The sequence below is a fragment of the Pseudonaja textilis genome, chromosome Z, assembly GCF_049901715.1.
Source record: "Pseudonaja textilis isolate UNSWEBS1 chromosome Z, rPseTex1.2, whole genome shotgun sequence".
NCBI classification, from domain to species: domain Eukaryota; kingdom Metazoa; phylum Chordata; class Lepidosauria; order Squamata; family Elapidae; genus Pseudonaja; species Pseudonaja textilis.
In genome coordinates, this window is record NC_142008.1 from 14993985 (window position 1) to 15124602 (window position 130618).

A 130618-nucleotide genomic window follows, 5' to 3' on the forward strand; every position below is an offset into this window, starting at 1 on the left:
TGCATATTTCTAGCCTCTGAAGAGTTCCACTAATCTTTCTGAGATATTTTGACATTTTTCCAGAGGCCTCTCTGGAAGATAAGACATCCTTTCCTTAACCACAAGGTCAAAGTCAGCCATGAATTTATTACTTAGATTCTGAAATAGAGGTGGCCTCGTAGAACAGTAGTAGCAATCTCAAGAGCCTTTCTATTAAATGTACTAAAATGTATCCAAAGTCTCCCAGTTTGTTATACACCAAACTTTTATCAGTGATTCTGAGCAAAAAAAAAATGTCAGAGAAATGGAAACCCTGGTTTGTTTTTTTTCCTTAGAGATCTGCTTGAGACAGCATGGAGAAAATGACAGGAGTCACGACAATCAAACACAAGACCTTCCAATGTGCAACACACAATCCAAAATGTATCTGGCAATAAATCCTTCACTGCATTGTCCAAATCCAACATTGCTATTATAATCCAGCATAGGATGAACATCTAGGTAACTAATTCAATTAATTCAATATAATATTATATTACAATTCAAATAATGATGGAGTTTATGTGTGTAATGTGTATAGAGCCAGTGGATTTTATGTTCCTTGAATCACAAACACATTTGTATGGATTTAAAAAATTTTTCCCACTTGTGACTCCTAAAAACATTTTATGAACAAATCAATTTGCATTTGATTAGGAGAAATAGAAACCTCTACCTTGAGAATGCAGGCAACATTGGGAATCTCTATTTTCTTTTGTTCTCAGTGTATGTCTCTTTCTTAAAATATTTTTCCTTACTAACTGAAGAAAACTTCCCATTTCCCCCTCCACTTTTCTGATTATTTATACAAGAAGCTTTTGATTTCTAATGTGTGACAGGTTGGAATGAAACTGGTGGCTGAATTAATTAAAAACAAAGATGAGAGCTCATCCTTCTCTTCCATTACTCCACCCCTACAATTATAACCCCAACAAACGCTGGCAGGCAATGTTCCACTTTAAACTATCAACTTGTTTTAAAGGTTTTTATCACTCCAGCAGCAGCTCCTGGCTAAAATCTAGAGTTGAAAGAGAGATTGGTGGAAAAGAATCAGCAGCCTTAGACAATAGAGAGAAGGGGAGAGGTTGGAGACAAGTCCCAAATACAGTTTCATAAAGTCCTCGATGAAAAAAAAGCTAATTTTTGTCTTCAGTTGGGAGAAACAGGACAGGGAAAAATCATATAAGTAAAAAATGGATGTCTTCTTATTTCAGTTCCTTATTGGGGTGGGGGAGCTTAATTTTCTGCAAAAAAAATTATGCATGTCAGGTGAGATGAAAGAACTACACAGGGATGATTTGGAGTGGGAAGAATCAGGTTTAAATCCATATATTACCCTGGAGTTTATTTGGTTAATCTTGGATCAGTTTTTCTCTGTGTTTCTCTCTCAGATCAATCACTGAGTTGTTACGTCTTGTATGATGCCTTGAATGTCCTTTGAAAGACTGGGAAGGAAGAAGGGAGACTGGGAAGGAGGGAGGGAAGGAAGGAAAGGAAGGGAGGAAGGGAGGGAGGGAGGGAGGAGATAAATAGTATAGGAGATGAATTGGTACATTCTTCTAGGGTAAAGTCAAGCTTTATCTTGGTAGTTGTTTTCATGCTTTGGGAAGGTGACAGCCTCAGTGAGCAAGAGATTATAAAACTCTATCAGGCCTTTATCAAAGGATTAGGTATTCATTTTTTAAAAAGAAGCTACATTAAAATTTAGGTTTCTGGCATGAACCTTGTCAGTTTCCCATATCAACATGGAAAGAAAGTATAATTGGCAATAAAAGAAAGCCTTGAGCAGTAGCTCAATCATGTTCTAAGACAATGAAAAGGCCACTAGTTTTTGGTATTTTGATGTCTATAGGAGGAATGGGGAGATAAGTAATGTGTAGCAACATAAAACTGCTTCATTCGCAGAATGTTACTATGACATGGGATCCCTGGGAAAATATTGTATTCCTAGGTCTCTTATTTTGACACCATGCAATATTGCCACCAAGTCAGGCCACTGTTGAACTTTTCTTCCTGCATTGCACTTTCTTTGTTCCCCATCAAATGGATTACGTGGCAACATCTAGGAAATTATCTACTATATTGGGTTTCCTATGGCCTCCTAACATATTACAGGAATCTTAAAATGGCAAATAATTGTCCAAATGGGACTGATGGTGCAATGGCTAAGTCATTCATCAATGCTAACAAAGATTTGTTCGCATGGGTGGCCACCAACTAGTAGCCTGCCAAGGAATGGAAGAAAGATGACCAATTCAGACAAAGAGTAAACAACAATCTAATCAGGAAACTATCAAGAGAAAACAACAGTCCCACAAACAGTAAAAGAGCAAGTTACCATTTATAAAAAGAAAAAAACAACAACTCCTTTCTAACACTGAAGGTGTTACCTAGTTGGGTAATAAAATGTCTGCAAGAAAATAACCAAGCACAAAGAACATCAAGGACCACGAAGACCAAGAAATGCTCAGACACTAGTGCCAGTCATGTAAGCAATTCCTTCTAGCAAATATCCATAAAATCAGATAGTGTTTTCTTAAAGTGTTGTCCTTAAATTTTTCCTGAATTTTTTGTTATACTACTTATTGTCTGTGGAGATTTTCAGTCATCCAGGTCATAGTTGTCCCAAAGATGCTTTTTTCAAGTGGCAACTGGACTTTCTGGGGGTTTTTTTTGTTTGTTTGTTTTTGAAGACATTTCACTTCTCATCCAAGAAGCTTTTTCAACTTTAGAGCTGAAAGAAAAACCAGAAAGTCATATAATACTTGTTGTTTCAGGAAAGGTGATTCTTCTTATTGTCAAATAAATTATGGTTTATTTTTAGCTACTTTCATGGGAAGTTGAGTTGAGTTAAATTCTCTTGTTCAACATGGCCAAAGAGCACATCTCTTTTTTTAATAATACATTAATGTGTCCATCTTCTTGACTTCAGACTGTTTCAGTTAAATCACAAAGAATGTGATCCAGTAGGTTTTTCAGCTTGCAAAGGTGGACAGTCAGAGTTGGATTAATAAAAAGGATGTGCACCAGGAGATGACACTGACAGCCATATCATCATCCACTTGTAACAATAAAGTAAGTTCAGGCTTACCACCCAGAGAAATTGAAAGGGTCCCAAGAGTAAGGTGGAAAAACAGAAGCCTCTTTCACAAAGGGAGAAAACATTTGAAAAAGCGCCAGGCTGATTTTGGCACAGCATTAGTTCTTTCTTTGTTCAAGCCCTTCCAGCAAGAGTTACTTATTTTCAGATCTCTCAGACTTAGAACCCTTTTCCCATTACAAGACACATCCCTGCATGCCCCTGTGATGGAGATTAGCAGCAAGAAGCCTGCTGCAACACGTTGCAGTTGCCTGCTTTCCTCTGCAGTATATTCCATAGTATTATTTATGGGCAGAGTTCCTGTCAGCTAAGGCGGGTGTGTGAGAGGAGTCACAGTAGTGTAAATATTTATCTTGCCATTCCCCGCCTGGTCACTGGCTCCCTCCAGAGATAGTTAATGATCTCCTGACCTTTGAGAATGAAGGCCAATGTCTATATATCTCTTTCTACTCGCTTCTCCGCAGGAAGCCTTCTCTTCCCAACGTGTGTGTGTGTGTGTGTGTGTGTGTGTGTGTGTGTGTGTGTGTGTGTACACACACAGACTTAGTTAGTTATGCTCACCAACATTTCATAGAGGAAAGTGATGCTCTTGTCACCTTCATCTCCACATAGCAAATGGATGCTCTTCATCTGTCACTGGAAACCTATGTCTCAATCTTTCCATATCAAGGATTCATTGTGAGTTTCAATCCTCACTGTTCTGATAGAGCATCTTGAAGGAAAGTGGTTGGCCTCATTTGATAGTTTAAGTGTGATTTTCCCCTTTTAGAAGGACACGGTGGCTCAGTGAATAAGATGCTGAGCTTGTTGATCAGAAAGGTCGGCAGGTTGGCAGTTCGAATCCCTAGCACTGCCTAATGGAGTGAGCTCCAGTTACTTGTCCCAACTTCTGCCAACCCAGCAGAAACTGGGACAAGCATGTAAAAATGCAAATAGAAAAATAGGGACCATTTTGGTGGGAAGGTAACAGCATTCCATGTGCCAACTGGACACATTTAGTCATGCTGGCCACATGACCATGGAGATGGCTCTTCGGCTTTGCAATGGAGATGAGCACCACCCCTTACACCTGGAAATGACTAGTATGTATATGTGAGGAGAACTTCAGTGCTTTGTAACTGTGAACAGACACTAAATGAGTGGTCGTAAGTCAAGGACTATCAGTAATCAGTCAGGAATGGGATCTCACTTGAGCACATATTTTGAAAAGGAAGAGGATAGTGCAATACAGGTGAGCAAGGGGGAACAATGGGGGTTATCAGAATAGTCTCCTCCTCCTCCTCCTCCTCCTCCTCCTCCTCCTCCTCCTCCTCCTCCTCCTCCTCCTCCTCCTCCTCCTCCTCCTCTTCTTCTTCTTCTTCTTCTTCTTCTTCTTCTTCTTCTTCTTCTTCTTCTTCTTCTTCTTCTTCTTCTTCTTCTTCTTCTTCTTCTTCTTCTTCCTAACATACTCCTGCAAGTGCAGGATCCACTTTTGGGATCATTGAATGCCACTTTGCATGGTCAGTGGGGTCTCCAGGGTGCAGCTGGAGCTTGCATATATTTATTTGTTGATGGTGTTTTGCTACCTCTGTTTTGGATGCCCATGAAGTTGCCAACCAATGATTTCTAGTTGGTAAGCAGTCTGGCCATGGTGGAAGGTGCTGCTCTCAGGATATATCATACCAGCAGAACTCATTTTCTCTATAATTGGTGCCACAACAAAATGTTGTCGAACGGTGTCATTTGTGATGTGGTCAAGAGGTGAGATGCCCCAACAGTCTATGGATGAGAATTGTAAGTCAAATAAAGGAAATGAATCTCTTCTTCTCTGATCTTTATTACTGTTGGAAGAAATGTCCACGTGTTCAATTCCAAGTGGGAAAAAGACACTGGAAACATGGAGGTTGCTTGGAAAGATGGTTTAATGGTGGACAGGAACATATGCCTTGGAGCTTCTTGGGCAAAGAAAAGGGAAGGGATGCTGAGAGTCACTGGGATTTAAATTTGAGCTTGTATTTTGATTGGTTGTCAGACTCGCATGGGGCCATGCAGGGGCACCTAGGCTTGGTTGAGCCTTGCTGGATGATGATATAATGAAAGGGCTTTGGTATTCATATTATGGGTCTGCCTGAAGAAGATAGATCTTTGTAAAGTAAAATAGATTGGCCCAGGCCTTAATGGCTCATTAGCAAAGGAAGGGGGCTGGGTTTCTGCCTCTCTGAGTTTCTACTTCTCTTTTAGGGGAAATATCTGCCTTTTTAGTATATCCTAAAATATTTCATTTTCCTTGGAGAGGGGTGGGTTTTAACTTCCAACATTACAAAGCATATGTATTCTGGCATTCAGAAATGAAGTTGATCCTTCTTCTTTAATAGAGATTTGGGTGAATTTTTGAATGAATTTTATCGTGTGGCATAATTCCTGAAAAGAAAACAGGAATATTTCCCTCAAAATATATCTTTAATATTGGAGAGCAGTCTTAGACTTTCTGAATTTAGTAACAAGTATTTTTCTATCTAATCTTCCTTTTGAATGAGGGGGAGTCTTAAATTCAGTTATCTTCCTTTCAGGTAAATATAGCTGGTGCAATTCAAACATATAACTTGTAATATCTAATTTTTAATGCTAGCCCTGAGCTAATGATTCTTCTAAAGAAACTTTTCACTTCAAAGTGGATAGGAAAAGATGCAAAAACTATTCATTCTTTTCCTTTCTTGAAAAGATATTCTTTTTTCCCATTTTCTTGATTGTCCTTGGAATGGTGCTAAATCAAATTATATCTTAATTCCTGGAATACTTTAGACACCTTAGATTGGAGTATTTATTTAAAAAATTGTTCATAAACAAATATATTTTAGAGAAGAAAAAGTCCCACAGAAGTATCCAGTATTCTCTAGCCATGAATAAGAAAGATAAAATTGTTAAACATGACTTTCTATCTATGTTTTCAATCTGTTATCTAACAAATAATTGTAGCTCCAAATCCCAATTACTCAATTATCTTGTGATTTTACTGCCAAATAACTAACAAGTCCTTCAAATCAAGGTGCCTTCATATAAATGATTGTCTCCTGAGCAACAGATAAAGATGGAGTAATTATAATTGGAGCTTCGTGCCCAATAGGACTATGACACTAGAGGTGCTTGATGGACCAATAAGATAACCTACTCCTCCCCTACACATCTTGCTCCCTCATCTCCAATTTTTTAATTGTAAGTTTTCTATTTTTATTGCTACTACATAGTTTTTATGGTTTTACTACTTTTAATGTTGTAAGATGGTTGTAAGTTAATGGTTAATGTTGTACATTAAAACCCACCCCACTCCTATGAAAATGAAATATTTTAGGATATACTAAAAAGACAGAATATTTCCCCTAAAAAGAAAAGTAGAAACTCAGAGGCAGAAACTCACCCCCCCCCGCAACCTTTGCTATTACTCTGGCCTGGACCAGTCTATTTACATAACAAAGATCTACTCTAGGTAGAGCTATAATAGGAATTGCCCAAAGTCCTTTCATTACATCATCATCCAGCAAGGCTCAACCAAGCCTCAGGACAGCCTATAATGTTGCCCCTGCATGGCTCCATGGCAGTCTGACAACCAATCAGAATACAAGCTCAAATTCAAATCCCAACAGAGGGCATAAAACCAAGGGTCTCCCAGGATCTTGCCCCTTTTCTTTTCCTTCACCCAACATCTTGAAGTATGTGATCATCCTTTTCACTTTGGAGCTCCAAGTCATGTGGTCCTGTCCACCATTAAACCATCTTTCCAAGCAGTCACCATTCCAGTGTCTTTCTTCCCCACATGGAACTGAACCCAGAAGGATATTTCTTCCAACACTGGCTACAGTCACCTCACAGTGAGATAGGCGGTTTATTCACTTTAGTTATTTTCACAATTAATATTTCCTCCATTCACACCTCACAAGTGTCAAATGTATTAATAGGAACTTCATAATATCCTTTACAGTGGTGGGATTAAAAATTTTTTAATTTTTTTTAATTTTTTTTTACCGGTTCTGTGAGCATGTCTTGGTGGGTATGGTGTGGCTTGGTGGGTGTGGCTTGGTGGGCGTGACAAGGGAAGGTTACTGCCAAATCCCATTCCCTCCCACTCCCACTAACCTGCTTTCCAGCTCCATTCTTCTGTGTAGGGCAACAAAAGAAGACCCAGCTGATCATCTGGGACTCAGAAGAGAATAAATGGAGGAAAATAAATGGGGGTGGAGCCAGTCATATGTGATATTTGCCGATTCTCCAAACTACTCAAAATTTCTGCTACCAGTTCTCCCGAACTGGTCAGAACCTGCTGAATACCACCTCTGATCCTTTAACCAGAGTTTCTTTTAACTGGAGTTTCTTTAACCAGAGTTGAATTTAACTAAATTAACTCTTCTCTGATTCATTGTTGATTTCTCAGATCAAGTTGATATCCCACACTATCCAGAACTCAAGCATACACAATAATCTATTTTTCAATTCTTTCTCATAAAAAAACAACAGCCATGTCAAATAGAATTAACTGTCTCAGAGGGAACTAATCAACTTTCATGGCTGAGAATGCACTTAAACCAAGACTCCATTCTTTGAGCTCAATATCTAAAGCACCGTATCACACTTTAGTGGAACCCAACGCTTCCTCAGAGTAGGCAATTTAATGAGGATCCACTCTAACCTCTTCTTTTTCTCCCTCTCCCTCCTTCTCTCTCTCTTTCTCTTTCTCTCTCCCTCTCCCTCCCCCCCGCCTCTGTGTGAGAGAGACTGGTGGATATTTTGCAATGAAGAAGACAATATGAGAATCTAGTGGCCTGGTAGTAAGATATGGCTGAGGTAATGCAAATAGTGGATAAAACTGAGATTTCCAGGCTTTTGTGATTACACAGCAACCAGATAATAACAATCTCTATTCTACACTTCCCTAGTAAAATATCTGGTTGGCTTTGTGTTAGTCACAGAAGGATGAATAAAAAATGTAATACAAAAATATAAAATTTGTATTAATCTTATTCTTTTAAATAGTTCTGTAATAAAAATGTAATATTTATTTTATAAATTTAATGTAATTGAGATATAAGAGAGAGAAATGAGAGAGAGAAACAGATAGTGATAATGATGAATGATAAGAAAAAATATAGCAGGGAATGTTTTTATACATTGTTTTGAGCTCTTGAAGAAAGGACATAATATTCCTCTTTTCTAATTAATAAAGTGTGTGTTTATTGTCCGGACTAAATCAAAGCAAGTCATTCTATGGTGTGTTTAACAATCTTATGAGATTTTTGTCAATTTAGAGAGGAAGCTGCATTGGTCATCTCGTGACATTGTATAATGGCAGGTGGGTCCTGAAATGTCTGCCAAATTCTGCTTTAATCCAACACAGTTTTACCCTCAGAATCATTTAACCTAATTAGTTGATGAGTTTCGTGGTTGCAGTTGGGATCTTTAGCTGTAGCTGGTCAGATTAAAAAAACTTTGTTATATTGACCAGTGTGTTTGAATCTCACTCATGTCTCTTCCAAATTCATTATCCTAGAAAGTACCAACAGCCACTGCAACTTTCTTTAACATTGAGCCAAATAACATTGATTGAGTCATTTTTAAGAAGTGGAATATATTTCCTTTCAAACCAAAAAAGGAAAAGAAATAGCTGGACAGTGAATATCTGATAATAAGATGTTGCAAAATACAGTCTGAGTAAAAAAACAAAAAACAAATTTCACAGTGATTGAAATAGTCTTAGTGCAACATCTTAGTTCAGAAAATTTAGTTTCTTTGTCTTGCAGCATTAGTAAAACATATCTTCTTGATCTTCAAATTCCTAGTATAAGCAACATGTCTAGCTGTTTAATTTGTATTTACTTCCATTCTGGAATCAATTCCATGTGACCACCAGCACTCCTAAAGAGGGAAATTAATTGCAACAAATCATCCCTAGATGAGCCTAACTGATTAGGAAGCTGGGGTGCTGTACAAGGAAAACACAGCCAATTTAATGACATTCAAAGGAATGGATGTTTATTTATGGATTTATAGTATCTGAAATGATTGGCTGCTCACAAAATCCCGACAGAAAGTTTGTTTTGCTTTTTTAGATGTTTCACTTCTCAGAAAGAAAAAGGAGGTTGAAGACATCACTTTGTAAGTTGAAAGTAGGACGGGGGGATCTTCTTTCCACAAAAAGACAGCTGGAATGCTTTGGAGTCTTCCAATTCTGAATGGGTACATACAATCTAGTAACAAAGTCTGAAGTCATTCAAATGTTGCTTCTGGTGAAGAAAATATAGTCTTGGAACTTTACAACTGGCCTTAAATGCAAGCTACTCAATGCAAGAAGCCTTGTGAATAAAATATCTGAATTTCTCCTTTTACTAAATACAGCTAAATTCAACATCATATTTCTCTGTGAAACATGGCTCAACGCATCTCTCCCTGACTCCATTACCACAGTAAGAGACTATCATGTTTACCAATCAGATCGTGAAATCTGTAGAGGAGGTGGTGTTGCTGTCTTCTAAAAAAAGTCCTTACATCTAAAAAACATCTAAGGAGTTTTTCAGGAGCTCAGGAGCTTGCTCTTCCTGAGACCATCGTCTGTGAACTGTCCTTAAATATCACATTTTGATTCTTACTATGTTACAGAGCCCGATTATGACATTGAATATGTATACAAGCTAAATTCACTACTAACATGGGCAGCATCCTGCACACACGCTTTTATCTTTCTTGGTGACTTCAATCTACCTCATATTAACTGGACCCTAAAGAATGTAAAACTGAACCCATACATGCAACCTTCTACAATGCAGTAACAAATCTGGGACTGGAACAACTAGTAACCAACAATACTAGATTTAACAACTGCTTTGATCTCATCTTCTGCAATAGTTTGAATTCAATTTACAGAATACAAATTAAAGAACCCTTTTCCAACAGTGACCACAATATGATTGACTTTTGTCTCAACATACATCCACCCAAAAATCATCATAACGACGGAATCCCCAATGATAATTTCAAAAAAGGCAACTATGATTTTATAGACAACGATCTCTCATCCCTTGATTGGCAATCTCTATTCACTGGAAGGAATACTGTTGAAGACCATTACAACATATTTTTACTTGAAGTCAAAAGAGTCATCAAACCATATGTACCAATAACAACTACCAAAACCAGAAAAAGCAAATTACCCATAACAATAAGGAAGCTTCAATCCAAAAAGAAATCACTTTGGCAGAAAAACAAATCTGGTCACATTGCCAACTTCAAAAGCCGATACAAAAATTTATGCCACCAGATAAAGACTGAATGCACCAATTATCACATTAAACAAGAGGAAAACCTTGTAGGCACCAATTCCACCCGCACTTTCTACAATTTTGTAAACAACAAACTAAAAGACTCAAGGTCCATCCCACCCCTGAAATGACCTAATGGTAAAGACTGCAATGATGACACCATTAAAGCCAACTTATTTAACACATTCTTTGGCTCAGTATTTGTAAACAGCAATGGATCATGCCCAGTATTTCCTAGTCGAACCACAGACAACTACAATGATCTAATACATATCAATTTTACAGAAGACAATTTTGAAAAAGCACTATGCAATCTAAAACAATCTCTATCTATTGGACTGGACGGAATATGTGCCTACTTCTTAAAAAAGCTATCCACTGCCATAGCCGAACCTCTAGAGCATAATCTTTGAAAAATCCTTCAGGACCAGCTCCTTGCCAAACCTATGGTCACTAGCCATGGTCATCCCCATCTTCAAAAGGGGAGACTCCAGCCTAGTTGAAAATTACAGACCAATCTCTTTATGCTGCATCACTTGTAAAGTCATGGAATCAATTATTTACCAATCCATTATCCTCCACTTAGAGACAAACAACCTACTCTCTAATAAACAATTTGGTTTCAGAAAAAAACTATCATGTAATCTGCAATTCTTACACTGCAAAAACATATGGACTACACAATTCGATCAGGGCAAAGCAATAGACGCAATTTACACAGACTTCTGTGAAACCTTTGATTCAGTGGTACACAACAAACTACTCCTAAAACTAAAATCTTATGGTATCTCTGGACACCTGCATAACTGGACAGAAGCATTCCTGTCAAACAGACAATAAATGGTCAAAACTGGGAGCATCCTATCAAATTCTGTACCTGTCAACAGTGGTGTCCCCCAAGGCAGTGTTCTAGGACCAAATCTCTTCATACTCTACATAAATGACCTCTGTGATCATATACTGCTTTTAATACTGCTATCCTTTAAAAAGACCTCAACTATGTATCAGAATGGTCAAACATATGGCAACTTCAAATCTCAACAAACAAATGCTCTTTCTTACATTATGGTCCCACAAATGGTCTAAATCCAACCCCTTTTCAATTCCTTGAGTAATATCTAGTGCCAATTTAGCACTGAATGTTAGTTGAATAGAGCTAGTGTATATGCTTGAACAATAAATCTTAACTGCGATTTAATGTATGGTCCTGATTCTTTGTTCCTGAAAATTGTCACCATCCATGGGCAAAATTGATTCTGAACATTCTTGGGTTTAGATATTTCCTCAGCCAGTGTATGCACACAGGGATAATAGGGTTTGCCTTGTCTGGAAATTGAAAACTCCATTGTTGGTCATTGCTGCTAGATTCTAGAATTGCTTGTAAAAGAAAATCCCACTTTTGTCATGCCAGCAACCACATATGAAAAGTGTGTGGCTGGATATTAAGAAAAACATCTGTACAAAAATAGTGAGCAAAATTTTCTAAAGTAGAAAAATGTATGATTTAGGAATTTTAGAATATAGAAGAGTCTGTAAAGACACACACACATACACAAACACACACATGTCTCATCTTCTCATCTGATGAAGGCAGATGAGATTCTGCCGAAACGTTGCTACAACTTTAAAAGCGCAACTATAATGACATGGGAAAATACTCAAACAAAGCTGAATACCATACATATAAATATCAGCAAAACTTAATACACACACACACACATATGTGTGGGTGTGTGGGTGTGTGTATGGTAAGTACCCATGAAAACTTAAGAAAACACATGCACACATTATATATATATATATATATATATATATTTGTTTTCTGAGGTTCTCATGGTATTTATATGTGGATCTTTGGTTGTTCGGGTTTTCTCCGCAGTAAGATTCGAGTATCTAGGCAACGTTTCGATGAAGTCTCATTCATCAGAAGCCTGAAGCCAGAAGACAGAAGCCTGAAGATGATGAATGAGACTTCATCGAAACGTTGCCTAGATACTTGAATCTTACGCGGAGAAAACCCGAACAACCAAAGATCCATATATATATATATATATATATATATATATATATATATATACACACACACACACACACACACACACACACATATATATATATATATGAATAATGAACCATACAAACCATACTAACCTTACATTTTAGTTGTGGCTTAGAAGTTAAGTAGAGTTCAGTCTGGTCGGTCCGAGGATGGAGGAACAGCTTGCAAATTCCAGGACAGTTACCTGGACTGAGGAATCAAATAATACTCCAGAAAAAGAAAATAGCTAATGACTTCCATTGTGCTGCCAAGAATTTATGCCATGTATAGGATCACCAGGAGTTGAGTACACTCTTTAATTTTTAATCTGTACAGGAGGTGATTCTTTAATTTTTTAACTGCACTGAGAAATCAGTTGACTAAAAATTGGGATATAAATTTAAAGACATATATGCACATAAGAAAAATACAAGTTCTGAAAATGCTTAGCAGATTGTCTCATGCCACATTGGACTATTATTAGATCTAATTCTGTGTCTGATGTTCATAATATCATTCTCAATGGGTGCACATAATATACTGACACAACATAGTCAGTGATATGCTCACATATACATATCTTGGCCCACTACATGCTTCATCTTACCTAAATTTTCATGTCTAGAAAACAGTTTTTATCTTTAAAAAAATTAATGGCAAACTGGCTTGGATCTCAATGCAAAGTATGAAGTCCCAGTTTCATTTTGACAATATTTGGCAACATTTTAACTAAAGAACTTGCCCAGTTTTCTCTCAAAATATTACAGATGAAATCACAACTATATCTGCATTCTCAACCTTTGAACCATGAGTCTGAGTACATATTCACATGGGCATGAGAAATTGTATGGGTATGAGAAATTGCAAGGCAATGTAAATTTTAAATATTTGCACACATAATGCCCTACAACTGTTCCTGATCATCTCAAGGTAAGAAGTTTAAGCAAACTCCAGAGAGATTTAAGCATACTCCAGAGAGGTACACTATAATGTGAAATTATGTGAAAAATAGAATTGGAACAGAAGTTACTTGAAAAATATGATTTAGCATGAGTTAATCCATAAGTACTTTTTTTGCATATCTTGCTTAAGAATATTTATCTGATTTCATAATATGTTTGGCCACAGACCAACCAAGAAGATTGATTTGAGAACCCAAGCAGAGAATGTGGACAACGGCCTCTGATCATATTTTTTATTTTTGCTTGCATCTGCTAGACAGTTTCCTTTGATATCTTGTGACATAATTCCATCAGTGGCTTTGGCTTTAGAGAGAAATCAGATATGTAATCAGATGTGGGATCTTTAATTCCCAAACATTGTAAAATGAGGTAAGTTCAAAATAACAAGTGGAGAACAGGAGAGCATCACAAAGTTCAGAAAAAGATGTAATTTTGTCAATGGTAGGTAACAACAGTGATTAAAGCAGAATCTGTTTCATAACTGTTTGTGGCATGCAGTTATATCTCTCCTTCGCTTGCCAGCAGGATCTGGAATTATCTTTTTTTCCTTAGTCACACAAAAGTACAAAAGTAGAAGTTACCTTCTCCTGCCAATTTTATCACAGAAGCTTAAGGACAAGAAACACCTGGTAAGTGAATTGATTCAGTAACAATGCAAGCTTTGAAAAAGAAAAACAGGCTGAAATTTTATTCTATGCTCAGAGTGACTCATACTTTTAGTTGGTAGAATAAAGCATTAGTGCATGAATGTTCCCAGGAATTAATATTCTCTATGTTCATTATTCATGTACAAACATAATTGATCTTCTCTCAAACACATGGATGTGAGTAGAAATGTCACTCTAACCAACACAATTATGTCCAAGATATTCCCACAATATTTCTTTTGCGTTGGTTTTCCACCTTTGTCTTATATGCAGCAGTAATCCAGCACACTGTCGAATTTTTTTGAGCTGTTTCTGAGATCTGGGTCTGCTGCATTTTTTTTTACTCTAAAATAAATCTACTATTGTATTGAGTTTACAATGTTTGAATACTGCTTTTATATGAATGCTCAATAGTTTACTAGAGTAGTCAAGAATCAGTAACTATTAAAATTAAAGCATAGTGTCTACTTAAATGATTGTCTTCCAGTAAAATCCTGAATAAGATCCATAACATTTTTAATTAAAAAAAAAACTTTGTGTAAGAGCTCTAATTTAACTGCCTCATTAAACATCACCAGGTTTTGATAAGGCAATCTTAAGTGCCACCATCTGTATCTCTGATATTATGAAGTTCCACAGGGATGGAATATATACTAGGGAACACTGTGTCTTTGCTCCCTTTCTCCTAAACCCAACACTGAGGGAGGAATAGCGTGTCACCTCTTAAGATTGTGGGACCACAAACAAAGCACATACTATCCACCAGCTTTGTAAACCAGATTCATTGTGGTCAGTTATGAACTACTAATTTGGACTCAATGGTTCAGGGCAGATGTCAGACTTAGCTCTGAAATTAACACAATTGTTACGTTGGTTGCTCAATCAGTCTCAGCCATAGAGTTGAGCTCTCCTATCTTTTAAGTACAGCTCAAATGGTCACAATTAAGCTGTTCCAAATTATTGGAAAGAGTCTAGGGAAAGACAGTGCAGATGGAAGGGGAAGAAATTCCTTCCGTGGGACAATCAGTTCAAGAGGCTCAGTTCACACAAGCAGTACACCCATGGAGAGTTTTGCTTTCTCGTGGAGCAAGTTCAAGGGTTGCTCCTAGCTCTTTCAAAGGAAGCAAATTCTCCCTCATGTGCATATTTGTTTAAACACTCAGTCAGTTTAACTGAATGCATTTAATAAGGAAGACACAATTCATCTCAATCAAAAGCATGTTGTTCAGCAGCTATTTGTGCCATTCAGAAAATGGTTTGGATCACAGAAGCCTACAGAAAAGGCACTGAGCCCAGGTTCGCTACTCCAAAACAGCATACCAGTTCCTCACCCCCAAGATTAATCTACATAATCCAGAACACACCCCTGGAGGTTATATGAACAGAGTATTATTAATAATGCACATAATCATGTCTTTTGCCCTACAGTTATTACTAGGTCTGGATTTTTTTAATGGGTTTGTAAGGACATAGAAGTGTTTAAACCGCAGATTTTGTTTGGCCAGCACAACTGGGAGAACTTCAGAGTCAAGAAAGCTTTCATCTTCAGAAGTAAATCAGGAATCATGGGTTGTCTCCTGTCCAAACCACAGTCATTCATAAATAGAAAGTTTATTAACTAATGTGACCTGATTCATTCCATAAAGCAAAGATTTCAACACAGTCTGAAGATCTAACAAGGACCATTATGATCTCATCATCCCAATTATAGGCTAAGATGAAGAAGCAAAAGCAAAGCAATAGAATATTTTAAAAATGTAAAATCATTTGTTTTCAAAAGATTTTCCATAGCTATATAATTAAGAATTCATTATAAACTAAATGTTATAGGCACCTAAATATTCTTTGGATGCCCCTTTAGAAATCCATAAATTCAGTTCTATGATCAATGTTTCTTGAAAAAGTTTTTCAAAATTAAATAGGTGACATTTGGAAACTAGTATAATGGTGTCAAATCATCTTCCTTTATTTGAGATGATGGCAGTAAGCATTCCAATAAGTTGCATGAAATAAAGTAATTTTCTAAGAGAGCAGCTCAATCCATCTTCTTCACCCGAAGAGTTTCCATTCCAATTCCATTTAGTCATGCAAGTGAAACTAAGAAATTATAAGATTTTTTAAGTTCCTGATTTTTTTCACTTTTTTTCTTATTTCTTTTGTTTTATATTTTCTGTCTGTTGAACTTTAAATGAATAAATAAAAGTAATCTTTAGATCTTTAAGACAAACAATTCCAAGACAGCATAACATGGAACTAAAAAGTAGTCACATTAGTGGTTTGAAATTGCTTTGTGCATATGAAGCTTTTTTTTTTATAATATCTCACTAATAATACTACATATTTAGAAATAAAACTAAATATAAGCAATAGGATATTTTTGAATTTAATGCCATGGGAAAGAAAAACAATGCCTTCTCTTACTGGTCCTAAATTCTGTACTCAGATTAAGAGGTTAATTGTGAGAAGTGTCTGCAAAAGAGTCACATTTATATATGAGTCATTTTATAATGAATGTCATTGCTTCATTGTTCCATTCCAAGGAAACAGCGATTAGTGGTTTTGTAAGTGTTTTGTTTGGGATTAAGGGTTTCTCACCAAAGAATAATTTCTTGTATTTACACATAGTCAGCTCCTTTCAGGTGGAAAGGATAGCGATTGCTTAAGCATACCAAGGCTAGGTAAAAAGTCATAAACAAGTTTAAAATGTTGGTACCAATTTATAAAGATTTGGAAACGAAGTTCACCAAAACTGAATCCCAAGACTGAAAAAACAGCAATTGCAATTTAGAACTGGTACCAGAGGCTAGTCACAAAATCTTAAGTCCAAGCAACATGACAAATAATGTATTCATCTGATAACCTATCTCTGCAGTTAGGTACAGATTTACTTTGGTTTTTTTGAGGCGGGGCGGACATAAGGCTCTTATAAAAGATTCTAATCATTCTTATCAAGTACTTTACTCTCAGATTTTTTTTCCACTGTTAAAGTATCACTTATTGAATCAAACAAAGCACCTATCTATTCCACCATTGGAATGATTAATCAGAGGGCAATCATTAGTCATACACATGGACAAGATGATAGTCTTCTTCCATTGCTAGTCTTCTGCACCTGATAATCTAATGTCAAGTGCCCATAAAATGCCATATAGACATCAACATCAGTAATCAGTGATAACCGTAATTGTCCATGAATATGTCAAGAAGTTTTATTTTTAATCATTTAGGCTCGTTGGTGTTCACAACTGATCACAGCAAGTTTCATTAAACTGTCTGGAGCAAAGATCAAATTAAAAGATCTTTAAATATAAAAATTATGATTTAGAGAATCTAGAAAGAGTATAGAGAAGAGCAACAAAGATGATAAAGAGACTGAAGGCTAAACTGTACATTTAATGATTAAGGGAATTAGATACATCTAGCATATCAAAGAGAAGAGCTGGGGGTGAGATAATAGCTTACTGCTCCAGTACTTGAAGGCTTATCATGGAGGAGAAAGAAACGATCTATTCTCCAAAGCACCTGAAGGCTGGACAAAGGAGCTCTTCTTCAATTGATAGAAGATTACTAAAAAGAGAGACAATCTAGAACTAAAGAGAAAATTCCTGACAGTGAGAACAATTAATCGGTGTAGCAGTTTACCTCTGGACATTGTAGGTGCTCCATCACTAGAGGTTTTCAAGAAGACACTGGACAACCATTGGTCCAGAGTAAGATTTCCTGCTTGAACAGGTGGTTAGATTAGAAGACCTCCAGGGTCCCTTCCAATCCTATTATTCCATGTTCTATATTCTAAAGGCACATCTTGTATAATGACGAAGACTTTCCACAAATCCATTGAGAGAGGAAGAAAAACTCCTTTATATTTTCATTTTCTATAGTGTATTTGATCTTATATACCCTGTGTTTCTCAACCTCAGCAACTTTCAGAGGGATGGACTTCAACTCCCAGAATTCTCCAGTTAGCATGTTCACCCATATTAAATTTCCAAAGGTTGAGAATCCACTTTTAAAGGCCACCCTTCTTAAAAGTTGCCAAAGAAATACTTTCTGCTAAGTTAGAGATGCTGAAATGCTGTAACCCTCTATCACCTGGAACTTTTTAAGCTGTTTAATCATTTTGTTGCTACCATCTTTATTATTCATTTTAGCTCAGAAGCTGCTTGTAAGAGGTAGGAAGGATTATAGATAAAGCAAAAAAATAGTGCTTCATCCTTGTAAAGGAAATAGATTCACTTGCTAAGAAGGTGGTTTTAAGTTATTTTCAGTATCCCAATCAGTACAAGAAATCCTTTACCCCAGAAGAACCTGACTGGTTCCAAATATTCCCATTCATGGCTATATATTACTCCTGTTACATACTTCCTTATCAATTCTAGTTTATGTTTTAAGCAAAAGAGAATGTATCATAGTGTGGAAAGTGATAAATTAGGAGTAAACGGATCAGATTCAAGTTCCATCCTGTCCATGGAATTCACTAGGTGAATTCTGGCCAATAGCTCTCAATCTTCTAAAGTTATTTCCTTAGTGATGGAATGAAAGGAAGCCTTCACATATAATATGTGGAGTTCCCTGAGCAAACTTTATACTATTTTATATTTTATTACTTTTATCATTATAGTAAATATTATTATTGTTATACAGGGTTTATTTGAATCTCTTTTCATGTAGATCTACACTATTGTACGCATATGCACCTTTTGAGTTAAACAATGAAATGTTATGGAAAAATGTGTGTGTGTGTATTTGTATACATATATTTTTCAGCTCTTTCTCAAGGAATTCATCATAGGGTATTTCTGCTTTCTAATCAAACCAATAATTTTGTTATTATGGTACCACTGTGGTTATTATTAGACTAAAAAATAGTAAACCACCTCTGAAATAAAATTAAAATCCTTGGAAAGACTATCAATAAAAGTGTCCCAGCTTATTAAAAAAATGCTTATTTGTAAAAATAAAAAGCATGCCATTAATTATGGGCATACAAATATTTAGCTTTCTGATTTACAAATAGATTGTAACTATCTGATAACTCATTTGTTCATCATCCAATATATTAGCCAACACAAATTTAACAAGGGGAGATTATTATTCATTTAAACTATCCATCAGAACTGAAGACCACACTTGATTGAAAACAGGCTGCCTAGACTAAATGCAGAACAAATAAATAAACATTCCCCCAATGGAGCTAAAAAGAATTGCACAACTTATCTATGCTTGATGTGAAAATTCATGTAATGAAAAGTAAGAGTAACCTTTAAGAATACAAGGAAAAGCTGAAACCAAAATCAGAAATAAGAATTTGGAGCCTGGGACAGAAACATAATTTGAGGAAGCATGCATCATGAAAGCCAATCTGATCAAGTGAGTAAGGAGCTGGACTATGAGCAGAGAAATCTGAATTGAGGTTCATCTTGAAACCAGAAGCCAACTGGATGGCTTTGGGCAGTCATTCTCTCTCATCCCTAGGAAGGATGTTTTTTCCTGGTAATATCACACTACTAACTAGATCATACAAAACATTTGCTAGACCAATACTCGAATACAGCTCATCAGTCTGGAACCTACATTACGTATCTGATATTAGCACAGTTGAGAAAGTCCAGAAATATTTCACAAGAAGAGTCCTCCACTCCTCTTCTCATTGTAGAATACCTTATTCCACCAGACTTGTAATTCTAGACCTAGAAAACCTTGAATTACGCTGTCTTCAGTCTGATCTAAGTATGGTATATAAAATTATGCATTGCAACGACTAACCTGTCAATGAATACTTCAGCTTCAACCATAACAACACAAAAGTACACAATAGATACAAACTCAAGGTTAATCGCACCAAACTTGATTGCAGGAAATGCAACTTCAGCAACAGAGTGGTCAATGTCTGGAATACTCTACCTGACTCTGTTGTTTCTTCCCCAAACTCCAAAAACTTTAACCTTAGACTGTCTACTATTGACCTCACCCCTTTCCTAAGAGATCTGTAGGTGGCGTGCATAAGTGCACCAACGTGCCTACCGTCCCTGTCCTATTGTTTCTTTTATTTTTCTTATATGTACCCATTTCATGTATTCATAACTATGTATATACTTATACCTATTATCTTGTAAGCGATTGACAAATCAAATAAATAAAATAAATAAAAGGAGATAGTGACAAACAATTTCCAAAAATCTTGCACAGAATACTTAAAATCTGCATGGATGTAGCCAAGACTAGCTCAAAAGAACATATACAATACAGTATAACTGCAGGGACTTGTTTAGGCAGTCACCAGGACTCAAACGTGTGTGCGCATACACACACAAACACACACAGAAAGAGGAATATTGGAAGGGGGATGATGACTTCAAATAGTTGTATTTTCTTGAAATAAAAAGTTTTTACTATTGACCAACCAATGACTAGGAATCTCAACAAATATTTGTATATTTATTTTGATGAATCACATTGATTCAGCAAATAATTGTTTTATGCTTTATTGGACACCTGGCTCATAGTGATTCTGGAAATGAAATCATAGTGATGTCTATGATCGACAATAGACATGTAAAAATATCTAGGGGACATTCATGTATATCTTCTTTTTTATTTTAATGTTCATTAGTAGGGTTTTAAAAAGGGCCATATGAAAGTTCTGAATGTGATTTTGATGCAGTGCACCCAAAGCAATTACTCTTAAATGATTTTTTTTTAAAGGTACAACCCTGATTTTATGATATATGTTCACTTTCTGATTATGGATCTGTTCTTTACTGATATTATGAAAGGACTGAACCCTATTAGTCAGTGTGATCATAGTTGAATGTTCCATTTAAAATCTGGCTTGGATTTTATTTGAATGTATAGTGCTCCTTTTTCTCTTTCTTCCCTTTTATAACTTTGTTTTTCTTTTCCATTTTTTTATGACTGGGTGACTTTGGGCTAGTCATATTTCAACCATAACCATAAAGGTCAAAAAATATCTATATAGAAAATTGACTGAATTCCATAACTTTCCATGAAAAAGCCTTCCTTTGAGCAGATGATAATAAGAAAATTATTGTTTTATCAATCCACCCAAACATACAGTGTTGCTTTCACCTTTGGTGTCAAATTTGATACATAAACTTTTCCAAATCATTTTTCCTTAAGCCTCAGACTGTACACTTAGATGGACTGGAAAGCCAAGCTTTATTGAATTCCCAGACAGCTGTCTTGCATACTGTTTCAGAAAATCCAATCCAAATTAAGAGTGCAATGCATCCCAAGTTCAGAATTCTTGGACAAGGGCTAGCCAAAATACGTTTTTCAACAATAAAAATATAAAAGAAGCTGTTTCCACTCAGTATGAACCCATTTTTTTCTGTCCATCAGCTGATTTATTACTCTTCCATAGTTTAAGGTCCCCCAGAGATTATATGCACAATCCCTCAAATATGTTTAATTATTTTTCAAGTCTCTACATTAACCTTTGGGATAAAAACAGAAACTATTATCCATCTTCCTTTCCCTCACCCCTCACGTCCATCACTCTTATTGTTTGCAAGACCAAAGTTTTATTTCCATCTCCTTATTTTTATCTGTCCTTCTGTTCATCTGTCTCATATATATCACCACTGCTGGCCCTGAAATGACAACAGTATAAGAAATATTAGCAGTGAGATATTTACAAAAGAATTGTGAAAGAAGTTTGGCTTTTCCATGACATCTTCTGATGGAAAATTAAGTGGAAATGCTTCTTTCTTAACTCCAAGGCTACCTCAAAATTTTCATTCTCAGCAGTTTCTATGTTTTTAACCTAAAAACAAAAGCACAGAGTGAAAAATAGCTGTTTTCCGTGAAATTTGAATAGTGCCAAACAAAACTAATATTGATTTTGGAGGTATTGAGAAGAGTAGGTGAAGGAAGAAGGAGAAAAAGAGATGGAATCTTCTCCTCCACCCGCCACCTTCCCCAAAAATATATCTGTCACTCATTTAGGCAAACTATTGTTCCAATTAGCAAACAGCTAGGACATTGCTTATATGGAAGCAAAATGAAGGATGTGTCAAGAAAGTGTGGTTTCATTCTCAGTTGTATGGTAAAGATGTTCAGATTGCAATATTCTGCACCAATATCAAATAAGTCACAGAATGCAGAATAGCAGAGTTAGAAGGGACCCTGGAGTTCTTTTAGTCCAATCCTCTGCTCAATCAGGACACTCTATACCAAGGGTCTTCAAACTTGGCAAGATTAAGACTTGTGAACTTCAACTCCCAAAACTCCTGAGCTAACATGACTGGAGGAGGAATTCTGGAAGTTGATGTCCACAAGCCTTAAAGCTGTCAAGTTTAAAGACCCCTGCTCTATACCATTCCAGAAAGTGGCTGTCTGCTCTCTTCTTAAAAGCCTCCAGTGGTGGGGCATCCACAACTTCTGAAGGCAAGTCTTTCCTCTGGTTAATTGTTCTCACTATTGGAAAAATTCTTCTTAGATCTAGGTTGCTTCTCTCCTTGATTAGTTACCATCCATTGTTTCTTGTCTTGCCTTCTGGGTGCTTTGGAAAATGCATTTGGGCTTAGTGGGTTTTGCAGGAACCCCACCATTAAGGCTATCTAAACAGTGTTTATGGCTTAGCATGTTTTGTGAAGCCACCTAATGGCAGTTTATTTCATAAACAATATTAAGCAAATATTAAGCTTTAAAATGTACAAAGTTGCTATTTGACACTGAAGAGGAGGAAAAAAGGACAAAAGAGGTGGCCAGTTTGCATTAGATATATACAGGCTAATTTCTATATATCTATCAAGGTTGGAGAGCCTATAGACCCACTTTATGATCCTGGCAACTTACTGTATAACTGAAATTGTAAGCTTACAGTCATAGATCAAGTGGGAAATGTAAACTTCTTTCTTGTTTAATATGATGTCCAGGCACTCATTTAATGTTAGGCTTCTGCTTATTGTTCCTTTGTTGTTTGTTTAAAGATCCAGTTTAGACTGATCTTGAAAAAAAATGCATTTTCTCCATTTCTCCATCCATAGACAAAGTGCTGCTTAACCCATGAATTTAAAAATAAAATCAGCATTGTAATCCCTTTGTAATGATGTCGTGTGATCAGAAATTGCCCTTCGTTTGGAAGATCTCCAGTGATCCATAACCACTTCCAGCATAGAATTTGAGATTCCATCTCTAATAGTAAGTGATGTCTCTTTTGAAAACCAACCTGATAGAAATTCTTGTTGGAGAAACTAATATACTTTGCCACTCCTTGCTTTATCCTGTTGCTTTTCTGCTTCCTTTTCTGCTTCCTTATACACAATGCTAAAACTTTTGATGGAGGAAGCAAGAAGGCAGTTAGTCTTGTCTCAGTAATTTTAATATAAAATGTTCCAAATGTGTTTTTTAAAAGGCAACTGGACTTTCTTGGGAGTTTTTTCTTTGAAAACATTTTACTTGTCATCCATGAAGTTTATTTAGTTCTGACTGAATGGTGGAGAATGGAAGGATTCTCATTATAAAAAAAATGAGGTTAATAAAATAACTGTAAAATTTATCTGGCAAGGGAAAAAACCTAGAATAAATTTAAAGGGAATGCAGGATATGAAGAGCAGGGGAGGGCTGGCACTTCCAAATTGGGAGTTGTATTATAGTGCAGCCTCTTTAGTATGGTTGAAGGAATGGGTGAATTTAACCGATAACAGAATATTATTCTTAGAAGGCCATGACTTGCAAAGGGGGTGGCATGCTTTTTTATAGGATGTAGGGAAAACTAGCTGGAAATATTTTCACAGACACCTAATCAAAGACTCATTATTAACTAATTGGAAGAAAATATGGAAAAAACACTATTTAAAAATACCAATTTGGATTTCAACAATGGAGGCGATGATTCACCCAAATAATCTGGATATCACTAAAATGATTAAATATAAGGATCTATTGGATACACAAGGAACTTTGAAATCATGGCAAGAACTTCAAGAGCGGGGACTAAAAATTGAGCAGTGGGCATATCTTCAAATTCAAAGTAGATATAAACAAGACAAGAAAGAATTTGGAATCAACAATAAACTCCAGCAATTAGATAAAATTTTATTAGGATCAAGCAAAAAAAAATAACAAAATTTTATAATTATTTATTAGAAGTAGAATTAGAAGAAGAAATTGTAAAAGGGAACATGATAGCCTGGAGTAGGAATATAGGACATAGCATCACCATAACAGAATGGGGAAAAGTCTGGGGTAGAAATAATAAAATTACAAAATCGGTAGCATACAAAAAAAATGCCTATAAAATATTTTATAGATGGCACCTTCCTCCTTCGAGATTAGCAAAGATGCAGCCCAATATGAGTCCAAATTGCTGGAAATGCAAAAAAAAAAGAGGGAACTTTTTTCCATATGTGGTGGTCCTGTACAGAAGCTCAAAAATATTGGCAGAAAATTAGAAATTGGCTGGAAGAAATGACAAGAGAACAGATCAAATTCAAACCAGAGTCCTTTCAGTTAGAGATCTTTGATAAATAAATATCAAAAAAAGTGAAATATATAATAATACACATTTTCCACAGTGGCCAGATTGGCTTTTGCACGATGTTGGAAGCAGCCTCATGTTCCATCAGAGGAGATGATCATTCAAAAAATTTCAAGTTGTGCAGAAATGGACAAATTAACTTTGGCATTAAAAAATAAAGACACTTCAATATACTACAACAGCTGGAACTTCTGGTACAAATGAATAAACCAAAGATAGACTTCACACTAAAAGACAAAAGAAGATAGGATAAATCCATAGTAGTGATACATAGATATATGTAAGGATTAGGTTTGTGTATAGCATAAAATAAGGATAAAAAAGAGGTCTTACAACTGTTGAAGATGAAAATGTTTTTAATTTTCTATTTTTTTCTTTCTATGTTCTTCTCCCTTTCTTCTTTTTCTCTCCTTCATTTATGTATGTGTTGTTGGTTTGTTTTAATTGAAAAATCAATAAAATTTATTTTTTTTAAAAAAAAATGAGGTTAAATCTCTGAGAATCATTGAGGCCATTTGTGGGTTTATCTTACTCTCAGGTTCATCTGAATCAGAGTGCAAATGAGTGTGGAATCTTCTTGAAAAGCCTTTTGAAAAGGACCTTCGTGATCTTTGTTGATTGAGAATCTCCATAGGTATTTTTATAAAATGCCATATTTTCTTCAAGTTAGATTTTGAGTGGTGTCCATGCTCCAATGCTTGGAAATTCTAATGCTAAAAAAAAAACCAGTTAAGAAAGAACTGATTGCATCACATCCCTTTGTTAAACTATTTTAGCAATTAAATTGAGATAAGATTATTTATGTAGTTTAGTTGGTTAAATACAATGAAGAAAGGTTAAAGAGCTGGGTAAGTTTATCCTAAAAAGAGACGGCTAAGGGAAGACATGATAAAAGTCTTCAAATGTTTAAGAGGTCATTAAAGAGAAGAGATCTCAGATTTATCCCTTTGTTGGTTCCTAAGAATAAAATAAAAGCCAATAGATAGAAGCTTTACAAAGGGAGATACAAATAAGAAGAATTTCCTGACCAAGAGAATTGTTAAAGAATGGAACAGGCTTTTCTCTGAAGTAATGGATGTTCCTTAATTGTTTAGTAAAGTTTAGACATCTTTTATGAGAGCCAGTCTGATGCAGTGGTTAAGGCATCAGGCCAGAAACTGGGATAGGTGTTCTATTCCCACCTTCATTGCAAAGCCAGCTGTGATATTGAGCCAGTTACTTTTTCTTAGACCTAGGAAGACAACAGCAAAACACTCCTGAGGGGAAAATTGCCAAGAAACCTACAGGAACTTGTCCACCTATCCTCCAAGAAATGGACACAAAGGAGCAAAAGAAAGGAAAAATGTTAGTTAATGGTCTGGAATGTTGTGAGAATTCCTGCCCTGAACTGGGGGTTGGATTAGAAGACCTTTCCTATTATTCTTTGAAAGTTCCTTCTATTACTTTCAAATAAATTAATTGGGAAGCAAATTTGGGGTGGATTCTGGAATTATATGCTGCCTGGTGTCCTATTGCCCTCAAATATTCAGAACCAATGGACTGGGGAGAGAAACACATATGGCAAATGAAATTGACTTTCACAAGCCAAGAGTATATGGTGCTCAGGAAAAAAAATAATCTGAGCATTGCAAAGAAAAAGGGCAACCTTGTATAGATGATATCTTCTTAAAAATCTCCAAAACCATTTGTCTGAAATGATATAGGATTTCCTGCTTGAGCAGGAGGTTGGATTAGAAGACCCCCAACATCCTTTCCAACTTTGTTATTCTGTTAGATGTATGTATAAATTGGCTAAGCATCTGAAAACTATCAAGAATTGATAGACTCACTTCCGGCATCCTCTGCCAATTACTGGAATGAATGTCTGGATTATCTAATTTCACTCCTGAGAACATGGAGATAGAGAAGTCCTTTCCTGAACTGAATGTTTGCCACAGTCTACTCTAACAGAAAGGCTGTTTGCAGGTTCATGTAGAGTCTGCCTTGTGCAGAATCCTTGGCGAATAGAACCAGCCTCTTCTCATTAGGCCGAAGACAGGAATATTTATTGATGAGTGATTTGGAAGTAAATGTCATAGTTTACTACTTTAAGGAGAATGGACTGATTTTGTTATCAATGGGAAATCTACCAACTTGGTCAGTGTATTCCAGATACCAAGGTTTCAAGTTTCTAAAAATTTTCTGGGCAAATATGAGGTAAGGGAGACATTTTGTTTTTCCCTCTCTCCACAGCAATTCTGTCATTTATTTGTTTTTCTTTCCACTGAAATGTAATGCATTGGATCACTTCTGGATTCATTGCCAGCTTGAGGAAGAAAACTGGAAGAGGTTGAAAGACTCTGGACACACTGGAGCCTTTCCAGGCACACAGGTCCATCAGTGAACCATCACTTTTGATCCTTTGCAATGTCATCTTGCTCATTTATCAGAAAAAAATACAGAATGTTGATAATGAAATAGGGTTTCCAGTGTTGGGCAGCCTGCTCTGAAATCTGATGAATTCTAACGATTTATGAATCTACAAATCTATGACAGCTTTTGGGGTTGAAGGGGGGAGCTCTCTGGGAGGATGCCATCTACAAGGACCTCATCTTTTTCAGGATGACTCCCTTCTGTTGGACAGTTTACTTTCTGATTTGAGCTATGCACACAAAGACACTCTCTTCCAAGTACTGTAATATGCAGTAGAAGCCATAAGTGGAGCAAAACATTTTAGGGAAGCTAAACACACAAAATCAACAACCTCAGAAGGGTTTCCAGGAAATCTTTTGGACCATGTAGTATTTCCATATCTATTTCAGGGAAGGATTGGGAAAATCTGGAGGGAGAGTTAAAAGAGAGATCAGCCTACAATCCCTATATAGCCACAAGCAAATTAAGTTCAATCTCCCTTGAATTCCTTTGATCATTATCTAATTCCAAGCAGCTGCTAACCATTAGTTGAGAATACTAAAGTCAGGTCTAACATAAATGTTCAAATAAATTGTTTTATTGCTATTCATGCTAATGCACAGGAATATTCTTAACTAATGGTTAACAGATTCTGTCAGTCCTTCCACAATTATCTCTTCCACCTACCCATGGCAAAGTTCTCAGGAGAACCTGTTAGAAATTCCACAGTTTGTGATATGGACAAAGTCCTCTATAAAAGTCAAGTAGCCTCGACCTTATTAGATGATAGGACACGATTAAAAACAGATCTATTCAGATGAGTTTTTGATGCCCAAACATGAACATCTTGTTACTTATTTGTTATCATTTTATTGGTTCTTGTTAGAACTTATACTTTGGGTGTAAGATTGAGACATTTTAATCTTTGGCTGTTTACTTTGATTTATTGCACCATGGATATTTAAGTGAAAATTATTTATTGCAATCCACTGAGAATTGATAGAAATTGAAATAAATTGAAGAAATCAAACCACCCAATCCCCCGAGATAATCAAAACATTTTGGGACCTACCATGCATAGTCCAGCAAAATAGAATTGTTAATCATCCAGAGAAGAAATTAGCAAGCAGCCCACATCTATTCTTTAATAAGGCCTGGAAATAAATCTTGCAGGATAAAGAAGCTAAATATCACAGCTATTAGTTTTGAAAGATTAAACTATGATTGCTGGCCTAATAAAATAAGTAAATCCTAGACATTCAGGACTTCTAATGGCCAATCTTTGGTTATATTGCAAATAAAATATTAGAGGCAATGGTTCAGGGTTTTTTTCCTATCATTGATTATTTCTAGCTAGAGTTGATACCTAATGTCCAAAACTACATTGTCCCAGTTTGAGAAAACCAACCACCTGTTTTTATCCCCTGCCAAATGAAGCAACATTTTAAAAGTATCTCATCCCTACAGACCAAATATTATATTGTGTTTTTCTATCACACCATTGACAGCAGACCTTCTTTTGCTGTTGCTTAGCAGCTGTAAAACATAACAGGGCTAGAAATGGATGATACTGTGGCCAGAAAATCTGTCATGTTAATTACAGGAATAAAATCAGGTTGAAGTTTTCAGAGTCCCTGGTCTACAATGTGTTGCCTCTAGAGATATTCTCTCTGTGAATGATTGAACTGTGAATTCCTTGGCTTGCTTGGGATGAACAAGAAGCTTTCATATATAAAAAAAAGAGGGGTGTGTGAATGCAGTGATTATAAAAAGCTGTATCTCTAATTGACTGAATGTAAGAGCCTAAAAAGAATAGTAGACTTAGAAGAGAGGAAACTATTTAAAAGTATGGGGAACATAGGTTATCACCTTTGCCACAGACTATTCGTGATATTTTAAAAGACCGTCTCATCTTTTATTATAAGACCAAGTTTTCTCTTCTTTAGACTTTGAATGGTAAGCAGTGGAATGTAAAAAAGAATGAAATTTTCCATGTTGGTGTAAAAATTACCATAGGGAAAGTAAATTTCAAGGTAGAGGTGTTGTTTCAAATAACAGTTCTTTGCACATTCGCCTCCCTTGCTTTTTTTCAACATAGAATACTACCCTGTCCTTGAATGCCTGGGTAGACTGGACATTATCTTTGAACTACTATAAATCCATGTATTTGCCACACGCTAAATACATAAATAAATGTAATAGTTTGATGCTTCTTTGATGGGAATTATTTTTTTATTTTAACTCGTAAGCTTTATAAAATAATCTATCTAAGATGGGCAAATAAATGAATAAACTAAATCAAACAAATCACAAAGAGGCTTTTGTTCATGGGAAATACATTTTTTGTTAGCAGTCAATGAGAGCAAAGTTGAATGATACTAAGATTTCATTCTGTTTCCATCAGAGTTTTTCTACCAAGCATTGTCCATTGTGGTGATGTCTTACCAGGCAGACTTCCTGCTGAATAAAACTTATTATTTAACTAGATCACCTTCCCCCGGTCCCTCATTAGCTTTATTTTTTCTTCCCTTTTGGCAGCAAACATCCACAATTCTAAGTGATGTTTCTTTCTTTCTTTCCTACAATTAATTCCTTCTGAACACTTTGGGAAATTAGCCCCTGGAAGTACCCTGAGAAAACAGGGGATCTCCTGAAAGGATTTAGAAGACAAAAGCACCTTAGATTATTTTTCTCTTTCAGACAATCCCAGTTTTTATTTTAGTTCTGTCTTGTCCATGGTTCAGGAAACAGGTTTGATTTTTTTTTTTAATTCCTACCTGCTTGGAGCTTGTAATAAGCTCAAGAGAAAATTAAAGTAAACAGGAGGTTGTTTCATTTTGTTTTGTTTTTTTAGGATGAGAAAATTGTGTTCCAGAATTAATCATTAAAAAAAATACCTTACAAAATCACAGGCACCCCAAATTAGCAACCAGTTACTGAACTGAGACCTGTAGCAGAGTTAACTTATTACAGCACAGATCAGTTACTAAGTCCACAAATCCAACATACTTTGTAGAGCATGACTATGTTTAGAGCCAACTAAAATAGCCCAAGAGTGTGCAAGCACTTGAATTCTTCAGACTCTTTATCCAGAAAAATATTATAAAAGACAGAAGAAAGATTAAGAGGCAAGGAAATCCAAAATGTTGGTTATGGTAAAACAGAAACAGGTGTCAGTAGATGGCAGTACCTGGCTAATTTTGTTTGTTTGGGTTTTGGGAGATGAGCGGGGTTAAACTTGGTTAGAAATTGGATGGGAGACTACAACGTAACAATAAAGCTGTAGGATAGACAGGGAAATCCAAAGAACACTCCAGAAAAAAGAAGTTGCAGAGCCCTTCCAAACTGTCACCCAGAAAAATACGTGGACATATCCATGAAATCAGTAGGAGTCAATCAGAACCTGAAGGAGACTTTCTACAGAAAACAGGAGAGCAGGGGGATGAAATGTGAGGCAAACTGAATCCACATCAATATTATGTGGATGTCATGTAAGTAATGAATAAATAAAATATGAATTTCACCCATTAAATATGAAGGGTGGCAGCACTTATGATTTCATGATACATTCTCAGCTTCTGCTTTTAGGGAAACATTGTTCCAGGGTCCATTACTCTGTCTCATCCCTAGGAAGAGGGCAAATGACAAACCACCTTTTAAAAAATTTGGCAAGAAAACTGCAGGGATTATTCCAAGTAGTTGCCAGGAGTCAACAATGAGTCAAAGGAACCAAAAAAACTAAGTTATTTTAAGTAAGTAAACCATCAATCTTTAGGGAATGATTTTTTTTTTCCCTTTTGCAGCTACTGGTTTCAAATCTTAATTATGCACATATAAAATCATTTTTTTTCTCCCAGCAAGAATGCTGGCTAATGAGCTGAGTCCTGACGCAGTAATAATAGCACTACCTTTCCAGATACTTGTTTATGAAACCAGGACACCCAAACAGGAAGGTTCACAATAACAGTTTTCAAGTATAAACTTTTCTCCTTTCCTCTACTTTTCTTCCTGTCCTGGTTAACAATTACTGTATTTACTAGCAAAGCTGCCCTGAAGCAGAACAAGCATGAAACAAGCAATGAAGACACATAGCTTTCCAGTTAATAATTAAGTTGTAGCAAGTTTTCATGCTCTTTTATAGGCATACTTTGCCTTTCCACCAAGAATATAGATAAATAGGTGGCTAAGTAGGGAGACTGCCAAGCAGACAGACTGGGAGATCTTCAGGAACTTACAGAGCAGGAAGGATTGAGTTTTCTTCAAGCAACTTAACATTACAGAAATCCACTATATATTTTACTAGCTCTATACCCATGCTTTGCTACAAAATTATGTGATCAGGCTTAGTTTGGGGGGAGGAAAATACAGGAAAAATTCTGCCCGCCAGCATCCAACAGTATTCATCTGGCTAGAGTCTTGTCAGTGTTTGGGAGAGTTGAGTGCTGTTTGGCAACTTAAACATGGAAACTAAAACAGTATTTGCTGTGTGAGCAAGAAGGAGACATCAAGGAGCCTGGGTGTGGCTTAGCTCAACTGTTCTGTACTAAAGCTGCTTCGTGCTGTGAAACTAAAACTGAAACTCCTCTCCTCTGCTTGTGTTTTGCATTTGGAACAGATTTATTTTCAGGTTGGGAGGGGGAGTAGAACTCCTTGGCATCAGAATGTGATAATAATAATATACAAAATACTAATGCTCTGGTGGTCATTTCAAAAAATCCTTCCTTATTGAGCACCTAGAAGCTAAAAGGAACATAGTGCCAAATTTCAAGTTTTATGGTCCTGGAGATTTTGTGATGAAACGTTGCTACAACTTTAAAAGCACAACTATAATCACGTGGGAAAATACCCGAACAAAGCTGAATACCATACATACATACATACATACATACATACACGCACACGCACACATACATACATACACGCACACGCACACGCTCACACACACACATATGTGTGTGTATGTGTGTGTGTTCTTAAGTTTTCGAGGGTACTTACATGTATGGTATTCACACAATACAGAAGCCTGATGATGGCAGATGAGATTCTGCTGAAACATTGCTACAACTTTAAAAGCACAACCACAATGACATGGGAAAATACCCGAACAAAGCTGAATACCATACATATAAGTACCCGCGAAAACTTAAGAATGAATATATATATGTATGTATGTATGTATGTATGTATGTATGTATGTATATGTATATGTATATATATATGTTTTCTTATATATATATGGTATTCAGCTTTTTTCGGGTATTTTCCCATGTCATTATAGATGGAATCATCTCTTCTATTCATGCTTTCCAGACTGAACCAGACTGTCAATTATTTGGAAGCCTGCACTCACAAACAAAAAAAGTTCCACACCACTTGCCAGGCAAACACCTGGGCACAAACAGATACCCCCTGATACCTCCAGCTCAAACACCCCGCAACCAGGCACCCAGATGAAACCTAGCTTCCTAACAAATGATAGCCGTCCATTTACTCGGAGCCAAGCTGCACTAAAAGCCTCCAATACAGGAACACAATGTTTCCAGCCAATCAAGACACACAAAAAAGCCAAGACTCCCAACCAATCAGGATGAAGAAAAAACCATTCTGGCACAGCAGTAGGCTAGCCCCAAATTTAAAACTGAAACAACTGTAAAAGTCTGACTCACAGACGAACACGGTACAGAAGCCTGATGATGGCAGATGAGATTCTGCCGAAACATTGCTACAACTTTAAAAGCACAACTATAATGACATGGGAAAATACCTGAACAAAGCTGAATGACATACATGTAAGTACCTGCGAAAACTTTGGATTGGCCTACAATTTCTGCAAAACTTTGCTTCATTATTGTAAAAATATAAGAACAGCTAAGCCGGTTCCTATAAAAAGTCCATCTAGATCATCCACCTTTTTCTTGCAACAACCAATAAAATGTTCCCAGGACACTCACAACTAAAAGAGAAAAAGTAATAGCTTCTTCTGCTTGTATCTTCCTGATATCTTACTATTACCCTTCCTACTATTAAGTAATATGCCATCTGTGGTCATAGATATTATAGCCTTCCATTGATGTAGATTGTATTTTTCCCCATCCTGGTGCATTCCATGCCATTAGAGATTATAACTCCATTGCAGACTGAGGACATATCTCAAAAGCACCAGGTTTAAAAGAGAAGATATATCACTTATATACCTGAAACAACATGAGTGGTTGGAGCTAAGGGTTACCTTGGCCATTGGACCAATAAGCTGAGGACTATACAGGCAATCCTCAATTTATGATTACAATTGAGCCCAAAATTTATATTGTTAAGTGAAACATTTGTTAAGTGAGTTTTGCTCCATTTTACAACCTTTCTTGCCACAGTTGTTATGTGATTGTTAAGTGAATGTGGCTTCCCCATTGACTTTGCTTGGCAGAAGGTTGCAAAAGGGGTTCACATGACTGCAATCATCATAAATCTGAGTCAGTTGCCAAGTGTCTGAATTTTGATCACATGACCATGGGGATGCTGCAATGTTCATAAGCATGAAAGTCACTTTTTTCAGTGCCATTATGACTTTGAATGGTCACTAACCGAATTGTTCTAAGTTGAGGACTAACTGTACTGCAGAACATGGATAGGGGCATATATTTGGATTGGATTGGATTTTACCTCAACTGAATTGAAAGCAGTGGTGGGGTTTACAACTGGTTCTGTGGGCGTGGCTTAGTGGGCACGGTGTGGCTTGGTGGCATGGCAGGGGAAGGATACTGTAAAATCTCTATTCCCACTCCAGGGGAAGGATACTGTAAAATCTCCATTCCCTCCCCAATCCTGGGGGAAGGCTACTGCGAAATCCCATTCCCTCCCCACCCCACTAACCTGCTTTCCAGCTCCATTCTCCTGTGCAGGGCAACAAAAGAAGACCCAGCCGATCAGCAGGGACCCGAGAGGCAGAGAATAGATGGGGGCAGGGCCAGTCAGAGGTGGTATTTGCCTGTTCTCCAAACTACTCAAAATTTCCACTTCTGGTCCTCCAGAACTGGTCAGAACCTGATGAATACCACCTCTGATTGAAAGTCAGTTCAGCCTAGTTCATATGAATGGTTGGCATGATATATTGAATTGTTGTTGCTTTCTGTTACTTTAGAAATTACCATCGGAATTTTTGAAGAGGAAGGGAATGTCCCCAAAGCATATGGGCCAGGAATTTGAGGATACACATTTTTGACAGAGTCCAATGTTTATAAGCTCCTTCTAAAGTTCTAAATCACAAAAACCACTTGTATAATGGATATATTGGTTTATTACCTATTTTCTTATTAAAAATTGAAGAAGCCATTTTTGAGAAAATTACCATAGGGGCATTAAGGAAACAACTTTTTTCTAAATCTCTCTATGCATAACTTGCAAAAAAAAAAAATTCCAACTCTATATTGCAGGATTTCTCTAAGTTCACCTTTTAAATTATTTTAAATAACTTAAAAACTGCTTAACATTTTGATAAGCTTTTTTTAATTGTGTCCTTTTGTTAGAGTTGGTAGAATTTTGCAAAAAAAAAAATCAAGAACAATAAAAACATTCATTACAATTCTGCTGCAACTTTTATCAACAGAAAATATGATGTTCATCTAAACTGTCTTAACACACGTGTTTACATTATCAAGAAACATAGCCTTCCATCAACCAAATTACAGAGCATGGGAGAGGACACTGGGCCAAGGCCAATTTTGGGAGCATTGAGTGGAAACCTGAACCATCAATTATAAAAAGTGAGAGTAGAACATCTTCACAAGAACTCCTAATTCATCCTTGTATTTGCACTGGGAGTAGGACCAGACCTGAAACAGAAATCAATCTAGATCCCAAATTGAAGGATGGACATTTCAACCCAGTTTTCCCACTGGTTTGTGGCAATTGGAAGGGATTATAGAATCTAAGTCCATCAAGCATAAGGTGCAGATGAGGACAATCTACCAGATTCTTTGTGGCTCTTGTTGTTTATCATTGTTCCTCTTCCTAGAGCTTAGATCTGATGTTGGGAGCTCCTGTTGCCTGAGATGGTTAATTGCAATACATAGACCTCACCATTTTGAAGAGGTTTCTATATAATTGCCAGCATCATTACTTCCCATTTTTTGTCAATTAAATATGTTAAACTTCAGTATCCAGGATGGTGAGAATGGAAATTCAACACACCTGCGGAGCACAAGGTTGTTGTGCTGTTCTACAAATTTCATAGTGTTTCTTAAGCTGTATTCTGCAGAATAATAAGCCATTGTTTCTATATTGTCATTGCATTAATGGAACTCATGAATAAGATAAAAGAGTGAAGACAAAAACTGAAACACAAAGATATCACTTTTTCTCAATTTCAAAAGGTAGCTGCTAATGGCTTGAAGAGGCTGTTAATACAATTGAAAGAGAATTTTGTTTCAAATCAAGACCCAAAGGACATTTTGTCGTGCATTTTGAATACATGGTATTTCACTGGCCACACGAAATAGATTATCCATGAAGTAATTAGTCTGATAGAACTTTGATCAGACATCTCAGGAAAAATTATTAGAACATTTTGAGATGAAAGTTCAGAGACAACACAAGCTTTTTAAGTGAAAAGATGTTTTCAGCACTCACTTTAATCAAGAACAACTACAGGTGATCTTCAACTTACAACCACAATTAAGCCCAAAATTTCTGTTGCTAAACAAGACAATGGTTAATTGAGTTTTGCTCCCATTTTATGTCCTTTCTCACTACATTTGTTTAATCAGTAACATGTTTGTTAAGTGAATCTGGCTTCCCTATTGACTTTGCTTTGCAAAAGGTGATCCTGGGAGTGTCCCAATTTTTATCATGTGACCATGGGGATGCAGCAATGGTCATAAAGTATGAAAAAACAGTCACAAGTCACTTTTTTCAGGGCCACTGTAACTTCAAATGGTCATTAATCAATTGGTTGTAAGTCAAGGATTACCTGTATGAAAGTTTCCCAACTCTTAGAATTTTTTTGTTAAAAAAAAAGTCTCTCATATATCATGTTAAGATTTATAAATACAGTGCTAAATGTAAGAGAAAATAACATAAAAGTTTCCTTCAGGGTTTCTTTGTTCCTTCAGTTTTTTAACTTTTGTTATCCTCTTTTTTAAAAAGGATATCTCATGGTAAGCTTGAGAAGCTTAACATACACTCTAGCAGAGCAGATCCAAATCAAAACTGATAAGGCTTCTAGTTAAAATTGCAAAATTCATCAGTCACAAGAATCATAAAACTTCATGTCGTGCTTGGGAAATTTGCAGTTATGGTTAGGTTAGAACAATGTTTCGCAACCTGGCAACCTGCAGATGCGTGGATTTCAACTACCAAAATCTTCATGTTGTCTGGGCAATTACTGGGACCACTGAAGTCCCCACATCTTCAAGCTACCAAGGTTGAAAAATCCTGGGATAGTTGAACAAAGAATCAAACTAATTTGTTCCTACTCTATGTTTCTATACATTGGTGACCCTTTCTTTTTGCTTATGCTACAAGCAAAGTGTAGTGTATCAGACTTTCTAAACACAGTTGCTTCTTTTCCCCAGATTATGACCTTCTCTATCCATAACTTGCAAATAAAAAAGGCAAGCTTATTTACTTGCCTTGACCTAAAATCTTGAAAAGTTTCTGCAGAGACCACAGCACTAAACTCTCCTTTCTCCTATATATACAGAATGTGTATAGAAAGGTCACATCAACTATTTCAGTTTTCAGGAATTCAAGTAAAATTGTGAAATGTGCATATACATAAATATTTCATACAAAGTGAAAACAGCAACTGAGTGTTCAAGGTGGACCATTCAAGAAATATCAGAAGATATCTTAAAATATAAACTAAGATAGAATTATTTGCTTAGTTGATCACTTCAGCAGATGGCTGTTGGAAAGTCATTTAACGATATACAAGCAGCTGTTGTGGAAGAAAAGGAAGGATAAGGGAGTAGTGATATGAATTTTCTGTTCCTTAGCCAAGTAAACTGATGTAAATATTCACAAGTTCGCCTTTTTAAGGAAATATTTATGTTGTCTGATAGGACATTCCTAACTTCTCATTGTATAGGAGGGAAAAATAGTTCAGCAGTTCTGTCTTTTCTCAAGTGTGATATATAACTAGGATGACCTTGTTCCTGTCTAGAAAATAATTAGATGCTCAACATATTTAAAAATATTTACCTTTTTAAAAGCTCAGACTGCATTTTCTCACCCTTTGAAAATGTTTTGAAACTAAAGAATGGCTGAAATTTGTTCCTTTTTAAAAAAAAGAAAAAATACAAATTGCATAAGTGTGAATCTATCAGCCAATTTATAGAGGTTCTGGAGGAGGTGAAATGTTACTTTATCATATTATAATACACACAAAAAATTACACTATATTCCTTTTTTTCTGAAAAAAAAAGAAAGCTTTATTTCGTATTGCTTTCTCAGTAAACTGACTATAACAAATGACACTTTAAATTTCTGTAACAAGAGGTTTGCTTTCAATGACAAACATCTTTCCAGATCATTTCTATATCTTTTTCCTTAGATTTATAACCCAACTTTCATTCAAGGCGGCCTCTATGGTGTTCTCTTCAGCCATGTTTCCTCACAGGTTTGACTGTAGCTGAGAAATTAATCAGCGTAATGATGTTGTATCATTAGCCTCTGAATGAATTCCACAATTAATAGGAAACACTGTAGGGTTTGAAAAAAACATCTAAAAAAGAACATCATATCAAATTTACAATTTGATTAGCCAAAGAGTAAAGCTATCAATCAAACAGCATAATTATCCAAGACTTTGATCAGTCAGCAGACTTTTATTTAAGTGGCATAGTTTTCATCATACACATACACATATCAGTATTTGTAAGATTAATGTGATTTTTCTAAGACAGACAGAGGAGAGAGAGAATGTATATATGGTAGAAGAGCAAAAATATTACTAACCAGTCTTAGATGTTCTATTTTTGTCTTATTTTGATTCTTACAATGGCACTTTGGTCACGAAAACTTATTAAGAAAAATAATTATTAGGAAACATTTAAATTACTGCATTTTCAAGAATTTTGAAATTTGAGAGATATGCAAACTTTATCTCAAAGTTATATAACAAGTTTACCTAATTGGATATTCCATATACAGGATAACTTTATGTCCTAGAATATATAACCAACCTAGAATGGAAATCTAATGCAGGCCAACAGTCATGCAGATATACCAGTACCATCTCCTAGTCAAAATAAAATGGGCAGAGAGTAAACATGATATATGGAATGTTTGGATGAAATATAAGAGATTTGTTCCCATCACTTGGCCTCACATTTTCATGTGTAAAATAGAAAGTGACAACATATCAATAAGATGAACACCAATATGCCAATTATATGTATTTAGCACATGATGAGAAAAGGACAAAGAGAAATAAACATATACACACAATCCATGCCCATGGAAAAGTCTAACAATGTTAATAAAAATGTTAACTAATCTTGCAAGGTCCACCAAAGGAAACTCTTGTTAAGCTGTTTCAAAGATGCCAGTGATATAATAAATAAAATAGAAGAATTTACAGCAAATTTGTTGGAGATCATTGGCTCATTTCAATATTGTGTTTGGCATTTGCTGCCCATGGAAGATTACAACACATGGTGTAAATTTCAGATCTATATCTAGCTCACTATTTTTGAAGTAAGGGTTATTGAACAGAGAGCAAGGTTTTTGTAACAGAACACTTAGTGCTTCCAGTAGCAACAGCAGTAATAGCTCAGAGGAAGTGTTGTAATTAAAATATGTAGAAACCACCTTATCCCATTGTATGCTTGGCGAGAAATAGCACCTTCACCCCATAATCTTGCTGTGCCTCTGTCTAAAACAAATTTGTAGAAGGAACATGAATTGAGTAAAAAAAGATGGACTGAACCTAACAATCCCCATAGTCCCAAAATGAAGGAAATACATTTTATAAAGGAAAGCATGAAGTGGGTGGAGAAGAAAATCCTACATTTTGTAGTAGTAGAAATATAGTAGTAAATTCAAATTGTGTGATAAAAGTACAACAGTCATTAGAAAAGGCAGATTATTAAATAATTATTATTTAAACTATTTGTTTCCTGTTTTTTTTCTTTTGCCTTCCTTTGTCTTTCTTCTGAAAAAAATATTAGCGATTGGACCTTCTTCTTCTGCAGATCCCCCAGCAGAACCAACTTGACCTTGAAGTTCTGTAGCTCCAGTAAAAGAAAATATTTGATGATGTGAAGTCTGGTAAGATAAATATTAAAATAGTAGAATCACACTTTCCTTTTATCATATCTTTAAGAATTAGGGGAGCGAATCAATTAGACTCCTAAGGAAGAAAAGTAGAAATTATATTGAAATACCTTCTCACATTTACCCAATCTCTGTTCTGTTCTAATGTCAGATACTATATAGATTTCAGTTTCCATACCACCTGCAAAACAGCTCACAGGAGCCATTGCCTACATTTTTATGCAGAAAAATATGGCATATGGATGCTTATTCTCATTTGTGACTTAAAGAGAAATGGAGGCCAAGGACATGAGCACCTCCAGAGGGGCAAATATTGTCAAGAAGCAATAGAATACATCTTTGTTTTTTACATGTCTTTTGCAATGCACATAAAAATGGGGAGAGATTAGATTAATCAGTCATCGTTATCATATTTTGACTTCTCTTACCTTACAGATGACCGGGGGTTAGAAGATGCTATTTCTCAGCTGCTGCTGTTCTTCTGCATCCAGTTTTGGTTACCACATTACAAAAAAGAAGTTGAGACTCTAGAAAAAGTACAGAGAAGAGTAACCAGGATGATTAGGGGACTGGAGACTAAAACATATGAAGAACGGTTACAGGAATTGCGCATGGCTAGTCTAGTGAACAGAAGGACCACGAGAGACATGATAGCACTCTTCCAATATTTGAGGGGCTGCCAGAGAGAGGAAGAGGTCAAGCTATTTTCCAAAGCACACGAAGGCCAGGCAAGGAATAATAGATGGAAACTGAACAAGGAGAGATTTAACCTGGAAATAAGGAGAAACTTTCTGACAGTGTGAACAATGGAACAACTTGCCCTCAGAAGTTGTGGAAGATTCATCATTTGAGACTTTCAAGAAGAGATTGGACTCCCATTTGTCAGAAATGGTGTAGGGCATCCTGCTTGGGTGGGGGGTTGGACTAGATGATCTACAAGGCGCCTCCAACTCTGATTATCTGTATTCTATTGTGGAACACCCTGCCCTGGAATTATTACTTGTTTTATCTCCTCTAAGATAAAATTATTTGGAGGACCATTTTACTGATGAATCTGTTCTGTCTTTCATTGATTGTATAATGTCAAGTTGATATTATTTTCATCTGGTTTTGTTATGATTTATTTTATTCATTTTTTATCATTACCACTACAACATTAGGATGGTGCAATGGCTCAGAACATCATGGCTTCAAAATCTAAGGGACTGGTTTGGACAAAACTCAATAGCACTTTTTTGTGCTGCTATTGATAAAAATAGGATCGCCAACATGATTGCCAACATCCAATGATGGATATGGCACAAGAAGAAGAAGAAGAATGGCTCAATGCTTAAGATGCTGGGCTTGTTGGGTGGACAAGACCAAAGTGCCACATAATGTGTTGAGCTCCTGTCCTTGCACCAGTTCCTGCCAACCTAGCAGTTCAAAAGCATGCAAATGCAAATAGATAAATAGGTACCACTTTGGTGGGAAGGTAACAGCACTCAGTGACATCATGCTGGCCATATGACCATGGAAATGTCTTCAATAACATGGGCTCAATAGTCTTAAAATGGAGATTAGCACCACCCACTATAGTCAGCAAAAACTAGCAAAGTAAAATCCACAGGGATTCCTTTATCTTTTACCAGTACAAGATATTATATCCTTGTTTGTAAATTTTGTTTAATTATTTGTTTTTTTAATTTAGTTACATTTGCTATAGATATTTTCATCAATTACCTATGTTTTTTCTGATTATTTTATAAAATATAGTAAATTGATAACAATAATTAATGTGTCTACTAAATTAGAATCATGTTAATGTGGTGATTTTGCTTTTGCATCCTAACGTAGCTATTTAGAATACCGTATTCTAGTGAGTGTTAAGCCAAAATAAATGATCAATTATCTATTTTGCTTACTCTTTGGTTTACTGAGTCTTTTTTTTACTTAGGTGTTAATAAGCATTACATTGAAAATAACATCCTGAAGTGTTATAATGGAATCAGCATGTGCTATAAACCAGTCATACTTCAAAAGTGGATGAAAAATAAATAAATAAATAAATGCATGTACACAAAAAGAGATAGAGCTTCACTTACACAATTGCAGCCACTGTCTTGATTATTTTTATATCCCCGAAGAAAGGGTGGTGGAACATAATTGGCTAATATCTCAATCTTGCATGTATGCCATTATTAAACTAAATAAATGAATTGCAAGGAGAGGCAATATCATTACATCAGAAAGTCTGTAAAATCTATATTCTTCCAAATGTTGCTGAACTCAACATCTAGCAATACCAACAAACATATGCAATGCAGAGAAATGCCAAGAGTCAGGAGAACCCCAGGTTTCCAGCTCTACTTGAAATGGTCACTCAAGTACATTCCTTTATAGCACCATAATTAAATCATTCCTAATTCCTTCCCATGATGAATATCTTGTTCCTTCTCTAATCATAAACATAAATTGCACATAAGCATTCTAAGTCATCTAACAAGTTTATTTTCCCAAGGCTAAGAAGGTATGTTTTTTTCTTGAATGAATATCACTGCATCTTCCTATAAGAGAATGGTACATTATAGCTTATGTCTTTTGAACACTGTAACTCAAGGGTCTTCAAACTTGGCAAGTTTAAGACTTGTGGACTTCAACTCCCAGAATTCCTGAGATAACATAACTGGAGGAGGAATTCTGGGAGTTAAAGCTGTCAAGTTTGAAGACCCCTGCTGTAACTGAAGGACAGTTTTACAGATTGTTTTTAAATGTTGCCAGTTTTCTAGTGTATCATCAACAATCTTACTGGTCTTAATCCATACCTTGGCCACTCTCTAACTGCAATATTATTTCTCTTCAACTGATCACTTCCAGTATCTTGGACTACACTAAGCACTTCTGCAGTCCCAGCCTGCAGCTATTTTTAGTTTAGTTAATTATACCAGAGCAATATTTTAATCATCAGGGTGGCCTGGAAATTCCAATTTTTTCCCAACCATTTGAAAAGTTCAGTTTTGCTTATCATTGAAAAATATCCCTACATTGTGCTGACATGCTTAGGAAAAAAGAGAAGCCACACATAATATTGGCTATTCAACAACCCATTAGTGCCTTCAAATATTCCTTTGCCAGGGACAATACTGCAGCTAACACATCAGTAAAGTACATAGATAAGCAATGAGAAAATATTAGAAGAATAGAATAGAATAGAATAGAATAGAATAGAATAGAATAGAATAGAATAGAATAGAACAGCACAGTTGGAAGGGACCTTGGAGGTCTTCTAGTCCAACCCCCTGCTTAGGCAACAAACCCTATACGATTTCAGACAAATGATTATCCAATCTCTTTTTTAAAACATCCAGTGTTGGAGCATTTACAACATCTGGAGGCAAGTTGTTCCACTGATTAATTGTTGTGTTAGGAAATTTCTCCTTAGTTCTAGGTTGCTTCTGTCCTTGATTAGTTTTTACCCTTTGCTTCTTGAAATGTTATATTGCTTCCTTCTTTAGTTATCTTGGTTAACTTTATTGTTAATATTTAACTGTAAATATTTCAATGGTTTACATTGTATTTAAATTTATATTAGAATCATTGAAGGAGAGATGGATGGCATATATATTTTATATATAATTTTATGATGTTCTAGCAGACTAAAAAGCTGGTAACCATGAGTTCAAGTCCTACCCTAGCTAGGTGTCTTTGGGCAGTCACTCTACCTCAGTCCAACTCACCTCCCAGGATTCTTGTTATGAGGAAAATAGGAGGAATGTATGTTGCATATGTTTCTTCAAAATACTTCCAGACATTGAAATTGTACCCCATTTCTCTTCAGAGGAGTTTCTGTACAGAGTAGTAAAACCTTCTGGGTATTTGCAGCTCATGCACATGTTTTGCCGTTCTCATGGTGGTGTGATATGTCTTCAAAAGCCAAAGGACTCACATTAGGTGAATTACTGTATCTACCATCCATGTATAATCTTTTCAATATCTAGTGGGCTGCTTTTCATTGGAAAGGCCCTTGATACTTATGCAACTGTGGCATGAAGCATAGAAATTGAGTAAGTGATATGTTTGCTAATAGGAAGAAACAAAGCCAACTCTACTATGTGGATATGTGCAGTCTGATGCAACTGCTCAGCCTCCCCACCCCAGTTCCCATTGGTCATGTCCATCAATTTCCTAAAGCCTGAATGGATTCTTCCTAAAACACCCATTATAGATATATATGTCTTGTCTTGTCTTGAATATCTCGTCTTGAATATTTGGGGTTGCAAAATACCTCTTGGCAGTGTGTTCTATTGCTTAATTCTTCCAAGAATTTTTTTTCTCAAAACAGAAACCTGATAAGTCCACCACCCTCCATCCAGCCATTTTTTTTTATTTAAAATCAGTATTTGAGGACATAATCTCAAATGGAAAGTCTCCAATTAGCTTAAATTTGAGAATTTTGTTTTTCCTTTCTGTAAGACTGTCTGGCTGAAAATACAAACACAGATACAAGAGATACTTGCAACAAAATATTACACTATGAACAGATCCCTTTTTTCCGTGTTTCTCCCATAAGCCTTCTAACATTCAGAGTTGCCCTTATAATTTCTTGAGCTTTTATAAAAGTTGTATCTTTTTTCTCATGCTCAAAAGGTTATCCAACATCTTTTTAAAAAGCTCCAACACTGGAAGTTTTTAAAAGATGTTGGATAACCATTTGTCTGAATTGGTGTAGGGTTTCCGGTCTAGACAGAGGGTTGGACTTGAAGACCTCCAAGGTCCCTTCCAACTCTGTTATTTTAGTCTATTCTATTTTTCTGCATTTTTTCCTTTGGGCATGATGACCATGTCCCCACAAGTTAATAAACCCTAAATCTGCATCCTTATCTAGCATGTTAACATACCATATCCAACTGTGTTCTATTTTATCTTATGTGTTATCTAAGTTTTGTCTATTCTTCCCTTTCTCCAATTTCAAAGTCTTTTTTTAGGTTTTATTTGATATGCTCACTTTGCCATATTTAGCCAATACTTCTGAAGGAGGTTTTTTTTTTCCTAATTTTTCTCTTTACAGGCTGCAATGAAATAAATTTGGATTTGGATTTGATTGTTATTACTGTGCCTTTATACAATGATTAAGATGACGCTGTAGACCTCATGGCTACTAAAATAGCAGCTGTAGGGTCCTAGGGCAATTGCTCCAAGCTCTATGCTTGGATAATAAACAGGTTCTCACAACCAACTCCAGACCCCCAATGGTCTTCTGCATTTTTTGTGCAGAATGGTGAAGCCTTGGCATCAAAAGCAATCACAGTCATAGCTGGAACATAGGAGACCTGGTGGGGCAGTGGTTAGAATGCAATATTGCAGACGAACTCTTCCTGTTCTGTCCTCATTACATGTTAGTCTATGTGTAACTCGACATGCAGATAAACCCACCTCTCCTCCAATAAAACAGACTGTGTGTGTGGATCTGAATGCTTTATTGAAAGAATAGGATATGTGGTGAAACTGGAGAAAATAGGGAAACATATAATGAGAAACAAATACAAGATAGACAGTATTAAGTTATTGCTGAATATAACAATTAATAAATACAAGTAATTTAAATCTCACCAGCAATTCTCTTATGGGATGTGGGTTTGTCCTTGGATGACCTGCCTTCTACAAATGGCTTCCCAGCATGCACTTGGTTTGAGAGTACGGGCTGATGGGTAAAATGGATTGGGTCAGCTTCAAAACAATATACTTGGGGCATATTTGTCTCTCCGGCAACTAGATGGGGCAAGAGGGCAACAATAGTATATAAAGTTATGTAGTATGGCATGATACTTCCCACAGTCTGAAGTTCAATCCTAACAAGGCACATTAGAAATAGCGCACATAAGGAGGAATGCAACTTGGCTTCAATGGAAGGAGATGATTAGAGTTCTCCATGATAGACCTATAGCAATTCACTTAAAATCTGTGTCAAATGATGGTCAGCTCAGTAGCAGAGTACTAGCCAGCCACCAAAAGTGCTGATCAGCCTTCATATGCCATGGAGATGCACATGCTCCATTGGTCATAAGGCACCTTCCTTCTTCACCACATCAGCAATGATACAATCTGGCAGCAGATAGGAATTACACCAGTAATAGAGAAAATAAAGGAAAAAATGCCTACAATGGTTGGGCCACATCCTACCAGTAGAACCACACATTATTGCCTGCACCACCTACTATTTTAACTCTGATTGTAAGTGAGGGGTCCTCTGAGCTTGGTTGTTTTCTTGCAGATACTTCATTATTCAGCCCAGGTAACTTCATCAGTGCTACCTGAAAGCAAGAAAGCTCAGAGAGCATCAAGGACCTATCATTTCAACCCTTAGCTACAAATGCTTTATTGGTACTGATGGCAAATGCAGGGAAGTTCCAAAACAAGGGTGGAAATACACAATTAATCATGAACATGAAAATTATCCAGTTGGACTCAGTTTCTGCATCTGATTGTACAAAACGGGATTCATTGATCTGGAAAGCAGACCTTGTATTTGTGAGAAAATGCTAGGATGATTTTTTCAACTTTTGAACAACTAAAGGCAGAATATTAAAGGCAATATTTCCTATTTCCTTCTCTTTTTTTCACAGTAGCAACCCTGTGAAGTTAAACTGTAGAGATCGTTTGCATTTTCTTAAAAACCTGCATTTTCTCTTCCAGGTCTGCAGTTACATATTCACCTACTCTACTGCTGAAAAATATGGAATAATCTCTTAAGGGTTCATGTAACTAACATGGAAGTTAGATATTTTCCCCCCAATCAATGTGACCGTTTCTACATACAAATGAGAATGGAAAGGTCATCCTATGAGACAAGTTCATCTGTCTTACAGATAAACAAACTAATGATAGTGATTTAAACTGCTTCACAAAAGTAAAGCCACTGTTGATATATCCTCTTCACTGGCTAGTGGTTTCTCTGTTATTGATCTTCTATTACAAGTGTCCGTTATTGATCTTCTATCAGAAGTCACTCTCCCGCTGCAGTCCTGTCTCTTTGTGCATACAGGAAGAAAGGGAGGGAAGGAAGGAGGGAAGGAAGGAAGGAAGAAAAAGAAAGAAAGAAAGAAAGAAAGAAAGAAAGAAAGAAAGAAAGAAAGAAAGAAAGAAAGAAAGAAAGAAAGAAAGAGTCGCGACCACGCAACACGAGGGTCCAATGGAACTCCAGTGATGGCTTGATTGAGTATACTTAGATGACATCCTGATTTACACTAAAACAATGGAAAAACATGTAGCATTGGTGCGAACTGTTCTGAAAAAATTACTTGAGGTTAAGTTGTATGTGAAACTTTAAAGTGCGAGTTTCATTGCACATCATTAGATTATTTGGGGTATAAAATATCAAATAAAGGATTACAGATGGATCTCAATAAAGCAAAAGCAGTAGTCAAGTGGAAAGCATGTCACTGTACAACTTAAATTACCACCAGAGTTACAATGAATACATCCTGTGTTTCATGCTAGTTTATTGAGGCCTATAGAACATAATAATATACCTAGGACTGAGGAACCTATTATATCTAGGGATTCTACCCCTGCTGAAATTGATAAAATTCTAGATTCTCGTATATGCAGAAAAGTATTGCAATATCTGGTGAGATGGAAGGGATATCCTGAAGCAGAGGCAACATGTGTAAAAGCATCAGACGTGTGTGCATACACTTCTAAGGCAGTTTCATGCCATCTATCCAGATAAGCCTGGACTGCAATAGTGAACTAAGTGTTAATATACTGTATATTGTTTTATAGACTAGATCCTGGTAGAGGGGGCCACCTGTTGCGACCACACAACACAAAGGTGCAACAGAACTCCAGTGATGGCTTGATTGAGAAGAATGGCAATTCAAATTCACCAGCAACGATCCTGAATAATAAACACGGAGGGTGTATTGAGAGAGCCTTTTTGTTACGACAATGTTAATATGGCTAAAGGTGGGGTAATTAGGCTATAGGAATTAACTATGATGAATGTGATTAGATAATAAGGGGGGATAATGGTGAGTAATAAGGGGGAAATTACTATAAATACAGGGTTCTGTTGAACTCAGTTTAGAGCTGACTTTAATTTTATTTGCTTGACTGTTTTCATGGTATCCTTGCAGATGAAGGAATTAAAACTTTTTATCAAAACAATGATGATTTTGTATTTTCTTTGATCTACGCATTTGACCTACAGAGCGGTTAAGAGAAAGAAAGAAAGAAAGAAAGAAAGAAAGAAAGAAAGAAAGAAAGAAAGAAAGAAAGAAAGAAAGAAAGAAAGAAAGAAAGAAAGAAAGATACTTATGATGCATCCCGAAAGCTCCAGCCATTCCAGCAATTCCATATCACATCTTTGCAATCTGGAATCTGCATACTTATTACAATTGCTGTGTCCTACAGTTACATATCCACCATTTTCCTTGCTGGCTTCTTATAAGCAAAGTCAATGGAAAAGCCAATAGGGAAGCCACAAGTCACTCCAATTAATTGTTTGCCTCCTCTCCTCTTAGAGTAGCATTCACCTTGTGGACCATTTGCACACACCCTTCTCTATCCAGCAGCAACCAATTTCTTCCAGTCTCCTTGTGAGCCATCTGTTTTGCTTAATGACCATAACAGGGAGTGTAGGAATTGCCATAACTAAATGTGGTCATGTCCTGTTGTGCTGGTTAGCAACAGAAATTCCAATCCCAATTACTGTTATTTAACAAGGACTATCTATAGTGTCAGAACTCAGCCTCTCAGTACATGTGGATATCAAATTCTACTCTAGGTCTCAGGCAAGACAGCATTTCAGGTAAAATAGTCATCTCCAGAACTTCTCATTTCAGAATTCTTTGTTGAACAAGGTACGAAGAAGAGTAAATTGATTGCAAGAAGATCCCCCTTGTGATATAGTTGCCAACTCATCCTCTCTTGGTCTGGTTTTCCTTCTCAGCATAAAGATGTCTCTGGAGTGCAAAAAACTGCATCTGAATCAGTTTCTCTATCCATCTTAGAAATCATAGAAGACTCTCTGTAGTGCAGACTTGGCTGTGGACAGAGCATCGGTCATCAGTTAAAGAACAAGCATGTACCGTTCACTATCTTGATCTTGTCCAAAACCCTAGAGATGAGGGATCCAGTTGAGGAGAGATACAGCTGACTTTGGACTAGCCCAAAGAAATGTCTAATTTCAGCATCATCTTCTTTCCCATCCTTTAGCTAAGATACCTATCCAACAATTCTCTTTTTGGGAGCATTATCTTCCTAGTAACTTTTAGGTTCACTCCCTGCACCAACTGCTTTGTTGTTATTTCCAAAAGCACAGATAAAAAATTGTATGGGAGGGAAGTTTTACAGATTACCATCACCCCTGGGTTGCAGAGACTCAAGGACATTTTAGTTTTAGAAAGTATCCCACTAACATAACAAAATTACTCCATTTTTTTAACCTAATAAAGCACAAGCCTCATTTTCCCTTGATGGCTGGAAATTGTCAATCAGTGTAAGAAAGATCTATTATCCAGGCTCACACAGCTGGCTCTAGCTGGTTTATTTTCTTACACTATTGGAGTACTAAAAAGGCTCTGATAATCTCAGACTATTTCTAAATGAGACCTATAGAGTGAGAGAGCAGATTAATGTTTTAGACTGTTCTATTGGCAAGTATCAGCCAACATACTTAACAAGGAACAAGGGATTTCAGTTGCAAATAACTTTGTCTGTTGCTACAGACTAATGGTGATGACTCTATGTGGGCAGAGTAAAGCAAAATGATACAAGTTACAAAGTCTGGTACTTTTGCTTTTCTCGTTCTTAGTGACTATTCAGAAACCCTTTCATTCTTTCTTTAAAAAATCTGATTAATTCTACCGATATATCATTCTATCCAATTCGCCAGTCATGAGGCCAGCGCAAGGGAGCACATTCAATTGATATGGACCATGGAATGTTCCTCTTGTGTGATGGCCAAGTAACACAATTCAAATTAGTATGTGTTCAAAATGGGAGCTGGAATAAATCCATTTAAGTGAAGTTCATACTGTTGGGTTCATTTGTTATGTGGTTTGTTTGGTTTTGGTTTAGCATGATAAATGTTTCAAGCAATTATGGTTGTAAGTCATGGTTCATGGCTGTGCTATATAAACTAACACACTAACAGAGAAAGAGAGGAGGAGGAGGAGGAGGAGGAGGAGGAGGAGGAGGAGGAGGAGGAGGAGAGTTTTTCTACATTCTTCTCTTAATGGATTATCTTCTGTAGTTACCTCAGGAACAAATTTTCTAAGTCACAGTTTTTCAGTTCCACTGTTTTTGAACAGCATTTTCCTCAGGATTAAGTTAGCTCCCTCCTGGTTAACTTTCTGAGAAGCCGTTTAAAAACTGGTTATTTCAGAAGGCCTTAGATACGGAATCATGAATGGAAATTCCACCGACAATAGCACGGGTTTCCTTAGGCATAACATTTATTGCAAATGTCCTTCTTCATTTGTTATAAATACATTGTTTTTAAACCCTCTTACTGTAGAGAGCCTTTCACGATAGGAAGAGATAAACCAGTCCTGTATGTAAGATATGTAAGTTAGTAAATAAAATAGTGTTTCAGCCAATAGGATCCAGTTCAGACATTGTGATGAACTCCAATTTAGACTGTTGCATGGAAAACAATATGTAGTCCCCTGAGCATGAAAATGCCAAGGGCTATACCCAATGGTGGAAGAAACTCTTACTTACTGCCTGCATTTGTAAGTTTTCCAAATGCCCACAGCTGGCTACATGGGTTTTGGGCATGATCCAGCAGTTATCACTTTATGTTCTTACATTTGTATGATACTTATCACTGCATGCCAAAAACCAATCCAACGTGTTTAGCAGCATCTCAGACCATGACTGTATGACTGCAGGCTAAGGTTGATTGAAAAATGCAGCTAAAAAGAAAATGGTGTATATCAAGGAAGAGGTCCCTAGTTGGAAGTGGAGAAATATTGCTATCAGCCAAAAAAAAAAATCTGAAAACAATTCCACTTAATGAGTCATCTCCCCTCCCAATAAAATCAGATGCCTAAATATGCAACTCAAATCACAGTTTCCTTATTCCAATAAATCAAGATCAAAGTTAAGCCAGGAAATCAATTAGTATTTCCAGCTGTATGCTTTCTCTGCAATGTATGTTTGGCTTTATTGTGGTTATTTTTTATCTGGTTTAAAAGCTTAACTAAGAAGATTGTCTGTTTAAAAGCAATGTTAATATTTAATGGCAAGTGGTAGTCTAAAGAAATCAATTCAAGTTAATGGACTCTGTGGACCTCTATAGAAGAAACTTCTAGCAATGGATTTTTTTAAATAAAAGCTTCCAGGATCCGTCTTACAGTATTTAATCTGCATATTAACATGGAGGTTTTAACCTGGTTTACTTGGTTGAATGATAATATTGACCCTAATAGATGACCATACATGAAGCGAAGCTTGCAAGTAATGGTTATTCTTGTACAACTTAATCATGTAAATTACAATTTTCCATTTATTCACTTCTCAAACATCATGGAATCAAGCTTTACTGCTGTATCACATAATGTTTGTTTTACAAATATATTCCATTTTATGCATCCTAGTTGTGCATATCAAGCCTTGGTACATAGATCACCGAAATTCTTAAGAATCTCCATTCTCCATTTTCCACTTTCACATCAACATAAAGTCTTCAAGTTAAGTTCTATACTGGGGACTTCATGGATCAAAAGAGCCATCATTCCACTCTACTGAATATTGAATTCTGAGTAATGCAGCTTAGGAAGGACATTGACAGACTACAATGTCCACCTGTATTATTAAAACCCTTGAAGATAAAACAGTTGGAGGCACTGAGTATCTTTAGCCAGAAAACAGAATATCTTAGGGAAGACATGATAGTTGTCTTTAAGTAACTGAAAAACTATGTGATAAAAATAAGAGGTAGAATTGTTCCGAGCTATTGAAAAGACAGGATAAGAAACAGAGCATTTAAATTACAAGAAATGAGACTTTATTTGGACATCAGCTTACAAATTCCTAGCAGCAAAAAATGTTCAAAAACTGAACAGGTTGCTTCAAGAGATACTGGAGTTTCTTTTGCTGAAGGTGTTTAAAGGCTGGATGGCCACCAGTGAAAAGCACAAACATTCATGCATACTGTGGAAGAAATATCCATCTGGCTCAGTTCCAAGAGTTCCAGGAGAAGGACACTGGAAACATGGAGGCTGATTGGAAAGATGGTTTAATGATGAAGCAAAACCACCAAGCACGTGGTTCTGGTGCAGTTGACCACATGGAGTTGAGAATGGAGGGTATTTATACCTTCTCTTGGGCTTTGCACTTGAGCTTCCTGCTCCTGTGCAAAAGCATTTATTCTATTGGCTGTTGTCAGATTCCCATTGGGGCATGTGCAAATCCTAGGAGTTTATCTGAGCTAAGATTGGTTGATGTTTCAGAGGGTGATGCAATGAAGGGGCATTGGGCAATTTCTACTGTCGCTGAGACTAATCCTACCTTTGTTGGATCTTGGGGAGGGAATTAGCTTATGAATAGAGCTATCTATCTCTTTATCTCTTAATTGCTGACAACTTCTGAGAGCTATTAAGAAATGTGGAGGCTGCTTTCCAAGAGTATGTTTCTCCATGTCTCATCCAGGGAAATATTCTGCCTTTTTAATATTTCTCAAAAGGTTTCATTCTTCTAGGAGAGGAATGAGTGCATGTATATTACTCCAATATACATGCATACAAACATATGTTTATTCAAATTTAAATTCATGGCCTCTACTATTCAAGCCCATTGGAAGTTGTCATTTTCTGATACATGAAGGGCAACTTGTTCCACTTCCTTGGCTCTGCCATGATTTCTAAACCCTTTAAAAGTGTTCCAAAAATTTATGAGTTTGTCTTGATTTTTTTTAATAATACCAGCATCCTAAAGTAGTCTGAATTAGAGTGGATTGATTCTTTTTACTTTATACTTTTTATATTGATTTTGCTTACACATCCCTTGTTAATGTTTTATAATGTTTTAATGTTTTATATTTTATTCATGCTGTTAGGGTTTTTTTTTTTAAAGAATTGGATCAAAAAGGTTAGCTTTTTTAAAAAAATCAATGCAATTTTGCTCAATTCTTTGGTTAAATTCAACATTACTTTGTTTAGCACTATAAATGCTTAAATGGAATTTCAACACACACATCTCTAGAAGCAAATGGATCTGGTAAAAGTTCTTTGCGTAGAAAGCTGTAATCTTTAGAACAAACAAACTGGAACATTGTCAAACAAGACAAATGCCTAGGTTAGTTCAACAATTCATTGTGTGTTTGCAGTGTACCACCCAATCTATTTGTTACTACCAAAGTGCTAATTACTCCTGCTAATTACATGCAAAACATTCATTATCACCTATCTGTGGAAGAGGACCCCTCAGATTCCGGTGACAAATTAATTACTGTGTTTGCCTTCAGAACATTACTTTTAGACCATCCCAGCTATTATCAGAAATAAATTGGCTTAGCAGGAAGTTTTGTCTCTCAAAGCACTTTTTTCTTTTTCTTTTTGCAAACAGAAAAGCAGGTTTACAAATGCTCATATTAAGTTTTCCTCTCTCTGGCATTCCCAGGCAAGTATTTCCTGAAGTTCTCAGGAGTTGCAACAAGACTAATTTTACAAGCTTTTAATCCTCATAAAAAAGCCCATGCACTGCTATTTTTCATATGTAGCTTCCGTAATCAAAGCTCTCAAGATGAATAGTACCTTTGCAAAGGATTAATATTAATATATGGAACAATACAGTCAGCTGGGAATCGGCCACTCAATAGAAGCCACAGAAATACATCTGTATAGCCCTCATAGTTTTACTATATAACACTCATAGTTTTACTGTATAAAGCTTGCCTTAACTCCAAAGCTCACATATATATACATCAATCTGATACAAACTGGCCTTGAGTGACAAAGAAAGAGTTCTTGAAATCAGGTAGATTGCTCTTGAACAATTTTTCAGTAATTAATGGCCACCAAATCTACTACTAAAACTAACATCTTATGGTATATCTGGACACCTACATAACTGGACAGAAGCATTCCTATCAAACAGACAAAAAATGGTCAAAAATTGGGAGCGTCCTATCAAATTCTGTACTTGTCAACAGTACTGTCCCCCAAGGCAGTGTTCTAGGCCCAACTCTCTTCATACTCTACATAAATGACCTCTGCGATCATATGAAGAGCAACTGTGTTCTCTTCACTGATGATGGAGCTATTCAACACCACAGACAATACTACTACCCGCCCCAAAGACCTTGACTATGTATCAGAACGGTCAATCAAATGGCAACTTCAAATGGCAACAAATAAATGCTCTGTCTTACATATTGGCAAAAATATCAGACAATAAAATACAAGCTGAATAGTCAAGACCTTGTTGAGGATCCAAATTCTGTCAAGGACCTTGGAGTACTCATCTCTAATGATCTAAGTGCTAAAGCCCACTGTAACTACATAGCCAAAAAGGCATTAAGAGTTGTTAATCTAATCCTATGTAGCTTCTTCTCTGGTAATATCACACTACTAACTAGAGGATAAAAAACATTTGCTAGATCTATACTTGAATACATCAGTCTGGAACCCATATCATGTATCTGATATTAATACAGTTTAGAAAGTCCAGAAATATTTCACAAGAAGAGTTCTCCACTCCTCTACTAATTGCAAAATACCTTATGCCACCAGACTTGAAACTTTAGACCTAGAAAACCTAGAACTACGCCACCTTCGGTCCGATCTAAATATAGTATGTAAAATCATACATTGCAATGTCCTACCTGCAAATGAATACTTCAGCTTCAATCTTAACAATACAAGAGCACACAATAGATACAAACTCAACGTTAACCGCACCAAACTTGATTGCAGAAAATACGACTTCAGCAACAGAGTGGTCAATGTTTGGAATACTCTACCTGATTCTGATTCCTTCCCCAAACCCCTAAAACTTTAACCTTAGACTGTCTACTATTGACCTCACCCCTTTCCTAAGAGGCCTGTAGGGGGCGTGCATAAGCGCACCAATTGTGCCTACTGTCCCTGTCCTATTGTTTCTTTTTATTTTTCTTATAAGTATCCATCTCATGTATTCAAAGCTATGCTTATTCTTATACCTGTATCTTGTAAGCGATTGACAAATCAAATAAATAAATAAAGTAATAGATTTAATATAAAACTGTTCTTATACAAATCTAGTGTGGACTGTTATTGTTCAGTCACTAAATCAAGTCTTATTTTTGGTGACCCTGTAGACCAGGCTTGTCCAACCTGTGGCCCACGGGCCGCATGCGGCCCAGGTCGCCTCGTAATGCGGCCCAATGCCCACCCCAACCATCGTGCCATAGCCAGCGAGAAGGAGGAGGAGAGGCAGGCACGAGGCAGGGCAAGGCGAGCGCCAGGCCAAACAGCAAGAGAAAAGGCGGGCGCCGTCAGAGCGCCACCTCCTGCTGTTGCCGCCGCCGCTTCTGCCCCCGCTGCCGCCGTCACCCCCACCGCTTCTGCCCCGCCGCCACCCCCGCCGCTTCTGCCCTGCCACTGCTGCTGCTTCTGCCCCCACCGCTGCTGCTGCCCCCGCCGCCACCGCTTCTTCTCCCGCCACCACCCCCGCCACTTCTGCCCCGCTGCCACCGCTTCTTCTCCGCCACCGCTGCTGCTTCTGCCCCACCCCCCCGCAAAATTTGGCCGGAAAATAAACTGTGATAAAAAAACTGTGATAAAAAATAAATAATTTTAAATAAATAATTAATAATAAATAATAAAAACATCTCAGTAACTTTATTTCCAAATAAATTTAATGTGTTAACTATGTTTTCTATGGTTTTTTGGGATGATCGGGTATCGTTACTGTTATTTTATTTTATGTGCGGCCCAAACCAAATTTTCATCTTCTAATGTGGCCCAGGGAAGGTGAAAGGTTGGACACCCCTGCTGTAGACCATAGCAACCCAGATTCTCCTGTCCTCCTGCTGTTTTGCCCAAATCCATGTTCATTGCATTGATGACCCTATGTAACCATCTCATCTTCTGCCATCCCCTTCTCATTTTGCTTTCAAATCAGGATCTTTTTCAATGAGTTCTTTCTTCTCATTAAGTGGCCAAAGTATTTGAGTTTCAGCATGGTGAACTGTTTAGTTCACTGCACCTCAACAGAGATATTGGAACAGTGGAGAGACAAGAAGCGGGGGACAATCAAAATCATTAGGATGTAGAACACCTCCCCTAAAAACAAAAATAATCTAGTTTAGCACTTTTTAGTTAGAAAGTGAATGAGAAAGGCATGCAATTATGATTGGCATAGAAAAAAAAGAAAGTGAGAGAGAATCCAATAGTTCAGATGACCAGCCACCACATCTTCCTATTTCTTTGATGGCCTTCTTTGTCTTCAAACCTTCTCTGCCTTTTCCACCATGTATTATAAAATCTAATCTTCTTCCCTTCTGCAAGGGGCTTCATTAGTTCCCATATTGCTTCACAGAATCAGGATCATAGGGTTGGAAAAGACCTTGGAGCCTTCAACACCAGCCTCTAGCTCTGGATGAGAATCCTCATATGATTTGAGAGAAAGCCCTGTCTAATTTTCTTCTTGAAAATGTCCAGTGATTGAGCACCCACAATAAACAAAATAGTCTTAATAGCTCTCTGCTTATTAGCTGTTTAATAGTTCTCACTGCCTTTAATAGCTCTCACAGACAGGAATTTCCTCTTTCTTTCAAGTCTGGATCTTTCTCTGGAAATCTTCCACTTGTTGGTTCTTGTCTCACCTTCAAGTGCTCTGGAAGACAATCCATACCCTCTGTGTTTGTCATTCTCTTCTGCATTCCTGCCAGGTCCACAGTGTCCATTTGTATAGTGGCAATAGAACCAGACACAATATTCCAGATGTGGTTTGAAGTACAGCATTGAATGGTACTATTATTTCCTATAATCTTGACACTCTGTTTGATCCAAACTCAAACTGCATTGCTTCTTTGGACAGCTGCCACATACTGTTGTCTCATGCTTAATTTATGATCTACCAGGATCTCCAGATTCTTATTGCAGCTACTACTTCTATGCCAACTTCCACCTGTCTTCTACCTGTGCATCTGGTTTTTCCTGCCTAAGTACAGAACCTTTCATTTCTCACCACTGAACAACATTTTGTTGAATAGAACCAAATGTTCAAACCTATCCAGATCACTTTGATACTTGAACTTTTTTTTTCTAGGGTGTTAGCGATCACCACAGTTGCCAGTTGTGTGAGCAACTTATCTGTTTGTTCATCCAAATCATTTATGAAGATGAAGATATATGAAGAACAGTACTAGACCAAGGACAAAACTCTTTGGGATCCATTATTTTCCTCCTCCATATGAACATTAAAGACCATGCATTAGCTACAATTGGCTATACTTCAGCCAATTGTGAATCCATTTGATAATTAAATGTTCCATCCCTATATTGTTCCAGCATACTAAAAAAAATGATACTTTTTTTGTCAAATCCCTTATAGAAATATAAATACATACATGCCCATATTGTCAAATAAAACAAAAAAAAAAAGGCTGAGATGAATTAATTTTGACAATCCATAGATGGATAGGATGGGATGGGATGAGGTGGGATGGGACAGAACAGAACAGAACAGAACAGAATAGAATATCTGTAGTTTGGGTTTATACTGTGGGAGTTCATAATGTTTTCTGAGTTCAACTGTTGGCTTACAGATGTTTCATTACCCAGTTAGATAACATCCATAACTCAGCCAGGAGTTTCCAACTGTGAAGCTTCTGAGACTTGACTTTTTCTAGATCGCTAGATGACACCTCCCCTCTTCCTCGGTCAAACTAAATGGGGCGATTGAATTAGGACTGAAAGGAATGCCTATATTATGATAGCAAGCATATATTTGTTTGTGTATCAGTAATTTAATGAAAGCACTGAAATTCTCATTCTTGTTTAAGCCAAGAGATACATCCCTACTATCAAATCTTAGATAAAGAGTATCTGGATGTGACATAAAACTATTCTGCTAACAGACAGAAGTTCCATCATATCTAGCTCGTTCTTTGTCTGCTCTTCAAAGGTTTTGCCAATGTAGAAATCCTGCCAATAGTATATTTTATAGTTGGTAGAAGCCTAAGTAGGTTGTTTTCTGATTATACTAGTTCGGTTATTTGAATCATTGTATATTCCTTTATTGTCAACTTTGCAGAAGACACAAATATCAGGAAGATAATAACACTTCAGATGATAATATAATGCAGGAGGAACTTGCCACATTGAGACAATGCACAGAAACCAAGATGAATCTCAAAAGGAGCAAATGCAATATTCTTGGGTAGCAATAGCACTTAGACTTATATAGCACTTCACAGTGCTTTACAACCCTCCCTAAGTGGTTTACAGTGTCAGCATATTTCCCCCAACAATCTGGGTTCTTATTTTACCAACTTCAATAGCATGGAAGTTACAACCTCAATAGCATAGAAGGCTGAGTCAACTTGAGCTGGTGGAACTCAAACTGCCAAATTTCTGGCAGCCAGCAGTTGCAGAAGTAGCCTGCAATACTGCATTCTAACCACTGTGCCACGACGGCTCATGGCACTACAGAGTAGAAACAATTAAAGGCATGAGAACAGGTTGAGGAAACTATACCATGCAACAGATCATCCTAAATGGATTTGAATACAGGTAATCCTTGGCTGTAGTAGAACAGTCCTTTTAGTGACTGTTCAAAGCTACAACGGCACTGAAAAAAGTGACTTACGACTATTTTTATGACCATTGTAGCATCCTCACGGTCACATGGTCAAAGTTCAGGTGCTTGGCAACTGACTCATATTTATGACAGTGACAGTGTCCCGGGGTCACATGAAACCCTTTTGTGACCTTCTGACAAGCAAAGTTGTGGGAAGCCAGATTCACTTAACAATCCTGTTGCTAACTTTACAACTTCAGTATTGCACCTAACAACTGTAGCAAAAAAGCTCGTAACATGGAGTAAAATTCACTTTACCAATGTCTCACTAACCAACAGAAAGTTTGGGCTCAATTATGGTCATAGGTTGAGAACCACCTGTATCTAGAACACAAGGGAACAGTATGTTGCAACTGCAAAAGAATAATCACAAGCTAGAATGTGAACCAACTGTGTGATGCAACTGTAAAACAAGAAAATATAACTCCAGGCTGCAGCAACAGGAGATAAATGCAATCTGGATACTCTCTATTCTGCAATGATAGACTGCACCTGGATTGTGACATTCAGGTTTGAGTACTTCATTTTAGGATAGACAATGACAAACTGGAGCATATCCAGAGAACAGCGACCAAGATGATAATAACCCTGAAAGGAACACTTATGAATTTAGAGATATGTTTAGAAAGCGTATGTTTAGCTTGGACAAAAGACTGTCAGGAAGTTGTTTTCAGTTATCTAAAGAACTGAAATGTAATGTACAAAACAGAATTGTTCAGAGTTGTTCCAGAAAGCCAATAGTAAAAAAAAAAAAAAAAGTTCAACAATACAACAGTCTTTCTCAAGAGGTGGGAGTCTCTCCTTTGTCTGATATATTACTGTCTGAATGGCCATCTATCAGAAATATTGTAACTGTTGCACTAGGAGAAAGTGACCTAGAGCAGTGTTTTTCAAACTTGACTTCTTTAAGATCTGTAGACTTCTATTCCCAGAACTCCCCAGACTGCATGCTGATTAGGGGATTCTAAGAGTTGAAGCCTACACATCTTAAAATGGACAAGTATGAAAAACAATGACGCAGAGCAGAGTTCCTCAATTTTGGCAACTTTTAAGATATGTAGTCTATAATTCCCAGAATTTTGCAGCCAGCTATGTGTAACTATGATGTATAGCTATGCCGGCTGAGAAATTCTAGATGTGTTTTAAAGTTGTCAAAGTTGAGAAACTGGCCTTAAGAGTATTTCCAAAGTGTCTCCAAATACATGCACCTATGTTTCAATCTCTCAATATATTCATAGAAGGGCTCCTGAACTCCATTAGCCTGGAGCTGGCTATATGATTTTACTTCATATTCTTATCAATGGGAATTAATTTAAAAAAAAAAGATAGAGTGGAGAAAAAGAAGTCTCCTACCTCATTTTTTGGTCAGATTATTAAGTCTTCTGCTACAACAAAATACATTGTCCCTTAAGTTTGGATAGTCAATTACTCTCTAAAGACCTCTCAATAACTCAGATCACGTTGCTATAATGAAACAATGAAGATAAGCAGTGATATATTGAGTTATATATTTATGCAAAATAAAACAATAATGAATCCTTAGTGTTTATCTCCCCCAAGCATTTCTAAGGGGTGAAAATACAGAATGTTACTAACTCCCTAACAGTTCTGAATAATAAATCTTATCAGAGATGTTTTCACAGTGAAAGATGGGACTGTCCAAGCTTAATATCCAGGATTGGCATTGTTCTTTTTTTTTTTATTCCAAAAGTGACATTTCAATCTGCTGTAGGATTAACAAGTTTTAAAGGGATTCAACAAAATAAACACATTTAATTAAACAAAATTGGTCTACTTAATTTTGTTTAGAAAAAGCATTAAGTGGCTTCTAGTTCTTTTCAAAATTTTGACATTTAGTTAATGTCACCTCACCCAATTTAAGGAAAAATGCACAATCTATTTCCTCTTGACAACAGGAACAAAATTAACTTCTGTTTTGTAAAATGTTGTTTTATTCTGTTGCTGTTTTTGTTCTGGATTGCTATTTTGTTTTTTCAGTCCATACCTATTTAGTAAAACAGGGATTTACTATCCACAAAACATACAAAACATACAGGAGGAAAGGGCATCATACAATTTGTTTTTGTTTTCAAAACATTTTTAATAGAGAAACTGATAAACAAGGAGTCAAAATATAGCATTAGATATTTACATAATTTTAGCACTAATAAATCAGCATTGGTGAGCCTTGTTCATTTTCAGCTTTATGTGGAGCTACTAAATCTTGAAACCCAGTAACCCCACATAATATGGGTGACTACCAAAAGTATATTTCTGGAATCTAGTCATCATTTGATTTTGCTAGATCAGATATGGTATATTAGATGAAGAGTTTGGAGTGACATATGGGTTTAAATCCCAAAGATGTAATAGCATTGTTGTTTTTTTAAGTTCTCCAAATTTCTTTCCAATAGATGGACTCATCTCTGCCCTTGTCATTGGGCAAACTGAAGTAGGAGGTTCTTCAACCAACGGCACTATAGAATGAGATTCTGTAGCACTTATACAATGAGGAGAGGAGAGGAGATGAATGAGGAAGGGAGGGGAGGGGAGAGAGGAGGAGAGGAGAGGGGGGAGGGGAGAGGAGAGGACGAGGGGAGGGGATTTAATCCAGGGAATATTGCATCGTGCTCTTGCTGAAGCAAAACAGACTTGGGTCTTCTCCCTTTTAATTTGAATCTTTTGTTTAAAATATTTCTAACCTATTTTCTTATCAAAAGCCATCAAAATCATCAGAGATTAACTGCACCAAACTCCTAAGACCTAGACAAGAGCAGTTGAAGATTGGCAGAATGAATGAATACATGAGCCTAATTCAGATATTTCTTTGAAGGCAATGAGCAGTCCTGCTGTGGCACAATTCCTCCAAAACTGACTTTTCTATGTTCACTGAGAACTCAACTCAATATGGTTTCCAAGCCACACTTAATAAAGTTCCTTTACTGGAATCCCAACAGCATAATGGTCTCTAATCTCCAGCCTTCTGTTGAGGACAATCTATGTGTGCATTTCACTAAACACAGAGTGTCAAGAGTTGCGGGTAAAGGGATCACAATCTAAAAGCCTGAAAAAGTGATGTTTTCACTCTAATAATTTTACAAATACTAATAATAATTTCATATCAATTCTGGTATTATGTTACCACCAGCTGGAATAAATTCAGATATTTTTCTTTCTTCAATCCTTACGACATGTCTAAAAAAAATTTGTAAAAGCTCTTTTACATCCAGAAAACTCCCTGAAGTCTGGAGTCCTTTTGGATAAAATAAGCAGATGACTCAAATGAACACCTACTGTCATGGAAATAGAAGGGATTGAGAAATATCTTAGTTAATTTTTTCCACACTGTTAACAGTGCAACTTTCAGACTGCACTTAAAATGGAGGAAGGTGAATTGGAAAAAAAACTGATTGTGATTTCATTGGTTTTCCCACAGCTCTGGGAATCCCTTTTCTCAAAATCTTCAGGATTTATCAAAAATGCAAACCAGATATCAACATGAAAACTTGAATGTGGCCAAATCCAAATCCTACACATGTAACAAGCAGATGACATCAGTTGGCAGGCAGCCAGGGCTTAAAAAGAATTTTCCCAGTCCTGCTTTAACAGTAGTTCCTTGTAAAGTGAGTTAGTGCAGAGTTCAAGCATCCTCAAATTTGTGTTCTTCAACTCTCAAATTGTCAGCAAGAACAGTGCTGGCTAGAGAATATCAGAGTTGGTCCACATATTTGAAGGCTGCCCAGAAGGATCCATCTGCTTTAAAAGAAGAACTTACCCAGGAAATATTTGAAGGTTTCTGCTATTTAATGAATGACAAGCTGTTTTAGATATTGATTTATTTTGTTAAGCAATTATAAGACAACAGGTATAAGTATAAATAATAGTTATGAATACATGAAATGGATACATATAAGAAAAAAAAAACAATAGGACAGGGATGGTAAGCACGTTGCTGCCTTATGCACGCCCCCTACAGACCTCCTAGGAAAGGGGTGAGGTCAATAGTAGACAGTCTAAGGTTAAAGTTTTTGGGGTTTGGGAAAGAAACCACAGAGTCAGGTAGAGTATTCCAGACATTGACCACTCTATTGCTGAAGTTGTATTTCCTGCAATCAAGTTTGGTGCAGTTTACCTTGAGTTTGTATCTTTGTGTGCTCTTGTGTTGTTATGGTTGAAGCTGAAATATTCATTTGCAGGTAGAACATTGCAACGTATGATTTTATATACTATATTTAGATCGGACCGAAGGCGGCGTAGATCTAGGTTTTCTAGATCTAGAGTTTCAAATCTGGTGGCATAAGGTATTCTGCAATGAGTAGAGGAGTGGAGAACTCTTCTTGTGAAATATTTCTGGACTTTCTAAACTGTATTAATATCAGATACATAATATGGGTCCAGACTGATGTATTCAAGTATAGGTCTAGCAAATGTTTTGTATGCTCTAGGTAGTAGTGTGATATTACCAGAGAATAAGCTACGTAGGATTAGATTAACAACTCTTAATGCCTTTTTGTCTATGTAGTTACAGTGGGCTCTAGCACTTAGATCATTAGAGATGAGTACTCCAAGGTCCTTGACAGAGTTTGGATCATCAACAAGGTCTTGACTATTCAGCTGTATTTCTGATATTTTTGCCAATATGTAAGACAGAGCATTTATTTGTTGAGATTTGAAGTTGCCATTTGTTTGACCATTCTGATACATAGTCGAGGTCTTTTTGAAGGGTAGCAGTATTGTCTGTGGTGTTGAATAGCTTTACATCATCAGCAAAAAGAATGCAGTTGCTGTTAATATGATCACAGAGGTCATTTATGTAGAGTATGAAGAGAGTTGGTCCTAGAACACTGCCTTGGGGGACACCACTGTTGACACGTACAGAATTTGATAGGACGCTCCCAATTTTGACCATTTGTTGTCTTTTTGACAGGAATGCTTCTATCCAGTTATGCAGGTGTCCAGAGATACCATAAGATTTTAGTTTGTCATGTACCACTGAATCAAAGGCTTTACAGAAGTCTATGTAAATTGCGTCTATTGCTTTGCCTGATCGAGTTGTGTAGTCCATATGTTTTTGCAGTGTAAGAGTTGCAGATTACAGGATAGTTTTTTTCTGAAACCAAATTGTTTATTAGAGAGTAGGTTGTTTGTCTCTAAGTGGAGGATAATGGATTGGTAAATAATTGATTCCATGACTTTACAGGTGATGCAGCATAAAGACATACGTCTGTAATTTTCAACTAGGCTGGAGTCTCCCTTTTCGAAGATGGGGATGACCATGGCTAGTGACCATACGTTTGGCAAGGAGCTGGTCTTGAAGGATTTTTTAAAGATTATGCTTAGAGTTAGTTTTATAGAACTAACTGGAGGCCTGGAGTAGGGAATGACCAAATCCACTAAGATGGTAGGCACAGGGTTACAATTGCAACCTCTAACCCTGTGATGGTGAAGCTATGGCATGAATGCCAGAGGTGGCATGCAGAGCCCTCACTTTGGGCATGTGAGCCAGTGCCTCAACTCAGCTGCATGTGTGCACATATCTCCCAGTAACCCCATGCATGTGTGAGGGTGAGGTCCATATGTGGGGGTCATATGTGCATGCATGGGCTATGACACATGCGCAAGGGGCATGTGTGAATGCATGGGGATGCAGGGGGTATGCACATACATGAGGTCTTGTGCACATGCACGGAGGCATGGAAATGCACACACGCATGCACACTTTGGGCACTTGGTGCCAAAAAGGTTAGCCATCACTGTCCTATCCCTTTTACATATGCAGAACCTTCGGTCACAATTCTGCATGTGCCACCCTATAGATTTTCATACACAAGCCATAGATACCTGTGAACCAGTACGTAACTACATGGGAAGTTATCCCTACAGTTGGTGGTATATCACATTCCAACAAAGGGAAGGTATGAACCATTCCAGCCCAATTGCCTTTGGGAGTGCTCGTCAAAAAGAGGTCTCAGGCAGCCCCTCCTTTTTTAAAATGGTCTCCATTGCTAAACAAAAAAACAAAAAACCCACAATAACAATGGCAATTAGACTTATATACCACTTCACAGTGCTTTACAGCCCTAAGTAGTTTACAGAGTCAGCATCTTGCCCCTAATACTGACCTCAGAAGGGTGGAAGGCTGAGTCAAGTATGAAACAAAACTCGAATATAAAAGCAAAAAAAAAAAAAAAACCCACACAAAATTGGAGGAGGAAATCACTAAGCAACCAAAAAAAAAAAAAAATCAACTCCTCACCCTCTAGCATAGAGTTATATAAATATTATAGCTCAATTTTTAAACTATAAATTAAACCTCGATCGCGCAGCATCAAGTTGTCCAGCTCTTTCCATTATATTGACCAAGAGCCAGTTCAAAAGTTGAGAATGATACATTGCTTTAAACCAGCCTTTGGCATCTGTGTTCTAGAACCCTTCCAAGAACATATAATCTGTTTTACAACAGTCCAGGCACAACAGATCAAAAGTTTTTCAAAAATAGATACATTCCAAATATTAGGAATATAATTCAACCACAGGCAACCTCCCCCACTCATTCCAAGAATTGAGTAAAATTATTCTTCTTCTATTTCCACAGGTCATTTTTCATTTCTTTCTCTCAATATTGTCTATTATAGATGTTGCTATGGAGTTTTCCACTAGGGAAGGTACAATAACTGGATAATAATACCACTTCTTATAGTTTGTTGTAACAACACAATCAAAGTCCTGTCCCTTTTTTTTTTTTTTTTGCATGTGTCATGATTTATGTTAAATAAAAGTGGGGCTTTTGATTGCAAAGTCCCAGCAGACATCTTGACTTTTTTGACGTAGTCACTCGTACTCCTATGATATAAGTGTTGTTTCTCCCAAGCAGAACACTCTTGCAATTGGAAGTAATTAAATAAGAAAATATATTGATATAGATGGTCCAGTAGGTTTCTAGAATTATATTTTATATAATTGACAAAGATGGAGATTTTTGACATTACTGAGAACATTATATTTGAAGAATATAAGCACTGCATTTTTTTAAAAAAAAAAGTTTATCCGAACTATGACTGTGGCATTATCATGACTCATTACTTTGTTAACAATTGATAGAACAATGCATATTTTACTGTACCAGAAACTTCTAAGAAAGATATCAGACTATCCAATTATAATTGCAACTTAAACCAATATGGATCAGGAAGCACAATATTACTAAACATGCAGAAACTGTACCACAGTAAGGCTGAAGCGAATTTTGGAATGACCAAATCAGAATTTTGACTGTAGCCCAGTTAAATTTCATGGTGTGATCTCAAGCATCAGTCCATATAGGATATATATAAAAGTATAAATGAACAGAAGCAGTTCTGTAAAGACATAAGACAAAATACCTCAAAATCAAGAAATATTTGGTTAAAGTCACTTCTGCTAATGGTGAAGCCAACAGATTTAGATTTGCTAAATCTAAAGCTTCACATATTTTTTTCCAGCAAAAAGCTTCAATGTTGGCTTAGCCAATAAAACATGACACTGGACATTGTTTTCTTCATTCATGGGTTAGATTTATAATCTTGCCTTTCCTTAAGAAGCTTAAAGTAGTGTACACAACACTTCTTTTTCCCATTTTCCCCACAACCATGTTAAGTAAAGTTGCACTAAGTCTGTCTTACGTGTTGTTTGTTTAACTAGAATCTCTTTAGCTATAATAGGATTTCGAAGAAGCTCAGATCCTGTTGTAAGTCACAGTACTGTAGAATTGCAAATACTTTTAGTGGAATCACAAGTTTTTATCAGCACTGTAATTATTGACCCCCAGATACTGAAGTGACTGAAAGGACCACTACATTCCAAATTTCTCCAACATTATTTGTAAAAGAAAAAACATTTCATAAAGAAACAAATCATATTTTATCAAACTGAGTGCAAACTGGTAGGAAATAAGATCAGAAAAGTTGAGAATTTCATGATCATTTGGTTCATCTCTCACTTTGCTTCATACATTTCTCAGAGAATGAATGGAAATTTCACCCATTGAAAGCAACCTATAGTGATGTGGTAACACCTTGCCTTTTAAATGCAAGATCACTTCATAAAGCTGGGCATAGCTTACAAAAATGCACATAAGAGCTACTGGTTGCCATGAGAGCTGCTCTTTTTTAAGAAAAAAGAGGGAGGAAACCCTTATGATTATTTGCATACATTTACATATGTTAAAAAAGCACAGCCATTCAAAAGAAACAAGACTGCATTTTCCAAGGCAAACTCCCAGCCTATGATTGAGTGACAACTGAACACAAAAGCCAATAGAAAAACTATATCGGTTCTCTTCCATTCATTTTCCACTTTCCCAATGACAGCAAGGTCAGCCAACAGGGATGTGCTGGGTCATCCATTTTGCCAAGTTTATTTCACTGTGGTTTTTATTTGAGTATTTCAGAGCAACTATTTCAAGAGAGGCATAGAATAAATTTTGTTTTTGTTTTTGTTTTTAAAAAAATAGGAATCATGGTTTAGTTGAACCCAAAAAATGAACCTAAAACATAATGCTTAGATTTGGGAAGCTCCAACTCTCCCTTGTTCCGAATAGGAGAGACAACCAGGGCCTCTTTGCAAGAGATGTACATACTTCTCCTCAACAATCTCGTAAGAAACCATATCAGCAGGGTATTTCTTGCAGCAATTACAATAGTAACCGTTCCTTTCAGTCTAACAGGTCCTAAGCTTTCTCCTTTGTCTGCTGATTGTCTGCTGATTAACTGCTCTATTCAAAAAAGGGGCTACTAATTGCATGCTCTTTAGCTGTTCCCTACATTACGCCAAGTAGGAGACACAATTACAGGACTCTGAAGTCCTAGACTTGGCTAAAAGCAAAGACTTCAAAAAAGAAAGAAGGCAGGAAAGAAAGAAAGAAAAAGAAAGGAAGGAAGGAAGGAAGGAAGGAAGGAAGGAAGGAAGGAAGGAAGAAAGAAAGAAAGAAAGAAAGAAAGAAAGAAAGAAAGAAAGAAAGAAAGAAAGAAAGAAAGAAAGAAAGAAAGAAAGAAAGAGGGGGAATCCAGTCTACTGTTCACAGGATGCGGGGTTGAGGGGAGAGACTGGGAGGCTGCTTCATCATTAGGCCTTAGAAAATTGTGAGGAAGGTGGGAAAGGAAAAAAGAGGGAACAATGGGACAGAATGCCTGAGAATTGGCATTCACGAACAAAAATCAAAGTAACAAAATGTTCCAGTAGCAAAAGAAGAGGTGAAGAGCAACAGACCAATCCAGAGTCAAAAGCAGATGAAATCAGAAGGAAGGGCAGGTCCTAAAGAGTTCCTTCTAATGTGTACACAAAACTTTTAGTTTTAAAGTTATAGCTGTTCTCTGTAATAACAAGGTACAAATCACACACTGGGGCCATCCTGAGATTTTTCTCATTCCCATTTGCCTTTTCCTTCTATCCACATCTGCATTAGTATAAATGAATGAATGAATGAATGAATGAATGAATGAATGAATGAATTTGTGTGTTTGTTTTGTTTGTTTGCTGGATGGCTGGATGGCCTATGTGGTCTATTAGACTTTTTTATCCCACATTTATTATGAGCTTGCAATGGTTAGAATGCAGTGCTGCAGGCTCCCAGCAGTTCAATTCTGAGTGGCTCAAGGTTGATTCAGCCTTTTATCTTTCCAGGGTCGATAAAATGAGGACCCACATTGTTGGGGCAATATGTGGACTTTGTAAACTGCTTAGAGAGGTCAAGCTAATTGAAGCGGTATACAAGTATAAATGCTATTGCTATTATTATTATTATTATTCCTTTATAAGTAACTGATACAAATATATCTAATATTCCTTCTTCTTCCTCCTATTTTCCTCACAACAATAAGTCTGGGAGGCTGAGTTGGGGTCAGAGAAAAGGACAGTTGACATAAGTAAAACCCCAAAGGTAAAATCCAAATAACCATCACCTCCAGGTTTTAGCATGTTGAAATTAACAAGGAAAAGTTTGCAGTTTACAGTTGTCCTAACTATGGGTTCCTTCGTTGTTTTAAATTACAGGATTGTGCTCTTGCATTGTCACTCCAGCATTAAAAAAACCTAGCATGCCATATTTGGCTTATCTATATACTTCTGGGAGAGATGTCAACATGTCTATCAAGTAGCACTATCTCACACCTATTTATGTTTAGGTGTAATATGAACTTTTGTGCCATTACAAGAATGTGTTAGTTCTTCACTGCTTAACAGAATCGACAACAGAAAAATATATTTCCTAAGTCAAAGTGCTAGTATCCTAATAATTATACAAGCCATTTTTAAAAAAATTGGTAGAAGAGGGGCGAAAGTAACAATGAGCTCTATATCCTTGTCCATAATTTGGAATATACTCATCCACTATATGGTGGATGTTAAGATTGAAATCAAACTGAACCAAAAACATACTTTACCTGCTTAAATTCTGCACACTCTTGCTCTTAAGTTTTTTTTTTCTCCCATTCATGTTTACTTGACCGAAATGCAAAAATATATGAGAACTAATACAAAAGGCAAAGTTGATCATTGCATACAAATTCTGTCCAGAGTTTAAGAAACCAGCAGTAATCTTATAAAAAGGTGGACAGCTCTGCCAGTCTTGGCTCAGATTCATGGAAAATTGATATTCTCTTCTGATGCTGTTACTCACAGTGTCCCCTGCTGATCATCACACATCCTTCCCTGCTGAGCATAAATGCTTTTAGAATGTATCACTCTTGGCAGCACGAGACAAAATGAGTTCCCTGCAGAAGAGGATTGTGCTTTACTCATCATGCACTCCACTTTGTCAATTGATGGCTGCAGGGAAACCCACCAAGGAGGTCCCGAACACGTTGTGTTAACTTTGCTTCCAACATGGCTGGAAAACAGGGGAAAATAAGACAAGAGCAAGCTTGGCTCTGTAGGGAGAGATGTAGGAAATGTATCTCATGAAAGCAGAATTGAACTGGAAATTAGAAGGCCTGGGATTTCATTTGCCCTCCACCTACCCTCTCTTCCCCATAATTCCATTATTACTGAAGCAAAGATGATTTAACTTTATTTCCCCACTGAATTTTCTCCTTCTGCAACTTGGCATGCAACTGGTTTTTAGGAGTGAGCTAAAAGACAGGGGAAGGAGAGCATACATCACTTAGCAGAAGGAGAACACCAAAACTATTGACGGGGACCAAAACTTCAAAACTAAAATAACTGTTGTCATGCAAGAAGTCTTCCGTTCACTCCCTGATATTCTAATTAAAAGAGTCGGTGAAAGAAAGGGAATCCAAGGGACAACAGACAGCTGCTTTCTAACCCAGTTCAAGGAAAGTTGACTGGGACAGTAGATAAGGAAGCAGCCAAGAATCAAGAAGAACCAGTTCTATTTGTGATAAGTTTTGCATGTTACTTTTGGACAATCACCGTGTCTCAGACCAAAATTCTCAGGTTGTTGGTTAGGGTAAAAATTGAAGAAGTAGTCTTATGTTTGCCACCCTGAAATTCTAGAGCAATGATAGGGTACGAAATGGAAGTAGGAGGAAGACTTGATATAAACCAGATAAACAGTTGAGTAATCCTCAACTTACAACCATACATTGTAATTGTTTGAAGTTACAACGGCACTGGAAAAAGTGACGTATGACCATTTTTCACACTTACATCCATCCCTATGGTCACGGGATCAAGTTCAGACCCTAGACAACTGATTCATATTTGGTCATATGATGGTCATATGATGGTCACAGTGTCCTGGGGTCATGTGATCTCCATTTTCTGATCTGCTGATAAGCTAAGATCAATGGGCAAGCGAAATTCACTTAACAACCATGTTAATAACTTAACGGTTGCAGTGATTCATTTAACAAGTGTGAAAAGAAAGGTTTTAAAATGGGGTAAAACTCACTAAAATGTCTCGCTTAGCAACAGAAATGTTGTTCTCAATTATGGTCATAAGCCAAGGACTACCAGCAATGTATTTATTTCCTCATTGTGGAAGTATCTCCCCCAAATAAAAATTCAATAAAACTAAAACAATACGAGCTTAAAACCTTGATGTATTTCGGATGTTGAACATAGTCATCAACCAACTTAAAAGAGTTACTGGAAATAAAAGGTGAAAGGTGAACGTTCAAGGAAATGTTGTGGAGATCAAACGCAGTTCAGGTCTACACTTAGAAGATCTACTCTGCCAAAGTCTATCTGGTCCAGCATTCTTCCTCCTCAGAGGCCAACCAGATGCTTCTCCAAAGCCAGAAATACTATATGAGCCTCCTAATAACATCAACCCACTCTTGTTTCTCAGCAACTGAAAGCAATAAACAAACTGCTTTGGGATCCTGGTGATAAAATATAACCATCATAACAGCAGGCTTTTCCTTTGTGCATTTATCTAATCTCCTTTTAAAATAATTCAAGCTGGCGGAAGCAAATTCTACACTATATCTTGGGTGAAAAGGGGGTTTCCTTTGTTTGTTGGATGACCCTACTGTCTGGTAGTATTATGAGAAGAGAAAAAACATCTCCTTCTCTTTCTCCAAACTCAATTTTATGTACCTTTGTCATTCCCTCCTTTAATCTATTTTTTTTTCCTCAGCAAAAAACGTCCAAATGTAACAACCTTTTTCTTAGAGGAGAGACAATTTAAGCTCTTTGATCATCTGGCCTCTTTTCTGCATCAAAATTTCCAAGACTAGCAATAGGTTTTCCTTCCCAAAACTTGGTTGTAACTCAAACAACACATCATTACTTTATTGCCATTTTTTCCAGTTTTTAACCTGTTCCAAACTTTTTTCCCCAATTCATACCCATTCAAATTACATTCATTTCATCAAGGCCAACTAAGACAAAGCTGAAATACAGGTTCAGGACATAAACCTGCATTTCATACCAATTTTGGGATATGTTGATGTTTATTGATAGTTTTGCTTGTTTAGGTGTTTGTTCCATGGATGGTATCAACTACGCCTCTACTCCGTTTCTGCTGCTAGTTTTCAACTAGTTTTCATAGCCCAGAATTTATTTCTGCTTAAATCAGCCAGTTATCAGTTTGCCATTTTGCCCTTGGAAGAAGCTCTTGATAAAAGGGATTTGTTTGATTCCTGCAGCTTTTTGGAAATCAGAACAGATGCAGGAGGCAATAAATACTTGCAAACTTAGAACTTGGAGAAGAGTAAGGGAAGATTCACACTCCTCTCAGAACTATCTTAAATTGGAGGAAAAAACAGAGTTAAGATTCCTTAAAAAAATCAAGTACACTTAACATTCCACTTACAACCACAATTGAGCCCAAAATTTATTGAAACATTTGTTAAGTGAGTTTTGCCTCATTTTACAACTTTTCTTGCCACATTGTTAAGTGAATCATTGCAGTTGTTAAGTTAATAACCCAGTTGATAAGTGAGTCTGTCTTCCCCATTGACTTTGCTTATCAGAAGGTCACAAAAGGGGATCACATGACCCCAGGACAGTGCAACCATCATAAATATGAACCAGTTGCCAAGCATCTGAATTTTGATTGCATGACCATGGCGATGCTGCAATGGTTGTTTCTTTTTTCAGTGCTGTTGTAATTTTGGACGGTCACTAAATGAACCAAATGTAAGTCAAGGACTACCTGTATGTATTTATCTCTTACAGTACTAAATTTCCCCAGCTTAGAAAATTAACCAAATGCTTAAATATTTATAAGTCAGAAAGGAATTCTGAAATCTATAGATTTCCAGTTCTTGAATATTTATCAATGGTATAAGGCTCCTCGGAACAACAGTTCCATTCTGCTAAGAATGTTCATGATAGCATCCCAATATAAGGAATTTTACAAAATGCAGAAACCTATTGCTAGTAGAGTAGAATAGAATAGAATAGAATAGAATAGAATAGAATAGAATAGAATAGAATAGAATAGAATAGAATAGAATAGAATAGAATAGAATAGAATAGAATAGAATAGTTGGAAGGGACCTTGTAGGTCCCTGCGTAGGCAGGAAACCCTATACCCTTTCAGAGAAATGGTTGTCCAATCTCTCCTTATAAATGTCCAATGTATGAGCATTTACAACTTCTGGAGGGAAGTTGTTGCACTGATTAATTGTTCTGTCAGGAAATTTCTCCTTAGTTCTAGGTTGCTTCTCTCCTTGATTAGTTTCCACCCATTGCTTCTTGTCCTGCCCTCAGGTGCTTTGGAAAATAGCTTGACTCCCTCTTCTTTTTGGGAGTCCCTAAGAGGTTGGAACACTGCTATCATGTCTCCCCTAGTCCTTCTTTTCATCAAAGTAGATATACCCAATTCCAGCAACCCTTCTTTATATGTTTTAGCCTCTAGTCCTCTATAAGGATCCCCTGAAAACTGCAGATCCCAGGTACTTACTTATTATCATTGTTGTTTCTATGTTACAGGAAGAAATAAATGCTATAATAGCCACCACCAGATTTAGGATCCCTCCAGCAAAGATGAAGGGTTCACAATTATATTTGTGAGAATGTTAGTAAAGAATTCAGGGCCCGCCCAATTTCAAACAATATCATCTGAAGTGTGGTAAGATTTCCATCATTTCAATTTTAGAGCAAAATATTCTGTTCAGTTCCGGATCTCAGAAGAACATGCCATTCCATAGTTACATATTAATAACAGGATCAAGAAAGCCCTCATTAATCAATAAAAAGCTTTTCCCACTTTATTGACGTGCTAAGCCACCCAGCCTCCTCTGAACATTCTTTTGTTTCACAATACCCAAATCCTAAAAGGATAAACCCTGCAATGTCAAAGTGTTTCCAAGATTTTAAGACAGCTGCCAGCTTTAGTAAGAGAAAACGTGCTGACAGCCAAGTCTCTCCATTGAAACCTGTGAAAGCAAACTAATAGGTTAGATGATAAGAACCTGATGTCATTTCACAGAGGCCAAGACAAACAATCCTTTCCTTGCATTTCTGAGATTGCTGATCCTGAATTCCAACTCACAACCGAACACCTCTTTAACCAATTACCAATTGCCATTGGTAACCCAGATCTTCCAAAACATATTTATCCAGGTGGACAGAAGTTCAATTCCCATCACCAGAAAAAGTATTTCTTTTACCCTGAAAAATGTGAAAATTTTGTTCTAAGTTCTTAACAAATTAAAAATACCAGAATTAACCTGGTAATTCCAGTCCCCACGATCAAGTTAGTTTGCTTAAATAGCAACCTGGGGTTGTTGCTATCAGTAGTCCTACAAACCTTTTCAGAGTTCTCCTGCTAAGTTTCATCTTGCACTACCCATTTCAAATTCCTTCCATTTGCTCTACCAGTAGAAATTCTTGGTGTTGGCTTTGATACTAGGGTAACTATGGGAAGCAACTTCCTGTTGACATATAGCGTTGGCACATAAGAAACAACTTTCTTTTCTTTTCTTTTTTGTAAATTTTATTTGAGTTTTCACAAAAAGAAAAGAAGCACGATTAAAACATCTTTTTTGAAAGCAGCATAATCCTGGGTACAGTTCTTCGTGCAGACACAATTTCAGGTTCATGCTCATTTTTATATTCTATTCCATATCTTATTACAATTTTATATTTTCTACATAGCTTCTCCCCTCTTTTAATTTCCTCAATTTCATTGTATTTATTTCATTTCAATTCAAATCATTATATTTATATTTTTTGTCTGTCTTGTTTCAATTGTCTATTATCTTTTCTCATTAAACAAAATTTCTCCTGTAGTTACTAATTGGAGTATGACGCCTTCATATCTTTCCCCTAGAGTTATAACACTCAGTATAATACATAGCTTCCATTCAGATTTTGTCTGGTACATTATTAAGAATACACACCATATTCTTAAAGAAAAAAAAGAAAAAATTATAAATGTATATAGTTAAAACAACATTCCATTCCAATTCAATTTTATCATTAATATTAATATTCATTAAAGTCTTAAGATTTTGCATGTTACTTTTCAATTAAATATCATACTTCTATGGGAACAATTATAAGCTTTCCATAATCAATTCCCCCCCCCTTCACTTACATTTTATAAAACATTGACTAATTAAAGTGTTCCCATTCCTTCCTAATTCAATTTTCTCATTTATTTTATTTCATTTACTTTATTCACAAACATTTCACTAAGTTACACTAACCATTCTATCCCTTATTCTAATCATATGTTGTTTCCAATTTTCTAAAGTTATTTCTATTTCAAATATAACAACACAATCTCATGTACCTTTACAGAACCCCACTTTCAGTTAAATTTTCACCCATTGTCTCTAAATAGGTCCTGTTTCTTTATATCTTGCTCCGGACCTTTGTGATTTCTTTTCCTTTCCTTCTTCCCTCTCTTCTTCACCCTCCCCTTTTTACCTCTTTGTCTCTCTACCTCTACTTCCCTCTTCTGTATTCCCCTCTTCTGTTGCTTTCCAGTATTATACTTATTTTTTGAATTATTTTTCTTTTCTTTGGTTGTTTTTTTAAGTCTTAAATTCTCCATCCTCTTTCCCCGCTTTGCTTTTTTTTTCGCCACATAGGGTTACTTGTCATTAAAGATGGCTTCTTCTTTGTCCCAGTCTTCTTGTTTTGCAGTCTTTTCTTGTTGTTTCTCATAGTTCCAAATCTCCATTTCTAAGAATTGAAAAACGAAGCCAAAGGAACCCTTCCCTTCTTATGTATCTTCTTTATACTTTTTAAGTTCCATTTTCAATTCATCCAAAAGTAATGCCATTGTAGAAATTTTAAAACAACCACCAGATTGATTTTAGTCATTCAAATATAATAGCCCAAAATCCAAAAGTCACCAAGTAATCCAAATGCACACAAACTGTTGCTTTTTGCTCTTTCTTTTTTTTTTTTCCCGCTTTCTCTTCCTGGGGTTATTATTTAGTTGCAAAGTTTCAGTTAAAATGTATCTTTTAGAAGTCTTATTGAAATTTTACTTTAGATTCTTTTAAAGTCCAGGCAGTCTCCTCCCTCTTCCAGATCCTGCCCTTATTCTTTTTCTCTCCCTTCCTGCTTATAGAAAAAAAAGTTTTTAATGTCCAGAAATCTTTATTGTCCCTTTGGCATTTAGTTATATTTTCAGCTTAATTGCCTATTGGTGCCAAAGCAGATTTTTCCAATTTCTTATTCTTAATTGTCAATATAAGGAAGGAGAGAAAAGAAAAAACAAGTCAAACCTTCCCCTTTTCACTTTCTTTCACTGCTTCCGACTCTTCTTTGGGAGCGATGTTATTTCTTGTAGAATTTAAATTCCAGGGTACCTTAGTTATTGCTTTTTTCAATGTAGCCCGGTCAGCCAAAACTTTCACTTCTTATCTTCCTCCTGCACGTTCTTTTCCAGTTGAGTACTTCTTTGAGGTGGCCATTTCTGACCACTGCTCCTACCGTCTTCGGGAAAGGGAGTATGACCAGCTGAGGAGGAGAGATGTAGCTCTCCTCGACCCTGCTGGCAATCTCCCACTTCTTCACCACTTTCGGGGTGGCTTAGCCCCAAAACCAGCTTGCTCGGGGTGCTCCAGCAGCGAGCCCAGGCAGAAACCGCACACGATCGTGGATTCCTGTCTGTCGCCGAAGCCCTTCAAACCGGAAGCCCCAAGAAACAACTTTCAAGGAGCCCATCAGGGGTTGTTTGTGCTCATGGAAGTACAAAACTATTCTTAATAATAACTACCACCATGGAGACAGAATATTACACTAGGTGGACACAAATAACTTGTCTGCTAACTTTGGCCAAAGAAGAAATGAGTCACACCCAACCGTCATTAAGTAAATGTCACAGATGTTAAGTGAATCTGACTTCTCCGATTGATTTTGCTTGTTGGAAGCTACTGGGAAAGTTGAAAATGGCAATCAGGTGACCCCAGGGTGTTACAACTGTCATAAATACAAACTAGTTGCCAAGTTCTGATCATATAACTATGGGGAAGCTGCAATGGTTATAAGTGCAAGGACCATTCATCAGTCATTTTGTTCATTATTTCAAATAGTAAACAAATGCTAGTAAGACATAGACTACCGGTGTTGGAGATATTTATATGTAAGTAGCCCAGAGAGTTAATTTTTGTACTTGTTTTTTAATTCCACTAAGGCCAATAGGTCTTCTCTGAGGACAGCCTTAAGACAGAAGCCAACCTTATAACATTTACTGGCAACAAGCTTCAGTGGATGGAAGAGGGGCAGAAAGGAACAGACCAGTGGTGGGAATTCAAAAAAATTACTACTGGTTCTGTGGGCATGGCTTGGTGGGCATGGCATGGCGTGGCATTTTATGGCATGGCATGCCGTGGCTTGGTGGGCATGGCAGGAGAAGGACATTGCAAAATCCCATTCCCTTCCCACCCCACTAACCTGCTTTCCAGCTCTGCTCTCCTTTGCAGGGCAACAAAAGAAGACCCAGCTGATCAGCTAGGACTCAGGAGGCAGAGAATAGATGGGGATGTGGCCAGTCAGAGGTGGTATTTGCCAGTTCTCCGAACTACTCAAAATTTCTGCTACCGGTTCTCCAGAACTGGTCAGAGTCTGTTGAATACCACCTCTGGAACAGACTAATTTGTGAAAGAAAGTGATCATCACAACAATGTGAGCTTCTTTCTTCAGAGGAAGCACACATCAGAATGTCAAGGTCATCCACACAATCCATTGAAAATGTGTCTCCTCCCATCTTCAAGCAAGAGAGAAATATGTTGTTTTGAAAATCGCCATCTCCATAGATCTTCTGTTATTGCACTTCCAGACCAAGGTAACTAGTGATTGCCCTGACATGGAGAATGTTCCTTTTCTAGGCTGTAGGAAATGTATTGTCAAAGATGCAAAGCTGACAATGGTAGAACAGAAGCAGAATTCCAAAACTTGTGACCAAGTTGAGATTTCTGAGGCAGGGAAATGCTACCCCATGCCATAGAAACACAAGAGGAATGGAAGAGAGTATTTGTAGTTCAAAATTGAACTGTGAGATCCTTGATGCTGTCTAAGCTTGTTTTTGTTTTTTTCAGATAGCAATAGCACTTATACCTCGCTTCACGGTGCTTTATAGCCCTAAGCAGTTTACAGAGACAACATATTGTCCTCAACAGTCTGGGTCCTCATTTTACTGACCTTGGAAGGATAGAAGGCTGAGTCCACCTTGAACCAGGGAGATTCAAATGGCCGAACTGCTGGCAGCCAGCAGTCATCAGAAGTAGCCTGCAGTACTGCATTCTAACCACTGCACCACCACAGCTCATTTCCTTGCCAAATTAAGTAACATCATTAGTGCACTGATGATGTTACATAGAATGTCTGCAAGAAAACACAATCAAGGGAGCACCAAGGACTCCACAAACACATGTGGAAGAGGAGAAGAAAGCAGGCATTATGGGAACCTATTTTGCCTGCAGAATCTCATCTGGACAGAGGGATGAACATGATGATTTGTGGATAGCTGCTCAAAGAAATAGGGAGGGATAAAGAGGACATTGAACAGCAATTCCAGAGCCCCGGTCAATTTCAAGACCCTTGGATAAACTGAGGGAACTGATAGTGTGCAGCAGCAACCCAGAATATCTGTTTGCTTAGTTTTATTTTTTATTTGCAAATGGAAATCTTGACCATGGGAATATTGTGGAAGATCTCTCAGGAGGCTGATATTCTCCTGACAAAAACAAAGTTTATTGCCAAGGAAAGTACTCTTCTCTCCAAAGCAAAAACAGCCCTGGAGGTCCCAAATCCTGCAGCCAGATATGAGGGTCAGTTAGAGACCAACAGGTCACCAACACCCTGAGGATTGTGTGAGATTGCATGGGAGAATGTCTCCTGCTTTCTATTGGAAAATGACTCTTTCCTGCTAGACCAGGCCACCATGTTCCAGCTTGATCCTTCCACTGATCAGGGGAGCTGATGTTTCCTCAAGAAACATCCTGGAGCCAGAGGAAGGCAGCTATTTAGAAAGAACTTAAAGAGAATGACATAACCAAAGCTCATGGGCCTGTCTCTGTGAATAAGCATCTCCCCTAGGCTACTGTGAACATTGTGAACACATGATAGGAATTATAAAAATATTTAAGTCCTTCAAATTCCCTGGGGAGCTTGGGTGCAGTTCCTACAATAAAGGGGAATATCTCTCTTTATTGATCCCTTTTTCACTCTGGGAAGGTTATAACACTCACTCCTGAAAGTCACTGATAGGAAATCATATGACACCAACCCAACGGTAGCTGGCGTCCCACCAAAACCTTAAAGTTAGGGAGGTCATTTAACCAGGGCAGCTTCAGAACATCCAAAAGATCACTGATGCCAAGCAAGAAAAAAGCTTATTCCCTGTAGTTTTCGGAGGGGCTGCCAAGTTACAGCAAAAGCAGTGTGGTTGCTTCAACAAATATCACAAGTCTGTCTCTCATAGCTGGACCTCCTCAATGCTTGTGGGAAGAGCACAACTAGGAAAAGCAATGAAGGCAAACATTTTTTCTGTCTTAAGAACAGATCATCAGTTCACAGAGTAAAAGACACTTAGAGAACAGTTCAGTGGCTGTGGTGCAAGTCTTCCCGAAAGTTTTATCTAATCCCAAATACCTAGTAAAACAGAAGGACTGAAGATTGTGATGTACCTGGTTCTTAGCTATATGTACTCCATAGTTAGCTGAATACAAATCCTTATTAGCTGTTAGTGACAGTTTCCTTCTATAAAATGTGGACTCTGGTACTTATTATTAAACTCAAATGGCCTTGTAATACCAAGATGGTGGAATGATGACAAGCTGTTCATTTCAGGCCCCAGGTTACTGCAACCGTCATAAATACACACCAATTACAATGTAAGCGTGCATATAGCAGTCTTTCACGCACACACTTGAAAGACTGCTATATCAAAATAAATAAATAAATAAATTATGTATATTAAAAAAGACTGCTATATACAAGAGAATAACAAGAGTTGGAAGGGATCATGGAGGTCTTCTAGTCCAACCCCTGCTCAAGCAGGGAACCTTCTGCCATTGCAGACAAGTGGCTGTACAGTTTCTTTTTTAAAGCCTCCAGTGATGGAGTGCCCACAACTTCTGGAGGTGAGATGTTCCACTGGTTAATTGTTTCTCACTGTTAGGAAATTTCTCCCTAGTTCTTATCTGGCCTTCTGGTGCTTTGTAAATAGAATAGAATAGAATAGAATAGAATAGAATAGAATAGAATAGAATAGAATAGAATAGAATTCTTTATTGACCAAGTGTGATTGGACACAAAAGGAATTTATCTTGGTGCATATAGCTTTCAGTGTACATTCGTCAAGAGTCAAGAATCATAAGGTACAACGCTTAATAATAGTCATAAGCAATCAAATCATACTAGGAAACATTCAATATGAATCGTTAGGATATAAGCGACAAAGTTATAGTCGTACAGTCACAAGTGGGAGGGGATGGGTGATAAGGAGCGATGAGAAGATTAATAGTAATAGTAGTGCAGACTTTGTAAATAGTTGGACAGTGTTGAGGGAAATATTTGTTTAGTAGAGTGATGACATTCGGCAAAAAACTGTCCTTGTGCCTAGTTGTTCTAGTGTGCAGTGCTCTATAACATCATTTTGAGGGTAGGAGTTGAAACAGCTTATGTCCAGGATGTGAGGGGTCTGTAAATATTTTCACAGCCCTCTTTTTGACCCATGCAGTATACAGGTTTATACAGTATACAGGTTTATACAGTATATAAAATAGGTTGATATCCTCCTCTCAAATATTGGAACATATAGATATTAAATGAAATACTTGGATTGCTATTTCTCATTAAATTATCTATTTTTTTCCTAACGTTTTTGTTCTCAGAAGGATCTAGCTACTACAACTGCTATATAAGGTTGCATCTCCTTTTCCTCTTCTATAAACTTCCTTAATTTCTTTCTTTTCTGGATTTCCACAATGCACTGAACCATGCATTGAAACAGTATACCATCAACATCTTAAAATTAATATTAACCATGCTGGATGAGCATATTAAAAACACTGCATGAACACTCTCTATTATAACAGTGGCCTAACATATTGATTCATTATAAAGATTATCTAAGATTTTTCCCTAACAATTAAAATTCATTAGTAGTACATTAGTCCAAGCTGTTCTTTGCTTGCTTGCTTGTTTTTCTATCTCTGCTTTATCTGGGCTAATTTGGTTGCTAGAATTACAGTCAGGCATGGGATTTTTCTTGGGGTCATTTTAAAACCTGCTGTTAATGTAATGAATGCATTTTATTCCAGCTGATTCTCATAATGTCTTAGAAATGCAAAGTGGGGGGGCACAAACTCCATTTACTAGTTTCCTTGCCAAGCAAAAAAAAAAAATGCTGCTAAGGTGTATGGAGTGACAGGGGAATGAACTGAGTCAACGCAGAACTGTCGATCAAGTTTTAATTGAGCCTGATCTCAGATACATGCAACTGCATCAAGAAGAATTTAAGGGTACATTGGTGTTAGTCGTCCCCCTTCTGGAGCTGCTGCTGGAAGCATCCAACCATCGCAGGACTCAGAGTAGCTTAAATTACTGCTGGAGAAATCAAGCTAAAGTTTACCTCTCTCTCCCTAGAGATACTTGAAAGGGCCTCCCTGGGTTGCTGTGGACATCAGATTAACTCGTTGTAACCTCTTGGGGAGAAATAATTGGCTAGAATTGGCACTATTTTTCAAAACTCAGGGCTCTTCCATAGACCTAATTCTCAATTTAAGGGAAAGTGAGATGGCTGCTATTTTTTCTCCAGAGTTCAGAGGAGAAACACAGCAGTTTAATCACACTGAAGCAGAAGCCTGAGCCTTCCAGAAATTGGTACTTGAATGGTGGGGCGAGAGGAGTAAATGGCTCCTGCCAGCAGTACCTCATTGCAGCTAACTCCATTGAGCGCAGCAGGAAAGATGCTAACATATTCATGGATGATTGAAAAAAAATCAGCTGCTTGGATACATAAGGTAGCTGTTGTTCACCTTCACACATTTCCCACTGTCAACCCATTCTCTCAAAAACCCTACTCTTCACTCGTCCTTTTCCCCAAAGCTATGTTCACACAAATGCAAGAATAATCTCACATGTGATATGAACCCAATCCATGTGATTAGTTTAAGATCTGGTGGGACGTGCTAGCAAGTTAAGTATGCCAGGTTCAGTGAACTAGGAAAAGGTGTGATAGCACAAAACAATGGTACTCCTTTTTTATTATTTATATTTATTCATATATTTTCACAGAATAAAAGAGAGCAAGAGGGAGGGAGGGAGGGAAGGAGGAAGGAAGGAAGGAAACTTCTGATATTTTCAACAGATAATTACAATCATGTTATTCCCCCTTCTTATGTAAGTCCCTTTAGCTCTTCAGTTAATCCATGTATTTTCTAATCTTTAAATCCATAAATCACCATGTCATTTCCATTTTTTTCAGCTAAACACCCATATAAAATTTCTAGTCTTTCAGGAAAGATTTTATTTTTTTCACTGACCAAACAGGTCAGTGTTGTCATTCCATTTTCTTCTCCATTCCTTCACTGTAGGAATTGCTTAATTCTTCCATCATTCTGCATACAAAAAATCTTGCTGGAATTATCATACACACAATTAATCTATCATAAATATTTTCTAATTCCATTGCCACAAGTCCCAATAAAAGGAATTGCTACTCCTGAGTGGAATTTGTATACCAGCTGCCCAAATGCCAGGTGTTTTATTTTTAATTAACTATTATTAATATCCTTTTCAAGATTCTTCTCAAAACAGCCTTCAAAGAAATGTAAACAATTGCAAACAGCAATGCAATAAATGTTTTAAAAACAAAGAAATGCCCAGAATTCTTCCCACAGAACAGGTGATAATGGCTGGCAGAGAAGAGCCCACTGATCAGGCTTTTCTTATAGCTCTGCTCTCATGTCTTTATGTTCTTTCTAACATTGTCTCTCCAGTCAATGACCAATTCAAGAGTGGAACAAGCTAAACATGCCATCAATTACTAGAGATCTTCCAACACAGGTAGTCCTCAATTTTTGATCACAATTGAACCCAATATTTCTATTACTAAGTGTTGTCCCATTTTACAATTTTTCTTGCCATAACTATTAAGTTAATCACTGCAGTTGCAAAGATAGTAACACAGTTGTTAAGTGAATTTGGTTTCCCCATTGACTTCACTCATCAGACAGGTTGCAAAAGGGGATCACATCAGGGGTGGGATTCAATTTTTTTAACAACTGGTTCTGTGGGTGTGGCTTAGGTGGTGGGCATGCCTTGGCGGTCATGTGACTGGATATGGCTTGGTGGTCATGTTATTGGTTGGGCGTGGCCAACTCAATATCACTCACATCGAGGCACGCATCTCCTCCCCTGGCCTCTCATGACTGTGGGGATGCTGCAACAGTCGTAAGTGTGAAAAATGGTCATAAGTCACTTTTTTCAGGGCCTTTGTAACTTTGAATGGTCACTCAACACAAGCAAAGTACCAGCAAAGGAGGAAAAAAACTCCAGAGAAGACAGGAAGTCTAGTCCTGCCAAGAATGTAATAAGGGTTAACAGAGAGGCAGTTTCTGTAAGCAACACCAGAATGTTTCCTTCCTGCCTTCCTTACAGGATTAGGCCAGTAATTTCTTCTAACAACCGGTACTCCAAACTGCTTAGAATGTTAACAACCGGTTCTACCGAATAGCTGCAACCCCTGGATCACATGATGCTAGGACACAACAATTGTCATAAACATGAGTCAGTTGCCAAGTACCCGAATTTTGATCCATAACCATGAAGATGCTATAATGGTTGGGGAGGGGTGTTTTAACTTTAGTCACTAAATGAACTGTTGTAAATGATTCTATGTATCTGTACATAGAATATTAGAGTCTCTACATCTCGCTGAGCTTAAATCTAGATGAAGATTTGGAACCAGTTTAGAATAACATACCACAGTGTTACAATCTAGTTCAAAAATGGCAATTAAGACGGACTCACACTGAGTCGGATCACACAGATTGAATAAAATCACTTCCAGGAATGAACTTTCCTCAAAAAATATGGAGCCATTTGAATAGAATCAGATTAGGCCATGACAGAACTAAGGCAAAAAGCTTTTCAAGTGTTGTGGCCCACCAGCGGCTAGCGGAGCTGGCAGCAGAGTTGGACAGTGAGGAGTTTGGGGAAGAATCTGGCTCAGCCTGGAGGCTGAGGAAGACTCGGACGAGGGATCTGTGTCAGAGGCAGAGATGGGGCCAGGACAGCTGGCAGTCATCAGCTGCCTTTGGGTTCAGACAGCAGTGAGGCGGGGGAGCAGCTGGAACCAGTTCCCAGCCTGTGCATGCGCAGAGCTACCAAAAGAATAATTATGAACTCAGAGTCAACATGGGAGTAAAGCCACAGGTGGATGATGAATGGTCCCTCCCATAAGAATTAAAAGAGGAGCAAAAGGGGAGGGGGCTTTTGCAGGAAAACAATTGATTCGTTCATTGTGAAGATCTGTCTGTGCATCATACTGACTCTGTGCTAAGCCCTTCCATGTCAGCGCTGCATTTGGAAATATTTACCAGGCAGCTTTCTAAGATAGGTAACATTTGAGTTCCCAATTATACTCTTGAAAGACTGTTTGCCGCCAGATTCGCATTCGCCCAGTGCTGGAAATCATCCTATATACCTACAGAACAAATGGTCATCCAGAAAATATGTGACTGTGCAGAAATGGACAAATTAACTATAGCACTTAAAAATAAAGTGTCTTCAACATTTTATGATAATTGGAACTCGTGGTATAATTGGTTATTTCAGAGATAAACTGCTTAATGAACAATGAGTAATTTAAGCATAGATATTGATAAGATGTGTGTATTTAAAGTAAGGTAGGAGAATTGGATCTTGCAGACTGTCAAAAAGGATATCTGTCTGTTTTTAAATGTATTTTCTTTTCTCTTCCGTTTCTTTCTTTCTTTCTTTCTTTTATATCTCTTTTTCTCTTCTTTTTTCGGTTTGTAAGACCGAGCATTTTTTTTTCTTTTTCTCCCCCTTTTGTATATGTAATGTCGATATGTTTTTAATTGTAAATTCAATAAAATTTATTTTTTTTTTAAAAAAAAAGAAAGACTGTTTGCCAGGCCACTGGCTGAATGTAAATGCAAGAAATTCACATTCATTTAATAAAAGGTTTTTGGTCGGGACAAAGAGTCTGCTAAGTGCTTTTGGGGGAAGCCTAGGACAGAACATTAAGTGAGGAATGGCCAAGAACTCACAATCCGACAACGATGTGCCAGAACAAACAATATAGTTTGTTCAAGACAGTCTCTTCAGGAAATTTCAAGGAAGATCTAACCATGGCACACCAGAAGGAGTTTCCATACGTATATGATATGTCAATATTTAAATACATTTGCTGATGCATTAATCTAAATTTTATATCAGTGACTGCATGACCTCTTTAGATGCCATACACTAAATAAATAAATCAGGCTTCTGGGGTGACTGCATGCTACTTTTCTCCATTCTTATGATATTGTCCAAAGCAGTTCCATTATAATTTCTCTATCCATAGCTAAAGTAAATGCTAAATGGGTAAATGTCATTTGTGTTCTTTCCCAAATAATCATCATAAAAACTGAAGGTACTGCAGGATAGAGAAATTATTTATTCCCTTGTTCTTATGTTTCTGGCAAAAAAAAATCATCTCTGAGGTTGCTACTTGCAATCTAAGGGAAGTTTCATCATAACCTATGGAGGAGATTGGTCACGATACTATAAAAAAGTTTTTGAGACTCTAGAAAAAGTGAAGAGAAGAACAACCAAGATGGTTAGGGGACTGGAGGCTAAAACATACGATGAATGATTGCAGGACCTGGGTATGTCTAGTCTAGTGAAGAGAAGGACCAGTGAAGACATGATAGCAGTGTCCCAATATTTGAAGGGCTGCCACAGAGAAGAGGGGTAAAGTTATTTTCCAGAGCACCTAAAGGCCAGACAAGGACTAATGGATGGAAACTGAACAAGGAGAGATTCAACCTGGCAGTGAGAACAATCAGTCAATGGAACAGAAGTTGCCTTCAGAAGTTGTGGGATCTTCATCACTGGAAGCTTTCAAGAAGAGACTGGACTGCCATCTGTCAAAAATGGGGTTGGGCAGGGGATTGACCAACAAGGTTTTTTTTTTTTCAGTTTCATTTTACACATGTTGTGCGTGGACAATAAATATTTGATTGGAAGGTCCCTTCCAATTCTGTTCATCTGTATCTGACATACAGAGCAAGTAGCAGCTCTAGGGTGACAGACAACTGAAACTACAGAAAGCAAAAAAAAAAAACCCTATGTTTCCTTGCAATTTCCATTGTCCAAGGTAATGTAACTTCTCCATAATTGCTCCTTAAAATATATATATTTAATTACACTGCAGGCTGATAGATTTCCAGAGAATCTTAACATCATGTCACCAAAGGCTCCTTGCCTCCTTTGCTACTCAAAGAAATATTGCTCATAATTAGTTGTCCTACCTCTACCTACCATTTGTTGTGAATTGTCAATCCACACATTCCAGGTAACTCCCTGATTCAGGAACTGCACCAATCTTTTCCTTTTTTTCCCCATGGGCCATCTCCCTCCCTTATAAAATTATCCTAAATGAAGTTGAGTGAGGCACTGCATTCAAGCAATTTAACAAATTGGGTGGATGGTGCAGATAGGAGTCAAGGCATCTGCTCAGGTCACATTCCACAGTACTTACACTTCCCCAGTTGGGAAGATTTTATTTTAGTCATCCAGCAGCTTGAAGCAAAGTTATGCACTGAAGCAACCTTAGAGAAATAATAGTCTAAATTCTAAGTAAAATAGAATAGCACTGCACTCTATTCAAGATTAAAAATTATAACTAGGGGTTCAAACTAGCTAGAAAGGAAGGAGGGGGAAATAACCTATAGAAGTATAAACCTATACACCTATAAAAGTATATATACATATATAGAGAGAGAAAGAGTCTATAGTACAATGAATTAAAAGTATGGAAGTAAGCTAAACCAGCCTTTGATGCCTGTTCATGACAATCATTCAAAGTCATTTCACAAGGTAAGCAGTCACTGCAATTTAGGATCTTTGTATTGATTGGTTCTGATTAAATCTAATTAGTTCGTCATCATTCAAGCACAGACAGCCAGGGGGTTGCATGAATTAGCTGGTTCGACACAGCAATTGCACCTTGCTAAACACTTAAACTCTTGTTCCTTAATGCATTTATTGGCACGGTTAACTTAATATCTCATTAAGCAAAGAGATTTAAAATTAACTTGTTAACTTTCTCTAAGGATAGTGATAATATTATAGTTACTAATTAATCTTTCAATATTTCTTCTGGATTAGATAAAGATGGTTGCACATGTGCTGTTTCTAGAGATTTTAGTGTACGGCTTCATGTTTCTTGCATGTTCCTTTCCGCACAGTTTACCAGTACGCCCAAATGTTGGGATTAAACAGCATGTACAGTATGTAAAGCCACGCCACAAAAATTTCATTCTGTAAGATGATGGAATGGAGAAACGCTGCTCATCCCAAACAGTAATTAGGTTACATCATCATGTAAAGGACATAGATGAATTCCAAAATAGTGGTTGGACCTGAACTAAGGACAATATCATTCAGGTTGTCACTTAGACTTACAGCTCAGTAGATTATCCAATATCAATTTTTATGCCTCACCTTTGCAATATTTTTTCATAAGATTATGATTAGGATAAAACTTTGGAGGAACTTGAGTATATTGCATTCAATTCTGTAGAAAAAAAAATGAAGATTTAAAAGTAAAAACCAACTTTCTTTTTTTTTTTTAATATAAATTTTTATTATTTTTTTAACATAAAAAACACAACAACAAAACATAAAAGTATCAGCTCCCCCATATTTTTGTACACACCGTAAGTCGGTTGGTCCATCGGTTTTGTGCATTCACCTCATAGTCACAATTACAGTTACTTTATATAATACTCTTATCAATACAAATTTATAAATCCTAGTATCTCTATTAAAGAAAAAAAAAAAAATTTGACTAAACTTTTATTCGGTCATGCCTTTATGAGATAACTATATTTTAAATATTTTATTCTAAAACAAATCTTATAATCATACCAATTCTATCCCAAATATGAAAAAGAAAGAAACAAAGAAAACTATTATATAAATATAGTATCAAAAACCAATAAAAGTAAAGGGAAAATAAAGTCATTATTATTCCTTATTATCTAACTTTTATATTTTAATATTTCATCATTCAACCATTGATAGAAAAGATCCCAAACTAAATAAAATTGTTTATCTTCTTGCTCTCTAATTTCAAAAGTCAATCTACTCATCTCAGCACATTCCAAAATTTTCTTTACAACTTCTTCTTGCAATGGAATTTTCTCATTTTTCCAATTTTTGCAAATACAATCCTAGCAGCAGTCAATACATTTACAATCAAATATTTCAACTCTTTACTATAAGTATCTGGTAGTATTCCCAATAGAAAAACTCCGGTTTCAAGTCTATATGCTTCTTTGTCATTTTTTCCAACCACATGTGGATTTTAGTCCAATATTTTCTAGCATCCTCACAAGTCCACCACATGTGATAGTATGAACCAGGTTTCTGATGACATTTCCAGCATTTTTCGGATTTGTTCTTAAACATTCTTGCTATCCTTGTCGGGAAAATGCCACCTGTAAAACATCTTATACAAGTTTTCTTTATAGGCTGTAGACATTGTCATTTTATAATTTTATGACCATAATTTCTGCCATTTCTCTAAATCAATCCCATATCCAAAATTCCTCCCCCACGCAATCATAGTTTCTTTAACTTGTTCTTCCTCAAGCTTAATTTGCAATAAATAACCATACAATTTTTTAATCACCTTTTCATCAGTACCCATCAAAATCTTATCCAAGTCAGTTTGCTTATCATAAAATCCCTCTGCTTTGGAATCCTCATAGTACTTTGAATATATTTGCAAATATGAAAACCAATTCATCCAGTATACCTTGTTCTTCCAATTTTGCATCGATTTAAGTTCACCCTTTTCATCTAATAATTCCCCATAGTTAACTGTTTGTTCCTTTTATAGATTATAGGATAAGAAAACGCTTCTATCGTCGATAACCAAACTGGAATTTTCAAATAACACTGTTTTTTTATCTTCTCACAATTCAACCACAGAGACTCCCGTGATATAATGCCTTCTAAAATACCCTGTGTTTTAGTTCCCTTTGTACCATAAAAAGCATGCCAGCCCAACAACAAATCATGACCTTCTAATGTCAACAATCTGGTTTTCCTTAATGTTATCCATTCTTTAACCCACGTCAAGTTTGCAGCTTGGTAGTACAACTCCCAATTAGGCAGTCCAAACCCTCCTCTAAATCTAGCATCCTGTAAAAGCTTTAACTTTATTCTTGCTTTCTTACCTTGCCATATATACTTCAAAACAATTTTATTTAAATCCTCAAAATATTCTTTTCCAAGCCTAATTGGTATTGTTTGAAACAAAAATAAGACTCTGGGTAAAATGTTCATCTTAATTGTTGAAATCCTTCCTATTAATGACAATTGTAAGTTCTCCCATTTTTCAAGTCTTGAGCTATCTGTTGTTTAAGTTTAATATAATTATTCTCCTTCAATGTACTACATCTTGATGTCAAATATATCCCCAGATACTTAACCTTGTTTGTAACTTGAATTTTTAACAGTTCTGCCAACTCTTCCCTTTGTTTCAGCAACATATTCTTTGACAAAATCTTTGTTTTATCTCTATTTATTTTCAAACCAGCCACCTCCCCATAGACCTCTATCTTTTCCAACAGTTTCGAGGCTGTTTCTATAGGGTCTTCCAAGATGAAGACTAGGTCATCTGCAAAGGCTTGTAGTTTAAATTCTTCCTTTTTAATTTTCATTCCTTTTATAGTTTTGTCTTCTCTGATATTTCTGTTCAACACTTCCAAAGTCAATACAAATATCAAGGGAGAAAGAGGACAACCTTGTCTTGTGCCTTTTCTTATATTAATAGGATCTGTAAATTCTCCCTCCATCATTACCTTAGCTGTTTGTTCATTATAAATTGCTTCTATTGCCTGAATAAATCTTCTAGCAAAGCCCATCTGTTCCATTAAAAGTAACATAAATCTCCAATTCACGTTATCAAATGCCTTTTGAGCATCTAAAAATATCAAAGCCATTTGCTTTTCAGGATGTGCCTCATAGTATTCCAGGGTGTCCAGAATTACTCTCATATTGTCTCTGATTTGTCGCTTTGGCAAAAACCCATTTTGGTCTGGGTGGATAAAGTTATTCAAGTACTTTTTAAGTCTTTCTGCTAATATTGAAGCAAAAATTTTATAATCTGCATTTAATAAAGAAATCGGTCTAAAAACCAACTTTCTTGAACATAAACCTACTGATAAGTAGAGAAGTCCAGCTGAAAACTTGTTTCTAACATCCTGAATAAGGCCGGTCCTGCTTTATACTTTTAAGCGCCAGTCAAGAAAGATCAACCTTCCTTAAATTGGCATCCTCCAGGTGTTTTCAAATCATAACTACCCAAACTTGTTGTGAGTCCAGCATTCAGATGGGCCATGACCACCTGCTTGGAATAGAGTGGTATGTTTACTAAAGTTTTCCATGAATGTTCTTTTGGCATGGCACCCAGGACCAAGTTTTTGTTTCCATGGAAGAAATAAATTATCATGACATGTTGTTTTTTCTAGCTAAAGACAAAAGATACATTCATTAAAGAGGCCAGCATTGTAAAAGGGCTGGCTGCATTTGCCCAAAACTGCCAATCAGCTGCCTATCAAAGCATCATAATTTACTATCAACACCTGCAATCTACCTGATGCCTATTTGCATTCTTGACATACATAGCAATATCTATTGCAGTGCAATAATTGCACAATTGCAACATTCATTTCACCCTGGGGAATAATCTTGCATATAGCTCCTCCTTGGTCAACACATGGAAACTACAGTACTGTGGAGCAAACATAACTGGTGTTTAGGCTTGTTGAGGTAGTGAATTAGTGCCAGCATTGGCATATATTAATACTTGAAGAAATTATCAAAGGAAAGCATTTTTAGTAAAGTGAAAGATGTGATTCTATCCTAAGCTCTGCCATAACTAGGGCAGGTTATCAGGGAGAAGAAAAACAAACAAGAGAAAACACATTAGCCTATGCAGTCTCATCACTGGAAGGATTCCAACAAATTATCTTTAAGTAGCCAGCCTCCTCAGGTTTTACCACTCTTGTTCCTCTTATGCTAGAGCAAAGGTGGGGAACTATTCCCGCTTTATGACTTGTGGACTTCAACTGCCAGAATTCCTGAGCCAGCCATGGTGGCTCAGGAATTCTGGGAGTTGAAGTCCACAGGACATCATTCCCCACTTCATTCTAGACTGTCTCCACTCCTCTATGTTGCAATTATCCCAGTGTTTTAGACCCACAATGGCATTGTCTATTTACCCTATCACAAAATATTATTTTCTGCTGCTTCTACCTTTATCAGCATGCTTTTCTCTGATCACCTGGTGCATGTGGGAAAGATGAATGAATAGCCAAAGATGGATGAATAGGAAAAACATTCACTTGTAATGGGAGCTCACTAGTATCTGAAGTGACACTGAAGTCAATTCCTTTTGTTTCTCTCTCTGCTTCCTTCTTCTCTAACTCCTTCTAGCCTAACTATCAATATTTGGACTGCATGCCCTTAAAGCAGAGACCTTGCTTTTTTTGGCTGCACTGATATGTTTATTGATGGCACTATATAAATAATCTGTTAAATGTACACCCTCAATTAAACTTTTTCCCCATAACATAACATAACATTCATTTCATTTATCATGGAGGTATCTATCTATGAGGACCCTGGAATTCAACAGTTCATCCAAAATCTCAACTTTCTCTTTCTCTTCTGTGGTAGCTCCACTTCAAAGAGAACAAGGTTAGAAGTCTATTCTTATCGCAGACATGTCAATGTAAACAGCATAAAATTATATTTCCATTAGTTAAAGGGGTGGGAGGAGAGGGCCAGAAGATTGCCTCTTTTCTCTAGAACATATAAACGCTCATAATTAAACTTTTCACCTTTCCAAGTAGCTGGCTGTGTATTCCTACACAGTGGGTGGTTTGCTCTGCAGACATATTGACTTGGAACAATATACAAAGAAGAAATAATTGAATAGATGTCATCTTCCAATGTAACGGGGCAACATTCACCTTTTCATTGCATGAAAAGATATTTCAACATCTTACCCCCCACTCCTTTCCTGAAAAAAATGCAACAACCACTCAAAAGTTAACCATCAAATCAAATTAAATACTTCATGGTTTAAATTTCTATAATTTTGTACTTAGGAGCTGATCTTACAGATTCAGGGCATTGTATAGGAACCACTAACTTTTCATACTACAAATAAAACTCTTCAGTTTGAAGAAATACATAACATATAACCTTCTGAATACACTGGAGCCATTTTCTTTCAGAACCAGTGGATAAAATAAATACTTTAATTCAAAGACTTCCAAAGTACAGCTTGTCCTCAACTGAAAGTAGTTCATTTATATGACTGTTCAAAGTTACAACAGCTTTGAAAACAATGACTTTTAACTGTTTTTCCACACTTACCACCGTTGCAGCCTCCTCAGGGTCACATGATCAAAATTTGGATGCTTGGCATGGAAAGGGAAAAATTTAGAACTGATATGGTTGAATAATATAAATAAATATAAAACATGAAGAATCAAAAAATTTATCACTGAATATTAATGGTTTAAACTCACCCCAGAACAGAAGGAATTTGTTTTGCTAAATTAAAACACCTGAATTTCGATATAACTGCATTACAAGAGGTTTATATAAATAAATATCAAAAATTGGGGATAAATCGGGAAAACTTTTTGTGGCCTGATCAGAACAGAAGAAAAGAGGAGTAGTGTTATACATTAAAGAATCAGTCCAGACTAAACAGGTATTTCAAGATGAACAAGAAAGGATATTGATTGTTCAAATAATGTTCAATCAAAAAAAGATACTTTAGTTGTAATATATGCACCAAATGAAGGATAGGAAAATTTCTAATTACATGGCATTATTTGTGAAATAGAAAGTGATATGATATGCATAGTGGATGATTTTAATGTCATATCAGATAAGACATTAGGTTACAAAAGCGAGGGAAAAAAGAAAAGGATCGAGAAGAATATTGCCCAAAATATTTTTTTTTCAAATGACAAAAAATTGAATATTCAAGATGCATAATAATAAGAAAAATTATGATGTGTAGAATTTGATAAGTTAATTTTAAAATAAAAGACAGAGTCTAAATATTATAAAACATGGAATAAATTTTATTAATAGTTATATAATAGAAGACAAGGTAGAAATATTAGTAGTTATGATTAGTTTAATTAGTAATTAATATTTTAATAAGATCATAAATGATGAAGTAAAATGTATTTATGCATAAGAAGGATAAGTTGGATGTATTGTGTTGTATTCATACAATTAAAATTAAAAATAAATTTTAAAAAATTCAGATGCCTGGCAACTGGTTTATATGTATGACATTTGCAGTGTTCCTGAGATCATGTGGTCACCTTCTAAAAAGTAAAGTCAATTTGTAAGCCAGATTCATATAAACCATGTCACTAACTTAACAACTTTAAAAACATCTCCTGCAGTCAAATGGAAAAATTGATGACTTTACCAATGACACAATTGAATGGTAGATTTGGGCATACCTTAATTTCCCTCCAAAGTCGATAGATCCTGCTGCTGACTTGAATATTTTTTAAGGGAAATCTTACATGGCTAGGATACTAAATAGCACATATGCCGGTTTGGGGAGACATAGAGCAGGCAGAAAAGAGGACTATAAGAATCTCTGTTATAAAGTGCATTTAAACTGCCATCGTAAATCAAGCAGTATTGAAACCAGGGCAGTTATTTTTTCTCAGTAAATAACTATCAGACTATGAGCCAATTAAGCAACTATATTAGGATGGAACAAGGGTGTGTAGCTTGTTTATCACTTATACAGCTTGTTTATAATCTTTTCTAACTAGCTGAAAGGATTGCTTCACTCCCAATGTGGGTCAGGTTACAACTTGTTCATAACCGATTTGTGTGCATCACCTAGAATCATTTTTGGTGAGAGGAGTGGTTCGATGAATTGGATTAATAACATGAATAATAAATAAATTTGACCCATATTGCCAAAAACACCAATGTGAAGTTCACAGTGATTGACAATTTCAAAGAAACAATAACGCAATTCTCTTTCAACCTAATATTCATCTATGGATTCTTTTTTTAAAATAGGAATAAGGATTAAATTCCTATTTATTTATTTATTTTACTTCTTAAACATCACCAAGGTATCTGCAGACTCTTCTCCCCAGTTTTCTTAATTATTAACCCCAGCTTTTTCTTCTTCCTCATGTTTGGTTGATTTTTAATCATCTTACTCAAGGTACTATCCTTTTGTAAAGCAAACTTATATCTTGCTTGAGGAACATAACTTACACATCATGACTCACATAAGCCTCTTTTCCATTACATTATCTCCACTCCTCATACCCTCCAGTCAGTGTCTGCTACTGAAGGAAGCCCTTGGTTTCCTCAGTGGTAGGACCAGCTCTGTGGGTCCATCAGATGCTTTCTGGAAGTCCACCAGGAAGATGTGAAAGTAATCCCTAGAAGGTAGAAAGAGAGAAAGGATGAAGGAATTTTTCAAAGGGAGGATATGTCAAAGCCCAGGTGTCCATTGATGAAGATGCCATTCTGCACATCAGATAACTTGATCATATATAATAAAGAACATTTTTCCTAATCACAGAGGAAAATATATAAATCTATTTAGGTACCTAAATCCATAATGTGTAAAGCTTTAAAGGTACAAAATTTGATTTTTAAATTAGGCCCAGAAACAGAACAAAAGGAAAAACTATTTCAAAAAGAATCACCCCAACTTCTCAGTTCTTAGTGTCAATTTACCAGTTTGTCAAAAGAGCCTTCCCTAATCTAATGAGATATCTGTACCATGTAGTTCATACATATTTGACCAAGACCTGATAAACCAATGAAAATTAAATCAGGTGTTGGAAAACTAAGGCTATCCTCCAATAAAATTAGATTTACAAGGCAATTTCTATCTACACAGAGTTGAAAGAAGGAAAGTTACTAACTATAAGCTCCATCTCTCAGCTAATAGCTTCATATATTCAAATAGTAGAATTAAATTTGAATTTTATTCTTCATTTTAGCTGACACACTATCAAACAAAAATCATGAAAACAAATCCTCTGATTTTTGGAGACTGCTTGATAAATTCCCTGAAAAATTCTTCAGTAGTAGTTTGCCATTGATCCTTTCTAGGGCTGAGAGAAAGTGATTGGCCCAAAAGTCACTCAGCTTGCTGTGTGCATAAAGTGGGACTAGAATTCATGGTTTCTCAATGTTTAGCTTGATATCTTAACTACAACACCAAACTGACTCTCTACATTAAAAACTATACTTATATTCAAAATGTCATTATTCTCAAAGCACTATCTAATTTAAAAGTAGGAAACAGTTATGAAAACTGAAATGTCCACCTGGGCCTCCATTTTGGCATTTTTCACATTTAACCCCTTCAATCAGAAAGAAAAAAATAGGGTATGAAAGTTTAGCTCTTCCTTTCAGTCTTGCTAATATGGTATTTCCTCTACTATCAATGCTTGTCAGCCAGTTAACTTTTCATTTGCAAGAATTATCTGTTATTTGCATAAGCTATCAGCCTGCCTTTGTCCTCCAGGCTGGAAATACAAGAGGCTTCTTTTATTCTATATTATGACCTACAGTAAAGATTCTATTGTGATTAACTCCAGGGACCAATTACAGGGCAGAAACTGTCCTTTCCAACCAATTTATGTCTTATTATTTAACAGGTTGGATACTGCAAGTCTAGCTATAGTCAGGTAACTGTCAGCATTAGGGGTGATTAAATAATAAGCTACTAATCCAAAAGGGAGACAAAGGACATGCTTTGGTATGTAAAAAAGTCAAAGAAGAAGAATGTAAGCTACTTGTGAACCATGGAAAAGAAAGATCACAATTCATACCTATAAAAGATCTACAAAACAGTTAGAAAGATCTTGCAATTCCCATTTAAGCAGAACACATAAGACATTAGACTCAAATATCTTTCCTGATTTACAAATGAACTTATTTAATTTTCAAATCAGTTACTGTCAACATATATCAGTAGATCTAATTTTATAGATAGATAGATAGATAGATAGATAGAGAGATAGATAGATAGATAGATAGATAGATAGATAGATAGATAGATAGATAGATAGATAGTATAGTTCTCCACTCCTCTACTTGTTGCAGAATACCTTATGCCACCAGACTTGAAATTCTAGACCTAGAAAATCTAGAACTATGCTGCCTTTGGTCCAATCTAAGTATAGTATATAAAATTATACATTGCAATGTCCTACCTATCAATGAATACTTCAGCTTCAACCATAACAATACAAGAGCACACAATAGATACAAAGTCAAGGTAAACCGCACCAAACTTGATTGCAGGAAATACAACTTCAGCAACAGAGTGGTCAATGTCTGTCTGGAATACTCTACCTGACTCTGTGTTTTCTCCCTAAACCCCAAAAACTTTAACCTTAGACTTGTCTACTATTGACCTCATCCCTTTCCTAGGAGGTCTGTAGGGGGTGTGCATAAGCGCACCAATGTGCCTACCATCCCTGTCCTATTGTTTCTCTTTTATTTTTCTGATATGTATCCATTTCATGTATTCATAACTATGTTTATACTTATACCTGTTATCTTATAATCGCTTGACTAAATAAATAAATAAATAAATAAACAAATAAACAAACAAATAAATAAATAAATAAATAAATAAATAAATAAATAAGAAGTTGAAATATTTTGAATCTAGGCAAATCTCAACATTAGATCCAGAGCAACCTTCTACAATCTGGTGTTCTTCAGATATGTGGTTTTCAGCTCCAAGAATTCCTAGCCACCTGGATCAATGGGTTTATTGAATTTATTTATTTGAAGAGGACCAAGCTAAAAGAAGAGCACAAAGGCTGGGGAGTAATTCCTGAGTATGAACATAACTATTATTGTAATATGTGTCCAGCTATACAACAGATTTAATTCAAGAGTTTACTGCTGTGTAGATTACCAAAAATTTTCCTCTATGCTTCAGATAGGGACTTGAATAAGGAAATGCTCCACAGCATAATTATCTAGAAATAAGATCCTTTAATTTTAATTAATCTAATTCCCCAGTTAAGTGAACAGAAGTTTGGATCTTTATATTTTTCTGTCTATAAAACAAGGTCAACAGTCACTCATCAGCTATTACTTTAACTGTTTTAAGCAACCAGAATTATGAATCTGATAGCTATTCAAAGAGAAAATGAACAGCATTCAAAATACATGCTTGGCTGGATTGCATTTCATATGATTTTCTGGCTACATTGAACATAAACTATTTCTTAAGAAATAATTTGTTCTGGGCAAACATCTTGACAAGATTTGCTTTCCCAAGAGGGCAAATAGCCAGAATCCATTAAACTGGGCTGTATCTAATCATAATCAATAGTTTGATAGAAGGTGGCAAAAAATGGCATAATTTCATCTGCTGTCTTTGCTTATTATTTCTTCTGAGTGGACATTTGCTCTCAAATATTGCTACAATAGTTTTCTCTGTCTTTACCGATTTCAGGATAGGTAGTGCAGTCCTATATATTTGGAGGGCACCAAATTCAAATGAAAGAAGTTCAGTGGGACAAAAACCAGTTTGACCATCAAGTTGTTTGTTCGTTTGTTTATTGGAATTTGTCAAACAAAAACAAGAATAAGAATAAAAATACAATGACAGGGATGATAGGCACTTTAGTGCAGTTATGCCTGCCCACTCTACTGATTACTTAAGTATGAAGTAAGGTTTATTGAAGTAAATTTGTGACTGAAACTGTGAAAATTTGTATCTGAGACAACCAAATCAGGTACAGCATTCCAGACTTTGACAACTATATTTAAAAAATCATATTTTTACAGTCAAGTTTAGAATGATTTACACTGAGTTTAAAGCAGATGTTCACATGCATATTATTACGATTAAAATAGAAAAAGTCATTATGTATACTACTATGTATAATTTTGTATGCAATACCTAGGTCTGACCACAAGCAATGCAGTTCTAAGTTATCCAAACCGAGAATTTTGAGCTATGCAGCCTGCTTGGTACAAGAATTCACATTAATAAAGAACTATCCAGGCACATCTAAAAGGGGAGCTCACCATTGCTAGAAATAATTGGTACAAGTATAAATCTTCTCTTGCTATTAGAACTTTTTTTTTTCAAACATTCAGCCACAATTTGGTATCTGAACACCACTATCCCACACCCTTTCTTCCAATAAAGAAATGTTTTTCTGCAAGATATACCTTCAGTCAGCATATTTTAGCATCAGGGTTTTTTTTCCAACACTAATCTATTTTAATCACTTCTGCTTTTTCTAGTTTTCTATCCCCCTGATCATTCTTGTTACCCTTCATTGCAACTGTTTCCTCAAATGCCTCCCAAAATCAGAAGCCCAGGTTAGATAAGACTGCCCTGGAGAAAGTTATAATCGTGCCATCCCAAATGTTCAGAAAACGAAAGCAATGAACTAAAAGACATGTTTAAAAATGTGCATTTCAGACTTTTCAAAAATTGCCATGGAATGGCCCTGAAATATTATCTATTTAGCAATTAATAAGTTAGACTAGTGTTTTTTAAGAAAATAGCCTGTAATCCTGCCTAGCTATATTGAGAGCCAAGTAAATAGTACCTTAATTAGATAGATAGATAGATAGATAGATAGATAGATAGATAGATAGATAGATAGATAGATAGATAGATAGATAGATAGATAGATAGATAGATAGACAGATACACACACAATTAATATGTCATTTATATGTGCAGATATCATGAAGTTGGAAGGGGATATGAGCAAAAATAAGGCAGTGGGAAGAATTTAACTCTTTCACTCTGCTAGGGTGCTAACGTAAATCTTTTTCATCTTCCCTTCTTCCTTTTTACAGTTAAACTCTTGAAGAAAGCTCTAAATGACACCTTGGTCCTAGGGCTTGAAACAACTCCCAGTGTTAAGGTTTAAAATCTCTCTCCTCCCATGCTTGCATTTCAATCCTGTTCTCTCATCCATCTCTTAAGCAGCTAGATTAAAAACAAACTCTTCTGCAAACTAATTCACACATCATTTGTCAGTAAATGTGCATCATTTTATGATTTTAAAAGTTTCATTTTCTACATCACTGGATCGAAACAGATCTTGAAGAAGCTTCTTGGATGAGAAGCAAAACATCTTCAAAGAATAACCAGAATGTCCAGTTGCCTCTTGAAAAAAAGCATCTTTAGGACTTCTGAAGTGCACTTTTGCACAGCAAAATCATAGATGGAGATGTTGTGTAAAGGATACTGAGTAGAACTCTGGGAGATATGGTCCAACTTTCTACAGAAAGAGATTAGGAATTATAGGAAAGGAAATGGAATGAAGAAATGGAGAAAGATTATGTCACCTACTTTCGTTCACATGTATTTGAGCCAAACTCATCAATTCCATAAGGCTTATATGTAGTTATAATATTAAACCACTCTGGCTTGTTGGCTTTTGGTTCTGAGCCATAGTGCACCGCCAGCTTTACGAAGGCAAAATGCACTATTGAGAGAATATAGAAAAATGATAAACAACTCACCCCATAGTGCAACCCAACCTTCCTCATTTATCAGCCAGAAGCCTCAAATCTTGGAAGCTCACACTGGCACTTGCACAACATCTGCTCAACAATTTTAACATCGATTTCCAATGGAAAGCCAAATGGGTTGCTGAACATTCAGACATAGGAAGATATATAAATGACCACACAAAAAAAGATGCTAGGCAATGGACAATCCTAAACAAAATTTGCAAACCACATGGAGACTTTTGGGATTCACTGTATAAATGGGGCACAGTATCTTCCCCTCAGTGTGACTGCAGGGTTCCATATCAAACTGTAGATCACATTGTGACCAGCTGTAGGCTGAGAACATATATCTGTCCAGTATTTGGGTTTTTTTTCCCCTCGTATAGATGATATTGTACTTCAATGGTTAGAAGTCCTAAACTATCTATCTATCTATCTATCTATCTATCTATCTATCTATCTATCTATCTATCTTTGGTATATTAACATCCATATTTTTTAAAAATGTTAATAAGGAGTAATGTTAATATATATTGCAAGTCCACGTATGATATGCTAAATAAGTAAATATCACCTACTTAATTAAGTGGCACTGACTCAGATTACCTACAGTAAAGCCTAGCGTTGGCCTATCACACATCCTTTAAATAATCAGGGACGCACTTTTCTGCAATTTCAACCACTGATAAAGGTTTAGTGTTGGTCCATGGAAATTTATTATTAACAACTAATTATATTTTTCTCCTACAATAACAGATTAATTTATTGGGAGATGAGGTTCTTTGATTCCCGGGGTTTATAACAGAGCTCTTTGAGCCCTTCGAGCACTAATTCTAACAGAGAGATTGCATTTTATTAATGCATTTCTTGCAAGATAAATTTTGGGATTGGGTGCATATTAATGAGGGTGTTTTAAAAAAATGCTATTTGAAATAATGACAAAAAACCACAAAGATATATATATATATATATATTCAAAGAGAAAAAAAACACAGAAAGTGCTTTAAAAAGGAAACATGAAAAAAAATACAACAAAGGAAAAAGATATATAATTTTAGCAATGACAGCAGACAGCTGCTTTCTAACCCAGTTCAAGGAAAGTTGACTGGGACAGTAGATAAGGAAGCAGCCAAGGATCAAGGAGAACCAGTTCTATTTGCGATAAGTTTTGCATGTGACTTTTGGACAATCACTGTGTCTCAGACCAAAATTCTCAGGTTGTTGGTTAAGGTAAAAATTGGAAAAGGGCAGTCTTATGTTTGCCACCCTGAAATTCTAGAGCAATTATAGGGTATGAATTGGAAGTAGGAGGAAGACTTGATATAAAGCAGATAAACAAGTAATCCTCAACTTAAAACCATATATTGTAATTGTTTGAAGTTAGAACGGCCCTGAAAAAAGTGGCTTATGACCATTTTTCACATAACCATTGTACCATCCCTATGGTCATGGGGTCAAAGTTCAGACACTTGGCAACTGACTCATATTTATGACAGTCGCAGTGTCCCAGGGTCATGCAATCTCCTTTTGTGACAAGCAACATCACAAAGAAGAAGCCAGATTCACTTAACCACAACGTTATTAACTTAACAACTGAAAGGTCATAAAATGGACAAAACTCACTTAACAAATGTTTCACTTAGCAACATACATTTTGGGCTCAATTGTGGTCATAACTTGAGGACTACCTGTATATATTTCTAATACATTTATATAAACATTTAATCTGCTGCATTTTGTATAAATGGATTCCATACTTCATTACATTTGTCCAATCAAAATCTACATCTATAGGCAAAATGCTCAATAGTCAATAAATGCAACCAGGTTCTATATTTTGGGTGAAAGGTCAATACAAAAATGTAGAAGTTAAAACATTTTTCCCATTGTCTTGGCCAGGGGTGTCCAATCTTGGCAACTTTTAAGACCTGTGGGCCTCAATTGACTGGGTAGTCAAAAGAGTTGGATACCCCCGGTCTCAGCCATACAGAAACCTCTAATACTTTATTCCACTCTGACATGTTTTAAGCCAGCGGTCTCCAACTGTTCCAGCTTGGAGGCCCACCCCAATGTGTGAATGGCTGTTGTGGTTAGCCAGTAGCAGGTGCGGATGACTGAAGAGAGCAAGGACTCAGATGAGAGTCCAGGACCATTAGGAGTGAACTGCTGCCTTCAGAGATTGTGGAGGCAGCAGTCATGAGGAGGTTCCCAAGGAGCCTGTGCCAAGTGCGCATGCGTGCAGGATTGTTTGCAGGAAAGAGCAGCTACAACAGCACGGGCAAGTCGGGAGTAAGGCTGCAAGGTAATGGCCCCTCCTTCAAAAAGATAAAAGCCAGTTGTGAAATTAACGTTCTTTGTAGAAGGCAAAGATGTTTTGAAACTCCAGCCTCTTGGACATTCCAGTATCCTGAGTTTCTATTTGAAGATTCTTGTGTTGCAAATTATTTCTTGTCTGTTATCTTTTGGCAATCTTGCACAGTTTGGCAAGGCTTGTGCTTATCACAGTTAATTATTTTGCAGAAGCATCAAAAGGTTTCTGTTCCTTTTGGATTGTGTTGATTTGTTGGAAAGGGGCGTGGGTCAGAACAATGGCACGGTGTTTGCACGTGAGAGGCAGGAACTTTTGCACTCATGCACAAAGTTCCAGTCACATGAGTGGAGGAACCTTCAGTGGAGGCGCTTGTATTCATGTGCGAAGCTCCACATTTGCTTGATCATTCTTAATAACAAACAATATCACTTGTTCTAATCTATTTGCTAAGACTGCTATTCAAACCTTTGTATCAACTTAATCAACAAGACTGGATAATAACTAGCACACTTGAATCTAATCTTTACTACAGACCAGTTTCTCTAACATCTGTAGTTATGAAAATCTTTGAAAGGCTTGTGCTGTCCCACCTGAAAACCATCACAGATCCGCTGTTAGATCCCATGCAGTTTGCATACTGAGCAAATAGATCAACAGATGATGCTGTTAACATGGCTCTGCATTACGTCCTACAATACCTTGAATCTCCAAATACCTACGCAAGGGTCCTCTTTGTAGACTTCAGTTCAGCATTAAATACCATCATTCCAGACAGTCTTCTAAGTAAATTAAACCAACTAGCAGTACCTGAATACATTTGTAAGTGGATCATAAGCTCCTAACAGACAGGAAGCAGCAGGTGAAGCTAGGCAGAATCACATCTGATACCTGTACAATCAGCACAAGGCCCCCCCAAGGCTGTGTGCTTTCTCCACTTCTCTTCTCCCTGTATACCAATGACGGCATCTCAATCGATCTATCTGTTAAAATACTGAAGTTTGCTGATGACACAACAGTGATTGGTCTCATTCCAGACAATGATGAATCTGCATACAGACAGGAGGTTATACAACTTGCCTCATGGTATAATTGGAGCAATCTGGAACTGAACACACTCAAAACCTTAGAAATGGTGGTAGACTTTAGAAGAAATCCTCCCATACTTCCACCTCTTACAATACTAGCCAACACCGTATCAACAGTAGAGACCTTCAAATTTCTAGGTTCTACTATATCACATGACCTAAAATGGACACCTAACATCAAAAACATAATAAAAAAGTACAACAAAGAATGTTCTTTCTGCACCAACTCAGGAAGCTCAAACTGCCCAAGGAGCTTCTGATCCAGTTCTACAGAGGAATTATTGAGTTTGTCATCTGCATCTCTATAACTGTCTTGGTTTGGTTCTGCAATCCAACAGGACAGACACAGACTTCAGAGAGTAATTAGGACTGCAGAAAAAACAATTACTACCAACCTGCCTTCCATGGAGGACCTGTATACTGCATGAGTCAAAAAGAGGGCTGTGAAAATATTTACAGACCCCTCACATCCCGGACATAAACTGCTTCAACTCCTTTCCTCAAAACAAGGCTATAGAGCACTGCACACCAGAACAACTAGACACAAGAACAGTTTTTTCCTGAAAGCCATCACTCTGCTAAACAAATAATTCATTCAACCCTGTTCAACTATTACAAAGTCTCCACTACTATTACTGTTAAATCTTGTCATCACTTCTTATCACCCGTCCCCTCCCACTTGTGACTATATGACTGTAACTTTGTCGCTTGTATACTTACAATTTATATTGACTGTTTCCTAGTATGATTGATTGCTTATTGTACCCTATGACTGTCATTAAGTGTTGTACCTTATGATTCTCAACTTCTTTTCTTTTATGTACACTGAGAGTATTTACACCAAGACAAATTCCTTGTGCGTCCAATCACACTTGGCCCATAAAGTATTCGATTCTATTGTATTCTATTCTACTCTACTCTACTCTACTCTACTCTACTCTACTCTACTCTACTCTACTCTATTCTATTCTATTCTATTCTATTCTATTCTATTCTATTCTACTCTATTCTATTCTTTAGGTATAACTGTAATATAAGCCTGATTAAATTCCCTTCTCAAATATTTCTTAATATACTTGACTATTCTGGCCCCAAAATATTTATGCCACTTAATAGAGAACCCAGCTAGTCCTGGGGGTTTCTCCATTTGCTCATTACAGCAATGGTATAAAGCAGTTTAATTAATGAATATAATATATATTACAAACATAATAATGAAAGAGACATGACCCAACAAAATATAGATAAGAAAATATAGATGAGAAAATTTAGGGAAGGAAAAGACCACGATGTAGGCCAATGTTATGCAAACTTGGTAACTTTTAAGATATTTGGACTTCAACTCCCAATTCTGAAGCACTGGTCTAGATACTGGGGAAATGAGTTACAGCAGGAAACAATCAAATCCAGAGATTTTTAAACTGCATTACTTTCTTTGCCTTCAGCCACAGAGTGAAAAAAAGCGCACTGCATCAAAAAAATATCATGTTTAGGAATCACATAATAAAAATTGTTTGTTCTGCTCAAGAAAGATTGAATAAAGAAGAACCAGTATGGTAGTGGTGAAGACACCAGGCTAGAAACCAGGAGACTTTAAGCCTGGTTCAACTCCCAGAATTCCCCAGCCAGCTTTGCTTAAAGTTGCCAAGATTGGAGACCCCTGACCTGGATGACTTAGAATCTCCATAGATATTTAACTTATGAATGCAATGGCGCATTGGTTAGAGTGCAGTACTGCAAGCTACTCCTACTGCAGTTTTGCAGATCGAATCCCACCAGGCTCAAGGTTGACTCAGCCTTCCATCCTTTCGAGGTGGGTAAAATGAGGACCCAGATTGTTGGGAGCAATATGCTTAGAGAGGGCTGTAAAGCAGTATAAAGTGTATATAAGTCTAAGTACTATTGCTATAAATGAACTGAACACATTGGCTTTGCAAGGCACACTAAAGTGCATGGATTGAACTTGGGCATTTAATGCTACTTAAGATTTGTTTGGCTATAAATTCAGAATTATCCCTGTTCTAGAGAATTAATCCTGCCCAGTTGAGTGGATCTTGCTCTTGTTTGGTTAAGGCTGGGGTGTGATCTTGAGGAAGCCAGTCTCAAGAAAAATCAACTCATCTATCCCTGGAAAAAAAATCGAATGCATATGCAAACTAAACACACAGAGGTTGAATTCAGCTGCTGTTTCTCTACAACACCCTGAGCTAAGAACTAGCCAACCAAATCTTAAGTAGCATTAAATGCCCAACTTCAATCCATGCACTTTAGTGTGCCTTGCAAACCCAGTAAGTTCGTTTCATTTATGCATTCATAAGTTAACCTTGGCAATTTTAAGCCTAGAGGACTTCAATTCCCAGAATTTCCCAGCCAGCAGTTGAATACCTCCAGGCTTAAAATTGGAGACCCCTGTTCAAGTCCACTTTAGGTATGAAAGCCAACTAGATGACTTTGGCCCAATCATCAGGAGACAATGAGTTCTAGTCCCGCCTTGGGCATGAAAGCTATCTGGGAGACCTTGGGCTAGTCACACTTTCTCAACCCAACCCACCTCACAGGGTTGATGTTGTTGTGAGGAAAATAGGAGGAGGGACCATTAGATATGTTTCCTGCCTTAAATCATGTGCAAAAATAATACAAGAGGATCTAAAGAAACTTATGCTTATCCTGACATTTAGGAGAAAAATCCTTTAATTTCATCTTCGCATATGAGAAAGCAGGGCACCCAACTTTTTTTCATCCCTGCTTTTTTGCAACTTGGCCGCTTTATAATATAGTCTTGAATATGACGGTAAAACGAGGGATGAAAATGACGCTTTTAAAAGGAGGGACGGGGGGGGGGGAAACCCACTGGGGTCCCTTTTAATTAGAAGACACCGGAAGACGACTTAATTATACACCGCAGCTTACTCCAGTGCATCTTTACTCAAAAGTTGGGTGTAGGGGAGTCGGAAAAGAAACCCGCTGAAGAACTTAAATCGGGCGGAGAGAAAGCAAGCGCAGCGAAGAATTGGCGCCACGTTTGTTCTTTTAAAAGGGCCGGGATTGACAGAAAACTCCCCCCATATCTCTCCCCCCGCTTCCATCCCCGCATACGCGCGCGCGGACCCGCAACCCGTTCAGCCTCCTAAGAAAGGGAGCCTCACCTCCACTTCACCTGCCCTCCCCGCCACCCTCTCGGCTCCACAGCGGAGCGCCAGTTCCCGCGACGGCAGTAATTACGGTCCCAGCGTGAGCTCCATGCAAGCGCTAAACGAAACAGCAGATCAATTAAGAAATAAACACTCTATTGAAAAAACCAAGACAACCCCCTGGGACGGCCTAACAAGCGCGAATAGGCTTCCTCGCATTCTTACCAGACCTCGCTTTTTTTTCTCCTCTTCCTCCTCTCTTCCCACACACCCCCTCGCCCGTTTAAGGTAGCTTGAGCGCGCCAAGCTGGTAACACGCTAAGGTCCTGGTACTGCAACCGGAGTCGGAGATTCGCGAAATCGGGAGGCGCAAGGTTCGCCAAAGGTGGAGAAAATATTCGACCAAAACAAAATTCTGTGTCTGTTCTTTGCAGGCGACTAGCGAGCGCTAAGATGGCTAGTTCATTTTCGGCTTATGTATGTAGGAATCTATGATCTGAAGCGATTTTCTCTGTGAATGCCATACGCTGGCGGATAGAGTCCCCGGTGCCATTAGGAGTTTATTTTTCAATATAACGTTTAGCAAGTATTTATGTATAAGCTACCTAACTCCGATAGACTCTTCCTCTTTTTTCATAGGACAGCACTAATCCAGAGTTTGCTTAAACATCATTTGACAAAGCCACAATTGGTTAGATTTCCACAACGCTCTTAATTCCTAAAACATAGTTTACCAACCACTAATTCATAAACCATCCTTTATATCTGGCTTAGTGTAATGTTAAACCAGCGTTTATCAACCTTGGCAACTTTTAAGAGGCGAGGACCTCAACTCCCAGCCTTAAAAGTTGCCAAGATTATTCTAAACTCAAACTAAGCTATGATTAGAATATATGAAGCCAGTTTGCATGCTTAGGAGTATATGCCCCAAAGCATGGTTAAGACAAGTATATGACCATAATTGGATGCCATTTAATAGGTCATCTAATATTGATCCATTGGGGCCATCCAAAATCTCCAGCAAAGGAAAATGCAGCTGTTGTTAACAAGCTGTTCTCCAGAATTCCCCATAATATTGAGCCTGTCCTTTTCTCAGTTTCAAAGCTAAAACATACAGATCTCCTGCAATCATTCTTCCTACATTTGATTTTCAGGTCTTTGGTCATAGTGGTTGCTGTCTTCCAATCTTTCTTGAAGATTAGTCAAAAGGTTCTCCAATCTCATCAGCCAGCTTCTTCAAAAGCGAGGGGTTCTTGGTGCTCTCTGTGTTGGGTAATGAAATGTTTGCAAGAAAACAAACTAACATCATCAGTGCTAGTGACCAGCATTGATGACGTTACCTAGTTTTGGTAATGAAACTTTTTCAAGAAAACAAGTAAGCTCAGATAGCACCAAGGACCCCTTCATTTCAACCCTGACTTACAAATATTTTTCCCTTATTCTTCAAAAGTCTTTTGCTATAATTTGTCCATCCCCAGAAACTTGAACTTGTCAAAGATAGCAAAGATGGGGTTTTTTTTCTATACTCTTACTAGTACTGAACTATATCCCCCACTTTTCCTCAATTATATTAAGACTCCATAAATCTACAAATCTGTTAGTTTCCTTTGTCCAATAGTATATGCAATAGCCTTTTAACCTTGCAAAGTTCAATATACATGTGAACCATATGAATAGAACATACCTCTTAGATTTCATGTCACTTTTAGTTCAATCTCACTCTCTCCCTCCCTCTCCCTCCCTCTCTCTCTCTCTCTCTCTTTCTCTCAAACACACACACACACACACACCAACATACACCAAACTATCTGCCAGACTGGCTAAATTCTTTAATCCACATTAAGGCTCAAAAGTTGGTGGGATCAGTTTTCTTCCTGTGTTGATTGGAAATGACAACCAAGCTCCTCATTACTGAGCTTAGCATCTTTAAGAAATGCTTTACAGGCTGAAGTAAAACAAGCAATAATTTGTCTGGCGCAGATGAGTATAGAAATGTTGAATTGCTTCCTCGTACGCAGTTGTGAAGAGGGCAGAGTTAACTACTCAGATTATATCCAGGGTGCTAATATCTTGCTTACCTAGTAAGTTTATGTTGTCCAAGTGGAAGAAAAGATGGTTTTACCTCCAGGAATAATGGGGGGGAAAGCTCTAGAGTTCTCCCAATTTGAGAAGGGGAGAATGAAGTCTTACACAGAAAAAGTAAAGGAAAAGTTTAATTCTTTAAAGCTTTAACTTTCATTAAAGCAATGAAGCTCCCGATCCACAAGCCAATCTTCCCTTACCATGCAAATCCCTTTTTAATTATTTACTTATTCCATTTTTTTATTACTTTTTAAAAAATTATTCAAGGTGACCACAATACCTAATTTTTCTTCTTCATCCTATTTTCCCTGCAACAGCAACCCTGCGAGGAAAGTTGGGCTGAAAGAAAGCGACTGGCTCAAAGTCACCTAGCTTTCATGGCTACGGTGAGACTAGAATCCATTGTTTCTTGGGGGTTGGCCCAACGCCAGCCTTCCTTCATGGCTACGGTGAGACTAGAATCCATTGTTTCTTGGGGGTTGGCCCAACGCCAGCCTTCCTTCATGGCTATGGTAGGACTAGGAGCCATAGTTTCTTGGTGATTGGCCCATCATCACTCAGCTGGCTATCATGGCTAAGATGGGACTAGAAGCCATAGTTTCCTGGGGATTGGCCCAACATTACTCAGTTGGCTATCATGGCTAAGATGGGACTAGAAGCCATAGTTTTGTGGTGATTGGCCCAACATCACTCAGTTGGCTATCATGGCTAAGATGGGACTAGAAGCCATAGTTTCCTGGGGATTGGCCCAACATCACTCAGTTGGCTATCATGGCTAAGATGGGACTAGAAGCCATAGTTTCCTGGGGATTGGCCCAACATCACTCAGTTGGCTATCATGGCGAAGATGGGACTAGAAGCCATAGTTTCCTGGCCCAAAAGCTGGTCACCCAGCCAGCTTTTCATGCTTAAGGGGGATTACAAGAACTCAAAATCTCTTAGTTCTAGCCTTAGTTCTTTAACCACTAGACCACACTGCCTTTCCTTCTATTGCAATTTAAATCCTGCTGGAATTATTTGCCATCCATATCATGAATGGTTGATTTTATACAACACTGTAAATAAAAATGTGGCTTGCTTTCCTGCAACATCATGATTATGTTCCATTGACACACATCTATTCCAATGAGTAAATTGGGATGAAATGCACTACATAAATAAAGCCAATATATACAATGGATAGGAGCAGTGGGCAGCCATTATTTTTCATCAGCATGTGAATACTTTATCATTTTGAAGAGTTGTTACATGTAGAATTGCATATTTCTTTTTTTAAAAAAAATTATTGGTTTTTAAAACAAACATAAACAAACAAAACATAAAAACATCAAGTCATCTTCCATTCCTTAACCCACATCAAATTTGTAGCTTGGTAATACAACTCCCAATTAGGCAAACCAAATCCTCCTCTTATTCTAGCATCTTGCAAAATTTTTAACTTTATTCTCACTTTCTTACCTTGCCATATATATTTCAACACAATTTTATTTAAATCTTCAAAGTAGTCTTTTCCAAGCCTAATTGGAATTGTTTGAAACAAATGTTAAATTCTGGGTAATATATTCATCTTGATTGTTGATATTCTCCCTATTAATTGCATATTTCTTTAAGTAAACCTTGTAAATAGATTTCTTGTAAGCTCTGTGTAAGCCTGTTAGTTCCAACCACAGTTATCATGTGCTTAACTTTGGTTGGCTACTTTAACCAAAATTTCAGGGAAATGGATGTATTAATAATGCAATCTTATGCCTCTTAAGTCTTACTGAGTTCAGTTGGTTTTATAAAGTAATATAGGACTGCAGTTATTTTTTTTAAAAAAAATTGCTATAGCTTCCCGTTGGTCGACCGTCATTTTTTAATGTATAATCTGTTTTCATCCTTGCACATTTCCAAATACCAAATCTGAAACCAGATGAAGATTTGTTAAGTTTTGATTTAATTGATTTAATTAAAGATTTGCTTTATGGATTTCCCAACTTAATAATTTTCCAGTGGGAACAATGTTAATTCCTTTTGACCAGAATGGAGTTAAATGCATTGGTACATGGATCAGAACCTTGGCAACTTTTTAAGACTTGTGGACTCCAACTCCCAGAATTCAGCCTTGGCAACTCCAACCTTGCAACTTTTTAAGACTTGTGACTTGAAGTCCACAAGTTTTAGAGTTTTAGAGGTCCCTGCTTCGGGAGAGCAGCAAATTGGAGAAAATTATTGAAGTGCCCATTTTCTTTCTTCCCCTTTCTTGAGACTAAGAGTGAAACCTTTGGCAGCAACAGCTGGAGAAAGGAACACTATAGATCTTGGCCATGAAGTCAGAGCCAAAGCGGACTGGAGGATCCAGTTACATCCTGACTGGAAGGGGCAGCTGTCCGATGCAAAGTTCACAAGGGAGCCAGACTCAAAGCAAGAGTTGGAGGAGGTAAAGCAGAAATTTAATTTCTCGTCTTAATAAGCCCTTTTCTCGACCCACAAATTTGTACGAGAAGCAACTGAAACCACATTACCACCTTTACATGTTCAAACCCAGCCAAGGAAGATGGATGGAGAATTGACAGCTAGACAAATGCAGCCTACTTTGAGCATTCATAACAGGGGTCCCTAAACTTGGCAACTTTAAGACTTGCAGACTTCAACTCCCAGAATTCTCCAGCCAGCATATCTGGCTGGAGAATTCTGGGAGTTGAAGTCTGCAAATCTTAAAGTTGCCAAGTTTGGAGACTCTGATTTATAACATGATTTATACAGTCCTTCTCAGGAGTAGGAAGAGAATCAGAACTGGAGGCAAATGCATGTGCTGGATCTCAGCTTCTATAATCCCCACCACCACTGGGGCTTAAATCTTGTATATGGTAGATTTCATGAATTTTAGGAAGGCTGCTGTGTAAATTGTGGTCTTAAACCAAGAGGAAATAAGTGCCATTCAAATAAATGGGATTGCCTTCTTAATGAGCTTATCATGGGGGGTGGGGGTGAAATTGATGGCATTATCTTATGACAAGTACAATTAGTCCTGTTTATTTTGACTTCTACCAGACACCAGATCTTATTAAAACATACCAGTCAACAAGATCTGTCATAACTATCTCAAACCCCACTGATTATCAGTGAGCATATTTCAGATATGAAGACCTCTGCACCAGATACCCAAAGTTTTTTGGGGAAGAATTAGAATTAGAATTCTTTTATTGGCCAAGTATGATTGGACACACAAGAAATTTTTCTTGGTGCAAATGCTCCCGGTCTACATAAAAGAAAACATACATTTGTCAAGAATCATAAGGTACAACACTTAATAATAGTCATAGAGTACAAAAGCAATCAAATCATACTAGGAAACTGTCAATAGCTAAATGTCTACCCCACAAGCTAAATGGCAATCCCAACAAGAAATGAGATTTATCTTACTTAATGTAGTTACTATATGCAGATTATTGCACAGGTTTCTGAAAGAGCCTCTAAGCTACTTCATGAAATTAGTTCATGAAGAATGATGGAAGAACAGCTTTTTCTGAGTTATTCCAAATTCCACTTCTGGAAATGGGGGAATCCCCCTTGGTAGTAAAATCATGTGTGTTTTTTTTCCCCAACCTATTGCCTTCCAGATGTTTGGAATTTCCAAAATCGGTGTGCTGGACTGAAATCCAAGGGAAACTCCCTATTAAGAGAGGCTGTGCAAAAGAGTTTTCAGAAAGGTGACACTGAACAACTCAAGGAAAGGGTGGGGGAAGGAAATGTAATCCTTAAAACACTATGCCTCGCATGTTACATCCAATACATTTGGTGGGTTTCAAGGGTTAGGGATATATACGTTAATATTATTTTTAGATTAATATTGTAAGATGGTGTTCTTGGAGTCAAGCAGTTTTTAAAAATCAATTTAATTTAATAAATAAATAAAAACGGCTTTCTCGGGTGTTTTGATACAGCCTGTCAGAAATCCAAAATATCCAGGAATAAAATAGAGGAGGAAGGGAGAAGAGAAACCGAGAGTGTTTGGGAGGGGGAGGAAACCACTTGGTTTAATGAGATGCTTAGAAACGCCTGTGGAGATTGTCAGTCATCCAGGTTATGGCTGTGAAGTTGAACGTTACAAAAGGTCTTCACACTCGGGACAGAAAATGAAGAACTAACTGATTAATTTAACTCTCAGGAGCTCAGATACCATACGTCTTTATTCGTTTATTTGAGAACTTACCTGCCCAAGTGTCAAGTAAGCCATTTACACCTGAGGAGTTTTTAAAACAAAAAACGCGCACGCACACGCATACCACGCCGTGAATCTTTTAAAGGGCCAGAAGCGATCGGCTTGTAGCCAATCCTGGGGGCCAAGGCCGATCCACCTTAAGCGAAAGGGCTTCGTCGGGGTCCAGGATCTCCGCCTGGAGCCCTCGTGATAGGTAGCTGGGAGAGGCGGGGCGGGGCCTGATTGCTTCTGCTTTAAATAGCCCGAGAGCGCATCCACCGCTGCTGGAGCTGAAGAGAATTAGAAGTTGGCTGAGTGGGGACGGCGGCGTTACTGCTGTGGACGTTTACAGAGCTGCTCAGGTGGCTTCGCTTCTCCGGCGCGCCACAAAAGCGGGTCTTCCGCAACCCGCCTAGAAGGACAAGCTTTCTCGGGACGCTTTCGCCGAACCGGTCTGGCGGAGCGGCTGAAGGGCTGCGTCTTCGGGGGGTTCTCAGCCATCTTTGACACGGCGCGCAGCTGAAGGAAAGTTGAGAAGACACCCCCCACAGCCAGAGACGAAGAAGCCGCCGTAGCCCCAGCAGCCAAGCGCCGCGTCTCTCATCCTAGCTCGGCGGCGAGGAGGAGAGAGATGAGCTTCAGGAAGCCGGGAGCTTAGCCGCCCAGTGAATTCCGAGCCGAGGACGCCACTTCGTTTCCAGGTCGGAGGGCGGACTTACTTCGCCGAGCATGGAGCCTCGCACTTACCTGTTGACCGTCGCTTTTCTGCTGCTCTTCCTGCCTGCCTGGTCGCCGCTGCAAAGGCAACCTAGCTCCGCCGCCGCCGCCGCCGCTGCGGCAGCAGCAGCTGCGGTAGCAGCGGGCTCTTCGTCCGCCAAGGAGCTGTCCTGCCAGGAAATCACCGTGCCGCTGTGCAAAGGCATCGGCTACAACTACACTTACATGCCCAACCAGTTCAACCACGATACGCAGGATGAGGCGGGGCTGGAAGTCCACCAGTTCTGGCCCTTGGTAGAGATCCAGTGTTCGGCGGACCTGCGCTTTTTCCTGTGCAGCATGTATACGCCCATCTGTCTGGAGAACTACAAGAAGCCGCTGCCGCCCTGCCGCAGCGTCTGCGAGCGGGCCAAGGCCGGCTGCGCGCCTCTCATGCGCCAGTACGGCTTCGCCTGGCCGGACCGCATGCGCTGCGACCGCCTGCCCGAGCAAGGCAACCAGGACATGCTTTGCATGGACTACAACCACACCGATCTCGCGACCGCCGCGCCGCAGCCGCAGCCCAAGCCGCCGCACCGAAAGCCGGCAGGCGGCGGGACTGGCAGGGGCTCCGGGGCTGTGGTGCCGCCTCCGTCCGCCGCGGATCCCACGCTCCGCAAGGGTCGCCCTCCAACCCCCTGCGAGCCGGGCTGCCAGTGCCGGGCGCCGATGGTGTCGGTCTCCAGCGAACGCCACCCGCTTTACAACAGGGTCAAGACGGGCCAGATCGCCAACTGCGCCCTGCCGTGCCACAACCCTTTCTTCAGCCCGGACGAGCGCGCGTTCACCGCCTTCTGGATCGGCCTGTGGTCCATCCTGTGTTTCATCTCCACCTTCGCCACGGTCTCCACCTTCCTGATCGACATGGAGCGCTTCAAGTACCCGGAGCGGCCCATCATCTTCCTGGCCGCCTGCTACCTCTTCGTCTCGCTGGGCTATTTGGTGCGCTTGGTTGCTGGCCACGAAAAAGTGGCTTGTAGCGGCGGAGCAGCGGCAGCGGCAGCGGCGGCGGGAGCAGGACCGGCGGGCCCCGCTGGAGGCGCTGCGGGGGCGGCCGCGGCCGCGGTGGGAGGCCGCGGAGCAGCTGGCGGAGCCGCGGAGCTACAGCCCGACTTGGCGGTAGCTGAGCACGTGCGCTACGAGAGCACGGGCCCGGCTCTGTGCACCATCGTCTTCCTTCTGGTCTACTTCTTTGGCATGGCCAGCTCCATCTGGTGGGTTATCCTGTCGCTCACCTGGTTCTTGGCGGCAGGCATGAAGTGGGGTAACGAGGCCATTGCGAGTTACGCTCAGTACTTCCACCTTGCGGCTTGGTTACTTCCCAGCATCAAGTCCATTGCAGTGCTGGCTCTCAGTTCCGTGGATGGAGATCCCGTGGCTGGGATCTGTTACGTGGGCAACCAGAGCCTAGAGAACCTGCGAGGGTTTGTGCTGGCCCCTTTGCTTATCTACCTGGCCATCGGCTCCATGTTCTTGCTGGCTGGGTTTGTCTCCCTCTTCCGCATCAGGAGTGTCATCAAGCAGCAAGGGGGCCCCACCAAGACGCACAAGCTGGAGAAGCTCATGATCCGCCTGGGCCTCTTCACCGTGCTCTACACGGTGCCTGCTGCCAGTGTGGTGGCTTGCCTTTTCTACGAGCAGCATAACCGCCCCCACTGGGAAGCCACGCACAACTGTCCCTGCCTGCGGGACCAAGAGCCTGACCAAGCCCGCCGGCCAGACTATGCAGTTTTTATGCTCAAGTACTTCATGTGCCTGGTGGTTGGCATCACCTCTGGAGTTTGGGTCTGGTCTGGAAAGACGCTGGAGTCCTGGAGGGCACTGTGCACCCGCTGCTGTTGGGCCAGCAAAGGGACCGCAGTTGCCGTGGTGGGGAGCATTGGAGTCAGGGGAGGAGGTGGGGGCCTAGGGTCTGCTGCCGCTGTGGGAGGGCTGGGGGGTGGAGGGGGGTCTATGTACAGCGATGTCAGCACTGGTTTGACTTGGAGGTCTGGCACTGCCAGTTCAGTTTCCTACCCCAAACAAATGCCTTTGTCCCAGGTGTAAAATCTGGAGTTTGGAACAGAGGAATATGGTGCCCATCCATCTCCCTTTGAGAAGAAAGGTCCCTAGGGAGCAGGGCAGTTCCAGAGGCCCAAGTGCCAGCTCATTGTCCTCAGCCTCTTCCTCTGTTCCTTGTTAGTCAACCTTTCCATGTCAAAGCTGCATGTTTCTGTGTTGTTGGTATAAGAATTTTCTGGAGACAAGAATTGCCTTATTTGTCTTCAGTCAGCACAAGCCCTTTGGCCCAGTAGGACTCTTCCTCTCCATCCCTCAAAAGTCTTGATACAATGTGAAGGGATGTCTCTAAGGCTAATTGACCTGCAGGGGTGGAAGAGTCCCTTAAGAATTCCCCCCTCCCCCCTTTATGCCAACAACCACAAAAACTGGCAGATGCCTTAAAATCATGTGCTCAAATCATGTCTTAATTGTACACCCCCCAGTAAATACGGGTTTATTATGTTAAAGGATGTATTTATATAATTATTGGTACCGTGTACAAAATGTGTAAAATATGTATATATTCCAAATGCTATACAGTCTGTAAATTTCTTTTGTTTAAAGAAAAAAAATTTTAGAGGCTTACTACCATTGCTCTTGCCTAAGAGCGAAAGTTTGAGTATTCTATTTTGTCAATAAAATCATGTCAAATGATTTGTTTGGGAGGGGCAATGCTCCCTTGTTGCTCTCCTAGTTATTTTTAATTCTTGACTTTTTAAAAATACGGATGTTTCCTCAGAGTACTGCTCAAATAAATGCCTTGACATATTTCAGTAAAATCCACAGAGGCATTTTCAGAACCTGAGATCATCGGGTCCAGCTATCAACATTCTTGGCTGTTGGTGATGTTGGCTGGAAAAAGGTAGTTGCTGGAGTCTAAAAATACATAGTCAAGAATTTTTCATGTTTAACTTTGAAATTATAACTCTTGACAGAGGGGTCTTTGGTGCTCTCTGAGCTTGGTTATTTTCTTGCAGATGTTCCATTGCCTAAACTAGTGCTCATCACCTGTGCTCATTTCAACACCTGAGCTGCCAATATTCTCCTTTGTTGGTAACTGGACAGAGTCCTGAACTTATAAAGCAATGGCTTTTCATCACATCATAGAGCAAAGTGGACAGGGCTACATCTGTCAAGGTGTTAATTCTAAGTGGTGGGTTGATTGACCATCAAGTCAATGTCACTCTTAGCAGCCATGTTTTCTCCGTGATGATCTGCCTGTAATCTGAACTTGCAAGGTAGGGTGGTTTCTCCATATATTGTGGGATGAGCTAGAATTCCCAGTTAGCAGCATCTTGATTGGGAATGAAGCTTATTTGGGGTGAGGGCTTTGGGGGTCTTCAGGAACTCTTGCTTTACCCTGCAGTAATCTGGAAGAATAGCATTTCCCTCCCACGAGTCTATTGTGACATCTGCCAATGTGGGACCATTATGTGTTATCCTTTTTTAATGGGTTGCCATTGTGTGCTTGCACTTTCCTGTCCAGCAGGCCAAAGTTGAGAAAAAGTTGTTTTATGATGGAAAAATAAGCTGAGAACTGTGGGGGCTTTTATTTATGGATTCTGTAAATGTGTTTATAAGAGATCACATGGTCTTCCATGGACATCAAATGGTCTAGGAAACGAAGGTTTCTCTGCCCACCTAACCCATCCAGGCGAGCATTAATTGAAGTGGGAAGCGATAGAATTAGCAGACTGCTTTACAACAACAGATGAACTTTTTACCTGTCTACCCCAATAACTCAGAGCATCTCTTTTAAACAGAACTAAATGAATAAGGTTAATCTGTAGGGATCTTAGCTCCTTTAGAGACCATTTAAAAAAAAAAAACCCACAAAACTTTGATCTCTTGTCTGTAAATGTCTTGTATAGAGGGTTAGGGGGGTTTCTTTCTTTAGAAAATTCTTTCTACTGCCCAGTTTCTCTTGTTAGACCAATTTGCCACCATGGAGCTTCAAAAGTTGTTCAATTAAAAGAATGTAAGGCTTTTTTTTAAGGGAGACTTGTAACAGTTAGTGAATCCAGAGGAAAAGAACAGCCTTTTAACCAGCTTTTCCTAGCTTTGTTAATCAGACTAAAGGCATGTAGGGCCAAGGTTAGAGTATTATGAGGAGGGGTGGGATGAGAAAGAAATTTCTAAATGCTCTACAGGTAGCCAATGGTCTACTTAGAATTGCTCCAGTTTAAAGCATTTTAGCAGAGCAATTATATTTCTGAATTCTTCAGTCACACTAACTGCTGCTTCATGGACAAAGCTGCTAACCAACCAGACCATTTTGGGTTGGTTTTTTTTTTGCTTTGCTTTGCTCAAATTAGCTTTTAAGGTTCTGAGGTCCTGCCATTCTTTCTTGCTCTCTGTACACATGTATTTTAAACCCTGGTTTGAAGCGCAAGAAAGCTTGCATTTTGGGTTGATTTGAATGCATAGTGGTTTCTGTGGTAGGAAAAAAGCAAGCTAGGTGAGCAGCTTACAGAAACAGGCAGCCACTTGGTAGTTTCTCAGGACCTGGGGCTGCCAGTTTGCTAAATGGTAGAATCAGAAATTGGATACATTGGTACATGGAGCAGTAAAGATCACAGAAAAGGGGAACTTGCCAATCTCAGGATGCCTACTGAATTTCAGAAACTCCTGAACTGTTTTCCAGGACTTTTAGCCATCATGCCAATGATGAGAGGTATAAAACCTGAAAGCCAGCATTTCTCCTTCTCTATTCTAAACTAGGCTATCAGTGAAGGGGGTAATTCTAGTGCTCTTAACATCAAGAGGTGGCCAGTTTTGCTGTTTAGGGTTAGACTTGGGTAATTCTATATCAAGGATTCAGATTAAAAGCTGCCAAGAGATGGGCAGCCATGAAAATTGAACAAACAAATGGGAAGTAAATAGTTTTTAATTATTGCTAAGAAATGACATATATCCATTAATGTATTGAGAGTTAACAACTAAGGATGGCCCTTCTCCTTTTCCTCCTCTAGAACTTGAACATAAACTTTAGGAGCTTTGAAATCATGAATTATTATTTTTTTGCCACACACACACCCACACACGTAAAAAAAAAAAAAAAAAAACCCTGGATTACTGAGGAACTCAAGTGGCAAGTTAACTTCCTCTTTCTGTGCTTTTCAAGATGACTTATCGTGTTTGTTTCCTTTTATCTCTTGTAATTTCAGCTGTTGAAGCCGGACAAAACCTGCTCCAATAAAATCCACAGAATCAGCAAAAGACAAATCAGATGGCAGAGAGGCTGTTTTGACTCGTCAAGAGAATAATTAACCCTAGAGGATATGTTTTACAGCAAATTAGAAGTACTTTGCCAAAAATTATTTTCAATATTTTAGTGCATAATGTACATAAGATGCACAGATCCTGGAAAATGATGTTTTTGGACCAAATCCTGAAATGTTCACAAATGTAATTCTTGGGATGGCTGTCTTGTTTTGTTTGTGTATTTATCCCTTTTCTTCACTGTAGAGAAAGAATACAAGTTGAAATAGGTAGAATTATCATAAAGTGTAATAAATTACTGAAGTAATAAAATTATCTTCTAAAGGTTGCTTAAAAGAAATTGGGCTGGCTCATTAGGAACAGAAGGTTCAAATAGTTAAAGTAGATTTTTTTAAAAAAATCCAGTACATGGGCAATGCAATTGCATACTAATTGTGGGAAAAGGCATTTTGAAAAGTTAGGGGTGACTGCCACCTACTGGCCAAAAGGTAAATTAACAGTTCTATGCAATCTAAAATTTGTTTCCTCTTTGCATTCTAATAGTTTAATTTTACTAATTAAAACTATATACACTTACTTTGGTTGGAGTATTAAATATGTTTGTCTTAGAGATTGAGAATTTTAGGGACAACTGTACTTAGCATAGGAAAAAGTGCCTGGACTTTTATTTTTGTGAAAGTACACTTTCCTATATTTGTTAGTGTAGGAGGATGACAATTATCTAGTAGCTGATAATCTCTTGTGATTATCTGGGTGTATTTTGCTATGTCCAGGTGCTAAGCCTCACCAGGGATTCTCAACGTCCGCATTTACCAGCTGTATTGGTATTAACTTTATATCACAATCTCTAGGGAGGATTTTGTATCTCAATGGTATATAGGCAATTCTGTGCTTTATGCATATAGTAGAGTTTATATGTAAATTAAAGGATTGTACATCTAATGCAATCTGCCTCGTACTTCTTTGACTTCAACTCCCATGTCTTAGATAAAATAGACCCAAGATATTCTGGCAGAAAAGTATATGATTTATGAGCCAATTCATATAGAGGACCATATGAAAGTGTATCTTCAGGAGAAGTGTGTGCTCCAGAGGTTGCTAAGTTCATAATGCCCCTCACTAGTGGCCATATGGCTGGATCTCCTAAGAGGTAAAGTTCTACCTACAGGTTCCCTACTCTTCATTTAAGATTGTAACATAAGTAAAATGGACTTCCAAAATCATAGAATTTTGACATTGTACTGCTTGGTATTATTCCAGTATGGTGTAGAGTAGTGGATAAAGTAGAAACTGGGAGATGGTGAGTTCTAGTCCCACCTTGGACACACAAAGCCAGTGAGTGACTCTGGATCAGGCCTTTTTTTCAGTTCTAGGAAGACAAGGGCAATGGCAAACCACTTCCAAAAAATCTTGCAAGGAAAACATATTTCTCTAGGCCATTATAGGTGACAATGTAATGACTCAAAAGTACACACACACACACACACACACACACCAAAAGCTATTGAGCTAATATCTCACATTCCTCAAGTAGCAAATATTGAATAGCTTATACTTTTCAGCTTGCTAGTTTTTATACCTATTTATCTTCTCTACAGATTAAAGTGCATTGCAAGAGCATTGTCCCTTACGCTAAATGAAGAATTTGCTTATTGACATTTTGATTCAGTTGCCAGCATTCATTGGCCTTGAGTATATTTCATTAAATTCCAGTAGGACAGACCTACTAACGAAGATCCTATTTTTAAGTAGGGACAATTGCAAATGAAACCATGCAGCCATGTGCTTTTTTGATCATGGGAAATGTCTCTGTTTATTATTTAAAAAAACATGCAGTGTTTTTCCTTTAATCTGTTTGTAAAACTTTACATCTACATCTATAAATATTGGCAGGTTGCAGTTTGAAATTTAAAAACTCATACATACCATATATATTTAGTAAAAATTACATATAGCAGCTTTATGAACTAACACCATATCTTTCTTTTTATCGTCCTAAATCAATAATATCTTGACTTCAGGACTAATGACACTCAAACAATTTATAATACAGAAAGTTCTTAATTCTTTGCCAGTGTTCTCATTGTCTCCCCCTTTCTCTCTCTTTCTGTGTGTGTCCCACTCTCTTTGTGTCTTTCTCCCCCGCTCTCCCTCTCCCCCTCCCTTTCCCTTTCTCTCTCTCCCCTTTCCTCCCTCCCTTTCTCTGTCTCCCCCCCCCCCGTGTGTTGTGTGTGTGTGTGTCTCCCTCTCTGTCTCTGTCTCTCTGTGTCTCTCTCTTTGTATGTGTGTTCTCCAGATATGTTACACATTGGTTCTCATAAATCTACATCAGAAGATCCACACCACAACTGAAGAAAACCAGGTTAGGGAAGATTGTTCTACAACTATCTGTTACATCTGTAAAGCAAGCATTTGAAAATTGCATCGTATGGCCCCTAGATGGCCTCTTCCATCACTTCAACATTTTCTCAGTAAACTGCAGGTTTTCAAGGTCCTTTATCCCTTTAGACTTTCATAAATTTACCAGTCACAAATGTGGAGTAGATGGAAAGAGAATGCCACAAGCAGAATCTGATCAAACTTAGTTCTCAATATAAGAATCATCATGGTATTAGGTGTGTTCAGATGTCAGAATAGGACCAGAGATTATCCTTAACCAGAACACTTTTCTGGATTGTTTTGGGCCAGCTGTTACCGGTACCTCTCAGTTCAAGCTATACTATAGGGTGGTTGATGAAAACAACAGAGGAAGCAATGCTGCCTTCAACTCTGGAAAGAAAAGAGGGCTCTGAGTCAAGTAGGAACAAATAATAGGAGACAGTTGTGCAATTAACCAAAAGAAAAGAGTGATGGAATATCAAAGCTCAAAAACAAATACTACCAACCTGCCTTCCCTTGATGACCTGTATACTGAGTCAAAAAGAGGGCTGTGAAAATATTTACACACCCCTCACATCCCAGACATAAACTGTTTCAATTCCTACCCTCAAAACGACACTCTAGAGCACTGCACATCAGCACTAGACACAAGGACAGGTTTTTCCAGAACACCATCACTCTGCTAAACAAATAATTCCCTCAACACTGTCCAACTATTCACTAAGTCTGCATTACTATTGCTATCAATCCTCTCATCCTTCCTATCACCCATCCTCTCCCACTTATGACTGTATGGCTGTAACTTTGTTGTTTATATCCTTACGATTTATATTGATTGTTTCCTAGTATGATTTGATTGCTTACTTGTACCCTATGACCATCATTAAGTGTTGTATCTTATGATTCCTGATGAATGTATCTTTTATTTTCTTTTTTTATACACTGAGAGCACATTCACCAAAGACAAACTCCTTGTGTGTCCAATTACACTTGGCTAATAAAGAATTCTAATATCTAATATCTAAAAAGTGTTAACCATGACAAGTGTAACATCTCAGCCATGTCCAAAGGCACCACCAGGGGGAGACAGAATCTTGTACAACCATTTTGTTTAACTCTAGTCAAAGGTCTCAACCGTGGCAACCTTAAGACTTGTGGACTTCAACTCCCAGAATTCTGGGAGTTGAAGTCCACAAGTCTTAAAGTTGCCACGGTTGGAGACCACTAATCCTTCTCAATGTAGTCATCATTCCCACAGGGTAGGGCTGGGGCTCAGAATAATAGGATTTGTAGTTGTACGCTTGAAGGATAGCAGGTTGAAGGAGACCAATATGCATTAATCCCAGGTTTGGCTCAGGGACACATCTGCGCATAAGAAGAAAGCATCAAGAGCCATGGTGGCACAGTGGTTAGAATGCAGGACAGGTAGTCCTCGACTTACAACAGTTCACTTAGTGACCATTTGAAACTACAATGGCACAGAAAAAGTGACTTATGACCATTTTTCACACTTATGACCATTGCAGCATCCCCATAGTCACATGATTTACATTCGGATATTTGGCCATTGATTCACATTTATGATGGTTGCAGTGTCCCGGGGTCACATGATCCTTTTTGCAACCTTCTTGAAAAGCAAAGTCAATGGAGAAGCAATAAATAAGTCTACATGCTCTTGCTATTACACAAACCACTTCAGCCCCTCATTTAATCCACATTTTTCCTAATATTTTGGACATCTGTCAACCTCAACAGCATATAGAATTATTAACAGTGTGTAGAAGTTTTATATTATATTGTTAATGGCAATAATATTGGAGGTGGGTGGAGGAAATTGCTCACAGAGGCTAGCATTGAAGAAGCTTATTTATCTTTACGGACTTTGCATTGAAGGCCACAGTTATTCCAAGGACATTTAAAATATACAAACAACCTCTTTAGCAACTCAGATTCAGCCCTCCACTGCAAAAAGACAACATTGCTCAGTGCGGTCTCAGTTCTTGAAATTATACAAAGCTAGGTATTTAATAAAGTATTATTAAAGGCATTTGCTGGTGCACATAACAAGAAATCCATTTTTTTTAAAAAAAAAAGTCTTCTCAATGTGTGGTTAAGAACAAAATGTAGAATATCCATGATTGTTGATGGAGTCCCAGGATCAGCATCAAGATTTTTCTGACTCTCATTTTTTATTTCTCTTGCCTTCCATTACCACCATCCAGTCCTCAACATGGCAGTAGAAGTAGGGCTGGAGTAAACAAGGCCTTACGTTTGGGTTAGCTTGTAGTAGGCAAAGTACCTGCTAAAATCGCCTGGCTTTCAGAACCCTTTGGAAGTAAACCTGGTTTTCCCCTGGTGAACTGGAATGGTTACAGCAGAATTATGGTCCAAAAAGTCAAGATGGCAATAGGGTTAACATCTTTAAATGTGCATTGTGTGAACATAACCACATAATGTTCATTTATTTTATTTATACATTTTATTAGACGCCAAATTATCATAGTAATTCTGGGTGGCTTACAGTCATAAAAATGTATCTATACATATACTTTAACACATCAATCAACTAAAACCAAATGTTAAAATCTAAGCACCTGTGAGGATAATTTTTTCCAATGCACTTGAGAGCATGACAGCAAAAGTTAGAAGATTATTAAGGACAGATCCAGCCTAGAATTAAGGAGAAATTTCCTAAAAGTGAGAATAATTAATAAATGGAATGGCTTATCACTGGAAGAAATGTATGCTCCTTTACTGGAGCTTGCCAATATAAGAGACTGGACATCTATTTGTTCAGAATGGTATAGGATCTTCTGCTTAAACAGGGGGTTGGACTAGAAGACCTCCAAGGTCCCTTCCAACTCTGTTATTGTATGATTGTAGTGTATATATAATGTGTTTTTCCACTCTTAAGTTTTCCATGCTTTTTTTTTGCTATTGTTCAGCAAAATAGAAAAGTGCAAACACTGAACAACTGAAGATCTGGGCATATAAAATACTGAGGTTTATATCCTCTGTGTGTGGAAGGTGGGGAGGGAGAAAGAAAGCGTGAGAGAGGTGGGGAGGAAAGGGGGAGAGAGAGGAAGAGGAAGAGAGGAGAGGAAAAGAGAGAGAGAGGAAGGGAGAAAGAAGAAGAGAGAGAGAGGAAGAGAGAGGAAGAGAAAAGAGAAAGGAGGACGAGAGAGAGGAAGAGAGAGGGGAAGAGGGGGAGAGAGAGAGAGAAAGAGAAAGCCTAAGAGAGAGGAAGAGCAAAAAGAGAGAAAAAGAGAGAGAGAAGGATGAGAGAGAGAGAAATAGAAAAAGAGAGAGAAAGAGAGAGAGCTGTGAGCACCTAATCAAAACCCATGTCTATACTGTACAGGTTGTTAAGCGAGGCTGTTGTTAAATAACTTTTGCCCTGTTTTACTATCTTTCTTCAGTTGTTATGTGAATCACTTCAACTGTTCATTTAGGAACATTGTTGTTACGGGAATTTGGATTCCCCATTGACTTTGACAAAAGATTATCACATGATCCTAGGACACTGAACTGTCATAAGTACTTGACAGTGTCCAAGCATCCATATTTTGATCACGTAGGAATGCGTAAAGGTGAAAAAACCTTTTTTTCAGTGGCATTGTAATTTTGAACAGTCATTAAAGAAACTGTTCTAAGTCAAGGACTGTCTGTATATCCAAAAGGACAGAGCTGCAATCACACACACACACACACAAACACATTTTGGCTGTTTTGATTGTCCCCTACCTCACAGAGTGCTTCATCCTGTCTAGGTCTGTCAATATCTAGTGGTATCCAGGGCCTAGTTAAGCTTTCATGGCAACTAAAAAGTAAAAGGACAGAAAGCTGAAAACTAAGACACCGTGAAGTTTCCAGACCATATTAAGGAAGCAACCAAGAATGCAGTTGATCTTTTAGTATTGAAAAGATCCTTGAGTACAGGGCTGTGGGTTGTGATGTGCTTTGGTAAATTTTGTTATGGGAACTCATCAATGGTGAGATTCAGCTAGTTCTCACCAGTTCAGGAGAAATGGTTGTTAAATTATTTGAATCCCACCACTGGAACTCATTACAAAGCTATTCTGACTTTTAGTTAATTCTGAGGCGTTTCTCCCATTGCAGCGTTCCTGTGTTTGGTTTTTTGTTTTTTTTTCAACCTGCAAACTCTTCCAAATCCTCTAGAGGGCAGCATTTCCTTTTGTGGCGTGAGTAATTTCAGCGTTTCAGTAGCAACATAAAATGAAATTAGATTCACTGAACTGAAATCAGTTTAGTACGGAAGATGGAGATCAGAAGGAAAATATTGATTCCAGTAACGAAAGAAATAAATGATACCGAGATGTCAAAAGAAAAAAAGTTTCCAGTTTAAATAATTTGAAATATTAGGTACCCCATTTATAAAGTTAATACTAAATGGCATACAGAAAATTTGAACCTGGCTGAACCTGATATCATTAAGATGTTTATTAATTAAAATTCCAGTATTCCAGAGTACTTTCAACTACAGTTTTCACAATCCTTAATTACCCTGGTCATTCTTGGAGAGACCGAGTTATGTGTAAACTTTTAAAGGTTTAAAGTATTGGGTGGGGGAGTGGAGTTATTACTTTATTTTTCAAGGTTAAAATGTTTTTTGAACTATTGATATTCCACATTTCATATGTGCACATATTTTAACGATTTAATGAATGCAAATCATTCCCCTTTTTAAAAATAGCTATTTTGCACACTCACACAACACTTACCAATTTATGGACTTATAATTAATTCTATGTAATTAACCTGACCTATATGTTTATGAGTTTTACACCAGTGTTTGTAAATCATGATGCTCAGAAACCCCTGTTTAATTTTTACTAGCCCAGACATGCACAAAACCAACTATTGCAAATCTCTCTAGGAATGGAAGTGTATATCAAAAAGTATATGTTATTTGTAATACCCTTATTACATTTCCCCTCAAATACTGGGGTTTTTTCCCCCCAAGAATGGAACTGTGTGAAGATACCTGCATGAAAACTTTTGTCTGATTTAGAAGTCCTAAACTTTTGGAATCCTGAATCACAAGTTAAGCATGAAAGATGCAATTGGATTCTTCAACTAAACATTTTATTTTCATCGCCCATGAGAAGACAAGTCTTCCCTTATTCACCTTTCCTCCCTCATGAGCTTTTCAAAAAATCAGGTGCCTCTACTGGGTAGGCAAATCTTAAACAAAGCATCTGAAGGTGCTGACAGATAATGACATTGGTATCCTTGAGGAAGACTCCTTGGTCACTGTTCTCACCCCGCCCCCGCCCCCCCTTTTTTTTCCCAGAGAAAGAGAGAGAGTCCAAATAATTTTGCAAGTTTTAGTATTTTTTTGGTGTAAATGGTTATACATTATATTGATGATACAATGATACTAGTACATGATTTATTGATATTAAAGATATTCTATTGTTTAGATAGCATTGAGCATTAGACAGAATAAAAAGAAATAGTATGGATTACAATTTGTAATATTGATTATAAGAATATAATAATTCAACTTTTTCATATAGAGTACAATAATAATAAAACTACCAGAATATTTATTGAGCAATAAAGATCCTAACCTTGACCTTCAATGCTTTGTATTGAAATATCTATTGTAATGTATTATATGTGATATAGATATGGACACACACATAGACATACATTTATGTGCGTGTTAATGAAAAGAAAAAAATACAATAAGCAAAAGCAATTTAATCTATGTGCAGATTGCATCAAAGTATTAAATGAGAATTAAAGTCTGTATTGTAATGTTGTATATGTAGATATAGGTGTGGATATACAAGCACACATTTATATACCCATTTAATAAAAAGAAAAAATACTGTAAGCAAAAGCAATTTAATATGTCTGCAGGTTATATCAAACTATTCACACTTGAGCTGAGAGTTGAAATCTGTAATGTAATATTTTAACTATAGATATATGGACATGCACAGAGAAGTGTATATAAGTGCATGTTAATGTAAGGAAAAATATATCATAAGCATGCAATAATTATAAAAAGTGGGAAGGAAAGGGAAAAAGGAAAAGAACTATTGGGTTTCTAATATTCCCCTTTAGCCATATTTGCTAATGTACCAAATTGTTGGTTTTAAACCTTCTCCGTAGGTGGCAGACTATGATTGTATTTGCCATGCAGCCTACATATATTGTACCTTTGGGAAGCATTATTTTGAAAGTTTAAAGTTTAAAATTGTTAAACTTCCGTTATGCCTATATGCCATTAATTTTGCGATTGCTGCATGTTCTCCAAGTTTAAGTTCATAGTCAAGATATGGCCAGAATTTTATTTGTTCCAATGTTGAGCAAAACTTATTTTTGCGGCTGTAAGCAAATATCTGATTATGTTTTAAAGTTTCTAATGTTTTGTTATGTAAATGATGTAAATCTTATAGACCATGCCACCATTTTCCCCATTATTGTGTGGCAACTGTTTTTTTAAAACATTGTATTGTTTGGAATATTATATCTTATTCTGTATCCTATCTAAATAAAAGTTTATATAAGTATTCCAAGGGGTGGAATATTCCAAGGGGTGTTGGTTTCAAAAGTCAAGACTTTCATTATTTACTACTCCGCTCTTGTGAGCTTTTTCAAAAATCAATTGCCTATACTGGATGGGGCAATTTTCTTTAAAATGAAATAGTTTGAAGGGGAAGGCTGGCTGGCTGGAGAAATGTGAAGTTTACACCTCTTTAAGGGGCCTAGGTTGAAGACCACTGTCTAAGAAAGGGAAGGGTTATTGTCACCCAGCTTCCTTTTTTATATAATAATGTAAATATGCAAAAGTTAAATGCTGCAAAAAATTATATAGTTTTGTAATGCATGCATGGTTTTCTCTCAGCTCAATGCAGACTTAAGAATAGATTTAAAATTCAAACTCTTTTGCACAGTGCCTTTCCTTTCTAAATCTTTTCATTGGGAAACTTGTACCATCCTCATTGTCATCAAAATTGAACAAATCTCTGCTTCCTCCTGCTCTTTGATTCAGGCGAGTCCCGCCTATCTTTGACTTACTGGTTATAAGCTTATTTCTGCACTCTTTTATAACTATAATCAGGTCAAGAAGGCCAAGACATATGGAGAAAATACCGACAATCCACAGTAAGATCATCATGGCAGACTTTTCAGTTGTTCTGGGGACGAAGCAGGTGATGTCGCTTGGACAAATGTCCTCACTACAATTATACAATTTGTCAACAAAGAAGCCAAACAAATTGTAGCTACTAATGGAAAAGCCAATTTCTATCATTATTCTCAAGAGCAGTTGAACTGCATAGGCACGTGAAAAATCAGGAATTGCCAATTCATGGGCCCCGCAAGTGTCTTTGTTTTTAGTTGGCTCGCTGGAGGCTGTATCGGTATCTCTGAAGCCAATGGAGGCTTTGATCTGTTTGCAATAAGTGCAAGGGAGAGAATAAGCCTCCACAACTTGCTTACCCACACTGTGCAAGATGCACATAACATACACTGCAAAAGGAAGCAGGACAGACAAGCACTCCAGCAACCAGAAACGAACTTGAGAGACTGCTGTGAAAGCATCGTAGCACACGCTTGGGCATCCTGGCTGGTTGGTATTGCAGACAAAAGCGACCAATTCATCTTGGTAGAGAGGGTATGCCCCAAACAATATCAGTATCAGTTTCATCAACATTGTGTAGATTAGCCAACTCTTTCCTGGAAAGGAAGAAGAAGGGTGAAATTAGACAAATAAAAATGTCTGATCCAACATGAACACACCTGCACATTGATTAGCCTGGTTGAGAATAATTCCTAACCAATAAGCCATGTTATGTTTGATAACATTAGATAACCCTTCTCATCAATTGCATTGCTGAGTGGGTCTATGACAATTCACCATGGCGAACACATCATAGGCCAACTCGCTATGGCCAACTTGCTGTAGTCAACTCATCACAGGCCAACTCGCTGCAGGGCAAGAATTACATGAATCTCAAATAAGAGGAGGAATAGAAAAATTATAGAAAGAACGCAAAAGGAAGGACAAAATAAAATGTGAATTAAAATTAAATTAATTTTTAATTTATTTTAAATAATTAAATTGAATTGTTAAATTATCCCTGCAGTGAGTTGTCCTGTAACATGTTGGCCGTGGCAAGTTGTCCCATGATCAGTCAGCTATGGTGAGTTGGCTGCAGTGAATTGGCCATGGTGAGTTGTTTCATTCCATTGCTGGAGCTGAAGAACAGAATAAATAGTTAAAGTAATCAGGGCATACTCATAAAAGCATATTTCACAATGTATAAAATCACAAAAGGAGGAAAAAGAAAATTCTAAATTTATAGAATAGATGGGGTAGTAAACAGATAAATACCAGAAGCAAGCTATAATAGATTCCTTCTATTATTATTTTTCCGACTTCAAAAACTTTTTGTTTTTTTTCATTCTTAATTTTTTTTCCAAGAGCAAATGTGGGGTGTAATATAAAACTGACAATGTGTTTTTCAAAGTCTGCCCTAAAGCACAGGATAACTCATGTGATCCACAGTGATCATGAATTTACCAGGGACAGATTGAAGCCAATTGAGGGGATCGAGAAATAAATTAAATAATGTAAATCTAGATGGTTGAGTCTGCCTACAGACAAGAGAAAGTGAGAAGCAGACACTATACAAGGTCACAATGCACCTACGTTTCGATGATGTTATGAAAAACAGTCTCATTTTTTAAAGACAGCTGGACAATATTTGATATTGTGGCTACTCCTGCTTTAAAAGGGCAAGGACACAAAGGTGGATTTGCCCTCCGTTTGCCTAACGCCTTACGATTTTTCTCTTCCACTGCTTTTGCCGAACACTAGTTCTGATCATATTTATTTGTAACTAGTTGTGTTTAATTATTCCCTAACAGAATAATATTAATCTGTCCTGAAGTGCCTTCACCCATTTACTTTTGCTATTGTCTTTGCAGGCATTAAATAAAAGTTCTGCTAAAAAAGACAATCACACTTTGCAGCTTCACTTCCACATCATTTTTGAGGGAAAAAGTGTGTAAATTCTGTTTTTTGTTCCTGAAAATTTCATTTCAGGGTGGTTGGTTCTCGAACCAACTCCTTCTCCACAATGTTTCCCAGACTGAAAATAATTAAAATGCAAATGTATAAATACCTACCTACAATGGTCACATTATGATTGAGGACAAGGAAGGAAAAGCTAAAACCGCTCCAGTATTTCATATTTGCAGTCATACAGTCTTCTTCCTACAAGAAGAATGAAGTGCAGCAATCTAAGTGAAAAGAGGGAGAAGAAACATTAAAAAGAAAAAAAAAAAATCTATAGATGGCTTTTAAGAGGAATGGTGAAATAAGGTAAGCAAAGTTGGCAGAGATTTGAGATTTCTTTGGGAAATCTTACAGAGAGCAGAATTTTCTTTCTTTTCTTTCTTTCTTACAGAGAGCAGAATTTATTAAAATCTGGAAATAAAAAAACAGTATTAATTTCAGGTATGATTTTAAAGAAACTTCTGGGAAAAAAAGGGGAAAAAAGAGGTGAAACTGAAGAAGGAAACAAAACCTTAACATTTTGCAGATTACTTACTAGGAGAAATTTCTCTTCCTAAATGATGCGAGGAGAAACCTGTAGTCTGTCAGCCAGAGAAGTTTTAGGCTTGGCTATCTTCTCCACTTTTGCTATCAGGATGAGCTGGTAGCTGGAAAGGTCTCTCTCATTCTGAGGCAGAGAGGCTCAGGAGCAAGTAGAAAACAGTGAAAGCCAATTGTTCCTCCCACCGTGGAAGGAAACAGATGTCATAGTTATCTGTTGTTTTCAGGAAAAAAAAAGTACTATACGTAAACACGTTTTAGTAAACCATGGATAGTCCTTATTTGGGGATGATCCAATTTGATATAGGAGAGGCAACTAGCCTTGGATAGAAGGTCTTTTACTTCTTTATTGCAAGCCTTTTTTTTTCCTGCTCAAGCGTTCTCCCAAGACCTCCATCGAAGTATCTGCCATTATTTTTTTCCTACAGTTCAGTAACAAAACTGTTGTAGTTGAGCAATGAGAGGCTAGACCAGGGCATGAATGCAACGAGACTTTATTGAAACAATAAAGGACTGAACGTGTTAGCCCTGCCTGGAGCAGGCTCACAGCGAACAGCAACTGACCGAACCCTGCAGCTGGCTTTTATAGCCGGCTGTCGAGGGAAGCCAGCCAATGAGGGGCAGCAAACGCCCCCGCAGCATGAACGGACCTGGGTGGGAACTTTGGCAAGTTCCAGGGACATAACACCCCTTCCCCCCAGATGCGAACACGCATAGTCATTTAAATAAGTGGGTGGTCTGTGCTGGCGCCCCGAGCATCGTAACTCTGGCGGGTTGCCAAGTGTCTCAGAGTTCGAAGAAACTGGTTGGGTTGGTGACGGGGTGCGAGCTCGCTCGGAGGTCTGCGCTGGCATCGGTGACGTGCTTCTGGCCAGCGATGTCGTGGCCCCATCCAATGGTTCCAGCGGAGGACCCATCGGGCAGTCCCGGTCTACTGCCTGCTCCCTCGGCTCGGATGATGGTGGCGAAGAGTCTCTGGAACAGTCTTCGATGAGAGTTTGGTGAGGCGCCTGGGTGCTGACCTGTGCCCATGATCCGGCACCAGCGAGGGTACCTTGTCACTTCCTAAGCTGGTCCAGGTGCCTTCTCCAGATGCGGCCATCTTCCAGTTGGACTCGGTACAACCTGGGGCCGGTGATGGCTACG

At 37.6% G+C, this 130618-nt stretch overlaps 2 protein-coding genes and 2 long non-coding RNA genes across 7 annotated transcripts; 1 reads left to right on the forward strand and 3 right to left on the reverse strand.

The window, feature by feature from the left end:
• Positions 1-37485: 37485 nt before the first annotated feature.
• On the reverse strand, positions 37486-105439 carry LOC148123911 (uncharacterized). Of its 2 annotated transcripts, none has more exons than XR_015739942.1 (4): positions 105228-105439; positions 93433-93602; positions 39642-39740; positions 37486-39289 (listed from the first exon to the last, which is right to left on the reverse strand). It is a non-coding gene; the product is annotated as an uncharacterized LOC148123911 (long non-coding RNA). The 2 variants fall into 2 exon arrangements; XR_015739943.1 differs by lacking the exons at positions 37486-39289; positions 39642-39740 and adding exons at positions 91003-91054; positions 91534-91577.
• LOC148123912 (uncharacterized) lies at positions 41298-45353 on the reverse strand. Its single transcript, XR_015739944.1, has 3 exons — positions 44803-45353; positions 42930-43116; positions 41298-41398 (listed from the first exon to the last, which is right to left on the reverse strand). It is a non-coding gene; the product is annotated as an uncharacterized LOC148123912 (long non-coding RNA).
• A 6022-nt stretch (positions 105440-111461) lies between the features above and the next one.
• FZD8 (frizzled class receptor 8) lies at positions 111462-118437 on the forward strand. 3 transcript variants are annotated; one of them, XM_087918007.1, is made up of 2 exons: positions 111462-115135; positions 115251-118437. In XM_087918007.1, the coding sequence occupies exon 1, from the start codon at positions 112207-112209 to the stop codon at positions 114277-114279; it is 2073 nt and encodes a 690-aa protein (XP_087774133.1). In that variant the 5' UTR covers positions 111462-112206; the 3' UTR covers positions 114280-115135; positions 115251-118437. The 3 variants fall into 3 exon arrangements, with proteins under 3 accessions (XP_087774133.1, XP_087774134.1, XP_087774135.1); XM_087918008.1 differs by having other exon boundaries at positions 117441-118437; XM_087918009.1 differs by having other exon boundaries at positions 111462-114130; positions 117441-118437.
• Positions 118438-125677: 7240 nt separating this feature from the next.
• Positions 125678-129246, reverse strand: LOC113442438 (gap junction delta-4 protein-like). Its single transcript, XM_026710009.2, has 2 exons — positions 129043-129246; positions 125678-127587 (listed from the first exon to the last, which is right to left on the reverse strand). The coding sequence occupies exons 1-2, from the start codon at positions 129116-129118 to the stop codon at positions 126779-126781; spliced, it is 885 nt and encodes a 294-aa protein (XP_026565794.1). The 5' UTR covers positions 129119-129246; the 3' UTR covers positions 125678-126778.
• Between the last annotated feature and the right edge of the window lie 1372 nt (positions 129247-130618).

Coding starts and splice junctions, on each gene's coding strand:
- FZD8 (XM_087918007.1), top strand. CDS start 112,207: ATGGAGCCTCGCACTTACCTGTTGACCGTCGCTTTTCTGCTGCTCTTC.
- LOC113442438 (XM_026710009.2), bottom strand. CDS start 129,118: ATGACTGCAAATATGAAATACTGGAGCGGTTTTAGCTTTTCCTTCCTT. Junction 127,588..129,042: donor TCATAATGTGACCATTGTAG/GTAGGTATTTAT, acceptor CTTCCTTTCCAG/GAAAGAGTTGGCTAATCTAC.